Below are 144,179 nucleotides of genomic sequence, written 5' to 3'. Positions count from 1 at the left end.
CATTAATATTGTCTTTTTAATCCACTGTGACCTCCACCACTTTTCCAAGAGGCATTAAAACCGTCTGGTTAAACCACTCTGAACTCCACAGCTCTTCCAAGGGGCATTGGTATTGTCTTTTTATTCCACTCTAACCTCCACCACTCTTCAAAGGGGCATTGACATTGTCTTTTTATTCCACTGTGACCTCCATCATTCTTCCAAGGGGCATTGATATTGTCTTTTTTTTCCACTGCCACCTCCACCACTCTTCCAAGTGGCATTGATATTGTCTTTTTAATCCACTGCGACCTCCACCACTTTTCCAAGGGGCATTAAAAAGTCTTTTTAAGCTAATTTGACCTCCACATCACTTCCAAAGGGCATTAAAACCGTCTGGTTAAACCACTCTGAACTCCACAGCTCTTCCAAGGGGCATTGGTATTGTCTTTTATTCCACTCTAACCTCCACCACTCTTCCAAGGGGTATTGATATTGTCTTTTTAATGCACTGCGACCTCCACCACTCTTCCAAGGGGCATTAAAACCATTCGGTTAAACCACTCTGAACTCCATAGCTCTTTCAAGAGGCATTGATATTGTATTTTTATTTCACTGTAACCTCCACCACTCTTCCAAGGGGCATTGATATTGTCTTTTTAATCCACTGCGACCTCCACCACTTTTCCAAGGGGCATTAAAAACGTCTTTTTAAGATACTGTGACCTCCACGTCACTTACAATGGGCATTAAAACCGTTTGGTTTAACTACTCTGAACTCCACTGCTCTTCCAAGGGGCATTGATATTGTTTTTTTATTCCACTGCGACCTCCACTACTCTTCCACGGGGCATTTATATTGTCTTTTTAATCAACTGCGACCTCCACCACTCTTCCAAGGGCCATTAAAACCGTGTTGTTAAGCTACTTTGACCTCCACGTCAATTCCTCAGGGCATTAAAACCGTCAATTTATTCCACTCTGAATTCCATAGCTCTTGCAAGGGGCATTGATATTGTCTTTTTATTCCAATGTAACCTCCAGCTCTCTTCCAAGGGGCATTGATATTGTCTTTTTATTCCACTGCAACTTCCACCTCTCTTCCAAGGTGCATTAAACTGTCTTGTTAAGCTACTGTGACCTCCACGTCTCTTTCACGAGGCATTGATATTGTCTTTTTATTCCACTGTAACCTCCACCACTCTTCCAAGGGGCATTGATATTGTCTTTTTATTCCACTGGGACCTTCAAGACTCTTCCAGGTGGCATTGATATTGTCTTTTTAATCCACTGCGACCTCCACCACTCTTCCAAGGGGCATTAAAACCGTATTGTTAAGCTACTGTGACCTCCACGTCCCTTCCATTGGGCATTGATATTGTCTTTTTATTCCACTGCGACCTCCACCACTCTTCCAAGGGGCATTGATATTGTCCTTTTAATCCACTGCGACCACGACCACTCTACCAAGGGGCATTGATATTGTCTTTTTAATCCACTGTGACCTACACGTCTCTTCCAAGGGGCATTAAAACCGTCAATTTAAACAACTCTGAACTCTACAGCTCTTCCAAGGAGCATTGGTGTTGTCTTTTTATTCCACTGAGACCTCCACCACTCTTCCAAGCGGCATTAAGACCATCTTGTTAAGCTGCAGTGACCTCCACAACTCTTCCACGGGGCATTGATATTGTCTTTTATTCCACTGTAACCTCCACCACACTTCCAAGGGGCATTGATATTGTTTTTAAATTCCACTGCGACCTCCACCACTCTTACAAAGGGCATTGATATTGTCTTTTTAATCTACTGCGACATCCACCACTCTTCCAAGGGCATTAAAACAGTCTTGTTAAGCTACTGTGACCTCCACGTCTCTTCCAAGGGGCATTAAAACCGTCTGGTTAAACCACTCTGAACTCCTCAGCTCTTCCGATGGGCATTGATATTGTCTTTTTTTTCCACTGTATCCTCCAAAACTCTTCCAAGGGGCATTGATTTTGTATTTTTAGTCCACTGCGAACTCCACCCCTCTCCAAGGGGCATTAAAACCGTCTTGTTAAGCTACTGTGACCTCGACGTGTCTTCGAAGGGGCATTGATATTTTCTTTTTATTCATCTGTAACCTCCACCAATCTTCCAAGGGGCATTGATATTGTTTTTTTACTCCACTGTGACCTCCACCACTCTTCCAAGGGGCATTAATATTGTCTTTTTAATCCACTGCGACCTCCACCACTCTACCAGGGGGCAATAAAACCGTCTTGATAAGTTACTGTGACCATCACGTCTCTTCCAAGGGGCGTTAAAACCATCTGGTTATTCCACTCTGAACTCCACAGCTCTTCTAAGTGGCATTATTATTGTCTTTTTATTCCACTGTAACCTCCACCACTCTTCCAAGGGGCATTGATATTGTCTTTTTATTCCACTGCGACCTTCACCAGTCCTCCAAGGTGCATTAAAACCATCTTGTTAAGCTACTGTGACCTCCACGTCTCTTCCACGGGGCATTGGGATTGTCTTTTAATTCCACTATAACATGCACCACTCGTCCAAGGGGCATTAAAACCGTATTGTTAAGCTACTTTGACCTCCATGTCAATTCCGCGGGGCATTAAAACCGTCAATTTAAACCACTCTGAACTCCATAGCTCTTGCAAGGGGCATTGATATTGTCTTTTTATTCCAATTTAACCTCCACTACTCTTCCAAGGGGCATTGATATTGTCTTTTTATTCCACTGCAACTTCAACCTCTCTTCCAAGGGGCATTAAAACCGTCTTGTTAGGCTACTGTGACCTCCTCGTCTCTTTCACGGGGCATTGATATTGTCTTTTTATTCCACTGTAACCTCCACCACTCTTCCAAGTGGCATTGATATTGTCTTTCTATTCCAATGTGACCGTCACCACTCTTCTAAGGGGCAGTAATATTGTCTTTTTAAACCACTGCGACCTTCACCACTCTTCCAAGGGGCATTAAATCAGTCTTGATAAGCTACTATGACCTCTACGTCTCTTACAAGGGGCAATAAAACCGTCTGGTAAAACCATTCTGTACTCCACAGTTCTTCCAAGGAGCATTGATATTGTCTTTTTATTCGACTGTAACCTCCACCACTCTTCCAAGGGGCATTGATATTGACTTTTTATTCCACTGCGACCTACACCACTCTTCCAAGTGGCATTGATATTGTCTTTTTAATCAACTGGAATCTCCACCTCTCTTCCAAGGGGCATTAAAAACCGTCTTGTTAAGCTACTGTAAACTCCACAGCTCTTCCGAGGGGCATTGATATTGTCTTTTTATTCCACTGTAACATCCACCACTCTTCCAAGGGGCATTGATTTTGTCTTTTTATTCCACTGCGAACTCCATCACTCTTCCAAGGGGCATTGATTTTGTCTTTTTAATCCACTGCGACCTCCACCACCCTTCCAAGGGGCATTAAAACCATCTTGTTAAGCTACTGTGACGTCGAAGTCTCTTCCAAGGGTCATTAAAACCATCTGGTTAAACCACTCTGAACTCCACAGCTCTTCCAAGGGGCATTTGCATTGTCTTTTTATTCCACTCTAACCTCCACCACTCTTCCAAGGGGCATTGACATTGTCTTTTTATTCCACTGCGACCTCCACCACTCTTCCAAAGGGCATTGATATTGTCTTTTTAATTCACTGCGACCTCCTTCACTCTTCCAAGGGCATTAAAACAGTCTTGTAAAGCTACTGTGACATCAATTTCTCTTCCAAGGCGCATTAAAACCGTCTGGTTAAACCACTCTGAACTCCTCAGCTCTTCCGATGGGCATTGATATTGTCTTTTTTTTCCACTGTATCCTCCAAAACTCTTCCAAGGGGCATTGATTTTGTATTTTTAGTCCACTGCGAACTCCACCCCTCTCCAAGGGGCATTAAAACCGTCTTGTTAAGCTACTGTGACCTCGACGTGTCTTCGAAGGGGCATTGATATTTTCTTTTTATTCATCTGTAACCTCCACCAATCTTCCAAGGGGCATTGATATTGTTTTTTTACTCCACTGTGACCTCCACCACTCTTCCAAGGGGCATTAATATTGTCTTTTTAATCCACTGCGACCTCCACCACTCTACCAGGGGGCAATAAAACCGTCTTGATAAGTTACTGTGACCATCACGTCTCTTCCAAGGGGCGTTAAAACCATCTGGTTATTCCACTCTGAACTCCACAGCTCTTCTAAGGGGCATTATTATTGTCTTTTTATTCCACTGTAACCTCCACCACTCTTCCAAGGGGCATTGATATTGTCTTTTTATTCCACTGCGACCTTCACCAGTCCTCCAAGGTGCATTAAAACCATCTTGTTAAGCTACTGTGACCTCCACGTCTCTTCCACGGGGCATTGGGATTGTCTTTTAATTCCACTATAACATGCACCACTCGTCCAAGGGGCATTAAAACCGGATTGTTAAGCTACTTTGACCTCCATGTCAATTCCGCGGGGCATTAAAACCGTCAATTTAAACCACTCTGAACTCCATAGCTCTTGCAAGGGGCATTGATATTTTCTTTTTATTCCAATTTAACCTCCACTACTCTTCCAAGGGGCATTGATATTGTCTTTTTATTCCACTGCAACTTCAACCTCTCTTCCAAGGGGCATTAAAACCGTCTTGTTAGGCTACTGTGACCTCCTCGTCTCTTTCACGGGGCATTGATATTGTCTTTTTATTCCACTGTAACCTCCACCACTCTTCCAAGTGGCATTGATATTGTCTTTCTATTCCAATGTGACCGTCACCACTCTTCTAAGGGGCAGTAATATTGTCTTTTTAAACCACTGCGACCTTCACCACTCTTCCAAGGGGCATTAAATCAGTCTTGATAAGCTACTATGACCTCTACGTCTCTTACAAGGGGCAATAAAACCGTCTGGTAAAACCATTCTGTACTCCACAGTTCTTCCAAGGAGCATTGATATTGTCTTTTTATTCGACTGTAACCTCCACCACTCTTCCAAGGGGCATTGATATTGACTTTTTATTCCACTGCGACCTACACCACTCTTCCAAGTGGCATTGATATTGTCTTTTTAATCAACTGGAACCTCCACCTCTCTTCCAAGGGGCATTAAAAACCGTCTTGTTAAGCTACTGTAAACTCCACAGCTCTTCCGAGGGGCATTGATATTGTCTTTTTATTCCACTGTAACATCCACCACTCTTCCAAGGGGCATTGATTTTGTCTTTTTATTCCGCTGCGAACTCCATCACTCTTCCAAGGGGCAGTGATTTTGTCTTTTTAATCCGCTGCGACCTCCACCACCCTTCCAAGGGGCATTAAAACCATCTTGTTAAGCTACTGTGACGTCGAAGTCTCTTCCACGGGTCATTAAAACCATCTGGTTAAACCACTCTGAACTCCACAGCTCTTCCAAGGGGCATTTGCATTGTTTTTTTATTCCACTCTAACCTCCACCACTCTTTCAAGGGGCATTGACATTGTCTTTTTATTCCACTGCGACCTCCACCACTCTTCCAAAGGGCATTGATATTGTCTTTTTAATTCACTGCGACCTCCTTCACTCTTCCAAGGGCATTAAAACAGTCTTGTAAAGGTACTGTGACCTCAATTTCTCTTCCAAGGCGCATTAAAACCGTCTGGTTAAACCACTCTGAACTCCACAGCTTTTCCAAGGGACATTGATATTGTCTTTTTTATCCACTGTAACCTCCAAATCTCTTCCAAGGGGCATTGATTTTGTCTTTTTATTCCACTGCGACCTTAACCACTCTTCCAATGGGCATTGATATTGTCTTTTTAATCCACTGCGACCTCCACCACTCTTCCAAGGGGCATTAAAATCGTCTTGTTAAGCTACTTTCACATCCATGTCTGTTCCACGGGGCATTGATATTGTCTTTTAAGTCCACTGTAACCTCCACCACTCTTCCAAGGGGCATTGATATTGACTTTTTATACCACTGCGAAATACACCACTCTTCCAAGTGGCATTGATATTGTCTTTTTAATCAACTGGTACCTCCACCTCTCTTCCAAGGGGCATTAAAACCGTCTTGTTAAGCTACTGTAAACTCCACAGCTCTTCCGAGGGGCATTGATATTGTCTTTTTATTCCACTGTAACATCCACCACTCTTCCAAGGGGCATTGATTTTGTCTTTTTATTCCACTGCGAACTCCATCACTCTTCCAAGGGGCATTGATATTGTCTTTTTAATCCACTGCGACCTCCACCACCCTTCCAAGGGGCATTAAAACCATCTTGTTAAGCTACTGTGACGTCGAAGTCTCTTCCAAGGGGCATTAAAACCATCTGGTTAAACCAATCTGAACTCCACAGCTCTTCCAAGGTGCATTTGCATTGTCTTTTTATTCCACTCTAACCTCCACCACTCTTCCAAGGGGCATTGATATTGACTTTTTATTCCACTGCGACCTACACCACTCTTCCAAGTGGCATTGATATTGTCTTTTTAATCAACTGCGACCTCCACCTCTCTTCCAAGGGGTATTAAAACCATCTTGTTAAGCTACTGTGACCTCCATGTCTCTTACATGTCTCTTATTGATATTGTCTTTCTTTTCCACTGTAACCTCCACCACTCTTCTAAGGGGCATTGATATTGTCTTTTTATTCCACTGCGACCTCCACCATTCTTCCTCGGGGCATTGATATTGTCTTTTTAATGCACTGCGACCTCCACCACTCTTCCAAGGGCATTAAAACAGTCTTGTTAAGCTACTGTGACCTCCACGTCTCTTCCAAGGGGCATTAACACCGTCTGGTTAAACCACTCTGAACTCCTCAGCTCTTCCAAGGGGCATTGATATTGTCTTTTTTTTCCACTGTAACCTCCACCACTCTTCTAAGGGGCATTGATATTGTCTTTTTATTCCACTGCGACCTCCACCATTCTTCCTCGGGGTATTGATATTGTCTTTTTAATCCACTGCGACCTCCACCACTTTTCCATGTGGCATTAAAACCGTCTTATTAAGCTACTGTGACCTCCACGTCTCTTCCAAGGGGCATTAACACCGTCTGGTTAAACCACTCTGAACTCCACAGCTCTTGCAAGAGGCATTGATATTGTTTTTTTATTCCATTGTAATCTCCAGCACTCTTCCAAGGGGCATTGATATGGTATTTTCATTCCACTGCGACTTCCACCTCTCTCCCAAGGAACATTAAAACCATCTTGTTAAGCTGCTGTAGCCTCCATGTCTATTCGACGGGGCATTGATATTATCTTTTTATTCCAATGTGACCGTCACTACTCTTCTAAGGGGCAGTGATATTGTCTTTTTAAACCACTGAGAACTTCACCACTCTTCCAAGGGGCATTAAATCAGTCTTGATAAGCTACTGTGACGTCTTCGTCTCTTACTAGGGGCAATAAAACCGTGTGGTTAAACCATTCTGTACTCCACAGTTCTTCCAAGAAGCATTGATATTGACTTTTTATTCCACTGCGACCTACACCACTCTTCCAAGTGGCATTGATATTGTCTTTTTAATCAACTGCAACCTCCACCTCTCTTCCAAGGGGCATTAAAACCATCTTGTTAAGCTACTGTGACCTCCACGTCCCTTCCATTGGGCATTGATATTGTTTTTTTATTCCACTACGAACTCCACCACTCTTCCAAGGGGCATTGATATTGTCCTTTTAATCCACTGCGACCACGACCACTCTTCCAAGGGGCATTGATATTGTCTTTTTAATCCAATGTGATCTCCACGTCTCTTCCAAGGGGCATTAAAACCGTCAATTTAAACCACTCTGAACTCTACAGCTCTTCCAAGGAGCATTGGTGTTGTCTTTTTATTCCACTGCGACCTCCACCACTCTTCCAAGCGGCATTAAGACCATCTTGTTAAGCTGCAGTGACCTCCACAACTCTTCCACGGTGCATTGATATTGTCTTTTATTTCACTGTAACCTCCACCACTCTTCCAAGGGGCATTGATATTGCTTTTAAATTCCACTGCGACCTCCACCACTCTTACAAAGGGCATTGATATTGTCTTTTTCATCCACTGCGACCTCCACCACTCTTCCAAGGGGCATTAGAACCATCTGGTTAAACCACTCTGAGCTCCACAGCTCTTGCAAGAGGCATTGATATTGTCTTTTTTTTCCACTGTAACCTCCAAAACACTTCCAAGGAGCATTGATTTTGTCTTCTTATTCCTCTGCAACCTTAACCACTCTTCCAATGGGCATTGATATTCTCTTTTTATTCCACTGTAACCCCCACAACTCTATCGAGGGGCATTGATATTGTCTTTTTATTCCACTGCGACTTCAACCTCTCTTCTAAGGGGCATTGATATTGTCTTTTTAATTCACAGCGACCTCCACGACTCTTCCAAGGGGCATTAAAACAGTCTTGTTAAGCTACTGTGAAATCCATGTCTCTTCCAAGGGGCATTAAAACCGTCTGGTTAAACCACTCTGAACTCCACAGCTCTTCCGAGGGGCATTGATATTGTCTTTTTATTCCACTGTAACATCCACCACTCTTCCAAGGGGCATTGATTTTGTCTTTTTTTTCCACTGTGACCTACACCACTCTTCCAAGGGGCATTGATATTATCTTTTTAATCCACTGCGACCTCCACCACTCTTCCAAGGGGCATTAAAACTGTCTTGTTAAGCTACTGTGACATCGAAGTCTCTTCCAAGTAGCATTAAAACCATCTGGTTAAACCACTCTGAACTCCACAGCTCTTCCAAGGGGCATTTGTATTGTCTTTTTATTCCACTCTAACCTCCACCACTCTTCCAAGGGGCATTGACATTGTCTTTTTATTCCACTGCGACCTCCACTACTCTGCCAAGTGGCATTAAGACCATCTTGTTAAGCTACAGTGACCTCTACAACTCTTCCACGGGTCATTGATATTGTCCTTTATACCACTGTAACCTCTACCACTCTTCCAAGGGGCATTGATATTGTCTTTTTATTCCACTGCGACTTCCACCACTCTTCCAAAGGGCATTGATATTGTCTTTTTAATCCACTGCGACCTCCTCCACTCTTCCAAGGGCTTTAAAACAGTCTTGTTAAGCTACTGTGACCTCCAGGTCTCTTACAAGGGGCATTAAAACCGTCCGGTTAAACCACTCTGAACTCTACAGCTCTTCCAAGGGTCACGTCCATGTCTATTCCACGGGGAATTGATATTGTCTTTTTATTCCACTGTAACCTCCACCACTCTTCCGAGGGGCATTGATATTGTCTTTTTATTCCACTGCGACTACAACCTCTCTTCTAAGGGGCATTGATATTGTTTTTTCAATCCACTGCGACCTTCACCACTCTTCCAAGGGGCATTAAAACAGTCTTGTTAAGCTACTGTGACCTCCACGTCTCTTCCAAGGGGCATTAAAATAGTTTGGTTAAACCACTCTGAACTCCACAGCTCTTCCGAGGGGCATTGATATTGTCTTTTTACTCCAGTCTAACCTCCACCACTCTTCCACGGTGCATTGACATTGTCTTTTTATTCCACTGTGACCTCCACCACTCTTCCAAACGGCATTAAGACCATCTTGTTAAGCTACAGTGACCTCCACAACTCTTCCAAGGGGCATTGAAATTGTCTTTAAATTCCACTGCTACCTCGACCACTCTTACAAAGGGCATTAATATTGTCTTTTAAATCCACTGCGACCTCCACCACTCTTTCAAGAGCATTAAAACAGTCTTGTTATGCTACTGTGACCTCCTCGTCTCTTCCAAGGGGCATTAAAACTGTCTGGTTAAACCACTCTGAACTCCTCAGATCTTCCAAGGGGCATTGATATTGTCTTTTTTTTCCACTGTAACCTCCAAAACTCTTCCAAGGGGCATTGATTTTGTCTTTTTATTCCACGGCGACCTTAACCACTCTTCTAATGGGCATTGATATTGTCTTTTTAATCCACTCCGAACTCCACCACTCTTCCAAGGGCCATTAAAACCGTCTTGTTAAGCTACTGTCACGTCCATGTCTATTCGACGGGGCATTGATATTGTCTTTTTATTCCACTGTAACCCCCACCACTCATCCAAGGGGCATTGATATTGTCTTTTTATTCCACTGCTACTTCAATCTCTCTTCTAAGGGGCATTGATATTGTCTTTTTAATCCACTGCGACCTCCACCACTCTTCCAAGGGGCATTAAAACAGTCTTGTTAAGCTACTGTGACCTCCATGTCTTTTCCAAGGGGCATTAAAAACGTCTGGTTAAACCACTCTGAACTCCACAGCTCTTCCGAGGGGCATTGATATTGTCTATTTATTTCACTGTAACATCCACCACTCTTCCAAGGGGCATTGACATTGTCTTTTTATTCCACTGCGACCTCCACCACTCTTCCAAACGGCATTAAGACCATCTTGTTAAGCTACAGTGACCTCCACTACTCTTCCACGGGGCATTGATATTGTCTTTTATTCCACTGTAACCTCCACCACTCTTCCAAGGGGCATTGATATTGTCTTTAAATTCCACTGCGACCTCCACCAGTCTTACAAAGGGCATTGATATTGTCTTTTTAATCCACTGCGACCTCCACCACTCTTTCAATGGCATTAAAACAGTCTTGTTAAGCTACTGTGACCTCCACGTCTCTTCCAAGGGGCATTAAAACTGTCTGGTTAAACCACTCTGAACTCCTCAGCTCTTCCAAGGGGCATTGATATTGTCTTTTTTTTCCACTGTAACCTCCAAAACTCTTCCAAGGGGCATTGATTTTGTCTTTTTATTTCACTGCGACCTTAAACACTCTTCCAATGGGCATTGATATTGTCTTTTTAATCCACTGCGACCTCCACCACTCTTCCAAGAGGCATTAAAGCCGTCTTGTTATGCTACTGTCACGTCCATGTCTATTCCACGGGGAATTGATATTGTCTTTTTATTACACTGTAACCTCCACCTCTCTTCCAAGGGGCATTGATATTGTCTTTTTATTCCACTGCGACTTCAACCTCTCTTCTACGGGGCATTGATATTGTTTTTTCAATCCACTGCGACCTCCACCACTCTTCCAAGGGGCATTAAAACAGTCTTGTTAAGCTACTGTGACCTCCTTGTCTCTTCCAAGGGGCATAAAAACCGTCTGGTTAAACCACTCTGAACTCCACAGCTCTTCCGAGGGGCATTGATATTGTCTTTTTATTCCACTCTAACCTCCACCACTCTTCCAAGGGGCATTGACATTGTCTTTTTATTCCACTGCGACCTCCACCACTCTTCCAATCGGCATTAAGACCATCTTGTTAAGCTACAGTGACCTCCAAAACTCTTCCACGGGCATTGAAATTGTCTTTTATTCCACTGTAACCTCCACCACTCTTCCAATCGGCATTGATATTGTCTTTAAATTTCACTGCGACCTCCACCACTCTTACAAAGGGCATTGATATTGTCTTTTTAATCCACTGCGACCTCCACCACTCTTTCAATGGCATTAAAACAGTCTTGTTAAGCTACTGTGACCTCCTCGTCTCTTCCAAGGGGCATTAAAATTGTCTGGTTAAACCACTCTGAACTCCTCAGCTCTTCCAAGGGGCATTGATATTGTCTTTTTTTTCCACTGTAACCTCCAAAACTCTTCCAAGGGGCATTGATTTTGTCTTTTTATTCCACTGTGACCTTAACCACTCTTCCAATGGGCATTGATATTGTCTTTTTAATCCACTGCAACCTCCACCACTCTTCCAAGGGGCATTAAAACCGTCTTGTTAAGCTACTGTCACGTCCATGTCTATTCGACGGGGCATTGATAATGTCTTTTTATTCCACTGTAACCCCCACCACTCATCCAAGGGGCATTGATATTGTCTTTTTATTCCACTGCGACCTCCACCACTCTTCCAAGGGGCATTAAAACAGTCTTGTTAAGCTACTGTGACCTCCATGTCTCTTCCAAGGGGCATTAAAAACGTTTGGTTAAACCACTCTAAACTCCACAGCTCTTCCGAGGGGCATTGATATTGTCTTTTTATTTCACCGTAACATCCACCACTCTTCCAAGGGGCATTGATTTTGTCTTTTTATTCCACTGCGATCTCCACCACTCTTCCAAGGGGCATTGATATTGTCTTTTTAATAGACTGCGACCTCCACCACTCTTCCAAGGGGCATTAAAACCATCTTGTTAAGCTACTGTGACTTCGAAGTCACTTCCAAGGGGCATTTAAACCATCTGGTTAAACCACTATGAACTCCACAGCTCTTCCAAGGGGTATTTGTGTTGTCTTTTTATTCCACTCTAACCTCCACCACTCTTCCAAGGGGCATTGACATTGTCTTTTTATTCCACTGCGACCTCCACCACTCTTCCAAAGGGCATTGATATTGTCTTTTTAATCCACTGCGACCTCCTCCACTCTTCCAAGGGCATTAAAACAGTCTTGTTAAGCTACTGTGACCTCAACGTCTCTTCCAAGGGGCATTGAAACCGTCTAGTTAAATCACTCTGAACTCCACAGCTCTTCCAAGGGGCATTGATATTGTCTTTTTTTCCACTGTAACCTTAAAAACTCTTCCAAGGGGCATTAAAGCCGTCTTGTTAAGCTACTGTCACGTCCATGTCTATTCCACGGGGAATTGATATTGTCTTTTTATTCCGCTGTAACCTCCACCACTCTTCCAAGGGGCATTGATATTGTCTTTTTATTCCACTGCGACTTCAACTTCTCTTCTAAGGGGCATTGATATTGTTTTTCAATCCACTGCGACCTCCACCACTCTTCCAAGGGGCATTAAAACAGTCTTGTTAAGCTTCTGTGACCTCCACGTCTCTTTCACGGTCCATTGATATTGTCTTTTTATTCCACTCTAACCTCCACCACTCTTCCAAGGGGCATTGACATTGTCTTTTTATTCCACTGCGACCTCCACCACTCTTCCAAACGGCATTATGACCATCTTGTTAAGCTACAGTGACCTCCACTACTCTTCCACGGGGCATTGATATTGTCTTTTATTCAACTGCAACCTCCAGCACTTTTCCAAGGGGCATTGATATTGTCTTTAAATTCCACTGCGACCTCCACCACTCTTACAAAGGGCATTGATATTGTCTTTTTAATCCACTGCGACCTCCACCACTGTTTCAAGGGGCATTGATTTTGTCTTTTTATTCCACTGCGATCTCCACCACTCTTCCGAGGGGCATTGATATTGTCTTTTTATTTCACCGTAACATCCACCACTCTTCCAAGGGGCATTGATTTTGTCTTTTTATTCCACTGCGATCTCCACCACTCTTCCAAGGGGCATTGATATTGTCTTTTTAATCCACTGCGACCTCCACCACTCTTCCAAGGGGCATTAAAACCGTCTGGTTAAACCACTCTGAACTCCACAGCTCTTCCAAGGGACATTGATATTGTCTTTTTTTTCCACTGTATCCTCCAAAACTCTTCCAAGGGGCATTGATTTTGTCTTTTTATTCCACTGCAACCTTTACCACTCTTCCAATGGGCATTGATATTGTCTTTTTAATCCACTGCGACTTCCACCACTCTTCCAAGGGGCATTAAAACCGTCTTGTTAAGCTACTTTCACGTCCATGTCTATTCCACGGGGCATTGATATTGTCTTTTAATTCCACTGTAACCTCCACCACTCTTCCAAGGGGCATTGATATTGCTTTTTTATTCCACTGCGACCTCCACCACTCTTCCAAGGGGCATTGATATTGTGTTTTTATTCCACTGCGAACTCCACCCCTCTCCAGGGGGCAATAAAACCGTCTTGATAAGTTACTGTGACCTCCACGTCTCTTCCAAGGGGCGTTAAAACCATCTGGTTATTCCACTCTGAAATCCACAGCTCTTCTAAGGGGCATTATTATTGTCTATTTATTCCTTTGTAACCTCAACCACTCTTCCAAGGGGCATTGATATTGTCTTTTTATTCCACTGCGACCTTTACCCGTCCTCCAAGGGGCATTAAAACCATCTTGTTAAGCTACTGTGACCTCCACGTCTCTTCCACGGGGCATTGGGATTGTCTTTTAATTCCACTGTAACATCCACCACTCGTCCAAGGGGCATTAAAACCGAATTGTTAAGCTACTTTGACCTCCACGTCAATTCCACGGGGCATTAAAATCGTCAATTTAAACCACTCTGAACTCCACAGCTCTTGCAAGGGGCATTGATACTGTCTTTTTATTCCAATGTAACCACCACCACTCTTCCAAGGGATATTGATATTGTCTTTTTAATCCACTGCGACCTCCACCACTCGTCCAAGAGGCATTAAAACAGTCTTGATAAGCTACTGTGACCTCCATGTCTCTTCCAAGGGGCATTAAATCGTCTGGTTAAACCACTCTGTACTCCACAGCTCTTCCAAGAGTCATTGATATTGTCTTTTTATTCGACTGTAACCTCCACCACTCTTCCAAGGGGCATTCATATTGTCTCTGTTTTCCACTGCGACCTCCACCACTCTTCCAAGGGGCTTTGTTAAGCTACTGTGACCTCCACGTCTCTTTCACGGGGCATTGATATTGTCTTTTTATTCCACTGTAACCTCCACCACTCTTCCAAGGGGCATTGATATTGTCTTTTATTCCACTGGAACCTTCACCACTCTTCCAAGTGGCATTGATATTGTCTTTTTAATCCACTGCGACCTCCACCACTCTTCCAAGGGCATTAAAACCGTCTTGTTAAGTTACTGTGACCTCCATGTCTCTTCCAAGGAGCGTTAAAACCGTCTGGTTATACCACTCTGATCTCCACAGTTCTTCAAAGGGGCATTGATATTTTCTTTTTATTCCACTGCAACCTCCACCACTCTTCCAAGGGGCATCGATAATGTCTTTTTAATCCACTGCGACCCCCACCACTCTACCAAGGGGCATTAAAACTGTCTTGTTAAGCTACTGTGACCTCCACGTCTCTTCCAAAGGGCATTAAAACTGTCAATTTGAACCACGCTGAACTCCACAGCTCTTGCAAGAGGCATTGATATTGTCTTTTTATTCCAGTGTAACCTCCACCACTCTTCCAAGGGGCATTGATTTTGTCTTTTTAATCCACTGCGACCTCCATCTCTCTTCCAAGAAGCATTAATACCGTATTGTTTAGCTACTGTGACCTCCATGTCTATTCCACGGTGCCTTAAAACCTTCTGATTAAACCACGGTGAACTCCTCCAAGGGGCATTAATATTGCATTTTTATTCCATGGCGACCTCCACCTTTCTTCCAAGGGTCATTGATATTGTCTTTTTATTCCACTGTAACCTCCACCACTCTTTCAAGGGCCATTGATATTGTCTTTTTATTCCACTGCGACCTCCACCTCTCTTCCAAGGGGCATTAAAACCATTTTGTTAAGCTACTGTGACCTCCAAGTTTCTTCCACGAGGCATTGATATTGTCTTTTTATTCCACTGCGACCTACAAGTCTCTTCCACAGTGCATTGTTATTGTCTTTTTATTCCACTGTAACCTCCACCACTCTTTCAAGAGGCATTGATATTATCTTTTTATTCCACTGTAACCTCCACCACTCTTCCAAGGGGCATTGATATTGTCTTTTTATTCCACTGCGACCTCCACCACTCTTCCAAGGTTCATTGATATTGTCTTTTTAATCCACTGCGACCTCCACCACTCCTCCAAGGGGCATTAAAACCGTCTTGATAAGCTTCTGTGACCTTCACGTCTCTTCCAAGGGGCATTAAAGCCGCATGATTAAACCACTCTGAACTCCACAGCTCTAACAAAAGGCATTGATATTGTCTTTTTTTTCCACTGCGACCTCCACCACTCTTCCAAGGGGATTTGATAGTCTTTTTAATCCACTGTGACCTCCACCACTCTTCCAAGGGGCATTAAAACCATCTTGTTAAGCTACTGTGACCTCCACGGGGCATTGATATTGTCTTTTTATTTCTCTGCGACCTCCACCACTCTTAAAAGGGGCATTGATATTGTCTTTTTAATCCACTGCGACCTACACCACTCTTCCAAGGGGCATTAAAACCGTCTTGTTAAGTTACTGTTACCTCCACGTCTCTTCCAAGGAGCGTTAAAACCGTCTGGTTATACCACTCTGAACTCCACAGCTCCTCCAAGGGGCATTATTATTGTCTTTTTATTCCACTGTAACCTCCACCATTCTTCCAAGGGGCATTGATATTGTCTTTTAATTCCACTGCGACCTCCTTCAGTCCTCCAAGAGGCATTAAAACCGTCTTGTTAAGCTACTGTGACCTCCACGTCTCTTCCACGGGGCATTGAAATTGTCTTTTTATTCCACTGTATCCTCCTCTACTCGTCCAAGGGGCATTGATATTGTCTTTTTATTCCACTGTGACCTCCAACACTCTTCCAAGGGCCATGGATAATGTATTTTTATTCCACTGCGACCTCCACCACTCTTCCAAGGCTCATTGATATTGTCTTTTTAATCCACTGCGACCTCCACCACTCTTCCAAGGGGCATTAAAACCATCTTGTTAAGCTATTGTGACCTCCACATCTCTTCCACGGGGCATTGATATTGTCTTTTTATTTAACTGTAACCTCCTCCACTGTTCCAAGGGGCATTGATATTGTCTTTTTATTCCAATGTAACCTCCATCACTCTTCCAAAGGGCATTGATATTGTCTTTTTATTCCACTGCGACCTACACCACTCTTCCAAGGGGCATTCATATTGTCTTTTTAATCCATTGCGACCTTCATACTCTTCCGAGGGGCATTAAAACCGTCAATTTAAACTACTCTGAACTAAACAGCTTTTGCAAGGCGCATTGATATTGTGTTTTAATTCCAATGTAACCTCCAGCACTCTTCCAAGGGTCATTGATATTGTCTTTTTATTCCACTGCGCATTCCACCTCTCTTCCAAGGAGCATTAAAACCATCTTGTTAAGCTACTGTGACCTCCACGTCTCTTTCACGGGCCATTGATATTGTCCTTTTATTCCGCTGGGACCTTCACCACTCTTCCAAGGGGCATTGATATTGTCTTTTTATTCCGCTGGTACCTTCACCACTCTTCCAAGTGGCATTGATATTGTCTTTTTAATCGACTGCGACCTCCACCACTTTTCCAAGGGGCATTAAAACCATATTGTTAAGCTACTGTGATCTCCACGTCTCTTCCAAGGTGCATTAAAACCGTCAATTTAAACCACTCTGAACTCCACAGCTCTTGCAAGAGGCATTGATATTGTCTTTTTACTCCACTGTTAACCACAGCACTCTTTCAAGGGGCATTGATTTTGTCTTTTTATTCCACTACGACTTCCACCACTCTCCCAAGGTGCATTAAAAACATCTTGTTTAGCTACTGTAACGTCCATGTAAATTCCACGGGGCATTGATATTGTCTTTTTTTTCCACTGTATCCTCCACCACTCTTCCAAGGGGTATTGATATTGTCTTTTTATTCCACTGCGACTTCCACCTCTCTTCTAAGGGGCATTGATGTTGTCTTTTTAATCCACTGCGACATCCACCACTCTTCCAATGGGCATTAAAAACAACTTTTTAAGCTAGTTGTCTTTTTAATCCACTGCGACATCCACCACTCTTCCAATGGGCATTAAAAACAACTTTTTAAGCTACTGTGACCTCCACGTTACTTCCAATGGTCATTAAAACCGTCTGGTTAAACCAATCTGAAGTCCACAGCTCTTCCCAGGGGCATTGGTATTGTGTTTTTATTCCACTCTAACCTCCACCACTCTTCCAAGGGGCATTGACATTGTCTTTTTATTCCACTGCGACCTCCACCATTCTTCCAAGGGGCATTAAAACTGTCTTGTTAAGCTACAGAGACCTCCACATCTCTTCCACGGGGTATTGATATTGTCTTTAAATTCCACTGTAACCTCCACCACTCTACCGAGGGGCATTAATATTGTATTTTTATTCCACTGCGACCACCACCACTCTTCCAAAGGGCATTGATATTGTCTTTTTAATCCACTGCGACCTCCACCACTCTTCCAAAGGGGATTAAAACCATCTTGTTAAGCTACTGTGATCTCCACGTCTCTTCCACTGGGCATTGATATTGTCTTTTTAATTCCACTGCGACCTCCACCACTCTTCCTCGGGGCATTGAAATTGCCTTTTTAATCCACTGCAACCTCCACCACTCTTCCATGTGGCATTAAAACGGTCTTGTTAAGCTACTGTGTCCTCCATGTCTCTTCCAAGGGGCATTAAAACCGTATGGTTAAACCAATCTGAACTCCACAGATCTTCCACAGGGCATTGATATTGTCTTTTTATTCCACTGGAACCTCCAACACTCTTCCAAGGTGCATTGATATTGTCTTTTTATTCCACTAAGACTTCAACCACTCCTTCAAGGAGCATTGACATTGTCTTTTTAATCCACTTCGATCTCCACCACTCTTCCAAGGGGCATTAAAACAGTCTTGTTAATCTACTGTGACTTCCACGTCTCTTCCAAGGGGCATTAAAACCGTCAATATAAACCACTCTCAACTCCACAGCTCTTGCAAGGGGCTTTGATATTGTTTTTTATTCCACTGTAACCTCCTGGACTCTTCCAAGGGGCATTGATATTGTCTTTTTATTCCACTGCGACTTTCACCTCTCTTCCAAGGCACATTAAAACCGTCTTGTTAAGCTACTGTGACATCCACGTCTCTTTCACGGGGCATTGATATTGTCTTTTTATTCCACTGTAAACTCCACCACTCTTCCAAGGCACATTGATATTGTCTTTTTATTCCACTGCCACCTCCACCACTCTTTCAAGGGTCATTGATATTGTCTTTTTAATCCACTGCGACCTCCACCACTTTTCCAAAGAGCATTAAAAACGTCTTTTTAAGCTACTGTGACCTCCATGTCACTTCCAATGGGCATTAAAACTGTCTGGTTTAACTACTCTGTACTCCACTGCTCTTCCAAGGGGCATTGACATTGGCTTTTTAATCCACTGTTACCTCCAGCAGTCTTCCAAGGGGCATTGATTTTGTCTTTTTATTCCACTGCGACCTCTACCACTCTTCCAATGGGCATTGATATTGTCTTTTTAATCCACTGCAACCTCCACCACTCTTCTAAGGGGCATTAAAGCCATCTTGTTAAGCTACGGTCACGTTCATGTCTATTCCACGGGGCATTGATATTGTCTTTTTATTCCACTGTAACCTCCACCACACTACCAAGTGGCATTGACATTGTCTTTTTATTCCACTGCGACTTCCACCTCTCTTCTAAAGGGCATTGATATTGTCTTTTTAATCCACTGCTGCCTCCACCACCCTTCCAAGGTGCATTAAAACAGTCTTGTTAAGCTACTGTGACCTCCTCGTCTCTTCCAAGGGGCATTAAAACGGTCTGGTTAAACACTCTGAGCTCCACAGCTCTTCCAAGCGGCATTATTATTGTCTTTTTATGCCACTGTAACCACCACCACTCTTCCAAGGTGCATTGATATTGTCTTTTTATTCCACTGCGACCTCCACCAGACCTCCAATAGGCATTAAAACCGTCTTGTTAAGCTACTGTGTCCTCCACGTCTCTTCCACGGGGCATTGAAATTGTCTTTTTATTCCACTGTAACCTCCACCTCTCTTCCAAGGCTCATTGATATTGTCTTTTTAATCCACTGCGACCTCCGCCACTCTTCCAAGCGGCATTCATATTGTCTTTTTAATCCACTGCGACCTCCACCACTCTTCCAAGGGGCATTAAAACCATCTTGTTAAGCTACTGTCACCTCCACGTCCCTTCCAAGTGGCATTAAAACCGTCAATTTAAACCACTCTGAACTCCACAGCTCTTGCAAGGGGCATTGCTATTGTCTTTTTATTCCAATGTAACCTCCAGCACTCTTCCAAGGGGCATTGATATTGTCTTTTTATTCCACTGCGACCTCCACATCTCTTCCAAGGAGCATTAAAACCATCTTGTTAAGCTCCTGTGACCTCCAAGTCTTTTCCACCAGGCATTGATATTGTCTTTTTAATCCACTGCGACCTCCACCTCTCTTACAAGGATCATTAATATTGTCTTTTTATTCCACTGCGACCTCCACCTCTCTTACAAGGATCATTAATATTGTCTTTTTATTCCATTGCGACCTCCACCTCTCTATGAAGGGGCATTAAAACCATCTTGTTAAGCTGCAGTGACCTCCAAGTCTCTTCCACGAGGCATTGATATTGTCTTTTTTTTCGACTGTAACATCCACCACTCTTTCAAGCGTCATTGATATTGTCTTTCTATTCCACTGCGACCTCCACCACTCTTCCAAGGGGCATTGATATTGTCTTTTTAATCCACTGTGACCTCCACGTCTCTTCCAAGGGGCATTAAAACCGTCAATTTAAACCACTCTGAACTCCATAGCTCTTCCAAGGAGCACTGGTATTGTCTTTTTGTTCCACTCTAACCTCCACCAGTCTTCCAAGGGGCATTGACATTGTCTATTTATTCCACTGCGAACTCCACCACTCTTCCATGGGGCACTAAGACCATCTTATTAAGCTACAGTGACCATCACAACTCTTCCATGGGGCATTGATATTGTCTTTTTATTCCACTGTAACCTCCACCACTCTTCCAAGGGGCATTGATTTTTTACTTTTTATTCCACTGCGACCTCTACCACTCTTCCAATGGGCATTGATATTGTCTTTTTAATCCACTGCAACCTCTACCACTCTTACAAGGGGCATTACAGAAGTCTGGTTAAGCTACTGTCACGTCCATGTCTATTCCACGTAGCATTGATGTTGTCTTTTTATTCCACTGTAACCTCCACCACTCTTCCAAGTGGCATTGACATTGTCTTTTTATTCCATTGTAACCTTCTGCACTCTTACAAGTGCATTGATATTGTCTTTTTATTCCTCTGCGACGTCCACGACTCTTCCAAGGGGCATTAAAACCGTCTTGTTAAGCTACTGTGACCTCCATGTCTCTTCCACGGGGCATTGATATTGTCTTTTTTTTCCACTGTAATCTCCACCACTCTACCAAGGGTTATTGATATTGTCTTTTTTTTCCACTGTAACCTCCACCAATCTTCCAAGGGGCATTGATATTGTCTTTTTATTCCACAGCGACCTCCACCACTCTTCCTCGGGGCATTGAAATTGCCTTTTTAATCCACTGCAACCTCCACCACTCTTCCATGTGGCATTAAAACGGTCTTGTTAAGCTACTGTGTCCTCCATGTCTCTTCCAAGGGGCATTAAAACCGTATAGTTAAACCAATCTGAACTCCACAGATCTTCCACAGGGCATTGATATTGTCTTTTTATTCCACTGGAACCTCCAACACTCTTCCAAGGTGCATTGATATTGTCTTTTTATTCCACTAAGACTTCAACCACTCCTTCAAGGAGCATTGACATTGTCTTTTTAATCCACTTCGACCTCCACCACTCTTCCAAGGGGCATTAAAACAGTCTTGTTAATCTACTGTGACCTCCACGTCTCTTCCAAGGGGCATTAAAACCGTCAATTTAAACCACTCTCAACTCCACAGCTCTTGCAAGGGGCTTTGATATTGTTTTTTATTCCACTGTAACCTCCAGGACTCTTCCAAGGGGCATTGATATTGTCTTTTTATTCCACTGCGACTTTCACCTCTCTTCCAAGGCACATTAAAACCGTCTTGTTAAGCTACTGTGACATCCACGTCTCTTTCACGGGGCATTGATATTGTCTTTTTATTCCAGTGTAAACTCCACCACTCTTCCAAGGGGCATTGATATTGTCTATTTAATCCACTGCGACCTCCACCACTTTTCCAAGGAGCATTAAAAACGTCTTTTTAAGCTACTGTGACCTCCATGTCACTTCCAATGGGCATTAAAACCGTCTGGTTTAACTACTCTGAACTCCACTGCTCTTCCAAGGGGCATTGACATTGGCTTTTTAATCCACTGTTACCTCCAGCAGTCTTCCAAGGGGCATTGATTTTGTCTTTTTATTCCACTGCGACCTCTACCACTCTTCCAATGGGCATTGATATTGTCTTTTTAATCCACTGCAACCTCCACCACTCTTCCAAGGGGCATTAAAGCCATCTTGTAAAGCTACGGTCACGTCCATGTCTATTCCACGGGGCATTGATATTGTCTTTTTATTCCACTGTAATCTCCACCACACTACCAAGTGGCATTGACATTGTCTTTTTATTCCACTGCGACTTCCACCTCTCTTCTAAGGGGCATTGATATTGTCTTTTTAATTCACTGCTGCCTCCACCACCCTTCCAAGGTGCATTAAAACAGTCTTGTTAAGCTACTGTGACCTCCTCGTCTCTTCCAAGGGGCATTAAAACCGTCTGGTTAAACACTCTGAACTCCACAGCTCTTCCAAGCGTCATTGATATTGTCTTTCTATTCCACTGCGACCTCCACCACTCTTCCAAGGGGCATTGATATTGTCTTTTTAATCCACTGTGACCTCCACGTCTCTTCCAAGGGGCATTAAAACCGTCAATTTAAACCACTCTGAACTCCATAGCTCTTCCAAGGAGCACTGGTATTGTCTTTTTATTCCACTCTAACCTCCACCACTCTTCCAAGGGGCATTGACATTGTCTATTTATTCCACTGCGACCTCCACCACTCTTCCAAGGGGCACTAAGACCATCTTATTAAGCTACAGTGACCATCACAACTCTTCCATGGGGCATTGATATTGTCTTTTTATTCCACTGTAACCTCCACCACTCTTCCAAGGGGCATTGATTTTTTACTTTTTATTCTACTGCGACCTCTACCACTCTTCCAATGGGTATTGATATTGTCTTTTTAATCCACTGCAACCTCTACCACTCTTCCAAGGGGCATTACAGAAGTCTTGTTAAGCTACTGTCACGTCCATGTCTATTCCACGTAGCATTGATGTTGTCTTTTTATTCCACTGTAACCTCCACCACTATTCCAAGTGGCATTGACATTGTCTTTTTATTCCTCTGCGACTTCCACCTCTCTTCGAAGGGGCATTGATATTGTCTTTTTAATCCACTGCGACCTCCACCACTCTTCCAAGGGGCATTAAAACAGTCTTGTTAAGCTACTGTGACCTCCACGTCTCTTCCAAGGGGCATTAAAACAGTCTTGTTAAGCCACTCTGAACTCCACAGCTCTTCCAAGGGGCATTGATATTGTCTTTTTATTCCACTGTAACCTCCACCACTCTTCCAAGGGAAATTGATTTTGTCTTTTTATTCCACTGCGACCTCCACCACTCTTCCAATGGGCATTGTTTTTGTCTTTTTAATCCCCTGCAACCTCCACCACTCTTCCAAGGGGCATTAAAACCATCTTGTTAAGCTACTGTGACCTCCATGTCCCTTCCACGCGGCATTGATATTGTCTTTTTATTCCACTGCGACCTCCACCACTCTTCCAAGGGGCATTGATATTGTCTTTTTAATCCATTGCGAACCCCACCACTCTTCCAAGGGGCATTAAAACCGTCTTGTTATGCTACTGTGACGTCGACTTCTCTTCCAAGGGGCATTAAAACCTTCTGGTTAAACATTTCTGAACTCCACAACTCTTCCAAGGGGCATTAAAACCATATTGTTAAGCTACAGTAACCTCCACATCCCTTCCACGGGGCATTGATATTGTCTATTTATTCCACTGTAACCTCCACAAATCTTCCAAGGGGCATTGATATTGTTTTTTCATTCCACTGCGACCTCCACCACTCTTCCAAGGGGTATTAAAACCGTCTTGTTAAGTTACTGTGACCTCCACGTCTCTTCCAAGGAGCTTTAAAACCGTCTGGTTATACCACTCTGAACTCCACAGCTCCTTCAAGGGGCATTATTATTGTCTTTTTATTCCACTGTAACCTCCACCACTCTTCCAAGGGGCATTGATATTGTCTTTTTATTCCACTGCGACCTCCTTCAGTCCTCCAAGAGGCATTAAAACCGTCTTGTTAAGCTACTGTGACCTCCACGTCTCTTCCACGGGGCATTGAAATTGTCTTTTTATTCTACTGTATCCTCCTCTACTCGTCCAAGTGGCATTGACATTGTCTTTTTATTCCATTGTAACCTTTTGCACTCTTCCAAGTGCATTGATATTGTCTTTTTATTCCTCTGCGACGTCCACGACTCTTCCAAGGGGCATTAAAACCGTCTTGTTAAGCTACTGTGACCTCCATGTCTCTTCCACGGGGCATTGATATTGTCTTTTTTTTCCACTGTAACCTCCACCACTCTTCCAAGGGTTATTGATATTGTCTTTTTTTTCCACTGTAACCTCCACCAATCTTCCAAGGGGCATTGATATTGTCTTTTTATTCCGCTGCGACCTCCACCATTCTTCTAAGGGGCATTGATATTGTCTTTTAAATCCACAACGATCTCCACCACTCTTCCAAGGGGCATTGAAACAGTCTTGTTAAGCTACTGTGACCTCCTCGTCTCTTCCAAGGGGCATTAAAACCGTCTGGTTAAACACTCTGAACTCCACAGCTCTTACAAGAGGCATTGATATTGTCTTTTTATTTGACTGTAACATCCACCACTCTTCCAAGCGTCATTGATATTGTCTTTCTATTCCACTGCGACCTCCACCACTCTTCCAAGGGGCATTGATATTGTCTTTTTAATCCACTGTGACCTCCACGTCTCTTCCAAGGGGCATTAAAACCGTCAATTTAAACCACTCTGAACTCCATAGCTCTTCCAAGGAGCACTGGTATTGTCTTTTTATTCCACTCTAACTTCCACCACTCTTCCAAGGGGCATTGACATTGTCTATTTATTCCACTGTGAACTCCACCACTCTTCCAAGGGGCACTAAGACCATCTTATTAAGCTACAGTGACCATCACAACTCTTCCATGGGGCATTGATATTGTCTTTTTATTCCACTGTAACCTCCACCACTCTTCCAAGGGGCATTGATTTTTTACTTTTTATTCCACTGCGACCTCTACCACTCTTCCAATGGGCATTGATATTGTCTTTTTAATCCACTGCAACCTCTACCACTCTTCCAAGGGGCATTGATATTGTCTTTTTATTCCACTGTGACCTCCAACACTCTTCCAAGGGCCATTGATAATGTATTTTTATTCCACTGCGACCTCCACCACTCTTCCAAGGCTCATTGATATTGTCTTTTTAATCCACTGCGACCTCCACCACTCTTCCAAGGGGCATTAAAACCATCTTGTTAAGCTATTGTGACCTCCACATCTCTTCCACGGGGCATTGATATTGTCTTTTTATTTAACTGTAATCTCCACCACTGTTCCAAGGGGCATTGATAATGTCTTTTTATTCCAATGTAACCTCCATCACTCTTCCAAGGGGCATTGATATTGTTTTTTTATTCCACTGCGACCTACACCACTCTTCCAAGCGGCATTCATATTGTCTTTTTAATCCATTGCGACCTTCATACTCTTCCAAGGGGCATTAAAACCGTCAATTTAAACCACTCTGAACTAAACAGCTTTTGCAAGGCGCATTGATATTGTGTTTTAATTCCAATGTAACCTCCAGCACTCTTCCAAGGGGCATTGATATTGTCTTTTTATTCCACTGCGCATTCCACCTCTCTTCCAAGGTGCATTAAAACCATCTTGTTAAGCTACTGTGACCTCCACGTCTCTTTCACGGGGCAGTGATATTGTCTTTTTATTCCACTGTAACCTCCACCACTCTTCCAAGGGGCATTGATATTGTCTTTTTATTCCGCTGGGACCTTCACCACTCTTCCAAGTGGCATTGATATTGTCTTTTTAATTGACTGCGACCTCCACCACTTTTCCAAGGGGCATTAAAACCGTATTGTTAAGCTACTGTGATCTCCACGTCTCTTCCAAGGTGCATTAAAACCGTCAATTTAAACCACTCTGAACTCCACAGCTCTTGCAAGAGGCATTGATATTGTCTTTTTACTCCACTGTAACCCACAGCACTCTTTCAAGGGGCATTGATTTTGTCTTTTTATTCCACTACGACTTCCACCACTCTCCCAAGGTGCATTAAAAACATCTTGTTTAGCTACTGTAACGTCCATGTCTATTCCAGGGGGCATTGATATTGTCTTTTTTTTCCACTGTATCCTCCACCACTCTTCCAAGGGGTATTGATATTGTCTTTTTATTCCACTGCGACTTCCACCTCTCTTCTAAGGGGCATTGATGTTGTCTTTTTAATCCACTACGACCTCCACCACTCTTCCAAGAGGCATTAAAACAGTCTTGTTAAACTACTGTGACCTCCACATCTCTTCCAAGGGGCATTAAAACCGTCTGGTTAAACCACTCTGAACTCCACAGCTCTTCCAAGGGGCATTGATATTGTCTTTTTATTCCACTGTAACCTTCACCATTCTTCCAAGTGGTATTGATATCGTCTTTTTAATGCACTGCGACCTCCACCACTCTTCCAAGGGGCATTAAAACCATCTGTTTAAACCACTCTGAACTCCATAGCTCTTTAAAGAGGCATTGATATTGTCTTTTTATTTCACTCTAACCTCCACCACTCATTCAAGGGGCATTGATATAGTCTTTTTATTCCACTGCGACCTCCACCACTCTTCCAAGGGGCATTAAAACTGTCTTGTTAAGCTACTGTGACCTCCACGTGTCTTCCACGGGTCAATAAAACCATCTGGTTAAACCACTCTGAACTCCACCACTCTTCCAAGGGGCATAGACATTGTCTCTTTATTCCACTGCGACCTCCATCATTCTTCCAAGGGGCATTGATATTGTCTTTTTATTCCACTGCAACCTCCAACACTCTTCCAAGGGGCATTGATTTTGTCTTTTTATTCCACTACGACTTCCACCACTCTCCCAAGGTGCATTAAAAACATCTTGTTTAGCTACTGTAACGTCCCTGTCTATTCCACGGGGCATTGATATTGTCTTTTTTTTCCACTGTATCCTCCACCACTCTTTCAAGGGGTATTGATATTGTCTTTTTATTCCACTGCGACTTCCACCTCTCTTCTAAGGGGCATTGATGTTGTCTTTTTAATCCACTGCGACATCCACCACTCTTCCAATGGGCATTAAAAACGTCTTTTTAAGCTACTGTGACCTCCACGTTACTTCCAATGGTCATTAAAACCGTCTGGTTAAACCAATCTGAAGTCCACAGCTCTTCCCAGGGGCATTGGTATTGTCTTTTTATTCCACTCTAACCTCCACCACTCTTCCAAGGGGCATTGACATTGTCTTTTTATTCCACTGCGACCTCCACCATTCTTCCAAGGGGCATTAAAACTGTCTTGTTAAGCTACAGAGACCTCCACATCCCTTCCACGGGGTATTGATATTGTCTTTAAATTCCACTGTAACCTCCACCACTCTACCGAGGGGCATTGATATTGTATTTTTATTCCACTGCGACCACCACCACTCTTCCAAAGGGCATTGATATTGTCTTTTTAATCCACTGCGACCTCCACCACTCTTCCAAAGGGGATTAAAACCATCTTGTTAAGCTACTGTGATCTCCACGTCTCTTCCACTGGGCATTGATATTGTCTTTTTATTCCACTGCGACCTCCACCACTCTTCCTCGGGGCACCGAAATTGCCTTTTTAATCCACTACAACCTCCAACACTCTTCCATGTGGCATTAAAACGGTCTTGTTAAGCTACTGTGTCCTCCATGTCTCTTCCAAGGGGCATTAAAACCGTATGGTTAAACCAATCTGAACTCCACAGATCTTCCACAGGGCATTGATATTGTCTTTTTATTCCACTGGAACCTCCAACACTCTTCCAAGGTGCATTGATATTGTCTTTTTATTCCACTAAGACTTCAACCACTCCTTAAAGGAGCATTGACATTGTCTTTTTAATCCACTTCGACCTCCACCACTCTTCCAAGGGGCATTAAAACAGTCTTGTTAAGCTACTGTGTCCTCCATGTCTCTTCCAAGGGGCATTAAAACCGTCAATTTAAACCACTCTCAACTCCACAGCTCTTGCAAGGGGCTTTGATATTGTTTTTTATTCCACTGTAAGGCACATTAAAACCGTCTTGTTAAGCTACTGTGACATCCACGTCTCTTTCACGGGGCATTGATATTGTCTTTTTATTCCACTGTAAACTCCACCACTCTTCCAAGGGGCATTGATATTGTCTTTTTATTCCACTGCCACCTCCACCACTCTTCCAAGGGGCATTGATATTGTCTTTTTAATCCACTGCGACCTCCACCACTTTTCCAAGGAGCATTAAAAACGTCTTTTTAAGCTACTGTGACCTCCATGTCACTTCCAATGGGCATTAAAACCGTCTGGTTTAACTACTCTGAACTCCACTGCTCTTCCAAGGGGCATTGACATTGGCTTTTTAATCCACTGTTACCTCCAGCAGTCTTCAAAGGGCATTGATTTAGTCTTTTTATTCCACTGCGTCAATGTCTATTCCACGGGGTATTGATATGGTCTTTTTATTCCACTGTAACCTCCACCACACTACCAAGTGGCATTGACATTGTCTTTTTATTCCACTGCGACTTCCACCTCTCTTCCAAGGGGCATTGATATTGTATTTTTAATCCACTGCTGCCTCCACCACCCTTCCAAGGTGCATTAAAACAGTCTTGTTAAGCTACTGTGACCTCCTCGTCTCTTCCAAGGGGCATTAAAACCGTCTGGTTTAACACTCTGAACTCCACAGCTCTTCCAAGGGGCATTATTATTGTCTTTTTATTCCACTGTAACCACCACCACTCTTCCAAGGTGCATTGATATTGTCTTTTTATTCCACTGCGACCTCCACCAGTCTTCCAATAGGCATTAAAACCGTCTTGTTAAGCTACTGTGACCTCCACGTCTCTTCCACGGGGAATTGAAATTGTCTTTTTATTCCACTGTAACCTCCACCTCTCTTCCAAGGCTCATTGATATTGCCTTTTTAATCCACTGCGACCTACACCACTCTTCCAAGGGGCATTCATATTGTCTTTTTAATCCACTGCGTCCTCCACCACTCTTCCAAGGGGCATTAAAACCATCTTGTTAAGCTACTGTCACCTCCACGTCCCTTCCAAGTGGCATTAAAACCGTCAATTTAAACCACTCTGAACTCCACAGCTCTTGCAAGGGGCATTGATATTGTCTTTTTATTCCAATGTAACCTCCAGCACTCTTCCAAGGGGCATTGATATTGTCTTTTTATTCCACTGCGACCTCCACATCTCTTCCAAGGGGCATTAAAACCATGTTGTTAAGCTCCTGTGACTTCCAAGTCTCTTCCACCAGGCATTGATATTGTCTTTTTAATCCACTGCGACCTCCACCTCTCTTCCAAGGATCATTAATATTGTCTTTTTATTCCACTGCGACCTCCACCACTCTTCCAAGGGTCATTGATATTGTCTTTTTATTCCACTGTAACCTCCACCACTCTTCCAAGGGGCATTAATATAGTCTTTTTTTTCCACTGCGACCTCCACCTCTCTTCGAAGGGGCATTAAAACCATCTTCTTAAGCTCCTGTGACCTCCAAGTCTCTTCCACGAGGCATTGATATTGTCTTTTTATTCCACTGCGGCCTCCACATCTCTTCCAAGGGTCATTGATATTGTCTTTTTATTCCACTGAAACCTCCACCACTCCTCCAAGGTGCATTGATATTGTCTTTTTTTTCCACTGCGACCTCCACCTCTGTTCCAAGGGGCATTAAAACCATCTTGTTAAGCTCCTGTGACCTCCAAGTCTCTTCCACGAGGCATTGATATTGACTTTTTATTCCACTGCGACCTCCACATCTCTTCCAAGGGGAATTGATATTGTCTTTTTATTCAACTGCGACCTCCACCACTCTTCTAAGGGGCATTGATAATGTCTTTTTAATCCACTGTGACTTCCACCACTCTTCCAAGGGGCATTAAAACAGTCTTGATAAGCTACTGTGACCTCCACGTCTCTTCCAAGGGGCATTAAACCGTCTGGTTAAACCACTCTGTACTCCACAGCTCTTCCAAGAGGCATTGATATTGTCTTTTTAATCCACTGTGACCTCCACGTCTCTTCCAAGGGGCATTAAAATCGTCAATTTAAACCACTGTGAACTCCATAGCTCTTCCAAGGAGCACTGGTATTGTCTTTTTATTCCACTCTAACCTCCACCACTCTTCCAAGGGGCATTGACATTGTCTATTTATTCCACTGTGAACTCCACCACTCTTCCAAGGGGCATTTAGACCATCTTATTAAGCTACAGTGACCATCACAACTCTTCCGTGGGGCATTGATATTGTCTTTTTATTCCACTGTAAACTCCACCACTCTTCCAAGGGGCATTGATTTTTTACTTTTTATTCCACTGCGACCTCTACCACTCTTCCAATGGGCATTGATATTGTCTTTTTAATCCACTGAAACCTCCACCACTCTTCCAAGGGGCATTTCAGAAGTCTTGTTAAGCTACTGTCACGTCCATGTCTATTCCACGGGGCATTGATATTGTCTTTTTATTCCACTGTAACCTCCACCACACTACCAAGTGGCATTGACATTGTCTTTTTATTCCACTGCGACTTCCACCTCTCTTCTAAGGGGCATTGATATTGTCTTTTTAATCCACTGCTGCCTCAACCACCCTTCCAAGGTGCATTAAAACAGTCTTGTTAAGCTACTGTGACCTCCTCGTCTCTTCCAAGGGGCATTAAAACCGTCTGGTTAAACACTCTGAACTCCACAGCTCTTACAAGAGGCATTGATATTGTCTTTTTATTCGACTGTAACATCCACCACTCTTCCAAGCGGCATTGATATTGTATTTTTATTCCACTGCGACCTCCATCACTCTTCCAATGGGCATTGATATTGTCTTTTTAATCAACTGCAAGCTCCAACTCTCTTCCAAGGGGCATTAAAACCGTCTTGTGAAGCTACTGTGACCTCGATGTCCCTTCCACGGGGCATTGATATTGTCTTTTTATTCCACTGCGACCTCCACCACTCTTCCACGGGGCATTGATATTGTCTTTTTAATCCACTGCGACCTCCACCACTCTTCCAAGGGGCATTGATATTGTCTTTTTAGTCCACTGTGACCTCCACGTCTCTTCCAAGGGGCATTAAAACCGTCAATTTAAACCACTCTGAACTTCACAGCTCTTCCAAAGAGCACTGGTATTGTCTTTTTATTCCACTCTAACCTCCACCACTCTTCCAAGGGGCATTGACATTGTCTACTTATTCCACTGCGACCTCCACCACTCTTCCACGGGGCAATAAGACCATCTTGTTAAGCAACAGTGACCTCCACAACTCTTCCATGGGGCATTGATATTGTCTTTTTATTCCACTGTAACCTCCACCACTCTTCCAAGGGGCATTGATTTTGTATTTTTATTCCACTGCGACCTCTACTACTCTTCCAATGGGTATTGATATTGTCTTTTTATTCCACTGCGACCTCCACCACTCTTCCAAGGGGCATTAAAGTCGTCTTGTTACGCTTCTGTCACGTCCATGTCTATTCCACGGGGCATTGATATTGTCTTTTTAATCCACTGTGACCTCCATGTCTCTTCCAAGGGGCATTAAAACCGTCAATTTAAACCACTCTGAACTCCACAGCTCTTCCAAGGAGCACTGGTATTGTCTTTTTATTCCACTCTAACCTCCACCACTCTTCCAAGGGGCATTGACATTGTTTTTTTATTACACTGCGACCTCCACCACTCTTCCAATGGGCATTAAAACCATATTTTTAAGCTTCAGTGACCTCCACATCTCTTCCACGGGGCATTAATATTGTCTTTTTATTCCACTGTAACCTCCACCAATCTTCCAAGGGGCATTGATATTGTTTTTTTATTCCACTGCGACCTCCACCACTCTTCCAAGGGGCATTAAAACCGTCTTGATAAGTTACTGTGACCTCCACGTCTCTACCAAGGAGCGTTAAAACCGTCTGGTTATACCACTTTGAACTCCACATCTCTTCCAAGGGGCATTATTATTGTCTTTTTATTCCACTGCGACCTCCACCAATCTTCCAAGGGGCATTAAGACCATCTTGTTAAGCAACAGTGACCTCCACAACTCTTCCATGGGGCATTGACATTGTCTTTTTTTTCCACTGTAACCTCCACCACTCTTCCAAGGGGCATTGATTTTGTCTTTTTATTCCACTGCGACCTCTACCACTCTTCCAATGGGCATTGATATTGTCTTTTTAATCCACTGCAACCTCCACCACTCTTCCAAGAGGCATTAAATCCATCTTGTTAAGCTACTGTCACGTCCATGTCTATTCCTCGGGGCATTGATATTGTCTTTTTATTCCACTGTAACTTCCACCACTCTTCCAAGTGGCATTAACATTGTCTTTTTATTCCACTGCGACTTCCACCTCTCTTCTAAGGGGCATTGATATTGTCTTTTTAATCCACTGCTACCTCCACCTCTCTTCCAAGTTGCATTAAAACAGTCTTGTTAAGCTACTGTGACCTTCAAGTCTCTTCCAAGGGGCATTTAAACCATCTGGTTAATCCACTCTGAACTCCACAGCTCTACCAAGGGCCATTGATATTGTCTTTTGATTCCACTGTAACCTCCACCACGCTTCCAAGGGGCATTGATTTTGTCTTTTTATTCCACTGCGACCTCCACCACTCTTCCAAGGGGCATTGATATTGTCTTTTTAATCCACTGCAAACTCCACCACTCTTCCAAGGGGCATTAAAACCGTCTTGTTATGCTACTGTGACGTCGACTTCTCTTCCAAGGGGCATTAAAACCATCTGGTTAAACCACTCTGAACTCCACAGCTCTTCCAAGGGGCATTTGTATTGTCTTTTTATTCCACTCTAACCTCCACCACTCTTCCAAGGGTCATTGATATTGTCTTTTTTTTCCACTGGGACCTTCACCACTCTTCCAAGTGGGATTGATATTGTCTTTTTAATCCACTGCGACCTCCACCACTCTTCCAAGGGGCATTAAAACCGTATTGTTAAGCTACTGTGACCTCCACATCTCTTCCAAGGTGCATTAAAACCGTCAACTTAAACCACTCTGAACTCCACAGCTCTTGCAAGAGGCATTGATATTGTCTTTTTACTCCACTGTAACCTACAGCACTCTTTCAAGGGGCATTTATGTTGTCTTTTTATTCCACTACGACTTCTACCACTCTCCCAAGGTGCATTAAAAACATCTTGTTTAGCTACTGTAACGTCCATGTCTATTCCACGGGGTATTGAAATTGTCTTTTTATTCCACTGTATCCTCCACCACTCTTCCAAGGGGTATTGATATTGCCTTTTTATTCCACTGCGAATTCCACCTCTCTTCTAAGGGGCATTGATATTGTCTTTTTAATCCACTGCGACCTCCACCACTCTTCCAAGAGGCATTAAAACAGTCTTGTTAAGCTACTGTGACCTCCACATCTCTTCCAAGGGGCATTAAAACCGTCTGGTTAAACCACTCTGAGCTCCACAGCTCTTCCAAGAGGCATTGACAATATCTTTTTATTCCATTGCAACCTTCTGCACTCTTCCAAGTGCATTGATATTGTCTCTTTATTTCTCTGCGACGTCCAGAACTCTTCCAAGGGGCATAAAAACTGTCTTGTTAAGCTACTGTGACCTCCAAGTTTCTTACACAGGGCATTGATATTGTCTTTTTATTCTACTGTAACCTCCACCATTTTTCCAAGGTACATTGATATTGTCTTTTTATTCTACTTTAACCTCCACCATTCTTCCAAGGTACATTGATATTGACTTTTTATTCCACTGTAACCACCACCATTCTTCCCGGGGACATTGATATTGTCTTTTTATTCCTCTGAGACGTCCACGACTCTTCCAAGGGGCATTAAAACCGTCTTGTTAAGCTACTGTGACCTCCAAGTTTCTTACACAGGGCATTGATATTGTCTTTTTATTCCACTGCGACCTCTGCCACTCTTCCAAAGGGTATTGATATTGTCTTTTTAATACACTGCGACCTCCACCACTCTTCCAAGGGGCATTGATATTGTCTTTTTAATCCACTGTGACCTCCACGTCTCTTCCAAGGGGCATTAAAACCGTCAATTTAAACCACTCTGAACTCCACAGCTCTTCCAAGGAGCACTGGTATTGTCTTTTTATTCTACTCTAACCTCCATCACTCTTCCAAGGGGCATTGACTTTGTCGATTTATTCCACTGCGACCTCCAACACTGTTCCTAGGGCATTAAAGCCGTCTTGTTAAGCTACTGTCGCGTCCATGTCTATTCCACGGGGCTTTGATATTGTGTTTTTATTCCACTGTAACCTCCACCACTCTTCCAAGTGGCATTGACATTGTCTTTTTAATCCACTGCGACCTCCACCACTCTTCCAAGGGGCAGTAAAACAGTCTTGTTAAGCTACTGTTACCTCCACGTCTCTTCCAAGGGGCATTAAACCGTCTGGTTAAACCACTCTGTACTCCACAGCTCTTCCAAGAGGCATTGATATTGTCTTTTTATTCGACTGTAACTTCCACCACTCTTCCAAGGGGAATTAAAACCATATTGTTAAGCTATAGTGACCTCCACATCTCTTCCACGGTGCATAGATATTGTCTTTTTATTCCACTGGAACATCCACTAATCTTCCAAGTGGCATTGATATTGTTTTTTTATTCCATAGCGACCTCCACCACCCTTCCAAGGGGCATTAAAACCGTCTTGTTAAGTTACTGTGACCTCCACGTCTCTTCCAAGGAGCGTTAAAACGTCTGGTTATACCACTCTGAACTCCACAGCTCTTCCAAGGGGCATTATTATTGTCTTTTTATTCCACTGTAACCACCACCACTCTTCCAAGGTGCATTGATATTGTCTTTTTATTCCACTGTGACCTCCACCAGTCCTCCAATAGGCATTAAAACCGTCTTGTTAAGCTACTGTGACCTCCACGTCTCTTCCATGGGGCATTGAAATTGTCTTTTTATTCCACTGTAACCTCCACCTCTCTTCCAAGGCTCATTGATATTGTCTTTTTAATCCACTGCGACCTCCAACACTCTTTAAGGGGCATTCATATTGTCTTTTTAATCCACTGCGACCTCCACCACTCTTCCAAGGGGCATTAAAACCATCTTGTTAAGCTACTGTCACCTCCACGTCCCTTCCAAGTGGCATTAAAACCGTCATTTAAACCACTCTGAACTCCACAACTCTTGTAAGGGGCATTGATATTGTCTTTTTATTCCAATGTAACCTCCAGCACTCTTCCAAGGGGCATTGATATTGTCTTTTTATTCCACTGCGACCTCCACATCTCTTCCAAGGGGCATTAAAACCATCTTGTTAAGCTCCTGTGACCTCCAAGTCTCTTCCACCAGGCATTGATATTGTCTTTTTAATCCACTGCGACCTCCACATCTCTTCCAAGGGGAATTGATATTGTCTTTTTATTCCACTGCGACCTCCACCACTCTTCTAAGGGGCATTGATATTGTATTTTTAATCCACTGTGACCTCCACCTCTCTTCCAAGGGGCATTGATATTGTCTTTTTATTCCACTGCGACCTCCACCTCTCTTCGAAGGGGCATTAAAACCATCTTGTTAAGCTGCAGTGACCTCCAAGTCTCTTCCACGAGGCATTGATATTGTCTTTTTATTCCACTGCGACCTCCACATCTCTTCCAAGGGGAATTTATATTGTCTTTTTATTCCACTGCGACCTCCACCACTCTTCCAAGGGTCATTGATATTGTCTTTTTATTCCACTGAAACCTCCACCACTCTTCCAAGGTGCATTGATATTGTCTTATTTTTCCACTGCGACCTCCACCTCTCTTCCAAGGGGCATTAAAACCATCTTGTTAAGCTCCTGTCACCTCCAAGTCTCTTCCACGAGGCATTGATATTGTCTTTTTATTCCACTGCGACCTCCACATCTCTTCCAAGGGGAATTGATATTGTCTTTTTATTCCACTGCGACCTCCACCACTCTTCTAAGGGGCATTGATATTGTATTTTTAATCCACTGTGACTTCCACCACTCTTCCATGGGGCATTAAAACAGTCTTGATAAGCTACTGTGACCTCCACGTCTCTACCAAGGGGCATTAAACCGTCTGGTTAAACCACTCTGTACTCCACAGCTCTTCCAAGAGGCATTGATATTGTCTTTTTATTCGACTGTAACCTCCACCACTCTTCCAAGGGGCATTGATATTGTCTCTGTTTTCCACTGCGACCTCCACCACTCTTACAAGGGGCTTTGATATTGTCTTTTTATCCACAGCGACCGCCACCACTCTTCCAATGGGCATTAAAACCATCTTGTTTTGCTACTGTGACCCCCACTTCCCTTCCACGGGGCATTGATATTGTCTTTTTATTCCATTGCGACCTCCACCACTCTTCCAAGTGGCATTAAAACCGTCTTGTTAAGCTACTGTGACCTCCACGTCTCTTCCAAGGGTCATTAAAACCGTCTGTTTAAACCACTCTGAATTCCAAAGCTCTTGCAAGGGGCATTGATATTGTCTTTTTATTCCAATGTAACCTCCAGCACTCTTCCAAGGGGCTTTGATATTGTCTTTTTATTCCACTGCAACTTCCACCTCTCTTCCAAGGGGCATTAAAACCTTCTTGTTAAGCTACTTTGACCTCCACGTCTCTTTCACGGGGCATTGATATTGTCTTTTTATTCCACTGTAACCTCCACCACTCTTCCAAGGGGCATTGATATTGTCTTTTTATTCCACTGGGACCTTCACCACTCTTCCAAGTGGCATTGATATGGTCTTTTTAATCCACTGCGACCTCCACCACTATTCCAAGGGGCATTATAACCGTACTGTTAAGCTGCTGTGACCTCTACGTCAATTCCAAGGTGCATTAAAACCGTCAATTTAAACCACTTTGAACTCCTCAGCTCTTGCAAGAGGCATTGATATTGTCCTTTTATTCCACTGTAACCTCCACCACTCTTCCAAGGGGCTTTGATTTTGTCTTTTTAATCCACTGCGACATCCATCACTCTTCCAAGAAGCATTAAAACCGTCTTGTTTCGGTACTGTGAACTCCACCTCTTTTCCACGGTGCTTTAGAACTTTCTGGTTAAACCACTGTGAACTCCACAGCTCTTCCATGGGGCATTGATATTGTCTTTTTATTCAACTGTAACCTCCACCACTCTTCCAAGGAGCATTGATATTGTCTTTTTATTTTACTGCGACCTCCACCACTCCTCCAAGGATCATTAATATTGTCTTTTTATTCCACTGCGACCTCCACCACTCTTCCAAGGGTCATTGATATTGTCTTCTTATTTCACTGTAACCTCCACCACTCTTCCAAGGGGCATTGATATTGTCTTTTTATTCCACTGCGACCTCCACCTCTCTTCCAAGTGACATTAAAACCATCTTGTTAAGCTCCTGTGACATCCAAGTCTCTACCACGAGGCATTGATATTGTCTTTTTATTCCACTGCGACCTCCACATCTCTTCCAAGGGGAATTGATATTGTCTTTTTATTCCACTGCGACCTCCACCACTCTTCCCAGGGGCATTAAAACTGTCTTGTTAAGCTACTGTGACCTCCACATGTTTTCCACGGGGCATTGATATTGTCTTTTTAATCCACTGTGACCTCCACAACTTTTCCAAGGGGCATTAAAACCGTCTTGTTAATCTACTGTGACCTCCACTTCTCTTCCAAGGGGCAATAAAACCATCTGGCAAAACCACTCTGAACTCCACAGCTCTTCCAAGGGGCATTGGTATTGTCTTTTTATTCCACTCTAACCTCCACCACTCTTCCAAGGGGCACTGACATTGTCTTTTTATTCCACTGCGACCTCCACCACTCTTCCAAGGGGCATTAAAAGAGTCTTGTTAAGCTACTGTGACCTCCACGTCTCTTCCAGGGGCATTAAACCATCTGGTTAAACCACTCTGTTCTCCACAGCTCATTCAAGTGGCATTGATGTTGTCTTTTTATTCGACTGTAACCTCCACCACTCTTCCAAGGGGCATTGATATTGTCTCTGTTTTCCACTGCGACCTCCACCACTCTTCCAAGGGACTTTGATATTGTCTTTTTATCCATTGCGACCTCCACCACTCTTCTAATGGGCATTTAAACGGTCTAGTTATGCTACTGTGAGCTCCACGTCCCTTCCACGGGGCATTGATATTGTCTTTTTCTTGCATTGCGACCTCCACCACTCTTCCAAGGGGCATTAAAACCATCTTGTTAAGCTACTGTGACCTCCAAGTCTCTTCCAAGGGGCATTAAAACCGTCTGGTTAAACCGCTCTGAGCTCCACAGCTCTTCCAAGGGGCATTGACAATGTCTTTTTATTCCCCTGCAAACTCCACCACTCTTCCAAGGGGAATTAAAACCGTCTTGTTAAGCTACTGTGACCTCCACGTCCCTTCCACGGGGCATTGATATTGTCTTTTTAATCCACTGCGACCTCCACCACTCTTCCCAGGGGCATTGATATTGTCTTTTTAATCCACTGCGAACTCCACCACTCTTCCAAGGGGCATTAAAACCGTCTTGTTATGCTACTGTGATGTCGACTTCTCTTCCACGGGGCATTAAAATCATCTGGTTATACCTCTCTGAACTCCACAGCTCTTCCAAGGGGCATTTGTATTGTCTTTTTATTCCACTGTAACCTCCACCAATCTTCCAAAGGGTATTGACACTGTCTTCTTATTCCACTGCGACCTCCACCACTCTTCCAAGGGCCATTAAAACCATATTGTTAAGCTACAGTGACCTCCACATCTCTTCCACGGGGTACTGATATTGTCTTTTTATTCCACTGTAACCTCCACCAATCTTCCAAGGTGCATTGATATTGTTTTTTTATTCCACTTCGACCTCCATCACTCTTTCAAGGGGCATTAAAACCGTCTTGTTAAGCTACTGTGACCTCCACGTCTCTTCCACGGGGCATTGAAATTGTCTTTTTATTCCACTGTAACCTCCACCTCTCTTCCAAGGATCATTGATATTGTCTTTTTAATCCACTGCGACCTCCACCACTCTTCCAAGGGGCATTCATATTGTCTTTTTAATCCACTGCGACCTCCACCACTCTTCCAAGGGGCATTAAAACCATCTTGTTAAGCTACTGTCACTTCCACGTCCCTTCCAAGTGGCATTAAAACCGTCAATTTAAACCACTCTGAACTCCACAGCTCTTGCAAGGGGCATTGATATTGTCTATTTATTCCAATGTAACCTCCAGCACTCTTCCAAGGGGCATTGATATTGTCTTTTTATTTCACTGCGACCTCCACATCTCTTCCAAGGGGCATTAAAACCATCTTGTTAAGCTCCTGTGACCTCCAAGACTCTTCCACCAGGCATTGATATTGTCTTTTTAATCCACTGCGAACTCCACCTCTCTTCCAAGGATCATTAATATTGTCTTTTTATTCCACTGCGACCTCCACCACTCTTCCAAGGGTCATTGATATTGTCTTTTTATTCCACTGTAACCTCCACCACTCTTCCAAGGGGCATTGATATTGTCTTTTTATTCCACTGCGACCTCCACCTCTCTTCGAAGGGGCATAAAAACCATCTTGTTAAGCTCCTGTGACCTCCAAGTCTCTTCCACTAGGCATTGATATTGTCTTTTTATTCCACTGCGACCTCCACATCTCTTCCAAGGGGAATTTATATTGTCTTTTTATTCCACTGCGACCTCCACCACTCTTCCAAGGGTCATTGATATTGTCTTTTTATTCCACTGAAACCTCCACCACTCTTCCAAGGTGCATTGATATTGTCTTTTTTTTCCAGATATAGATACCAGCAGGTGTAGTTCTATAGAAACTTAAAACTTAACGTTTAATACCATTAGATAAAATATATGCCAAATGCAAGGACCTAAAAACACACAGTTTGACTGCCTGTGGTATATAATAACCAAGAGAACTTCCATATATTGTTACTTCCAGAGATATAAATATATGTCATATAAGCATATTACATCTCTAACACAAACCAGGGAAGGAATGGCAAATAGGAAAAAAGATAATGAAGCCCACAGTACACTATATCAACTTATTGTACCCCAATATGTGGGAACATGAAGGCATTCACCCTGAGATATGGGAACATGAAAACACTCGCCCCATCAATGGTGACCATTTAACTCTGCTATATAGAAATGGAACATCCTCACCAATTTTGATGACTGTCCATGCTCTCGGATCTCAGAGGGGGCTCCATATGATGGTGGTGAACCGAAATTCATAAGGTCACCAACCAAATACCGCTCCCCAGATGCCGCTCCCGACGCGTTTCTTAGCCTTAGCTATTCATCAGGGGAAAGAAGAAAGAGGACATGCGGTATGCACGCTGCCCAAAATCGCGCAGCTCATTCACCAGACAGCGCTACTTCATGCTCTATTAGATCCTCTTTTGAATCCTAATCGCGCTCTGTTCATAATCGTGTCACTTCCGGTTCCGGTCACCTGACATCCGGTATGTGGAACGCAGATGCCGGCCGTGACACGCAGACGTCACTTCCGGTATGCGCGTCATAGACAAGAAAAAATCGCACATAGCGGAGCGATAGCTAGGGGACACGCAGGATCACCAGCCGGCATCCTGCTTTGGATGTCACCATAAAAGGAGTCTCATCCATGAATATCCCAAGCCATGGAAAGTGTCCAGAACATATAATAACTGGCACTTATCCTGGCAGCATACCATATGTACCGCGGTATATATAAAACACGCGTTCATTTGACCCCAGTGGTTAGAAGGCTGGAAATGCTTCATAGGTCCAGAATCGCACAGTGAAGCTACGGCCCAACCCCAGGAGCGCACTTTAAGCCCAAAATAGTAATGGAAGAAAAATGACAAGAACAGAAACAGAAAAATATATAAAAAAGGAAGGAGAGGGGTATGAAGGGATATGAGGGAACAATGGAGAGGGACCGCACCTCATACATTAATTGTAGATCGAAGGGAATTATCTATATGGCTAAATGTGTCTGCGGAATGGAATATATAGGGAAGACAAAGAGAGAATTGAGAAGAAGAATAGGAGAGCACCAAAGAGATATCGCCCTGAAAAGAGATACCCCCCTGGCAAAACACGTGAATAACGTACATCCGAACAGTAGGGATATAATACGCTATATGGGAATTGACAAAGTTACGGCCCCACCAAGAGGGGGCGACTGGGACAAACTGATACTGCAAAGAGAGACGAAGTGGATCTTCAGAATGCGGACAACGGCTCCCTACGGCCTCAACGAGCAGCTGTCCTACAGGCCGTTCCTATAGATATAGGGTGAATTAGGGAGAGGAGTGTAGGGACAGCCGTCGAGGAGTGGGGGCGCCATTTGCGCAGGTTTATAGGGTGCCAACCTCCACTGTCAGGTAGGGATATATTTTTTCAGGTGCTGAATAGGGATGTTTATAGGTCCCCTGGCTCCCTACATACATTCCTCTAACTCTCCAACTCTATGAGGTGCGGTCCCTCTCCATTGTTCCCTCATATCCCTTCATACCCCTCTCCTTCCTTTTTTATATATTTTTCTGTTTCTGTTCTTGTCATTTTTCTTCCATTACTATTTTGGGCTTAAAGTGCGCTCCTGGGGTTGGGCCGTAGCTTCACTGTGCGATTCTGGACCTATGAAGCATTTCCAGCCTTCTAACCACTGGGGTCAAATGAACGCGTGTTTTATATATACCGCGGTACATATGGTATGTTGCCAGGATAAGTGCCAGTTATTATATGTTCTGGACACTTTCCATGGCTTGGGATATTCATGGATGAGACTCCTTTTATGGTGACATCCAAAGCAGGATGCCGGCTGGTGATCCTGCGTGTCCCCTAGCTATCGCTCCGCTATGTGCGATTTTTTCTTGTCTATGACGCGCATACCGGAAGTGACGTCTGCGTGTCACGGCCGGCATCTGCGTTCCACATACCGGATGTCAGGTGACCGGAACCGGAAGTGACACGATTATGAACAGAGCGCGATTAGGATTCAAAAGAGGATCTAATAGAGCATGAAGTAGCGCTGTCTGGTGAATGAGCTGCGCGATTTTGGGCAGCGTGCATACCGCATGTCCTCTTTCTTCTTTCCCCTGATGAATAGCTAAGGCTAAGAAACGCGTCGGGAGCGGCATCTGGGGAGCGGTATTTGGTTGGTGACCTTATGAATTTCGGTTCACCACCATCATATGGAGCCCCCTCTGAGATCCGAGAGCATGGACAGTCATCAAAATTGGTGAGGATGTTCCATTTCTATATAGCAGAGTTAAATGGTCACCATTGATGGGGCGAGTGTTTTCATGTTCCCATATCTCAGGGTGAATGCCTTCATGTTCCCACATATTGGGGTACAATAAGTTGATATAGTGTACTGTGGGCTTCATTATCTTTTTTCCTATTTGCCATTCCTTCCCTGGTTTGTGTTAGAGATGTAATATGCTTATATGACATATATTTATATCTCTGGAAGTAACAATATATGGAAGTTCTCTTGGTTATTATATACCACAGGCAGTCAAACTGTGTGTTTTTAGGTCCTTGCATTTGGCATATATTTTATCTAATGGTATTAAACGTTAAGTTTTAAGTTTCTATAGAACTACACCTGCTGGTATCTATATCTACTTTTGTGTAGTTGTTTCTATTATCCCCGTTGCTGCATTTTGATACTTGAAATATAAGTGGTATGGCTGGTTTTCTGTCAGTGGGAATAGACATCAGCCAGTGGGCTACTGAGGCCAAAGAGGTCTTTTCTGAGCGCACTTTTGCCCAAAAAAAATACACCCCCACTTTTTCGGCCGCCTTTAGAGAATTAACAAAAATCTACAAACAGCAGATCACATCTTGGTGGGAGGTACAAACACTTGAGAATTATTTAAGGGCAGGCATCGTCCCGAGGAACCTCCGGATCACTCTGTTCCCTTCTTTTCGGTACAGGAGTCAGACCCTACTGGGCCTCTGGGAAAAAGAGGCGACCGCGAGTTCTTTACGATTCATGAAATTGCTCCTAGATGAGGAGAGGATTACATTAGCCGCTTTGAATGAATCATTGAGAACACAAGTGGAATTAACAAAAAAATTTTCCTTGGAACCTGAATTTAATGCTAAGGAAACGTTACTTCAGAACACAATAGAAAGATTTCAATATCATCTGAAGGAACGGAAGCACAAATTTTTTATTAAAGATCTACAAGAGTTCAAGGAAAATAAGGCCTATAATTTCCTCTCTAATAGGAGCCCAAGATACCCAGATACAGATATTTCGTCCACTGACACTGACTTTTCAGAGTCAGAGGTCAGACCCAAATCATATCGTGGTAGACAGAGGGGAAGAGGTGGCGGTAGGACTCGTGGCAGAAACATTAGTAATAGGAGATCCCCCTCTGGGCTTTTTTTAGAGGAGGGTTATCCATTACGCAATCGCCTCAATCTGAGTACCCCCACACCGACATTATGAATCCCCAAATCATAAACTTATCATCGAGAAGCCTCACCTCTGTAGAACGGGAGGTTCTGAATAGGGGTCTGACTTTTGTACCGACAACAGACTACAATTCTTTTGAGATTATAAAAGACGTAAATTTATTTGTGCGCAAGTTGAAGTGGCGCAAGCACTATATTAAGATTGATAAACAGGCATGCGCGGATCTGGGGGTTCGTGAAGAACTTTTACCTGATATTAGAACCCTTTTTCACCTCGGTGATGTGGATCCTAATCTTGAGGGGAATGGCCCATTCACCAATTTGAAACTGAAAAGCACCAAAATGCCACCTCCACAGAGTGATCTGAGCCCTATTGATGTATTTTTGAATATGGTGACTAAAGATTTGAGGGACCTGGAAAATGACTCCAGACGCTTTAGACACAATTTCACTCGTTGCGAGATGCAGGCATTGAGGTCACTAGAAAATGATGAACATATCACCATAAAACCTTCAGATAAAGGGGGTAACGTGGTGATCATGGATACCAGTGAGTACTACCTGATGTGCAGTGCTATACTCAACGTTAAGGAGTGTTACAGCACATTAAAGGCGGATCCCACGAAAAGATTCTCCCAAGAGTTGGAGGAACTGGCAAATGAGGCCATGAGGGATGGTACCCTAAGTAAACAGGAGAGAGATTTTATTTATCCAATCCATCCAGTTATGTCTACCTTCTATAGTCTCCCAAAGGTACATAAGGGCTTGAATCCACTGAAAGGACGACCCATAATATCGGGAATTAACAACCTAACGCAAAATTTGGGAATATATTTGGAGAAGGTACTTAAACCCTTTGTCATAAGCTTGAACTCATTTGTCGGTGACACCAATGACTTGCTTCGAAAACTAGAAGGTATGACAGTTGACAAAGACGTGACTTTGGCTAGCATTGATGTGGAGTCATTATACTCCTCAATTCCCCATGATAGGGGTCTGGAGGCGATACGTTTTTTCCTTATGGGGAGAGGCAAACAATTTGAGCGACACAATCACTTTGTGATGAAGGCCCTTCAGTTTTGCCTGACCAAAAATGTATTTCTTTTTGGTGGGAAGTACTTCCACCAGCTCAGGGGTACTGCGATGGGGAGCCCTTGTGCCCCATCGTATGCCAATTTATACCTGGGTTGGTGGGAGGAAACCGTGGTTTTTGGAGACATCCCTATTGAAGGTGGTGAAAACATTTTGCTATGGGTTCGATATATCGACGACGTCCTAGTTCTGTGGAATGGGGACAAAACATCCTTTGGAAACCTTGTAGAAAGGCTTAATCATAATGACCTTAACTTACACTTCACTTTTGAGTTTGGCCCCCAGGAGTTGCCCTTTCTGGACATCCTGATACGGATAGGAAAGGATGGGGAGATAGAGACCAGTACATATAGGAAAAAAACTGCCTCGAATTCCCTCCTCAGGTGGGAGAGTAACCATCCAGCCCCACTTAAGAGGGGCATACCGAAGGGGCAATTCATGAGGGTCCGGAGGAACTGCTCGGACGATGCCACTTTTAGAGCCCAGGCCACCGATCTCTGTCAGAGATTTCATGAGAGGGGTTACCCAAAGAAGGTGATAGCTGAGGCCTATGGGGGGACTCTGGCCAGGGACCGCTCCTCCTTTTTACACTCATCCCCAAATGTGGATAAGGACAACACCTTTTGCAGACTCATCACTACTTTCACTAATCAGTCGTATACAGTCCGTAGGATATTACAAAAACATTGGCCGATTCTATTAATGGACGAGGATATTGGTAACATGGTTGACTCAAGACCTATGATTACATATAAAAAGGGCAGATCCCTTAGGGACAGATTGGTCCATAGTCACTATATGGGCCATATGAGGAACAAAAAGCTGAAAAGCTCCATAACTGGCTGTTTTAGATGTAGTGGATGCGTATCATGCAAAGTTATTACGCAAGGGAAAGACTTCATAAGTAATGTCACCGGAAAAACATTTGTTGTCAAACATTTCATTAATTGTAGATCGAAGGGAATTATCTATATGGCTAAATGTGTCTGCGGAATGGAATATATAGGGAAGACAAAGAGAGAATTGAGAAGAAGAATAGGAGAGCACCAAAGAGATATCGCCCTGAAAAGAGATACCCCCCTGGCAAAACACGTGAATAACGTACATCCGAACAGTAGGGATATAATACGCTATATGGGAATTGACAAAGTTACGGCCCCACCAAGAGGGGGCGACTGGGACAAACTGATACTGCAAAGAGAGACGAAGTGGATCTTCAGAATGCGGACAACGGCTCCCTACGGCCTCAACGAGCAGCTGTCCTACAGGCCGTTCCTATAGATATAGGGTGAATTAGGGAGAGGAGTGTAGGGACAGCCGTCGAGGAGTGGGGGCGCCATTTGCGCAGGTTTATAGGGTGCCAACCTCCACTGTCAGGTAGGGATATATTTTTTCAGGTGCTGAATAGGGATGTTTATAGGTCCCCTGGCTCCCTACATACATTCCTCTAACTCTCCAACTCTATGAGGTGCGGTCCCTCTCCATTGTTCCCTCATATCCCTTCATACCCCTCTCCTTCCTTTTTTATATATTTTTCTGTTTCTGTTCTTGTCATTTTTCTTCCATTACTATTTTGGGCTTAAAGTGCGCTCCTGGGGTTGGGCCGTAGCTTCACTGTGCGATTCTGGACCTATGAAGCATTTCCAGCCTTCTAACCACTGGGGTCAAATGAACGCGTGTTTTATATATACCGCGGTACATATGGTATGTTGCCAGGATAAGTGCCAGTTATTATATGTTCTGGACACTTTCCATGGCTTGGGATATTCATGGATGAGACTCCTTTTATGGTGACATCCAAAGCAGGATGCCGGCTGGTGATCCTGCGTGTCCCCTAGCTATCGCTCCGCTATGTGCGATTTTTTCTTGTCTATGACGCGCATACCGGAAGTGACGTCTGCGTGTCACGGCCGGCATCTGCGTTCCACATACCGGATGTCAGGTGACCGGAACCGGAAGTGACACGATTATGAACAGAGCGCGATTAGGATTCAAAAGAGGATCTAATAGAGCATGAAGTAGCGCTGTCTGGTGAATGAGCTGCGCGATTTTGGGCAGCGTGCATACCGCATGTCCTCTTTCTTCTTTCCCCTGATGAATAGCTAAGGCTAAGAAACGCGTCGGGAGCGGCATCTGGGGAGCGGTATTTGGTTGGTGACCTTATGAATTTCGGTTCACCACCATCATATGGAGCCCCCTCTGAGATCCGAGAGCATGGACAGTCATCAAAATTGGTGAGGATGTTCCATTTCTATATAGCAGAGTTAAATGGTCACCATTGATGGGGCGAGTGTTTTCATGTTCCCATATCTCAGGGTGAATGCCTTCATGTTCCCACATATTGGGGTACAATAAGTTGATATAGTGTACTGTGGGCTTCATTATCTTTTTTCCTATTTGCCATTCCTTCCCTGGTTTGTGTTAGAGATGTAATATGCTTATATGACATATATTTATATCTCTGGAAGTAACAATATATGGAAGTTCTCTTGGTTATTATATACCACAGGCAGTCAAACTGTGTGTTTTTAGGTCCTTGCATTTGGCATATATTTTATCTAATGGTATTAAACGTTAAGTTTTAAGTTTCTATAGAACTACACCTGCTGGTATCTATATCTACTTTTGTGTAGTTGTTTCTATTATCCCCGTTGCTGCATTTTGTCTTTTTTTTCCACTGCGACCTCCACCTCTGTTCCAAGGGGCATTAAAACCATCTTGTTAAGCTCCTGTGACCTCCAAGTCTCTTCCACGAGGCATTGATATTGTCTTTTTATTCCACTGCGACCTCCACATCTCTTCCAAGGGGAATTGATATTGTCTTTTTATTCCACTGCGACCTCCACCACTCTTCTAAGGGGCATTGATAATGTCTTTTTAATCCACTGTGACCTCCACGTCTGTTCCAAGGGGCATTAAACCGTCCGGTTAAACCACTTTTTACTCCACAGCTCTTCCAAGAGGCATTGATATTGTCTTTTTATTCGACTGTAACCTCTACCACTCTTTCAAGGGGCATTAATATTGTCTTTTTATTCCACTGCAACTTCCACCTCTCTTCCAAAGTGCATTAAAACCATCTTGTTAAGCTACTGTGACCTCCACGTCTCTTTCACGGGGCATTGATATTGTCTTTTTATTCCACTGTAACCTCCACCACTCTTCCAAGGGGCATTGATATTGTCTTTTTATTCCTCTGGGACCTTCACCACTCTTCCAAGTGGCATTGATATTGTCTTTTTAATCCACTGCGACCTCCACCACTATTCCAAGGGGCATTATAACCGTATTGTTAAGCTGCTGTGACCTCTACGTCAATTCCAAGGTGCATTAAAACCGTCAATTTAAACCACTTTGAACTCCTCAGCTCTTGCAAGAGGCATTGATATTGTCTTTTTATTCCACTGTAACCTCCACCACTCTTCCAAGGGGCTATGATTTTGTCTTTTTAATCCACTGCGACATCCATCACTCTTCCAAGAAGCATTAAAACCGTCTTGTTTAGCTACTGTGACTTCCCCGTCTTTTCCACGGTGCTTTAAAACCTTCTGGTTAAACCACTGTGAACTCCACAGCTCTTCCAAGGGGCATTGATATTGTCTTTTTATTCCACTGTAACCTCCACCACTCTTCCAAGGAGCATTGATATTGTCATTTTATTTTACTGCGACCTCCACCACTCTTCCAAGGATCATTAATATTGCCTTTTATTCCACTGCTACCTCCACCACTCTTCCAAGGGTCATTGATATTGTCTTTTTATTCCACTGCGACCTCTACCTCTCTTCCAAGGGGCATTAAAACCATCTTGTTAAGCTCCTGTGACCTCCAAGTCTCTTCCACGAGGCATTGATATTGTCTTTTTATTCCACTGCGACCTCCACATCTCTTCCAAGGGGAATTGATATTGTCTTTTTATTCCACTGCGACCTCCACCACTCTTCCAAGTGGCATTAAAAGAGTCTTGTTAAGCTACTGTGACCTCCACGTCTCTTCCAAGGGGCACTAAACCGTCTGGTTAAACCACTCTGTACTCCACAGCTCATCCAAGAGGCATTGATGTTGTCTTTTTATTCGACTGTAACCTCTACCACTCTTCCAAGGGGCATTGATATTGTCTCTGTTTTCCACTGCGACCTCCACCACTCTTTCAAGGGGCTTTGATATTGTCTTTTTATCCATTGCGACCTCCACCACTCTTCCAATGGGCATTTAAACGGTCTAGTTATGCTACTTTGAGCTCCACGTCCCTTCCACGGGGCATTGATATTGTCTTTTTCTCCATTGCGACCTCCACCACTCTTCCAAGGGGCATTAAAACCATCTTGTTAAGCTACTGTGACCTCCAAGTCTCTTCCAAGGGGCATTAAAACCGTCTGGTTAAACCACTCTGTACTCCACAGCTCTTCCAAGAGGCATTGACAATGTCTTTTTATTCCATTGTAACTTTCTGCACTCTTCCAAGTGCATTGATTTTTTATTTTTATTCCACTGCGACCTCCACAACTCTTCCAATGGGCATTGTTATTTTCTTTTTAATCCCCTTCAAACTCCACCACTTTTCCAAGGGGCATTAAAACCGTCTTGTTATGCCACTGTGACGTCGACTTCTCTTCCACGGGGCATTAAAATCATCTGGTTAAACCTCTCTGAACTCCACAGCTCTTCCAAGGGGCATTTGTATTGTCTTTTTTTTTCCACTCTAACCTTCACCACTCTTCCAAAGGGTATTGACACTGTCTTCTTATTCCACTGCGACCTCCACCACTCTTCCAAGGGGCATTAAAACCATATTGTTAAGCTACAGTGACCTCCACATCTCTTCCACGGGGTATTGATATTGTCTTTTTATTCCACTGTAACCTCCACCAATCTTCCAAGGGGCATTGATATTGTTTTTTTATTACACTGCGACCTCCATCACTCTTACAAGGGGCATTAAAACCGTCTTGTTAAGTTACTGTGACCTCCACGTCCCTTCCACGGGGCATTGATATTGTCCTTTTATTCCACTGCGACCTCCACCACTCTTCCAAGGGGCATTGTTATTGTCTTTTTAATCCCCTGCAACCTCCACCACTCTTCCAAGGAGCATTAAAACCGTCTTATTAAGCTATTGTGACCTACACATCTTTTCCACGGGGCATTGATATTGTCTTTTTATTTAACTGTAACCTCCACCACTATTCCAAGGGGCATTGATATTGTCTTTAAATTCCACTGTAACCTCCATCACTCTTCCATGGGGCATTGATATTGTTTTTTAATTCAACTGTAACCTCCACCACTCTTCCAAGGGGCATTGATATTGTCTTTTTATTCCACTGCGACCTACACCACTCTTCCAAGGGGCATTCATATTGTCTTTTTAATCCACTGCGACCTCCACCACTTCTCCAAGGGGCATTAAAACCGTCTTGTTAAGCTACTGTCACCTCCACGTCCCTTCCAAGGGGCATTAAAACCGTCATATTAAACCTCTCTGAACTCCACAGCTCTTGCAAGGGGCATTGATATTGTCTTTTTATTCCAATGAAACCTCCAGCACTCTTCCAAGGGGCATTGATATTGTCTTTTTATTCCACTGCAACTTCCACCACTCTTCCAAGGGGCATTAAAACCATCTTGTTAAGCTAGTGTGACCTCCACGTCTCTTTCACTGGGCATTGATATTGTCTTTTTATTCCACTGTAACCTCCACCACTCTTCCAAGTGGCATTGATATTGTCTTTTTATTCCACTGGGACCTTCACCACTCTTCCAAGTGGCATTGATATTGTCTTTTTAATCCACTGCAACCTCCACCACTCTTCAAAGGGGAATTATAACCGTATTGTTAAGCTGCTGTGACCTCTATGTCTCTTCCAAGTTGCATTAAAACCGTCAATTTAAACCACTCTGAACTCCGCAGCTCTTGCAAGAGGCATTGATATTGTATTTTTATTCCACTGTAACCTCCACCACTCTTCCAAGGGGCATTGATTTTGTCTTTTTAATCCACTGCGACCTCCATCACTCTTCCAAGAAGCAGTAAAACCGTCTTGTTTAGCTACTGTGACCTCCACGTCTATTCCACGGTGCCTTAAAACCTTCTGTTTAAACCACTGTGAACTCCACAGCTCTTCCAAGGAGCATTGATATTGTCTTTTTATTCCACTGTAACCTCCACCTCTCTTCCAAGGGGCATTGATATTGTCTTTTTATTTTACTGCGACCTCCACCACTCTTCCAAGGATCATTAATATTGTCTTTTTATTCCACTGCGACCTCCACCACTCTTCCAAGGGTCATTCATATTGTCTTTTTATTCCACTGTAACCTCCACCACTCTTCCAAGCGGAATTGATATTGTCTTTTTATTCCACTGCGACCTCTAGCTCTCTTCCAAGGGGCATTAAAACCATCTTGTTAAGCTCCTGTGACCTCCAAGTCTCTTCCACGAGGCATTGATATTGTCTTTTTATTCCACTGCGACCTCCACATCTCTTCCAAGTTGTATTGATATTGTCTTTTTATTCCACTGCAACCTCCACCACTCTTTCAAGGTGCATTAAAAGAGTCTTGTTAAGCTACTGTGACCTCCACGTCTCTTCCAAGGGGCATTAAACCGTCTGGTTAAACCACTCTGTACTCCACAGCTCTTCCAAGAGGCATTGATATTGTCTTTTCATTCGACTGTAACCTCCACCACTGTTCCAAGGGGCATTGATATTGTCTCTGTTTTACACTGCGACCTCCACCACTCTTCCAAAGGGCTGTGATATTGTCTTTTTGTCCATTGCGACCTCCACCACTCTTCCAATGGGCATTAAAACCGTCTTGTTATGCTGCTGTGAGCTCCACATCCTTTCCGAGTGCATTGATATTGTCTTTTTATTCCTCTGCGACCTCCACCACTCTTCCAAGGGGCATTAAAACCGTCTTGTTAAACTACTGTGACCTCCAAGTTTCTTACACAGGGCATTGATATTGTTTTTTTATTGCACTGTAACCTCCACCACTCTTCCAGGTGGCATTGATATTGTCTTTTTATTCCACTGTGACCTCCACCTATCTTCCAAGGGGCATTGATATTGTCTTTTTATTCCACTGCGACCTCCACCACTCTCCTAAGGGACATTGATATTGTCTTTTAAATCCACAACGATCTCCACCACTCTTCCAAGGGGCATTAAAACAGTCTTGTTAAGCTACTGTGACCTCCTCGTCTCTTCCAAGGGGCATTAAAACCGTCTGGTTAAACACTCTGAACTCCACAGCTCTTAAAAGAGGCATTGATATTGTCGTTTTATTCGACTGTAAGAACCACCACTCTTCCAAGCGGCATTGATATTGTCTTTTTATTCCACTGCGACCTCCACCACTCTTCCAAGCGGCATTGATATTGTATTTTTAATCAACTGCGACCTCCACCTCTCTTCCAAGGGGCATTAAAACCGTCTTGTGAAGCTACTGTGACCTCCACGTCCCTTCCACGGGGCATTGATATTGTCTTTTTATTCCACTGCGACGTCCACCACTCTTCCAAGGGGCATTGATATTGTCTTTTTAATCCACTGCGATCTCCACCACTCTTCCAAGGGGCATTGAAATTGTCTTTTTAATCCACGGTGCCCTCCACGTCTCTTCCAAGGGGCATTAAAACCGTCAATTTAAACCACTCTGAACTCCACAGCTCTTCCAAGGAGCACTGGTATTGTCTTTTTATTCCACTCTAACCTCCACCACTTTTCCAAGGGGCATAAAGACCATCTTGTTAAGCTACAGTGAACTCCACAACTCTTCCATGGGGCATTGATATTGTCTTTTTATTCCACTCTAACCTCCACCACGCTTCCAATGGGCATTGATATTGTCTTTTTAATCCACTGCTACATCCACCACTCTTCCAAGGGGCATTAAAGCCGTCTTGGTTAGCTACTCTCACTTCCATGTCAATTCCACGGGGCATTGATATTGTCTTTTTATTCCACTGTAACCTCCACCATTCTTCCAAGTGGCATTGACATTGTCTTTTTATTCCACTGTGACTTCCACCTCTCTTCTAATGGGCATTGATATTGTCTTTTTAATCCACTGCGTCCTCCACCACTCTACCAAGGGGCGTTAAACAGTCTTGTTAAGCTACTGCAACCTCCACGTCTCTTCCAAGGGGCATTAAAACCGTCTGTTTAAACCACTCTGAACTCCACAGCTCTTCCAAGGAGCATTGATATTGTCTTTTTATTCCACTGTAACCTCCACCACTCTTCCAAGGGGCATTGATTTTGTCTTTTTATTCCACTGCGACCTCCACAACTCTTCCAATGGGCATTGTTATTGTCTTTTTAATCCCCTGCAACCTCCACCACTCTTCTAAGGGGAATTAAAACCGTCTTGTTAAGCTACTGTGACCTCCACGTCCCTTCCACGGAGCATTGATATTGTCTTTTTATTCCACTGCGACCTCCACCACTCTTCCAAGGGGCATTAAAAACATATTGTTAAGCTATAGAGACCTCCACATCTCTTCCACTGGGCATTGATATTGTCTTTTCATTCCACTGTGACCTCTACCAATCTTCCAAGGGGTATTGATATTGTTTTTTAATTCCACTGCGACCTCCATTACTCTTCCAAGGGGCATTAAAATCGTCTTGTTAAGTTACTGTGACCTCCATGTCTCTTCCAAGGAGCGTTAAAACAGTCTGGTTATACCACTCTGAACTCCACAGCTCTTCCAAGGGGCATTATTATTGTCTTTTTATTCCACTGTAACCTCCACCATTCTTCCAAGGGGCATTGATATTGTCTTTTTATTCCACTGCTACCTCCACCAGTCCTCCAAGAGTCATTAAAACCGTCTTGTTAAGCTACTGTGACCTCCACGTCTCTTCCACGGGGCATTGAAATTGGCTTTTTATTCCACTGTAACCTCCACCACTCGTCCAAGGGGCATTGATATTGTCTTTTTATTCCAATGCGACCTCCACCACTCTTCCAAGGGGCATTAAGACCATCTTGTTAAGCTACAGTAACCTCCACAACTCTTCCATGGGGCATTGATATTGTTTTTTTATTCCACTGTAACCTCCACCACTCTTCCAAGGGGCATTGATTTTGTCTTTTTATTCCACTGCGACCTCTACCACTCTTCCAATGGGCATTGATATTGTCTTATTAATCCACTGCAACCTCCACCTCTCTTCAAAGGTGCTTTAAAGACGTCTTGTTAAGCTACTGTCACATCCATGTCTATTCCACGGGGCATTGATATTGTCTTTTTATTCCACTGTAACCTCCACCACTCTTCCAAGTGGCATTGACATTGTCTTTTTATTCCTCTGCGACGTCTACGACTCTTCCAAGGGGCATTAAAACCGTCTTGTTAAGCTACTGTGACCTCCAAGTTTCTTACACAGGGCATTGATATTGTCTTTTTATTGCACCGTAACCTCCATCACTCTTCCAAGGGGCATTGATATTGTCTTTTTAATCCACTGTGAACTCCACCTATCTTCCAAGGGGCATTGATATTGTCTTTCTATTCCACTGCGACCTCCACCACTCTCCTAAGGGGCATTGATATTGTCTTTTAAATCCACAACGATCTCCACCACTCTTCCAAGGGGCATTAAACAGTCTTGTTAAGCTACTGTGACCTCCTCGTCTCTTCCAAGGGGCATTAAAACCGTCTGGTTAAACACTCTGAACTCCACAGCTCTTACAAGATGCATTGATATTGTCGTTTTATTCAACTGTAACATCCACCACTCTTCCAAGCGGCATTGATATTGTCTTTTTTTTCCACTGCGACCTCCACCACTCTTCCAAGGGGCATTAAAACCGTCTTGTGAAGCTACTGTGACCTCCACGTCCCTTCCACGGGGCATTGATATTGTCTTTTTATTCCACTGCGACCTCCACCACTCTTCCAAGGGGCATTGATATTGTCTTTTTAATCCACTGCGACCTCCACCACTCTTCCAAGGGGCATTGATATTGTCTTTTTAATCCACGGTACCTCCACGTCTCTTCCAAGGGGCATTAAAACCGTCAATTTAAACCACTCTGAACTCCACAGCTCTTCCAAGGAGCACTGGTATTGTCTTTTTATTCCACTCTAACCTCCACCACTTTTCCAAGGGGCATTGACATTGTCTATTCATTCCACTGCGACCTCCACCACTCTTCCAAGGGGCATTAAGACCATCTTGTTAAGCTACAGTGACCTCCACAACTCTTCCATGGGGCATTGATATTGTTTTTTTATTCCACTGTAACCTCCACCACTCTTCCAAGGGGCATTGATTTTGTCTTTTTATTCCACTGCGACCTCTACCACTCTTCCAATGGGCATTGATATTGTCTTATTAATCCACTGCAACCTCTACCTCTCTTCAAAGGTGCTTTAAAGACGTCTTGTTAAGCTACTGTCACATCCATGTCTATTCCACGGGGCATTGATATTGTCTTTTTATTCCACTGTAACCTCCACCACTCTTCCAAGTGGCATTGACATTGTCTTTTTATTTCTCTGCGACGTCCACGACTCTTCCAAAGGGCATTAAAAGTGTCTTGTTAAGCTACTGTGACCTCCAAGTTTCTTACACAGGGCATTGATATTGTCTTTTTATTGCACTGTAAACTCCACCACTCTTCCAAGGGGCATTTATATTGTCTTTTTAATCCACTGTGACTTCCACCTATCTTCCAAGGGGCATTGATATTGTCTTTCTATTCCACTGCGACCTCCACCACTCTCCTAAGGGGCATTGATATTGTCTTTTAAATCCACAACGATCTCCACCACTCTTCCAAGGGGCATTAAAACAGACTTGTTAAGCTACTGTGACCTCCTCGTCTCTTCCAAGGGGCATTAAAACCGTCTGGTTAAACACTCTGAACTCCACAGCTCTTACAAGATGCATTGATATTGTCGTTTTATTCGACTGTAACATCCACCACTCTTCCAAGCGGCATTGATATTGTCTTTTTATTCCACTGCGACCTCCACAACTCTTCCAAGGGGCATTAAAACCGTCTTGTGAAGCTACTGTGACCTCCACGTCCCTTCCACGGGGCATTGATATTGTCTTTTTAATCCACTGCGACCTCCACCACTCTTTCAAGGGGCATTGATATTGTCTTTTTAATCCACGGTACCTCCACGTCTCTTCCAAGGGGCATTAAAACCGTCAATTTAAACCACTCTGAACTCCACAGCTCTTCCAAGGAGCACTGGTATTGTCTTTTTATTCCACTCTAACCTCCACCACTTTTCCAAGGGGCATTGACATTGTCTATTTAATCTACTGCGACCTCCACCACTCTTCAAAGAGGCATAAACACCATCTTGTTAAGCTACAGTGACCTCCACAACTCTTCCATGGGGCATTGATATTGTCTTTTTATTCCACTCTAACCTCCACCACTCTTCCAAGGGGCATTGATTTTGTCTTTTTATTCCACTGCGACCTCTACCACTCCTCCAATGGGCATTGATATTGTCTTTTTAATCCACTGCTACCTCCACCACTCTTCCAAGGGGTATTAAAGCCGTCTTGTTTAGCTACTGTCACGTCCATGTCTATTCCATGGGGCATTGATATTGTCTTTTTATTCCACTGTAACCTCCACCACTCTTCCAAGGGGCGTTAAAACAGTCTTGTTAAGCTACTGCGACCTCTTCCAAAGGGCATTAAAACCATCTGTTTAAACCACTCTGAACTCCACAGCTCTTCCAAGCGGCATTGATATTGTCTTTTTATTCCACTGTAACCTCCACCACTCTTCCATGGGGCATTGATTTTGTCTTTTTATTCCACTGAAACCAAAACTCTTCCAATGGGCATTGATTTTGTCTTTTTATTCCGCTGCGACCTCCACCACTCTTCCAAAGGGCATTAAAACCATATTGTTAAGCTATAGTGACCTCCACATCTCTTCCACGTGGCATTGATATTGTCTTTTCATTCCACTTTAACCTCCACCAATCTTCCAAGTGGCATTTATATTGTTTTTTAATTCCACTGCGACCTCCATTACTCTTCCAAGAGGCATTAAAATCGTCTTGTTAAGTTACTGTGACCTCCACGTCTCTTCCAAGGAGCGTTAAAACAGTCTGGTTACACCACTCTGAACTCCACAGCTCTTCCAAGGGGCATTATTATTGTCTTTTTATTCCACTGTAACCTCCACCATTCTTCCAAGGGGCATTGATATTGTCTTTTTATTCCACTGCTACCTCCACCAGTCCTCCAAGAGGCATTAAAACCGTCTTGTTAAGCAACTGTGACCTCCACATCTCTTCCACGGGGCATTGAAATTGTCTTTTTATTCCACTGTAACCTCCACCACTCGTCCAAGGGGCATTGATATTGTCTTTTTATTCCACTGCGATCTCCACCACTCTTTCAAGGGGCATTAAGACCATCTTGTTAAGCTACAGTGACCTCCACAACTCTTCCATGGGGCATTGATATTGTTTTTTTATTCCACTGTAACCTCCACCACTCTTCCAAGGGGCATTGATTTTGTCTTTTTATTCCACTGCGACCTCTACCACTCTTCTAATGGCCATCGATATTGTCTTATTAATCCACTGCAACCTCCACCACTCTTCAAAGGTGCATTAAAGCCGTCTTGTTAAGCTACTGTGACCTCCAAGTTTCTTACACTGGGCATTGATATTGTCTTTTTATTTCACTGTAACCTCCACCACTCTTCCATGGGGCATTGATATTGTCTTTTTATTTCACTGTGACCTCCACCTATCTTCCAAGGGGCATTGATATTGTCTTTTTATTCCACTGCGACCTCCACCACTCTCCTAAGGGTCATTGATATTGTCTTTTAAATCCACAACGATCTCCACCACTCTTCCAAGGGGCATTAAAACAGTCTTGTTTAGCTACTGTGATCTCCTCGTCTCTTCCAAGGGGCATTAAAACCGTCTGGTTAAACACTCTGAACTCCACAGCTCTTACAAGAGGCATTGATATTGTCATTTTATTCGACTGTAACATCCACCACTCTTCCAAGCAGCATTGATATTGTCTTATTAATCCACTGCAACCTCCACCACTCTTCAAAGGTGCACTAAAGCCGTCTTGTTAAGCTACTGTCACATCCATGTCTATTCCACGGGGCATTGATATTGTCTTTTTATTCCACTGTAACCTCCACCACTCTTCCAAGTGGCATTGACATTGTCTTTTTATTCCACTGCGACCTCCACCACTCTTCCAAGGGGCATTGATATTGTATTTTTAATCAACTGCGACCTCCACCTCTCTTCCAAGGGGCATTAAAACAGTCTTGTGAAGCTACTGTGACCTCCACGTCCCTTCCACGGGGCATTGATATTGTATTTTTATTCCACTGCGACCTCCACCACTCTTCCAAGGGGCATTGATATTGTCTTTTTAATCCACTGTGACCTTCACCACTCTTCCAAGGGGCATTGATATTGTCTTTTTAATCCACGGTGACCTCCACGTCTCTTCCAAGGGGCATTAAAACCGTCAAATTAAACCACTCTGAACTCCACAGCTCCTCCAAGGAGCACTGGTATTGTCTTTTTATTCCACTCTAACATCCACCAATTTTCCAAGGGGCATTGACATTGTCTATTTAATCTACTGCGACCTCCACTACTCTTCACAGGGGCATAAACACCATCTTGTTAAGCTACAGTGACCTCCACAACTCTTCCATGGGGCATTGATATTGTCTTTTTATTCCACTCTAACCTCCGCCACTCTTCCAAGGGGGATTGATTTTGTCTTTTTATTCCACTGCGACCTCTACCACTCCTCCAATGGGCATTGATATTGTCTTTTTAATCCACTGCTACCTCCACCACTCTTCCAAGGGGTATTAAAGCCGTCTTGTTTAGCTACTGTCACGTCCATGTCTATTCCACGGGGCATTGATATTGTCTTTTTATTCCACTGTAACCTCCACCACTCTTCCAAGTGGCATTGACATTGTCTTTTTATTCCACTGTGACTTCCACCTCTCTTCTAAGGGGCATTGATATTGTCTTCTTAATCCACTGCGAACTCCACTACTCTACCAAGGGGCGTTAAAACAGTTTTGTTAAGCTACTGCGACCTCTTCCAAAGGGCATTAAAACCGTCTGTTTAAACCACTCTGAACTCCACAGCTCTTCCAAGGGGCATTGATATTGTCTTTTTATTCCACTGTAACCTCCACCACTCTTCCATGGGGCATTGATTTTGTCTTTTTATTCCACTGAAACCAAAACTCTTCCAATGGGCATTGTTATTGTCTTTTTAATCCCCTGCAACCTCCACCACTCTTCCAAGGGGAATTAAAACCGTCTTGTTAAGCTACTGTGACCTCCACGTCCCTTACACGGGGCATTGATATTGACTTTTTATTCCGCTGCGACCTCCACCACTCTTCCAAGGTGCATTAAAACCATATTGTTAAGCTATAGTGACCTCCACATCTCTTCCACGTGGCATTGATATTGTCTTTTCATTCCACTTTAACCTCCACCAATCTTCCAAGGGGCATTTATATTGTTTTTTAATTCCACTGCGACCTCCAATACTCTTCCAAGAGGCATTAAAATCGTCTTGTTAAGTTACTGTGACCTCCACGTCTCTTCCAAGGAGCGTTAAAACAGTCTGGTTACACCACTCTGAACTCCACAGCTCTTCCAAGGGGCATTATTATTGTCTTTTTATTCCACTGTAACCTCCACCATTCTTCCAAGGGGCATTGATATTGTCTTTTTATTCCACTGAAACCAAAACTCTTCCAATGGGCATTGTTATTGTCTTTTTAATCCACTGCAACCTCCACCACTCTTCCAAGGGGAATTAAAACCGTCTTGTTAACCTACTGTCACATCCATGTCTATTCCACGGGGCATTGATATTGTCTTTTTATTCCACTGTAACCTCCACCACTCTTCCAAGTGGCATTGACATTGTCTTTTTATTCCACTGCGACTTCCACCTCTCTTTTAAGGGGCATTGATATTGTCTTTTTAATCCACTGCGACCTCTACCACTCTTCCAAGGGGCATTAAAACAGTTTTGTTAAGCTACTGTGACCTCCACGTCTCTTCCAAGGGGAATTAAAACCGTCTGGCTAAACCACTCTGAACTCCACAGCTCTTCCAAGGGGCATTGATATTGTCTTTTTATTCCACTGTAACCTCCACCATTCTTCCAAGGGGTATTGATATTGTCTTTTTAATGCACTGCTACCTCCACCACTCTTCCAAGGGCCATTAAAACCATATGGTTAAACCACTCTGAACTCCATAGCTCTTTCAAGAGGCATTGATATTGTCTTTTTATTCCACTGCGACCTTCTCCACTATTCCAAGGGGCATTAAAACTGTCTTGTTAAGCTACTGTGACCTCCACGTGTCTTCCACGGGGCATTGATATTGTCTTTTTAATCCACTGTGACCTCCACCACTTTTCCAAGGGGCATTAAAACCATCTTGTTAATCTACTGTGACCTCCACGTCTCTTCCAAGGGGCAATAAAACCATCTGGCAAAACCACTCTGAACTCCACAGCTCTTCCAAGTGGCATTGGTATTGTCGTTTTATTCCACTCTAACCTCCACCACTCTTCCAAGGGGCACTGACATTGTCTTTTTATTCCACTGCGACCTCCACCACTCTTCCAAGGGGCATTAAAACCAGATTGTTAAGCTACAGTGACCTCCACAACTCTTCCACGGGGCATTGATATTGTCTTTTTATTCAACTGTAACCTCCACCAATATTCCAATGGGCATTGATATTGTTATTTTATTCCACTGCGACCTCCACCACTTTTCCAAGGGGCATTAAAACCGTCTTGTTAAGTTACTGTGACCTCCACGTCTCTTCCAAGGAGCGTTAAAACCGTCTGTTTATACCACTCTGAACTCCACAGCTCTTCCAAGGGGCATGATTATTGTCTTTTTATTCCACTATAACCTCCACCACTCTTCCAAGGGGTATTGATATTGTCTTTTTATTCCACTGCGACCTCCACCAGTCCTCCAGGAGGCATTAAAACCGTCTTGTTAAGCTACTGTGAACTCCACGTCTCTTCCACGGGGCATTGAAATTGTCTTTTCATTCCACTGTAACCTCCACCACTCGTCCAAGGGGCATTGATATTGTCTTTTTATTCCACTGCGACCTCCACCACTCTTCCAAGGGGCATTGATAATGTCTTTTTATTCCACTGCGACCTCCAACACTCTTCCAAGACTCATTGATATTGTCTTTTTAATCCACTGCGACCTCCACCTCTCTTCCAAGGGGCATTAAAATCGTCTTGTTAAGCTATTGTGACCTACTCATCTCTTCCACTGGGCATTGATATTGTCTTTTTATTTAACTGTAACCTCCACCACTGTTCCAAGGGGCATTGATATTGTCTTTTTTTTCCACTGTAACCTCCATCACTCTTCCAAGGGGCATTGATATTGTCTTTTTATTCAACTGTAACCTCCACCACTCTTCCAAAGGGCTTTGATATTGTCTTTTTAATCCACTGCGACCTCGACCACTCTTCCAAGCAGCATTAAAACCATCTTGTTAAGCTACTGTCACCTCCACGTACCATCCAAGGGGCATTACCACCGTCAATATAAACCACTCTGAACTCCACAGCTCTTGCAAGGGGCATTGATATTGTCTTTTTATTCCACTGAAACTTCCACCTCTCTTCCAAGGGGCATTAAAACCGTCTTGTTAAGCTACTGTGACCTCCTGGTATCTTTAACGGGGCATTGATATTGTCTTTTTATTCCACTGTAACCTCCACCACTCTTCCAAGGGGCATTGATATTGTCTTTTTATTCCACTGGGACCTTCACCACTCTTCCAAGTGGCATTGATATTGTCTTTTTAATCCACTGCGACCTCCACCACTCTTCCAAGGGGCATTAAAACCGTATTGTTAAGCTACTGTGACCTCCACTTCTCTTCCAAGGTGCATTAAAACCGGCAATTTAAACCACTCTGAACTCCACAGCTCTTGCAAGAGACATTGATATTGTCTTTTTACTCCACTGTAACCTACAGCACTCTTTCAAGTGGCATTGATATTGTCTTATTATACCACTACGACTTCAACCACTCTCCCAAGGTGCATTAAAAACATCTTGTTTAGCTACTGTAACATCCATGTCTATTCCACTGGGCATTGATATTGTCTTTTTATTCCTCTGTATTCTCCACCATTCTTCCAAGGGGTATTGATATTGTCTTTTTATTCCACTGCGCCTACCACCTCTCTTCTAAGGGGCATTGATATTGTCTTTTTATTCCACTGCGACCTCCACCACTCTTCCAAGAGGCATTAAAACAGTCTTGTTAAGCTACTGTGACCTCCTCGTATCTTTAACGGGGCATTGATATTGTCTTTTTATTCCACTGTAACCTCCACCACTCTTCCAAGGGGCATTGATATTGTCTTTTTATTCCACTGGGACCTTCACCACTCTTCCAAGTGGCATTGATATTGTCTTTTTAATCCACTGCGACCTCCACCACTCTTCCAAGGGGCATTAAAACCGTATTGTTAAGCTACTGTGACCTCCACTTCTCTTCCAAGGTGCATTAAAACCGGCAATTTAAACCACTCTGAACTCCACAGCTCTTGCAAGAGGCATTGATATTGTCTTTTTACTCCACTGTAACCTACAGCACTCTTTCAATTGGCATTGATATTGTCTAATTATACCACTACGACTTCCACCACTCTCCCAAGGTGCATTAAAAACATCTTGTTTAGCTACTGTAACATCCATGTCTATTCCACGGGGCATTGATATTGTCTTTTTATTCCACTGTATTCTCCACCACTCTTCCAAGGGGTATTGATATTGTCTTTTTATTCCACTGCGCCGACCACCTCTCTTCTAAGGGGCATTGATATTGTCTTTTTATTCCACTGCGACCTCCACCACTCTTCCAAGAGGCATTAAAACAGTCTTGTTAAGCTACTGTGACCTCCTCGTATCTTTAACGGGGCATTGATATTGTCTTTTTATTCCACTGTTACCTCCACCACTCTTCCAAGGGGCATTGATATTGTCTTTTTATTCCACTGGGACCTTCACCACTCTTCCAAAGGGATATTGATATTGTCTTTTAAATGCACTGCGACCTCCACCACTCTTCCAAGGGGCATTAAAACCATCTGGTTAAAACACTCTGAACTCCATAGCTCTTTCAAGAGACATTGATATTGTCTTTTTATTTCACAATAACCTCCACCACTCTTTCAAAGGGCATTGATATTGTCTTTTTATTCCACTGCAACTTCCACAACTCTTTCAAGGGGCATTAAACTGTCTTGATAAGCTACTGTGACCTCCACGTGTCTTCTACGAGGCATTGATATTGTATTTTTAATCCACTCTGACCTCCACCACTTTTCCAAGGGGCATTAAAACCGTCTTGTTAATCTACTGTGACCTCCACGTCTCTTCCAAAGGGCAATAAAACCATCTGGTTAAACCACTCTGAACTCCACAGCTCTTCTAAGGGGCATTGCTATTGTCTTTTCATTCCACTCTAACCTCCACCTCTCTTCCAAGGGGCATTGACATTGTCTTTTTATTCCACTGCGACCTCCATCATTCTTCCAAAGGGCATTGATATTGTCTTTTTATTCCACTGCCACCTCCACCACTATTCCAAAGGGCATTGATATTGTCTTTTTAATCCATTGCGACTTCCACCACTTTTCCAAGGGTCATTAAAAACATCTTTTTAAGCTACTGTGACCTCCACGTCACTTTCAATGGGAATTAAAACCGTCTGGCTAATCCACTCTGAACTCCACAGCTCTTCCAAGGGGCATTGGTATTGTCTTTTTATTCCACTCTGACGTCCACCACTCTTACAAGGGGCATTGACATTGTTTTTTTATTCCACAGCGACCTCCACCATTCTTCCAAGGGGCATTAAAACCATATTGTTAAGCTATAGTGACCTGCACATCTCTTCCACGGGGCATTGATGTTGTCTTTTTATTCCATTGTAACCTCCACCAATCTTCCAAGGGGCATTGATATTGTTTTTTACTTCCACTGCGACCTCCACCACTCTTCCAAGGGGCATTAAAATCGTCTTGTTAAGTTACTGTGAACTCCACGTCTCTTCCAAGGAGCGTTAAAACCGTCTGGTTATACCACTCTGAACTCCACAGCTCTTCCAAGGGCATTATTATTGTTTTTTTATTCCACTGTAAGCTCCACCATTCTTCCAAGGGGCATTGATATTGTCTTTTTATTCCACTGCTACCTCCACCAGTCCTCCAAGAGTCATTAAAACCATCTTGTTAAGCTACTGTTGCCTCCACGTCTCTTCCACGGGGCATTGAAATTGTCTTTTTATTCCACTGTAACCTCCACCACTCGTCCAAGGGGCATTGATATTATCTTTTTATTCCACTGCGACCTCCACCACTCTTCCAAGGGGCATTGATTTTGTCTTTTTATTCCTCTGCGACCTCTACCACTCTTCCAATGGGCATTGATATTGTCTTATTAATCCACTGCAACCTCCACCACTCTTCAAAGGTGCATTAAAGCCGTCTTGTTAAGCTACTGTCACATCCATGTCTATTCCACGGGGCATTGATATTGTCTTTTTATTCCACTGTAACCTCCACCACTCTTCCAAGTGGCATTGACATTGTCTTTTTATTCCACTGCGACTTCCACCTCTCTTTTAAGGGGCATTGATATTGTCTTTTTAATCCACTGCGACCTCTACCACTCTTCTAAGGGGCATTAAAACAGTTTTGTTAAGCTACTGTGACCACCACGTCTCTTCCAAGGGGAATTAAAACCTTCTGGTTAAACCACTCTGAACTCCACAGCTCTTCCAAGGGGCATTGATATTGTCTTTTTATTCCACTGTAACCTCCACCATTGTTCCAAGGGGTATTGATATTGTCTTTTTAATGCACTGCTACCTCCACCACTCTTCCAAGGGGCATGAAAACCATCTGGTTAAACCACTCTGAACTCCATAGCTCTTTCAAGAGGCATTGATATTGTCTTTTTATTTCACTGCGACCTCCACCACTCTTTCAAGGGGCATTGATATTGTCTTTTTAATCCACTGTGACCTCCACCACTTTTCCAAGGGGCATTAAAACCGTCTTGTTAATCTACTGTGACCTCCACTTCTCTTCCAAGGGGCAATAAAACCATCTGGCAAAACCACTCTGAACTCCACAGCTCTTCCAAGGGGCATTGGTATTGTCTTTTTATTCCACTCTAACCTCCACCACTCTTCCAAGGGGCACTGACATTGTCTTTTTATTCCACTGCGACCTCCACAACTCTTCCAAGGGGCATTAATACCATATTGTTAAGCTACAGTGACCTCCACAACTCTTCCATGGGGCATTGATATTGTCTTTTTATTCAACTGTAACCTCCACCAATATTCCAATGTGCATTGATATTGTTTTTTTATTCCACTGCGACCTCCACCACTCTTCCAAGGGGCATTAAAACCGTCTTGTTAAGTTACTGTGACCTCGACGTCTCTTCCAAATAGCGTTAAAACCGTCTGGTTATACCACTCTGAAGTCCACAGCTCTACCAAGGGGCATTTTTATTGTCTTTTTATTCCACTGTAACCTCCACCACTCTTCCAAGGGGCATTGATATTGTCTTTTTATTCCACTGCGACCTCCACCAGTCCTCCAGGAGGCATTAAAACTGTCTTGTTAAGCTACTGTGACCTCCACGTCTCTTCCACGGGGCATTGAAATTGTCTTTTCATTCCACTGTAACATTCACCACTCGTCCAAGGGGCATTGATATTGTTTTTTTATTCCACTGCGACCTCCACCACTCTTCCAAGGGGCATTGATAATGTCTTTTTATTCCACTGCGACCTCCACCACTCTTCCAAGGCTCATTGATATTGTCTTTTTAATCCACCGCGACCTCCACCTCTCTTCCAAGGGGCATTAAAACCGTCTTGTTAAGCTATTGTGACCTCCACATCTCTTCCACTGGGCATTGATATTGTCTTTTTATTTAACTCTAACCTCCACCACTGTTCCAAGGGGCATTGATATTGTCTTTTTTTTCCACTGTAACCTCTATCACTCTTCCAAGGGGCATTGATATTGTCTTTTTATTCAACTGTAACCTCCACCACTCTTCCAAGGGGCATTGATATTGTCTTTTTAATCCACTGCGACCTCCACCACTCTTCCTAGGGGCATTAAAACCATCTTGCTAAGCTACTGTCACCTCCACGTCCCTTCCAAGGGGCATTAACACCGTCAATATAAACCACTCTGAACTCCACAGCTCTTGCAAGGGGCATTGATATTGTCCTTTTATTCCAATGTAACCTCCAGCACTCTACCAAGGGGTATTGATATTGTCTTTTAATTCCACTGCAACTTCCACCTCTCTTCCAAGTGGCATTAAAACCGTCTTGTTAAGCTACTGTGACCTCCACGTATCTTTCACGGGGCAATGATATTGTCTTTTTATTCCACTGTAAGCTCCACCACTCTTCCAAGGGGCATTGATATTGTCTTTTTATTCCACTGGGACCTTCACCACTCTTCCAAGTGGCATTGATATTGTCTTTTTAATCCACTGCGACGTCCACCACTCTTCCAAGGGGCATTAAAACCATATTGTTAAGCTACAGTGACCTCCACAACTCTTCCAAGGGGCATTAAAACCGTATTGTTAAGCTACTGTGACCTCCATTTCTCTTCCAAGGTGCATTAAAACTGTCAATTTAAACCACTCTGAACTCCACAGCTCTTGCAAGAGGCATTGATATTGTCTTTTTACTCCCCTGTAACCTACAGCACTCTTTCAAGTGGCATTGATATTGTCTTATTATTCCACTACAACTTCCACCCCTCTCCCAAGGTGCATTAAAAACATCTTGTTTAGCTACTGTAACGTCCATGTCTATTCCACGGGGCATTGATATTGTCTTTTTATTCCACTGTATCCTCCACCACTCTTTCAAGGGGTATTGATATTGTCTTTTTATTCCACTGCGACTACCACCTCTCTTCTAAGGGGCATTGATATTGTCTTTTTATTCCACTGCGACCTCCACCACTCTTCCAAGAGGCATTAAAACAGTCTTGTTTAGCTACTGTGACCTCCACAGCTCTTCCAAGGGGTATTGATATTGTCTTTTTATTCCACTGTAACCTCCACCATTCTTCCAAGGGGTATTGATATTGTCTTTTTAATGCACTGCGACCTCCACCATTCTTCCAAGGGGCATTAAAACTGTCTTGTTAAGCTACAGTGACCTCCACATCTCTTCCACGGGCCATTGATATTGTCTTTAAATTCCACTGTAACCTCCACCACTCTACCAAGGGGTCATTGATATTGTATTTTTATTCCACTGCGACCTCCACCACTCTTCCAAAGGGCATTGATATTGCCTTTTTAATCCACTGCGACCTCCACCACTCTTCCAAAGGGCATTAAAACCATCTTGTCAAGCTACTGTGACCTCCACGTCTCTTCCAAGAGGCATTAAAACCATATGGTTAAACCAATCTGAACTCCACAGATCTTCCAAGGGGCATTGATATTGTCTTTTTATTCCACTGCCACCTCCACCACTCTTCCAAGGGGCATTGATATTGTCTTTTTAATCCACTGCGACCTCCACCACTGTTCCAAGGGGCATTAAAAATGTTTTTTAAGCTACTGTGACCTCCACGTCACTTCCAATGGGCATTAAAACCGTCTGTTTTAACTACTCTGAACTCCACTGCTCTTCCAAGGGGCATTAATATTGTCTTTTTAATCCACTGTTACCTCCACCACTCTTCCAAGGGGCATTGATATTGTTTTTTTATTCCACTGCGACCTCCATAACTCTTCCAAGGGGCATTGATATTGTCTTTTTACTCCACTGTAACCTCCACCATTCTTCCAAGGGGTATTGATATTGTCTTTTTAATGCACTGTGACCTTCACCACTCTTCCAAGGGGCATTAAAACCATCTGGTTAAACCACTCTGAACTCCATAGCTCTTTCAAGAGGCATTGATATTGTCTTTTCATTTCACTGTAACCTCCACCACTCTTTCAAGGGGCATTGATATTGTCTTTTTATTCCACTGCGACCTCCACCACTCTTCCAAGGGGCATTAAAACTGTCTTGCTAAGCTACTGTGACCTCCACGTGTCTTCCACGGGGCATTGATATTGTCTTTTTAATCCTCTGTGACCTCCACCACTTTTCCAAGGGGCATTAAAACCGTCTTGTTAATCTAGTGTGACCTCCACGTCTCTTCCAAGTTGCAATAAAACCATCTGGTTAAACCACTCTGAACTCCACAGCTCTTCCAAGGGGCATTGGTATTGTCTTTTTATTCCACTCTAACCTCCACCACTCTTCCAAGGGGCATTGACATTGTCTTTTTATTCCACTGCGACCTCCATCGTTCTTCCAAGGGGCATTGATGTTATCTTTTTATTTCACTGCCACCTCCACCACTTTTCCAAAGGGCATTAAAACCATCTTGTCAAGCTACTGTGACCTCCACGTCTCTTCCAAGAGGCATTAAAACCATATGGTTAAACCAATCTGAACTGCACATCTCTTCCACGTGGCATTGATATTGTCTTTAAATTCCACTGTAACCTCCACCACTCTACCAAGGGGCATTGATATTGTATTTTTATTCCACTGCGACCTCCACCACTCTTCCAAAGGGCATTGATATTGTCTTTTTAATCCACTGCAACCTCCACCACTCTTCCAAAGGGCATTAAAACCATCTTGTCAAGCTAATGTGACCTCCACGTCTCTTCCAAGAGGCATTAAAACCATATGGTTAAACCAATCTGAACTCCACAGATCTTCCAAGGGGCATTTATATTGTCTTTTTATTCCACTGTATCCTCCACCCCTCTTCCAAGGGGCATTGATATTGTCTTTTTATTCCACTGCGACCTCCACCATTCTTCCAAGGGGCATTAAAACTGTCTTGTTAAGCTTCTGTGACCTCCATGTCTCTTCCACAGGGCATTGATATTGTCTTTTTATTCCACTGGAACCTCCAACACTCTTCCAAGGTGCATTGATATTGTCTTTTTATTCCACTGAGACTTCAACTACTCCTTCAAGGAGCATTGACATTGTCTTTTTAATCCACTTCGACCTCCGCCACTCTTCCAAAGGCCATTAAAACCATCTTGTCAAGCTACTGTGACCTCTAAGTCTCTTCCAAGAGGCATTAAAACTGTATGGTTAAACCAATCTGAACTCCACAGATCTTCCAAGGGGCATTGATATTGTCTTTTTATTCCTCTGAGACTTCAACTACTCCTTCAAGGAGTATTGTCATTGTCTTTTTAATCCCCTTCGACCTCCACCACTCTTCCAAGGGGCATTAAAACAGTCTTGTTAATCTACTGTGACCTCCACGTCTCTTCCAAGGGGCATTAAAACCGTCAATTTAAACCACTCTCAACTCCACAGCTCTTGCAAGGGGCTTTGATATTGTTTTTTATTCCACTGTAACCTCCAGCACTCTTCCAAGGGGCACTGATATTGTCTTGTTATTCCACTGCGACTTTCACCTCTCTTCCAAGGGACATTAAAACCGTCTTGTTAAGCTACTGTGACATCCACATATCTTTCACGGGGCATTGCTATTGTTTTCTTATTCCCATGTAAACTCCACCACTCTTCAAAGGGGCATTGATATTGTCTTTTTATTCCACTGCCACCTCCACCACTCTTCCAAGGGGCATTGATATTGTCTTTTTAATCCACTGCGACCTCCACCACTTTTCCAAGGGGCATTAAAAACGTCTTTTTAAGCTACTGTGACCTCCACATCACTTCCAATGGGCATTAAAACCGTCTGTTTTAATTACTCTGAACTCCACTGCTCTTCCAAGGGGCATTGATATTGTCTTTTTAATCCACTGTTACCTCCACCACTCTTCCAAGGGGCATTGATATTGTTTTTTTATTCCACTGCGGCCTCCACTACTCTTCCAAGCGGAATTGATATTGTCTTTTTATTCCACTGCGACCTCCACCACTCTTCTAAGGGGCATTTATATTGTCTTTTTAATCAACTGCGACCTCCACCACTCTTCAAAGGGCCATTAAAACCATGTTGTTAAGCTACTTTGACCTCCACGTCAATTCCACGGGGCATTAAAACCTTCAATTTAAACCACTCTGAACTCCACAGCTCTTGCAAGGGGCATTGATATTGCCTTTTTATTCCAATGTAACCTCCAGCACTCTTCCAAGGGGCATTGATATTGTCTTTTTATTCCACTGCAACTTCCACCTCTCTTCCAAGGGGCATTAAAACCGTCTTGTTAAGCTACTGTGACCTCCATTTCTCTTTCACGGGGCATTGATATTGTCTTTTTATTTCACTGTAACCTCCACCACTCTTCCAAGGGGCATTGATATTGTCTTTTTATTCCACTGGGACTTTCACCACTCTTCCAAGTGGCATTGATATTGTCTTTTTATTCCACTGCGACTTCCACCTCTCTTCTAAGGGGCATTGATATTGTCTTTTTAATCCACTGCGACCTCCACCACTTTTCCAAGAGGCATTAAAACAGTCTTGTTAAGCTACTGTGACCTCCACATCTCTTCCAAGGGGCATTAAAACCGTCTGGTTAAACCACTCTGAACTCCACAGCTCTTCCAAGGGACATTGATATTGTCTTTTTATTCCACTGTAACCTCCACCATTCTTCCAAGGGGTATTGATATTGTCTTTTTAATGCACTTCGACCTCCACCACTCTTCCAAGGAGCATTAAAACCATCTGGTTAAACTACTCTGAACTCCACAGCTCTTTCAAGAGGCATTGATATTGTTTTTTTTTCACTGTAACCTCCACCACTCTTTCAAGTCGCATTGATATTGTCTTTTTATTCCACTGCGACCTCCACCACTCTTCCAAGGGGCATTAAAACTGTCTTGTTAAGCTACTGTGACCTTCACGTGTCTTCCACGAGGCATTGATATTGTCTTTTTAATCCACTGTGACCTCCACCACTTTTCCAAGGGGCATTAAAACCATCTTGTTAATCTATTGTGACCTCCACATCTCTTCCAAGGGGCAATAAAACCATCTGGTTAAGCCACTCTGAACACCACAGCTCCTCCAAGGGGCATTGGTATTGTCTTTTTATTCGACTCTAACCTCCACCACTCTTCCAAGGGGCATTGACATTGTCTTTTTATTCCACTGCGACCTCCATCATTCTTTCAAGGGGCATTGATATTGTCTTTTTAATCCACTTCCACCTCCACCACTCTTCCAAGGGGCATTGATATTGTCTTTTCAATCCATTGCGACCTCCACCACTTTTCCAAGGGGCATTAAAAACGTCTTTTTAAGCTACTGTGACCTCCTCCTCACTTCCAATGGGCATTAAAAAAGTCTGGTTCAACTACTCTGAACTCCACAGCTCTTCCAAGAGGCATTGGTATTGTCTTTTTATTCCACTCTAACCTCCACCACTCTTCCAAGGGGCATTGACATAGTCTTTTTATTCCACTGCGACCTCCACCATTCTTCCAAGGGGCATTAAAACTGTCTTGGTAACCTACAGTGACCTCCACATCTCTTCCACTGGGCATTGATATTGTCTTTAAATTCCACTGTACCCTCCACCACTCTACCAAGGGGCATTGATATTGTATTTTTATTCCACTGCGACCTCCACCACTCTTCCAAAGGGAATTGATATTGTCTTTTTAATCCACTGCGACCTCCTCCACTCTTCCAAAGGGCATTTAAACCCTCTTGATAAGCTACTGTGGCCTCCACGTCTCTTCCACGGGGCATTGATATTGTCTTTTTATTCCACTGCAACCTCCACCACTCTACCATGTGGCATTAAAACCGTCTTGTTAAGCTACTGTGACCTCCACTTCTCTTTCAAGGAGCATTAAAACCGTACGGTTAATCCAATCTGAACTCCACAGATCTTCCAAGGGGCATTGATATAGTCTTTTTATTCCACTGTATCCTAAACCACTCTTCCAAGGGGCATTGATATTGTCTTTTTATTCCACTGCCACCTCCACCACTCTTCCAAGGGGCATTAAAACAGTCAATTTAAACCACTCTCAACTCCATAGCTCTTGCAAGCGGCTTTGATATTGTTTTTTAATTCCACTGTAATCTCCAGCACTCTTCCAAGGGGCATTGATATTGTCTTTTTATTCCACTGTGAATTTCACTTCTCTTTCAAGGGACATTAAAATCGTCGTGTTAAGCTACTGTGACATCCACGTCTCTTTCACGGGGCATTGATATTGTCTTTTTATTCCACTGCCACCTCCACCACTCTTCCAAGGGGCATTGATATTGTCATTTTAATTCACTGCGACCTCCACCACTTTTCCAAGGGGCATTAAAAACATCTTTTTAAGCTACTGTGACCTCCACGTCACTACCAATGGGTATTAAAACCATCTGGTTTAACTACTCTAAACTCCACTAATCTTCCAAGGGGCATTGATATTGTCTTTTTAATCCACTGTTACCTCCACCACTCTTCCAAGGGGCAATGATATTGTTTTTTTATTCCACTGCGACCTCCACTACTCTTCCAAGGGGCATTGATAATGTCTTTATATTCCACTGCGACCTCCATCACTCCTCCAAGGGGCATTAAAACTGTCTTGTTAAGCTACTGTGACCTCCACGTGTCTTCCTCGGGGCATTGATATTGTATTTTTATTCCACTGTGACCTCCACCACTTTTCCAAGGGGCATTAAAACCGTCTTGTTAATCTACTGTGACCTCCACGTCTCTTCAAAGGGGCAATAAAACCATCTGGTTAAACCACTCTGAACTCCACAGCTCTTCGAAGGGGCATTGGTATTGCCTTTTTATTCCACTCTAACCTCCACCACTCTTCCAAGGGTCATTGACATTGTCTTTTTATTCCACTGCGACCTCCATTATTCTTCCAAGGGGCATTAATATTGTCTTTTTATTCCACTGCCACCTCCACCACTCTTCCAAGTGGCATTGATATTGTCTCTGTTTTCCACTGCGACCTCCACCACTCTTACAAGGGGCATTAAAACCGTCTTGTTATGCTACTGTGACCTCCACCTCCCTTCCAAGGGGCATTGATATTGTCTTTTTATTCCATTGCGACCTCCACCACTCTTCCAAGGGGCATTAAAACCGTCTTGTTAAGCTACTGTGACCTCCAAGTCTCTTCCATGGGGCATTAAAACCATTTGTTTAAACCGCTCTGAGCTCCACAGCTCCTCCAAGGGGCATTGACAATGTCTTTTTATTCCATTGTAACCTTCTGCACTCTTCCAAGTGCATTGATATTGTCTTTTTATTCCTCTGAGACGTCCACAACTCTTACAAGGGGCTTTAAAACCGTCTTGTTAAGCTACTGTGACCTCCATGTTTATTTCACAGGGCATTGATATTGTCTTTTTATTCCACTGTAACCTCCACCAATCTTCCAAGGGGCATTAAAACCAACTTGTTAAGCTACTGTGACCTCCAAGTCTCTTCCACGAGGCATTGATAATGTCTTTTTATTCCACTGCGACCTCCACATCTCTTCCAAGTGAAATTGATATTGTCTTTTTATTCCACTGCAACCTCCACCACTCTTCTAAGGGGCATTGATATTGTCTTTTTAATCCACTGCGACCTCCATCACTCTTCCAAGGGGCATTAAAACAGTTTTGATAAGCTACTGTGACCTCCACGTCTCTTCCAAGGGGCATTAAAACCTTCTGGTTATCCACTCTGAACTCCACAGCTCTTCCAAGAGGCATTGATATTGTCTTTTTATTCGACTGTAACCTCCACCACTCTTCCAAGGGGCATTGATATTGTCTCTGTTTTCCACTGCGACCTCCACCACTCTTCCAAGGGGCTTTGATATTGTCTTTTTTATCCACTGCAACCTCCACCACTTTTCCAATGGGCATTAAAACCGTCTTGTTATGCTACTGTGACCGCAACGTCCCTTCCAAGGGGCTTTGATATTGTCTTTTTAATCCATTGCAACCTCCACCACTCTGCCAAGGGGCATTAAAACCGTCTTGTTAAGCTACTGTGATCTCCAAGTCTATTCCAAGGGGCATTAAAACCGTCTGGTTAAACCGCTCTGAGCTCCACAGCTCTTCCAAGAGGCATTGACAATGTCTTTTTATTCCATTGTAACCTTCTGCACTCTTCCAAGTGCATTGATATTGTCTTTTTATTCCTCTGCGAAGTCCACGACATTTCCAAGGGGCATTAAAATCGTCTTGTTAAGCTACTGTGACCTCCTAGATTCTTTCACAGGGCATTGATAATGTCTTTTTATTCCACTGTAACCTCCACCACTCTTCCAAGGGGCATTGATATTGTCTTTTTATTCCACTGTAACCTCCACCAATTTTCCAAGGGGCATTGATATAGTCTTTTTATTCCACTGCGACCTCTACCACTCTTCTAAGGGGCTGTGATATTGTCTTTTAAATCCACAACTATCTCCACCACTCTTCCAAGCTGCATTAAAACAGTCTTGTTAAGCTACTGTGACCTACTCGTCTCTTCCAAGGGGCATTAAAACCGTCTGGTTAAACACTCTGAACTCCACAGCTCTTACAAGAGGCATTGATATTGTCTTTTTATTCTACTGCGCCCAACACCACTCTTCCAAGGGGCATTGATATTGTCTTTTTAATTAACTGCGACCTCCACCTCTCTTCCAAGGGGCATTAAAACCGTCTTGTGAAGCTACTGTGACCTCCACGTCCCTTCCACGTGGCATTGATAATGTATTTTTATTCCACTGCGACCTCCACCACTCTTCCAAGGGGCATTGATATTGTCTTTTTAATCCACTGAGACCTCCACCACTATTCCAAGGGGCATTGATATTGTCTTTTTAATCCCCTGTGACCTCCACCTCTCTTCCAAGGGTCATTAAAACCGTCAATTTAAAATACTCTGAACTCCACAGCTCTTCCAAGGAGCACTGGTATTGTCTTTTTATTCCACTCTAACCTCCACCACTCTTCCAAGGGGCATTGACATTGTCTATTTATTCCACTGCAACCTCCACCACTCTTCCAAGGGGCATTAAGACCATCTTGTTAAGCTACAGTGACCTCCACAACTCTTCCATGGGGCATTGATATTGTCTTTTTATTCCACTGTAACCTCCACCACTGTTCCAAGGGGCATTGATTTTGTCTTTTTATTCCACTGCGACCTCTACCACTCTTCCAATGGTCATTGATATTGTCTTTTTAATCCACTGCAACCTCCACCACTCTTCCAAGGGGCAATAAAGCCATCTTGTTAATCTACTGTCACATCCATGTCTATTCCACGGGGCATTGATATTGTCTTTTTATTCCACTGTAACCTTCACCACTCTTCCAAGTGGCATTGACATTGTCTTTTTATTCCCCTGCGACTTCCATCTCTCTTCTATGGGGCATTGATATTGTCTTTTTAATCCACTGCGACCTCCACCACTCTTCCAAGTGGCATTAAAACCATCTGGTTAAACCACTCTGAACTCCACAGCTCTTCCAAGGGGCATTGATATTGTCTTTTTATTCCACTGTAAGCTCCACAACTCTTTCAAGGGGCATTGATTTTGTGTTTTTATTCCACTGCGACCTCCACCACTCTTCCAATGGGCATTGTTATTGGCTTTTTAATCCCCTGCAACCTCCACCACTCTTCCAAGGGGCATTAAAACCGTCTTGTTAAGCTACTGTGACCTCCACGTCCCTTCCACGGGGCATTGATATTGTCTTTTTATTCCACTGCGACCTCCACCACTCTTCCAAGGGACATTGAGATTGTCTTTTTAATCCTCTGTGAACTCCACCACTCTTCCAATAGGCAATAAAACCATCTTGTTATGCTACTGTGACGTCGGCTTCTCTTCCAAGGGGCATTAAAACCATCTGGTTATACCACTCTGAACTCCACAGCTCTTCCAAGAGGCATTTGTACTGTCTTTTTATTCCACTCTAACCTCCACCACTCTTCCAAGGGGCACTGAAATTGTCTTTTTATTCCACTGCAACCTCCACCACTCTTCCAAGGGGCATTAAAACCATATTGTTAAGCTACAGTGACCTCCACATCTCTTCCACAGGGCATTGATATTGTCTTTTTATTCCACTGTAACCTCCACCAATCTTCCAATGGGCATTGATATTGTTTTTTTATTCCACTGCGACCTCCACCACTCTTCCAGGGGCATTAAAACCATCTTGTTAAGGTACTGTGACCTCCACGTCTCTTCCAAGCAGTGTTAAAACCGTCTGGTTATACCACTGTGAACTCCACAGCTCTTCCAAGGGGCATTATTATTGTCTTTTTATTCCACTGTAACCTCCACCAATTTTCCAAGGGGCATTGATATTGTCTTTTTATTCCACTGCGACCTCCACCACTCTTCCAAGGCTCAATGATATTGTCTTTTTAATCCACTGCGACCTCCACCACTCTTCCAAGGGGCATTAAAACCATCTTGTTAAGCTATTGTGACCTCCACATCTTTTCCACGGGGCATTGATATTGTCTTTTTTTCAACTGTAACCTCCACCACTCTTCCAAGGGGCATTGATATTGTCTTTTTATTCCACTGCGACCTCCACCACTCTTCCAAGGGGCACTCATATTGTCTTTTTAGTCCACTGCGACCTCCACCTCTCTTCCAAGGGGCATTAAATCCGTCTTGTTAAGCTACTGTCACCTCCACGTCCCTTCCAAGGGGCATTAAAACCGTCAATTTAAACCGCTCTGAACTCCACAGCTCTTGCAAGGGGCAATGATATTGTCTTTTTATTCCAATGTAACCTCCAGCACTCTTCCAAGGGGCATTGATATTGTCTTTTTATTCCACTGCAACTTCCAAATCTCTTCCAAGGGGCATTAAATCCGTCTTGTTAAGCTTCTGTGACCTCCACGTCTCTTTCACGGGGCATTGATATTGTCTTTTTATTCCACTGTAACCTCCACCACTCTTCCAAGGGGCAATGATATTGTCTTTTTATTCCCCAGGGACATTCACCACTCTTCCAAGTGGCATTGATATTGTCTTTTTAATCCTCTGCGACCTCCACCACTCTTCCAAGGGGCATTAAAACCGTATTGTTAAGCTACTGTGACCTCCACGTCTCTTCCAAGGTGCATTAAAACAGTCAATTTAAACCACTCTGAACTCCACAGCTCTTGCAAGAGGCATTGATATTGTTTTTTTACTCCACTCTAACCTCCACCACACTTCCATGGGGCATTGACATTGTCTTTTTATTCCACTGCAACCTCCATCATTTTTCCAAGGGTCATTGATATTGTCTTTTTATTCCACTGCCACCTCCACCACTCTTCCAAGTGGCATTGACATTGTCTTTTTATTCCACTGCGACTTCCACCTCTCTTCTAAGGGGCATTGATATAGTCTTTTTAATCCACTGTAACCTCCACCACTTTTCCTATGGGAATTGATATTTTCTTTTTATTTTTATTATTATTTATTATTATAGCGCCATTTATTGTATGTCGCTTTACATGTGATAGGGATATACATAACAAAAGCATTTACATAATCTTAACAAAACGAGTCAGCGACTGGTACAGGAGGAGCGAGGACCCTGCCCGCGAGGGCTCACATTCTAGAAGGGATGGGTGAGGATACATTAGGTGAGGGTAGAGCTGGTCGTGCAGCGGTGGATACTGCAGGTTGTAGGCTTGTCGGAATAGGTGGGTCTTCAGGTTTCTTTTGAAGGTTTCCACGGTCGGCGAGAGTCTGATGTGTTGGGGTAGAGAGTTCCAGAGTAGGGGGGATGCACGTGAGAAATCTTGTATACGTTTGTGGGAGGAGGAGATAAGAGGGGAGTAGAGAAGGAGATCTTTTGAGGATCGGAGGTTGCGTTCAGGTAAGTACCGGGAGACTACGTCACAGATGTATGGGGGAGACAGGTTGTGGATGGCTTTTTATGCCATGGTTAGAGTTTTGAACTGGATTCTCTGGGCAATGGGGAGCCAGTGAAGAGATTGACAGAAAGGAGAGGCCGGGGAATAGCGGGGGGACAGGTGAATTAGTCGAGCAGCAGAGTTTAGGATAGATTGGAAAGGCGCAAGAGTGTTGTAAGGGAGGCCACGGAGCAGGAGGTTGCAGTAGTCGAGGCGGGATATGATGAGGGCATGCACTAGTGTTTTTGCAGAGTTTTTGCTGAGGAATGCACGGATCCGGAAGATGTTTTTGAGTTGGAGTCGGCAGGATGTGGAAAGGGCTTGGATATGTGGCTTGAAGTTGAGATCAGACTCCAGGGTTACTCCAAGGCAGCGAGCTTGTGGAACTGGGGAGAGTGAACAGCCAGTGACGTTGATGGCTAGGTCAGATGGGGGATGTGAATGAGAGGGTGGAAAGATGATGAACTCTGTTTTATCCATGTTGAGTTTTAGAAATCTGTCAGAGAAGAAGGATGACATGGCGGACAGACATTGTGGGATTTTGGTTAGTAGGGAGGAGATATCGGGTCCAGGGAGGTAGATCTGTGTGTCGTCAGCATAGAGGTGATACTGAAAACAGTGAGTCTCTATGAGCTGTCCCAGGCCAAAGATGTAGATGGAGAAGAGCAAAGGTCCTAGAACTGAGCCTTGGGGGACACCGACAGATAGGGGGCGAGATGAGGAGGTGGTGCGTGAGTGGGAGACGCTGAATGTCCTGTCTGTTAAGTATGAGGAGATTCAAGATAGAGCCAAGTCCGTGATGCCAAGAGATGAAAGAATCTGGAGTTAGAAGGAATGGTCCACTGTGTCAAAGGCAGATGACAGGTCCAGAAGGAGGAGGATGGAGTAGTGTCGCTTGGATTTGGCATTTAGTAGGTCGTTGGTGACTTTGGTCAGGGCAGTTTCAGTCGAGTGATGCAGTCGGAAGCCATTTTGCAGGCGGTCGAAGAGGGAGCAGGAGGAAAGTTGGGAGGACAGTTCAAGGTGGACATGTTGTTCTAGTAGTTTTGAGGCAAAGGCGAGGAGTGATATGGAGCGGTAGTTAGTCAGAGAGGAAGGGTCAAGGGAGGGCTTTTTAAGGATGGGTGTGATTGCGGCATGTTTGAAACATGAGGGGAAGGCACCGGTTGTTAGTGACAGATTGAAGAGGTGGGTTAGGGTTGGGATGAAGACTGTGGTAAGGTTAGTGATGAGGTGGGATGGGATTGGGTCAAGTTCGCAGGTGGTGAGGTGTGATTTGTAGAGTAAAGAGGAGACTTGATCTTCTGTAATGGTGGAGAAGTGGGGTTTGGAGGAGGAGGGTTGAATAGATATGAGGAGGGGTTGTGTGGACTTTAGGCAAAAGTTTTGTCTGATGGTGTCAATCTTCTGTTTGAAGAAAGAGGCAGAGTCGTCCGCTGAGATGAGAGAAGAGGGAGGAGGTGCAGGGGGACGAAGCAGAGAGTTGAAAGTGTTAAATAGCTGTTTAGGGTTGTGAGATAGGGAGGATATGAGAGATGAGAAGTAGGTTTGTTTTGCTGTAGTGAGTGCGGACTTGAAATTAGTGAGGGATTGCTTGAATGTGATGAAGTGCTCGATGGAGTGAGACCTTTTCCATCTCCGCTCCGCAACTCTGGAGGCCAGGCGCAGTTCTTTAGTAAGTTTAGCGTGCCAGGGTTGCCTGTTTTATGTGCGAGATGTGGTGTGTGTGAGAGGGGCGATCGAGTCTAGAGCTGCAGGTATTGTGGTGTTATATGAAACATCTGCATCGTGTAAGGAATTTATGTCTGTAAGAGGGAGGAGGGATTCAGAGAGTGAGTGTAAGTCAAGGTGTTTGAGATTTCTGCGAGGGTATGCAAGTTTGTGGAGTGGGGATTGTTGCCCCGGGGAGGAGAGAGAAGAGAATGTAAGTAGGCTATGATCAGAGAGAGGGAGAGGTGAGTTAGAGAGGTTAGATAGGGAACAGAGGCAGGTGAAGATGAGGTCCAGTGTGTGGCCATCTTTGTGGGTGGGTGTGGAAGACCATTGAGTGAGTCCGAATGAGGAAGTGAGAGATAGGAACTTAGAGACAGACGAGTGGGACTCTTCTAAGGGGCAATGATATTTTCTTTTTATTCCACTGCGACCTCCACAACTCTTCCAATGGGCATCGATAATGTCTTTTTAACCCACTGCGACCTCCACCACTCTTCCAAGGGGCATTAAAACCGTCTTCTTAAGCCATTGTGACCTCAACGTCGCTTCCAAGGGGCATTATAACCCTCAATTTAAACCACTCTGAACTCCACAGCTCTTGCAAGAGTCATTGATATTGTCTTTTTATTCCACTGTAACCCCCACTACTCTTCCAAGGGGCATTGATTTTGTGTTTTTAATCCACTGCAACCTCCATCTCTCTTCCAAGAAGCATTAAAACCGTCTTGTTTAGCTACTGTGACCTCCACGTCTATTCCACGGAGCCTTAAAGCCTTCTGGTTAAAACACTGTGAACTCCAGAGCTCTTTCAAGGGGCATTGATATTGTCTTTTAATTCCACTGTAACCTCCACCACTCTTCCAAGGGGCATTGATATTGTCTTTTTTTTTTACTGCGACCTCCAGCACTCTTCCAAGGGGCATTAATATTGTCTTTTTATTCCACTGCGACCTCCACCACTCTTCCAAGGGTCATTGATATTGTCTTTTTATTCCACTGTAACCTCCACCACTCTTCCAAGGGGCATTGATATTGTCTTTTTATTCCACTGCGATCTCCACCTCTCTTCCAAGGGGCATTAAAACCATCTTGTTAAACTACTGTGACCTCCAAGTCTCTTCCACGAGGCATTGATATTGTCTTTTTATTCCACTGCGACCTCCACATCTCTTTCAAGGGGAATTGATATTGTCTTTTTATTCCACTGCGACCTCCACCACTCTTCTAAGTGGCATTGATATTGTCTTTTTAATCCACTGCGACCTCCACAACTGTTCCAATGGGCATCGATAATGTCTTTTTAACCCACTGCGACCTCCACCACTCTTCCAAGGGGCATTAAAACCGTCTTCTTAAGCTATTGTGACCTCAACGTCTCTTCCAAGGGGCATTATAACCCTCAATTTAAACCACTCTGAACTCCACAGCTCTTGCAAGAGGCATTGATATTGTCTTTTTATTCCACTGTAACCTCCACTACTCTTCCAAGGGGCATTGATTTTGTGTTTTTAATCCACTGCAACCTCCATCTCTCTTCCAAGAAGCATTAAAACCGTCTTGTTTAGCTACTGTGACCTCCACGTCTATTCCACGGAGCCTTAAAGCCTTCTGGTTAAAACACTGTGAACTCCAGAGCTCTTTCAAGGGGCATTGATATTGTCTTTTAATTCCACTGTAACCTCCACCACTCTTCCAAGGGGCATTGATATTGTCTTTTTTTTTTACTACGACCTCCACCACTCTTCCAAGGGGCATTAATATTGTCTTTTTATTCCACTGCGACCTCCACCACTCTTCCAAGGGTCATTGATATTGTCTTTTTATTCCACTGTAACCTCCACCACTCTTCCAAGGGGCATTGATATTGTCTTTTTATTCCACTGCGACCTCCACCTCTCTTCCAAGGGGCATTAAAACCAACTTGTTAAGCTACTGTGACCTCCAAGTCTCTTCCACGAGGCATTGATATTGTATTTTTATTCCACTGCGACCTCCACATCTCTTTCAAGGGGAATTGATATTGTCTTTTTATTCCACTGCGACCTCCACCACTCTTCTAAGTGGCATTGATATTGTCTTTTTAATCCACTGCGACCTCCACCACTCTTCCAAGGGGCATTAAAACAGTTTTGTTAAGCTACTGTGGCCTCCACGTCTCTTCCAAGGGGCATTAAAACCGTCTGGTTAAACCACTCTGAACTCCACAGCTCTTCCAAGAGGCATTGATATTGTCTTTTTAATCCACTGCGACCTCCACCACTCTTCCAAGGGGCATTAAAACAGTTTTGTTAAGCTGCTGTGACCTTCACGTCTCTTCCAAGGGGCATTAAAACCGTAAATTTAAACCACTCTGAACTCCACAGCTCTTGCAAGAGGGATTGATATTGTCTTTTTATTCCACTGTAACCTCCACCACTCTTCCAAGGGGCATTGATTTTGTCTTTTTAATGCACTGCGACCTCCATCACTCTTCCAAGAAGCATTGAAAACGTCTTGTTTAGCTACTGTGACCTCCACGTCTATTCCACGGAGCCTTAAAACCTTCTGGTTAAACCACTGTGAACTCCACAGCTCTTCCAAGGGGCATTGATATTGTCTTTTTATTCCACTGCGACCTCCACCACTCTTCCTCGGGACATTGATATTGTCTTTTTAATCCACTGCATCCTCCACCACGCTTCCATGTTGCATTAAAACCGTCTTGTTAAGCTACTGTGACCTCCACGTCTCTTCCAAGGGGCATTAAAACCGTATGGTTAAACCAATCTGAACTCCACAGATCTTCCATGGGGCATTGATGTTGTCTTTTTATTCCACTGTATCCTCCACCACTCTTCCAAGGGGCATTGATATTGTCTTTTTATTCCACTGTGACCTCCACAACTCTTCCAAGGGGCATTAAAACAATCTTGTTAAGCTACTGTGACCTCCAAGTCTCTTCCACAGGGCATTGATTTTGTCTTTTTATTCCACTGGAACCTCCAGCATTCTTCCAAGGTGCACTGATATTGTATTTTTATTCCACTGATACTTCAACCACTCCTTCCAGGAGCATTGACATTGTCTTTTTAATCCACTTTGACCTACACCACTCTTCCAAGGGGCATTAAAACAGTCTTGGTAATCTACTGTGACCTCCACGTCTCTTCCAAGGGGCATTAAACCGTCAATTTAAACTACTCTCAACTCCACAGCTCTTGCAAGGGGCTTTGATATTGTTTTTTATTCCACGGTAACCTCCAGCACTCTTCCAAGGGGCATTGATATTGTCTTTTTATTCCACTGCCACTTTCACCTCTCTTCCAAGGGACATTAAAACCGTCTGGTAAAGCTACTGTGACATCCACGTCTCTTTCACGGGGCATTGATATTGTCTTTTTATTCCACTGTAAACTCCACCACTCTTCCAAAGGGCATTGATATTGTCTTTTTATTCCTCTATCACCTCCACCACTCTTCCAAGGGGCAATGATATTGTCTTTTTAATCCACTGTTACCTCCACCACTCCTCCAAGGGGCATTGACATTGTTTTTTTATTCCACTGCGACCAAAACTACTCTTCCAAGGGGCATTGATATTGTCTTTTTATTCCACTGCGACCTCCACCACTCTTCTAAAGGGCATTTATATTGTCTTTTTAATCAACTGCGACCTCCACCACTCTTCCAATGGCCATTAAAACCGTGTCGTTAAGCTACTTTGACCTCCACGTCAATTCCACGGGGCATTAAAACCGTCAATTTAAACCACTCTCAACTCCACAGCTCTTGCAAGGGGCATTGATATTGTATTTTTATTCCAATGTAACCTCAGACACTCTTCCAAGGGGCATTGATATTGTCTTTTTATTCCACTGCAACTTCCACCTCTCTTCCAAGGGGCATTAAAACCGTCTTGTTAAGCTACTGTGACCTCCACCACTCTTCCAAGGGGCATTGATATTTTCTTTTGAATCCACTGCGACCTCCACCACTTTTCCAAGGGGCATTAAAACCGTCTTGTTAATCTACTGTGACCTCCACGTCTCTTCCAAGGGGCAATAAAACCATCTGGTTAAACCACTCTGAACTTCACAGCTCTTCCAAGGGGCATTGGTATTGTCTTTTTATTCCACTCTACCCTCCACCACTCTTCCAAGGGGCATTGACATTGTCTTTTTATTACACTGCGACCTCCATCATTCTTCCAAGGGGCATTGATATTGTCTTTTTGTTCCACTGCCACCTCCACCACTCTTCCAAGGGGCATTGATATTGTCTTTTTAATCCACTGCGTCCTCCACCACTTTTCCAAGGGGCATTAAAAACGTCTTTTTAAGCTACTGTGACCTCCACGTCACGTCCAGTGGGCATTAAAACCGTCTGGTTAAACCACTTTGAACTCCACATCTCTTCCAAGGCGCATTGGTATTGTCTTTTTCTTCCACTCTAACCTCCACCATTCTTCCAAGGGGCATTGACAAGGTCTTTTTATTCCACTGCGATCTCCACCATTCCTCCAAGTGGCATTAAAACAGTCTTGTTAAGCTACAGTGACCTTTACATCTCTTCCACGGGGCATTGATATTGTCTTTAAATTCCACTGTAACCTCCACCACTCTACCAAGGGGCATTGATATTGTATTTTTATTCCACTGCGACCTCCACCACTCATCCAAATGGCATTGATATTGTCTTTTTAATCCACTGCGACCTCCACCACTCCTCCAAAGGGCATTAAAACCATCTTGTTAAGCTACAGTGACCTCCACGTCTCTTCACGGGGCATTGATATTGTCTTTTTATTCCACTGTAACCTCCACCACTCTTCCAAGGGGCATTGATATTGTCTTTTGAATCCACTGGGACCTTCACCATTCTTCCAAGCGGCATTGATATTGTCTTTTTAATCCACTGCGACCTCCACCACTCTTCCACGGGGCATTAAAACCGCATTGATAAGCTACTGTGACCTCCACGTCTCTTCCAAGGTGCATTAAACCGTCAATTTAAACCACTCTGAACTCCACAGCTCTTGCAAGAGGCATTGATATTGTCTTTTTATTCCACTGTAACCTACAGCACTCTTTCATTGGGCATTGATATTGTCTTTTTATTCCACTACGACTTCCACCACTCTCCCAATGTGCATTATAAACATCTTGTTTAGCTACTGTAACGTCCATGTCTATTCCACGGGGCATTGATATTGTCTTTTTAATCCACTGTGACCTCCACCACTTTTCCAAGGGGCATTAAAACAGTCTTGTTAAGCTACTGTGACCACTACATCTCTTCCAAGGGGCATTAAAACGGTCTGGTTAAACCACTCTGAACTCCACAGCTCTTCCAATGGGCATTGATATTGTCTTTTTATTCCACTGTAACCTCCACCATTCTTCCAAGGGGTATTGATATTGTCTTTTTAATGCACTGCGACCTCCACCACTTTTCAGAGGGGCATTAAAACCATCTGGTTAAACCACTCTGAACTCCATAGCTCTTTCAAGAGGCATTGATATTGTCTTTTTATTTCACTGTAAACTCCACCACTCTTTCAAGGGGCATTGATATTGTCTTTTTATTCCACTGCGACCTCCACCACTCTTCCAAGGGGAATTAAAACTGTCTTGTTAAGCTACTGTGACCTCCACGTGTCTTCCACGGGGCATTGATATTGTCTTTTTAACCACTGTGACCTCCACCACTTTTCAAAGGGGCATTAAAACAGTCTTGTTAATCTACTGTGACCTCCAAGTCTCTTCCAAGGGGCAATAAAACCATCTGGTTAAATCACTCTGAACTCCACAGCTCTTCCAAGGGGCAATGGTATTGTCTTTTTATTCCAATCTAACCTCCACCACTCTTCCAAGGGGCATTGACATTGTCTTTTTATTCCACTGCGACCCCCATCATTCTTCCAAGGGGCATTGATATTGTCTTTTTATTCCACTGCCACCTCCACCACTCTTCCAAGGGGCAATGATATTGTCTTTTTAATCCACTGCGACCTCCACCACTTTTCCAAGGGGCATTAAAAACGTCTTTTTAAGCTACTGTGACCTCCACGTCACTTCCAATGGGCATTAAAACCATCTGGTTAAACCACTCTGAACTCCACAGCTCTTCCAAGGGGCATTGGTATTGTCTTTTTATTCCACTCTAACCTCCACCACTCTTCCAAGGGGAATTGACATGGTCTTTTTATTCTACTGCTACCTCCACCATTCCTCCAAGGGGCATTAAAATAGTCTTGCTAAGCTGCAGTGACTTCCACATCTCTTCCACGGGACATTGATATTGTCTTTAAATTCCACTGTAACCTCCACCACTCTACCAAGGGGCATTGATATTGTATTTTTATTCCACTGCGACCTCCACCACTCTTCCAAAGGGCATTGATATTGTCTTTTTAATCCACTGCGGCCTCCACCACTCTTCCAAAGGGCATTAAAACCATCTTGTTAAGCTACTGTGACCTCCAGGTCTCTTCCACGGGGCATTGATATTGTCTTTTTATTCCACTGCACCTCCACCACTCTTCCATGTGGCAATAAAACCATCTTGTTAAGCTACTGTTACCTCCACGTCTCTTCCAAGGGGCATTAAAACCATCTGGTTAAACCAATCTGGACTCCACAGATCTTCCAAGGGGCATTGATATTGTCGTTTTATTCCACTATATCCTCCACCACTCTTCCAAGGGGCATTGATATTGTCATTTTATTTGACTGCGACCTCCACCACTCTTCCAAGGGGCATTAAAACCGTCTTGTTAAGCTACTGTGACCTACATGTCTCTTCCACAGGGCATTGATATTGTCTTTTTATTCCACTGGAACCTCTAACACTCTTCCAAGGGGCATTGATATTGTCTTTTTATTGCACTGAGACTTCAACCACTCCTTCAAGGAGCATTGACATTGTCTTTTTAATCCACTTTGACCTCCACCACTCTTCCATGGGGCATTAAAACAGTCTTTTTAATCTACTGTGACCTAAACGTCTCTTCCAAGGGGCATTAAAACCATCAATTTAAACCACTCTCAACTCCACAGCTCTTGCAAGGGTCTTTAATATAGTTTTTTTTTCCACTGTAACCTTCTGCACTCTTCCAAGGGGCATTGATATTGTCTTTTTATTCCACTGCGACTTTCACCTCTCTTACAAGGGACATTAAAACCATCTTCTAAGCTACTGTGACATCCACGTCTCTTTAACGGGGCATTGATATTGTCTTTTTATTCCACTGTAAACTCCACCACTCTTCCAAGGGGCATTGATATTGTCTTTTTAATCCTCTGCGACCTCCACCACTTTTCCAAGGCGCATTAAAAACGTCTTTTTAAGCTACTGTAACCTCCATGTCACTTCCATTGGGCATTAAAACCGTCTGGTTTAACTACTCTAAACTCCACTGCTCTTCCAAGGGGCATTGATATTGTCTTTTTAATCCAATGTTACCTCCACCACTCTTCCAAGGGGCATTGATATTGTTTTTTTATTCCACTGCGACCTCCACTACTCTTCCAAGGGGCATTGATATTGTCTTTTTTTTCCACTGTAAACTCCACCACTCTTCCAAGGGGCATTGATATTGTCTTTTTAATCCTCTGCGACCTCCACCACTTTTCCAAGGCGCATTAAAAACGTCTTTTTAAGCTACTGTAACCTCCACGTCACTTCCATTGGTCATTAAAACCGTCTGGTTTAACTACTCTAAACTCCACTGCTCTTCCAAGGGGCATTGATATTGTCTTTTTAATCCACTGTTACCTCCACCACTCTTCCAAGGGGCATTGATATTGTTTTTTTATTCCACTGCGACCTCCACTACTCTTCCAAGGGGCATTGATATTGTCTTTTTATTCCACTGCGACCTCCACCACTCTTCTATGGGGCATTTATATTGTCTTTTAAATCAACTGCGACATCCACCACTCTTCCAAGGGGCATTAAAACTGTCTTGTTAAGCTGCTGTAACCTCCATGTCTATTAAAAGGGGCATTGATATTGTCTTTTTATTCCAATGTAACCTCCACCACTCTTCTAAGGGGCAGTGATATTGTCTTTTTAAACCACTGCGACCTCCACCACTCTTCCAAGAGGCATTAAAAACATCTTATTAAGCTACTATGACCTCCACGTCTCTTCCAAGGGGCATTAAAACCATCTGGTTAAACCACTCTGAACTCCACAGCTCTTCCAAGGGGCATTGGTATTGTCTTTTTATTCCACTCTAACCTCCACCATTCTTCCAAGGGGAATTGACATGGTCTTTTTATTCTACTGCTACCTCCACCATTCCTCCAAGGGGCATTAAAATAGTCTTGCTAAGCTGCAGTGACTTCCACATCTCTTCCACGGGACATTGATATTGTCTTTTTATTCCACTGTAAACTCCACCACTCTTCCAAGGGGCATTTATATTGTCTTTTTAATCCTCTGCGACCTCCACCACTTTTCCAAGGCGCATTAAAAACGTCTTTTTAAGCTACTGTAACCTCCACGTCACTTCCATTGGGCATTAAAACCGTCTGGTTTAACTACTCTAAACTCCACTGCTCTGCCAAGGGGCATTGATATTGTCTTTTTAATCCACTGTTACCTCCACCACTCTTCCAAGGGGCATTGATATTGTCTTTTTATTCCACTGCGACCTCCACCACTCTTCTATGGGGCATTTATATTGTCTTTTAAATCAACTGCGACGTCCACCACTCTTCCAAGGGGCATTAAAACTGTCTTGTTAAGCTGCTGTAACCTCCATGTCTATTCCACGGGGCATTGATATTGTCTTTTTATTCCAATGTAACCTCCACCACTCTTCTAAGGGGCAGTTATATTGTCTTTTTAAACCACTGCGACCTCCACCACTCTTACAAGAGGCATTAAAAACATCTTATTAAGCTACTGTGACCTCCAAGTCTCTTCCAAGGGGCATTAAAACCGTTTGGTTAAACCGCTCTGAGCTCCACAGCTCTTCCAAGGGGTATTGACAATGTCTTTTTATTCCATTGTAACCTTCTGCACTCTTCCAAGTGCATTGATATTGTCTTTTTATTCCTCTGCGACGTCCACGACTCTTCCAAGGGGCATTAAAACCGTCTTGTTAAGCTACTGTGACCTCCAAGTTTCTTACACAGGGCTTTGATATTGTCTTTTTATTCCACTGTAACCTCCACCAATCTTCCAAGGGTCATTGATATTGTCTTTTTATTCCACTGCGACCTCCACTACTCTTCTAAGAGGCATTGATATTGTCTTTTAAATCCACAACGATCTCCACCACTCTTCCATGGGGCATTAAAACAGTCTTGTTAAGCTACTGTGACCTCCTCGTCTCTTCCAAGGGGCATTAAAACTTTCTGGTTAAACACTCTGAACTCCACAACTCTTACAAGAGGCATTGATATTGTCTTTTTATTCGACTGTAACATCCACCTCTCTTCCAAGAGGCATTGATATTGTCTTTTTAATCCCCTGCAACCTTTACCACTCTTTCAAGGGGCATTAAAACCGTCATGTTAATTTTCTGTGACCTCCACGTCTCTTCCGAGGGGCAAAAAAACAATCTGGTAAAAACCACTCTGAACTCCACAGCTCTTCCAAGGGGCGTTGGTATTGTCTTCTTATTCCACTCTAACCTCCACCACTCTTCCAAGGGGCATTGACAGTGTCTTTTTCTTCCACTGCGAGCTCCATCATTCTTCCAAGGGGCATTGATATTGTCTTTTTGTTCCACTGCCACCTCCACCACTCTTCCAAGGGGCATTGATATTGTCTTTTTAATCCACTGCGACCTCCACCACTTTTCCAAGGGGCATTAAAAACGTCTTTTTAAGCTACTGTGATCTCCACGCCACTTCCAATGGGCATTAAAACCATCTGGTTAAACCACTCTGAACTCCACAGCTCTTCCAAGGGGCATTCATATTGTTTTTTTTTCCAATCTAACCTCCACCACTCTTCCAAGGGGCATTGACATTGTATTTTTATTCCACTGCGACCTCCACCATTCTTCCAAGGGGCATTAAAACTGTCTTGTTAAGCTACCGTGACCTCCTCATCTCTTCCACGGGGCATTGATATTGTCTTTAAATTCCACTGTAACCTCCACCACTCTACCAAGGGGCATTGATATTGTATTTTTATTCCACTGCGACCTCCACCACTCTTCCAAAGGACATTGATATTTTCTTTTTAATCCACTGCGACCTCCACCACTCTTCCAAAGGGCATTAAAACCATCTTGTTAAGCTACTGTGACCTCCACTTCTCTTCCACGGGGCATTGATATTGTCTTTTTATTCCACTGCGACCTCCACCACTCTTCCTCGGGACATTGATATTGTCTTTTTAATCCACTGCATCCTCCACCACGCTTCCATGTTGCATTAAAACTGTCTTGTTAAGCTACTGTGACCTCCACGTCTCTTCCAAGGGGCATTAAAACCGTATGGTTAAACCAATCTGAACTCCACAGATCTTCAATGGGGCATTGATATTGTCTTTTTATTCCACTGTATCCTCCACCACTCTTCCAAGGGGCATTGATATTGTCTTTTTATTCCACTGTGACCTCCACAACTCTTCCAAGGGGCATTAAAACAATCTTGTTAAGCTACTGTGACCTCCAAGTCTCTTCCACAGGGCATTGATTTTGTCTTTTTATTCCACTGGAACCTCCAGCACTCTTCCAAGGTGCATTGATATTGTCTTTTTATTCCACTGATACTTCAACCACTCCTTCAAGGAGCATTGACATTGTCTTTTTAATCCACTTTGACCTACACCACTCTTCCAAGGGGCATTAAAACAGTCTTGTTAATCTACTGTGACCTCCACGTCTCTTCCAAGGGGCATTAAACCGTCAATTTAAACCACTCTCAACTCCACAGCTCTTGCAAGGGGCTTTGATATTGTTTTTTATTCCACTGTAACCTCCAGCACTCTTCCAAGGGGCATTGATATTGTCTTTTTATTCCACTGCCACTTTCACCTCTCTTCCAAGGGACATTAAAACCGTCTGGTAAAGCTACTGTGACATCCACGTCTCTTTCACGGGGCATTGATATTGTCTTTTTATTCCACTGTAAACTCCACCACTCTTCCAAAGGGCATTGATATTGTCTTTTTATTCCTCTACCACCTCCACCACTCTTCCAAGGGGCAATGATATTGTCTTTTTAATCCACTGTTACCTCCACCACTCCTCCAAGGGGCATTGATATTGTTTTTTAATTCCACTGCGACCAAAACTACTCTTCCAAGGGGCATTGATATTGTCTTTTTATTCCACTGCGACCTCCACCACTCTTCTAAAGGGCATTTATATTGTCTTTTTAATCAACTGCGACCTCCACCACTCTTCCAATGGCCATTAAAACCGTGTCGCTAAGCTACTTTGACCTCCACGTCAATTCCACGGGGCATTAAAACCGTCAATTTAAACCACTCTCAACTCCACAGCTCTTGCAAGGGGCATTGATATTGTCTTTTTATTCCAATGTAACCTCAGACACTCTTCCAAGGGGCATTGATATTGTCTTTTTATTCCACTGCAACTTCTACCTCTCTTCCAAGGGGCATTAAAACCGTCTTGTTAAGCTACTGTGACCTCCACCACTCTTCTAAGGGGCATTGATATTTTCTTTTGAATCCACTGCGACCTTCACCATTTTTCCAAGTGGCATTGATATTGTCTTTTTAATCCACTGCGACCTCCACCACTCTTCCAAGAGGCATTAAAAACATCTTATTAAGCTACTATGAACTCCACGTCTCTTCCAAGGGGCATTAAAACCATCTGGTTAAACCACTCTGAATTCCACAGCTCATCAAAGGGGCATTGATATTGTCTTTTTTTTCCACTGTAACCTCCACCACATTTCCTTTGGGAATTGATAATGTCTTTTTTTTATTACTATTATTATTATTTATTATTATAGCGCCATGTGATAGGGATATACATAACAAAAGCATTTACATAATCTTAACAAAACGAGTCAGCTACTGGTACAGGAGGAGCGAGGACCCTGCCCGCGAGGGCTCACATTCTAGAAGGGATGGGTGAGGATACATTAGGTGAGGGTAGAGCTGGTCGTGCAGCGGTGGTTACTGCAGGTTGTAGGCTAGTCGGAAGAAGTGGGTCTTCAGGTTTCTTTTGAAGGTTTCCACGGTCGGCGAGAGCCTGATGTGTTGGGGTAGAGAGTTCCAGAGTAGGGGGGATGCACGGGAGAAATCTTGTATACGATTGTGGGAGGAGGAGATAAGAGGGGAGTAGAGAAGGAGATCTTGTGAGGATCGGAGGTTGCGTGCAGGTAAGTACCGGGAGACTAGGTCACAGATGTATGGGGGAGACAGGTTGTGGATGGCTTTGTATGCCATGGTTAGAGTTTTGAACTGGATTCTCTGGGCAACTGGGAGCCAGTGAAGAGATTGACAGAGAGGAGAGGCCGGGGAATAGCGGGGGGACAGGTGAATTAGTCGAGCAGCAGAGTTTAAGATAGATTGGAGAGGCGCAAGAGTGTTGTAAGGGAGGCCACGGAGCAGGAGGTTGCAGTTGTCGAGGCCGGATATGATGAGGGCATGCACTAGTGTTTTTGCAGAGTCTTTGCTGAGGAATGCACGGATCCAGGAGATGTTTTTGAGTTGGAGTCGGCAGGAAGTGGAAAGGGCTTGGATATGTGGCTTGATGGAGAGATCAGAGTCCAGGGTTACTCCACGGCAGCGAGCTTGTGGGACTGGGGAGAGTGAACAGCCATTGACGTTGATGGCTAGGTCAGATGGGGGATGTGAATGAGAGGGTGGAAAGATGATGAACTCTGTTTTATCCATGTTGAGTTTTAGAAATCTGTCAAAGGAGAAGGATGACATGGCGGACAGATATTGTGGGATTTTGGTTAGTAGGGAGGAGATATCGGGTCCAGAAAGGTAGATCTGTGTGTCGTCAGCATAGAGGTGATACTGAAAACCGTGAGACTCTATGAGCTGTCCCAGGCCAAAGGTGTAGATGGAGAAGAGCAGAGGTCCTAGAACTGAACCTTGGGGGACACCGACAGATAGGGGGCGAGATGAGGAGGTGGTGCGTGAGTGGGAGACGCTGAATGTCCTGTCTGTTAAGTATGAGGAGATCCAAGATAGAGCCAAGTCCGTGATGCCAAGAGATGAGAGAATCTGGAGTAAGAGGGAATGGTCCACTGTGTCAAAGGCAGCTGACAGGTCCAGAAGGAGGAGGATGGAGTAGTGTCGCTTGGATTTGGCATTTAGTAGGTCGTTGGTGACTTTGGTCAGGGCAATTTCAGTCGAGTGATGCGGTCAGAAGCCAGATTGCAGGCGGTCGAAGAGGGAGCAGGAGGAGAGGTGGGAGGACAGTTCAAGGTGGACATGTTGTTCTAGTAGTTTTGAGGCAAAGGGGAGGAGTGATATGGGGCGGTAGCTAGTCAGAGAGGAAGGGTCAAGGGAGGGCTTTTTGAGGATGGGTGTGATTGCGGCATGTTTGAAACATGAGGGGAAGACACCGGTTGTTAGTGACAGATTGAAGAGGTGGGATAGGGTTGGGATGAAGACTTTGGTAAGGTTAGTGATGAGGTGGGATGGGATTGGGTCAAGTTCGCAGGTGGTGAGGTGTGATTTGGAGAGTAAAGAGGAGACTTGACCTTCTGTAATGGTGGAGAAGTGGGTTTGGAGGAGGAGGGTTGAATAGATATGAGGAGGGGTTTTGTTGACTTTAGGCAAAAGTTTTGTCTGATGGTGTCAATCTTCTGTTTGAAGAATGAGGCAAAGTCGTCGGCTGAGATGAGAGAAGAGGGAGGAGGTGCTGAGGGACGAAGGAGAGAGTTGAAAGTGTTAAATAGCTGTTTAGGGTTGGGAGATAGGGAGTATATGAGAGATGAGAAGTAGGTTTGTTTTGCTGTAGTGAGTGCGGACTTGAAATTAGTGAGGGATTGCTTGAATGCGATGAAGTGCTCGATGGAGTGAGACCTTTTCCATCTCCGCTCGGCAACTCTGGAGGCCCGGCGCAGTTCTTTAGTAAGTTTAGTGTGCCAGGGTTGCCTGTTGAATGTGCGAGATGTGGTGTGTGTGAGAGGGGCGATCGAGTCTAGAGCTGCAGCTATTGTGGTGTTATATGAAGCAGCAGCAACGTCTGCATCGTGTAAGGAATTTATGTCTGTAAGAGGGAGGAGGGATTCAGAGAGTGAGTGTAAGTCAAGGTGTTTGAGATTTCTTCGAGGGTATGCAAGTTTGTGGAGTTGGGATTGTTGCCCCGGGGAGGAGAGAGAAGAGAATGTAAGTAGGCTGTGATCAGAGAGAGGGAAAGGTGAGTTAGAGAAGTTAGATAGGGAACAGAGGCGGGTGAAGATGATTTCCAGTGTGTGGCCATCTTTGTGGGTGGGTGTGGAAGACCATTGAGTGAGTCCGAAGGAGGAAGTGAGAGATAGGAACTTAGAGACAGACGAGTGGGAAGTGTTAATGGGGATGTTGAAGTCACCCATTATGATAGTGGGGATGTCAGTGGAGAGGAAGTGAAGCAGCCAGGTGGTGAAGTGGTCTAAGAAGGTGGTGGCTTGCCCTGGGGGTCAGTAAACGACGGCCAGTTGGAGGTTGTAGGGGGAATAGATGCGCACACAGTGCACCTCAAAAGAGGGGAGTGTAACGGAGGGTGGCAGTGGGATTTGGGTGAAAGTGCAGTGTTCTGATAGGAGAAAACCTACGCCTCCGCCATGTTTGCCGTTGGGGCGGGGGGTGTGGGAAAGGTGGAATACGCCATATGAAAATGCAGCTGGGGAGGCTGTGTCAGAGGGGGTGAGCCAGGTTTTAGTGATGGCGAGGAAGGAAAGTTTGTTTCTAATGAAAAGATCGTGGATGAAGGAAAGTTTGTTGCAGACAGAGCGAGCGTTCCATAGAGCTCCTGTTAGAGCAACTAAGGGAGAGGGGATTGGTTGGATGGGTATGAGGTTAGAAGGGTTGCGACAGTTTGTGGAAGGTCGTGGATAGGAGGAAGAAGTAACTGTGGGGATATGGCGAGGAGGACCAGGATTTGGAGAGATATCTCCAGCAGTGAGGAGAAGGAGAGAAAGTGTTAGCAGGTGGGAGCAAGAGAGAGCATGAGGTGGCTGTCTGTGTTTGGAGATCCAGGATTGAATGTTTAGGAATAATTTGGAGGAGGAGGTGAGATGAATGGGGAGGATGGAGGGAGAGATGAAGAGTTTCTTACTAGGTGTAGGGATTTGAGGGGTTACTAGAAAGTGGAGGACTATAGAGGCAAAAGTGAGAGCTAACAGAAACATAGTTAAAAGAGAGTAAGTGGTCAAAGTGTTGGTTACCTGACTCCTGCCCTGACTAACTGCCTCTGAAATAACTGCCACTTATCTCCGAAGCCACTTTGCACAAGAAGACGAGTGCACACACCAGCACAAGTGCACCCCTTACAGAGCTTCTAAATATATAGGGCACATTAACCAGCAGGTGAAGGGCATTGTGGGAGCTGCATATGGCTAAATTGGCAGCTGGTCGTCTTACCAGGAGATGGCTGGGTGATCAAACACAGAGCTAGGACTCTAGTCTCTGCAGTTTAGCACCTCTAAAAATCAGATTAGATCTATAGCGGGGAAGGGACAGACATATGTGGGTATTGAATGGAGTGGGACAGATAAAGCAGAGAAGTTATGCAGAGCATGTACCAGTGAGGTGAATCAGCAAAGCAGAGCATTAGATTACAGCAGACACAGCAAGCAGAGAGGTTATGCAGAGCATGTACCAGTGAGGTGAATCAGCAAAGCAGAGCATTAGATTACAGCAGAAACAGCAAGCAAAGAATTTATGCAGAGCATGTACCAGTGAGATGAATCAGCAAAGCAGAGCAATAAAGTACAGCAGACACAGCAAGCAGAGAAGTTATGCAGAGCATGTACCAGTGAGGTTATTACTCTGCGACCTCCACCACTCTTCCAAGGGGCATTGATATTGTTTTTTTTTCCACTGCGACCTCCGCCACTCTTCCAAAGGGCATTGATATTGTCTTTTATTCCACTGTAACCTCCACCACTGTTCTAAGGGGCATTAAAACTGTCTTGTTAAACTACTGTGACCTCCACGTCTCTTCCACAGGGCATTGCTATTGTCTTTTTATTCCACTGCGACCTCCACCACTCTGCCAAGGAGCATTAAAACCGTCTTGTTAAGCTACTGTGATGTCCACGTTTCTTACACGGGGCATTGATATTGTCTTTTTATTCCACTGTAACCTCCACCACTCTTCCAAGAGGCATTGATATTGTCTTTTTATTCCACTGTAACTTCCACCTCTCTTCCAAGGGGCATTGATATAGTCTTTTTATTCCACTGCGACCTCCACCACTCTTCCCAGGTTCAATGATATTGTCTTTTAATCCACTGCGACCTCCACCACTCTTCCAAGGGGCATTAAAACCGTCTTGTTAAGCTACTGTGACCTCCACGTCTCTTCCAAGGGGCACTAAAACCGTTTGGTTAAACCACTCTGTACTCCACAGCTCTTCTAAGGGTCATTGATATTGTCTTTTTATTTCACTGTAACTTCCACCACTCTTTTAAGGGGCATTGATATTGTATTTTTATTCCACTGTGACCACCACCACTCTTCCAAGGGGCATTAAAACCATCTTGTTAAGCTACTGTGACCTCCAAGTCTCTTCCAAGGGGCATTAAAACCGTCTGATTAAACCGCTCTGAGCTCCACAGCTCTTCAAAGGGGCATTGACAATGTCTTTTTATTCCATTGTAACCTTCTGCACTCTTCCAAGTGCATTGACATTGTCTTTTTAATCAACTGCAACCTCCACCTCTCTTCAAAGGGGCATTAAATCCGTCTTGTGAAGCTAATATGACCTCCACGTCCCTTTCACAGGGCATTGATATTGTCTTTTTATTCCACTGCAACCTCCACCACTCTTCCAAGGGGCATTGATATTGTCTTTTTATTCAATTGCGACCTCCACCTCTCTTTCAAGGGGCATTAAAACCGTCTTGTGAAGCTACTGTGACCTCCACGTTCCTTTCACGGGGCATTGATATTGTCTTTTTATTCCACTCCGACCTCCACCACTCTTCCAAGGGGTATTAATATTGTCTTTTTATTCCACTGTGACCTCCACGTCTCTTCCAAGGGGCATTGATATTGTCTTTATATTTAATTGGAACCTCCACCACTCTTCCAAGGGGCATTGATATTGTCTTTTTATTCCACAGTAATTTCCACCATTCTTCCAAGGGACATTGATATTGTCTTTTTATTCCACTGTAACCTCCACAACTCTTCCAATTGGCATTGATATTGTCTTTTTTTTCCACTGCGACCTCCACCACTCTTCCAAGATGATTTGATAGTCTTTTTAATCCACTGCGACCTCCAACACTCTTCCAAGGGGCATTAAAACTGTCTTGTTAAGCTACTGTGACCTCGACGACCCTTCCACGGGGCATTGATATTGTCTTTTTATTCCAATGCGTCCTCCAGCACTCTTCCAAAGGGCATTGATATTGTCTTTTTAATCCTCTGCGACCTCCACCACTCTTCCAAGGGACATTGATTTTGTCTTTTTATTCCACAGCAACTTTAACCCTTCTTCCAAGGAACATTGATATTGTCTTTTTTTTCCACTGTAACCTCCATCACTCTTCTAAGGGGCATTGATATATTCTTTTTATTCCACTACGACCTCCACCACTCTTCCAAGGGGCATCGATAATGTCTTTTTAATCCACTGCGACCTCCACCACTCTTCCAATGGGCATTAAAACCGTCTTGCTAAGCTACTGTGACCTCCACGTTTGTTCCAAGGGGCATTAAAATCGTCAATTTAAACCACTCTGGACTCCACAGCTCTTGCAAGAGGCATTGATATTGTCTTTTTATTCCACTGTAACCTCCGTCACTCTTCCAAGGGGCACTGATTTTGTCTTTTTAAAACACTGCGACCTCCATCTCTCTTCCAAGAAGCATTAAAACCATCTTGTTTAGCTACTGTGACCTCCACATCTATTCCACGGTGCCTTAAAACCTTCTGGTTAAACCACTGTGAACTCCACAGCTCTTCCAAGGGGCATTGATATTGTCTTTTTATTTCACTGTAACCTCCACCACTCTTCCAAGGGGCATTGATATTGTCTTTTTATTTTACTGCGACCTCCACCACTCTACCAAGGGGCATTAATATTGTCTTTTTATTCCACTGCGACCTCCACCACTCTTCCAATGGTCATTGATATTGTCTTTTTATTCCACTGTAACCTCCACCACTCTTCCAAGGGGCATTGATATTGTCTTTTTATTGCACTGCGACCTCCACCTCTCTTCCAAGGGACATTAAAACCATCTTGTTAAGCTACTGTGACCTCCAAGTCTCTTCCACGAGGCATTGATATTGTCTTTTTATTCCACTGCGACCTCCACATTTCTTCCAAGTGGAATTGATATTGTCTTTTTATTCCACTGCGACCTCCACCACTCTTTTAAGGGGCATTGATATTGTCTTTTTAATCCACTGCGCCCTCCACCACTCTTCCAAGAGGCATTAAAACAGTTTTGATAAGCTACTGTGACCTCCACGTCTCTTCCAAGGGGCATTAAAACCGTCTGGTTAAACCACTCTGAACTCCACAGCTCTTCCAAGAGGCATTGATATTGTCTTTTTATTCGACTGTAACCTCCACCACTCTTCCAAGGGGCATTAAAACCGTCTTGTTAAGCTACTGTGACCTCCACGTCTCTTCCAAGGGGCATTAGAACCGTCAATTTAAACCACTCTGAACTCCACAGCTCTTGCAAGAGGCATTGATATTGTCTTTTTACTCCACTGTAACCTACAGCACTCTTCCAAGTGCATTGATATTGTCTTTTTAATCAACTGCAACCTCCACCTCTCTTCAAGGGTCATTAAAACCGTCTTGTGAAGCTACTGTGACCTCCACGTCCCTTTCACGGGGCATTGATATTGTCTTTTTATTCCACTGCGACCTCCACCACTCTTCCAAGGGGCATTGATATTGTCTTTTTAATCAACTGCGACCTCCACCTCTCTTCCAAGGGGCATTAAAACCGTCTTGTGAAGCTACTGTGACCTCCACGTCTCTTTCACGGGGCATTGATATTGTCTTTTTATTCCACTGCGACCTCCACCACTCTTCCAAGGGGCATTGATATTGTCTTTTTAATCCACTTTGACCTCCACGTCTCTTCCAAGGGGCATTAAAACCATCAATTTAAACCACTCTGAACTCCACAGCTCTTCCAAGGAGCACTGGTATTGTCTTTTTATTCCACTCTAACCTCCACCACTCTTCCAAGGGGCATTGACATTGTCTATTTATTCTACTGCGACCTCCACCACTCTTCCAAGGGGCATTAAGACCATCTTGTTAAGCTACAGTGAACTCCACAACTCTTCCATGGGGCATTGATATTGTCTTTTTATTCCACTGTAACCTCCACCACTCTTCCAAGGGGCATTGATTTTGTCTTTTTATTCCTCTGCGACCTCTACCACTCTTCCAATGGGCAGTGATATTGTCTTTTTAATCCACTGCAACCTCCTCCACTCTTCCAAGGGGCATTAAAGACGTCTTGTTAAGCTACTGTCACGTCCATGTCTATTCCACGGGTCATTGATATTGTCTTTTTATTCCACTATAACCTCCACCATTCTTCCAAGTGGCATTGACATTGTCTTTTTATTCCACTGCGACTTCCACCTTTCTTCTAAGGGGCATTTATATTGTCTTTTTAATCCACTGCGACCTCCACCACTCTTCCAAGGGGTATTAAAACAGTCTTGTTAATCTACTGTGACCTCCACGTCTCTTCCAAGCGGCATTAAAACCGTCTGGTTAAACCAATCTGAACTCCACCACTCTTCCAAGGGGCATTGATATTGTCTTTTTATTCCACTGCCAACTCCACCACTCTTCCAAGGGGCATTGATATTGTCTTTTTAATCCACTTCGACCTCCACCACTTTTCCAAGGGGCATTAAAAACATCTTTTTAAGCTACTGTGACCTCCACGTCACTTCCAATGGGCATTAAAACCGTCTGGTTTAACTACTCTAAACTCCACTGCTCTTCCAATGGGCATTGATATAGTCTTTTTCATCCACTGTTACCTCCACCACTCTTCCAAGGGGCATTGATATTGTTTTTTTATTCCACTGCGACCTCCACTACTCTTCCAAGGGGCATTGATATTGTCTTTTTATTCCACTGCGACCTCCACCACTCTTCCAAGGGCCATTAAAACCATGTTGTTAAGCTACTGGGACCTCCACATCTCTTCCACGGGGCATTGATATTGCCTTTTTATTCCACTGCACCCTCCACCACTCTTCCAAGGGGTATTGATATTATCTTTTTAATCATCTGTGACCTTCACCACTTTTCCAAGGGGCATTAAAACCGTCTTGTTAAGCTACTGTGATCTCCACGTCTCTTCCACGCGGCATTGATATTGTCTTTTTTTTTCACTGTAACCTCCACCACTCTTCCAAGGGGCATTGATATTGTCTTTTTATTCCACTGCGACATCCACCACTCTTCTTCGGGGCATTGATATTCTCTTTTTAATCCACTGCGACCTCCACCACTTTTTCATGTGGCATTAAAACCGTCTTATTAAGCTACTGTGACCTCCACTTCTCTTCCAAGGGGCATTAAAGCCGTCAATTTAAACCACTCTGAACTCCACAGCTATTGCAAGAGGCATTGATATTGTCTTTTTATTCCATTGTAATCTCCAGCACTCTTCCAAGGGGCATTTATATTGTCTTTTCATTCCACTTCGACTTCCACCACTCTCCCAACGGGCATTAAAACCATCTTGTTAAGCTGCTGTAACCTCCATGACTACTCCACGGGGCATTGATATTGTCTTTTTATTCCAATGTAACCGTCACCACTCTTCTAAGGGGCAGTGATATAGTCTTTTTAAACCACTGCGACCTTCACCACTCTTCCAAGGGGCATTAGAACAGTCTTGATAAGCTACTGCGACCTCTACGTCTCTTACAAGGGGCAATAAAACCGTCTGGTTAAACCATTCTGTACTCCACAGTTCTTCCAAGGAGCATTGATTTTGTCTTTTTATTCGACTGTATCCTCCATCACTCTTCCAAGGGGCATTGATATTGACTTTTTAATCCACTGCGACCTCCACCACTCTTCCAATTGGCATTGATATTGTCTTTTTAATCAACTGCGACCTCCACTTCTCTTCCAAGGTGCATTAAAACCGTCTTGTTAAGCTACTGTGACCTCCACGTCCCTTCCACGGGGCATTGATATTGTCTTTTTATTCCACTGCGACCTCCACCACTCTTCCAAGGGGCATTGAAATTGTCTTTTTAATCCACTGCGACCATGATCACTCTTCCAAGGGGCATTGATATTGTCTTTTTAATCCACTGTGACCTCCACGTCTCTTCCAAGGGGCATTAAAACCGTCAATTTAAACCACTCTGAACTCTACAGCTCCTCCAAGGAGCATTGGTATTGTCTATTTATTCCACTCTAACCTCCACCACTCTTCCAAGGGGAATTGACATTGTCTTTTTATTCCACTGCGACCTCCACCACTCTTCCAAGCGGCATTAAAACCATCTTGTGAAGCTGCAGTGACCTCCACAACTCTTCCACGGGGCATTGATATTGTCTTTTATTCCTCTGTAACCTCCACCACTCTTCCAAAGGGCATTGATATTGTCTTTTTAATCCACTGCGACCTCCACCACTCTTCCAAGGGCATTAAAACAGTCTTGTTAAGCTACTGTCACCTCCACGTCTCTTCCAAGGGGCATTAAAACCATCTGGTTAAACCACTCTGAACTCCACAGCTCTTCCAAGGGGCAATGATATTGTCTTTTTTTTCCACTGTAACCTCCAATACTCTGCCAAGGGGTATTGATTTTGTCTTTTTAATCCACTGCGACCTCCACCACTCTTCCAAGGGGCATTAAAACCGTCTTGTTAAGCTACTGTCACGTCCATATCTATTCCACGGGGCATTGATATTGTCTTTTTAATCCACTGTAACCTCCACCACTCTTCCAAGGGGCATTGATATTGTCTTTTTATTCCACTGTGACTTCAACCTCTCTTCTAAGGTGCATTTATATTGTCTTTTTAATCCACTGCGACCTCCACCATTCTTACAAGAGGCATTAAAACAGGCTTTTTAAGCTACTGTGACCTCCACATCTCTTCCAAGGGGCATTAAAACAGTCTGGTTAAACCACTCTGAACTCCACAGCTCTTCCAAGGGGCATTGATATTGTCTTTTTATTCCGTTGTAACCTCCACCATTCTTCCAATGGGTATTGATATTGTCTTTTTAATGCACTGCGACCTCTACTACTCTTCAGAGGGGCATTGATATTGTCTTTTTGTTCCACTGCGACCTCCACCACTCTTCCAAGGGGAATTAAAACCATCTGGTTAAACCACTCTGAACTCCAAAACTCTTTCAAGATGCATTGATATTGTCTTTTTATTTCACTGTATCCTCCACTACTCTTCCAAGGGGCATTGATATTGTCTTTTTAATCCACTGTCACCTCCACCACTCTTCCAAGGGGCATTTATATTGTTTTTTATTCTACTGCGACCTCTACTACTCTTCAGAGGGGCATTGATATTGTCTTTTTATTCCACTGCGATCTCAACCACTCTTCTAAGGGGCATTTATATTGTCTTTTTATTCAACTTCGACCTCCACCACTCTTCCAAGGGGCATTAAAACTGTCTTGTTAAGCTGCTGTAACCTCCATGTCTATTCCACGCGGCATTGATATTGTCTTTTTATTCCAATGTAACCTCCACCACTCTTCTAAGGGGCAGTGATATTGTCTTTTTAAACCACTGCGACCTCCACCACTCTTCCAAGAGGCATTAAAAACATCTTATTAAGCTACTATGACATCCACGTGTCTTCCAAGGGGCATTAAAACCGTCTAGTTAAACCAGTCTGAATTCCACAGCTCATCAAAGGGGCATTGATATTGTCTTTTTATTCCACTGTAACCTCCACCACTTTTCCTATGGGAATTGATATTGTCTTTTTATTATTATTATTATTTTTATTATTACTATTAATTATTATAGCGCAATTTATTCCATGGCGCTTTACATGTGATAGTGATATACATAACAAAAGCATTTACATAATCTTAACAAAACGAGTCAGCGACTGGTACAGGAGGAGCGAGGACCCTGCCTGCGAGGGCTCACATTCTAGAAGGGATGGGTGAGGATACATTAGGTGAGGGTAGAGCTGGTCATGCAGCGGTGGTTACTGCAGGTTGTAGGCTTGTCGGAAGAGGTAGGTCTTCTGGTTTCTTTTGAAGGTTTCCACGGTCGGCGAGAGCCTGATGTGTTGGGGTAGAGAGTTCCAGAGTAGGGGGGATGCATGGGAGATATCTTGTATACGATTGTGGGAGGAGGAGATAAGAGGGGAGTAGAGAAGGAGATCTTGTGAGGATCGGAGGTTGCGTGCAGGTAAGTACCGGGAGACTAGGTCACAGATGTATGGGGGAGACAGGTTGTGTATGGCTTTGTATGCCATGGTTAGAGTTTTGAACTGGATTCTCTGGGCAACGGGGAGCCAGTGAAGAGATTGACAGAGAGGAGAGGCCGCGGAACAGCGGGGGGACAGGTGAATTAGTCGAGCAGTAGAGTTTAGGATTGATTGGAGAGGCGCAAGAGTGTTGTAAGGGAGGCCACGGAGCAGGAGGTTGCATTAGTCGAGGCGGGATATGATGAGGGCATGCACTAGTGTTTTTGCAGAGTCTTTGCTGAGGAATGCACGGATCCGGGAGATGTTTTTGAGTTGGAGTCGGCAGGAAGTGGAAAGCGCTTGGATATGTGGCTTGAAGGAGAGATCAGAGTCCAGGGTTACTCCAAGGCAGCGAGCTTTTGGGACTGGGGCATTGATATTGTCTTTTAAATCCACAACGATCTCCACCACTCATCCAAGGGGCATTAAAACAGTCTTGTCAAGCTACTGTGACCTCCACGTCTATTCCACGGTGCATTAAAACTTTCTGGTTAAACCACTGTGAACTCCACAGCTCTTCCAAGGGGCATTGATATTGTCTTTTTATTCCACTCTAACCTCAACCAATCTTCCAAGGGGCATTAATATTGTCTTTTTATTCCACTGTGACCTCCACGTCTCTTCCAAGGGGCATTGATATTGTCTTTTTATTTAATTGGAACCTCCACCACTCTTCCAAGGGTCATTGATATTGTCTTTTTATTCCACTGTAACATCCACCATTCTTCCAAGCGGCATTAATATTGTCTTTTTAATCCACTGCGACCTCTACCACTCCTCCAAGGGACTTTAAAACAGTCTTGATAAGCTTCTGTGACCTCCACGTCTCTTCCAAGGGGCATTGATATTGTCTTTAAATTCCACTGTAACCTCCACCACTCTTCCAAGGGGCATTGGTATTGTCTTTTTATTCCACTCTAACCTCCACCACTCTTCCAAGGGGCATTGACATTGTCTTTTTATTACACTGCGACCTCCACCATTCTTCCAAGGGACATTGATATTGTCTTTTTATTCCACTGTAACCTCCACCACTCTTCCAAGGGGCATTGATATTGTCTTTTTATTCCACTGTAACCTCCACCACTCTTCCAAGCGGCATTAATATTGTCTTTTTAATCCACTGCGACCTCTACCACTCCTCCAAGGGGCTTTAAAACAGTCTTGATAAGCTTCTGTGACCTCCACGTCTCTTCCAAGGGGCATTGATATTGTCTTTAAATTCCACTGTAACCTCCACCACTCTTCCAAGGGGCATTGGTATTGTCTTTTTATTCCACTCTAACCTTCACCACTCTTCCAAGGGGCATTGACATTGTCTTTTTATTCCACTGCGACCTCCACCATTCTTCCAAGGGGCATTAAAACTGTCTTGTTAAGCTACAGTGACCTCCACATTTCTTCCACGGGGCATTGAAATTGTCTTTAAATTCCACTGTATCCTCCACCACTCTACCAAGGGGCATTGATATTGTATTTTTATTCCACTGCGACCTCCACAACTCTTCCAAAGGGCATTGATATAGTCTTTTTAATCCACTGCGACCTCCACCACTCTTCCAAAGGGCATTACAACTATCTTGTTAAGCTACTGTGACCTCCACGTCTCTTCCACGGGGCATTGATATTGTCTTTTTATTCCACTGCAAGCTCCACCACTCTTCCATGTGGCATTAAAACCGTCTTGTTAAGCTACTGTGACGTCCATGTCTCTTCCAAGGGGCATTAAAAACGTATGGTTAAACCAATCTGGACTCCACAGATCTTACAAGGGGCATTGATATTGTCTTTTTATTCCACTGTATCCTCCACCACTCTTCCAAGGGGCATTGATATTGTCTTTTTATTCCACTGCCACCTCCAACACTCTTCCAAGGGGAATTAAAACCGTCTTGTTAAGCTACTGTGACCTCCATGTCTCTTCCACAGGGCATTGATATTGTCCTTTCATTCCACTGGACCTCCAACACTCTTCCAAGGGGCATTGATATTGTCTTTTTATTCCACTGAGACTTCAACCACTCCTTCAACGATCATTGACATTGTCTTTTTAATCCACTTTGACCTCGACCACTCTTCCAAGGGGCATTAAAACTGTCTTGTTAAGCTGCTGTAACCTCCATGTCTATTCCACGCGGCATTGATATTGTCTTTTTATTCCAATGTAACCTCCACCACTCTTCTAAGGGGCAGTGATATTGTCTTTTTAAACCACTGCGACCTCCACCACTCTTCCAAGAGGAATTAAAAACATCTTATTAAGCTACTATGACATCCACGTGTCTTCCAAGGGGCATTAAAACCGTCTAGTTAAACCAGTCTGAATTCCACAGCTCATCAAAGGGGCATTGATATTGTCTTTTTATTCCACTGTAACCTCCACCACTTTTCCTATGGGAATTGATATTGTCTTTTTATTATTATTATTATTTTTATTATTACTATTAATTATTATAGCGCCATTTATTCCATGGCGCTTTACATGTGATAGGGATATACATAACAAAAGCATTTACATAATCTTAACAAAACGAGTCAGCGACTGGTACAGGAGGAGCGAGGACCCTGCCTGCGAGGGCTCACATTCTAGAAGGGATGGGTGAGGATACATTAGGTGAGGGTAGAGCTGGTCATGCAGCGGTGGTTACCGCAGGTTGTAGGCTTGTCGGAAGAGGTAGGTCTTCTGGTTTCTTTTGAAGGTTTCCACGGTCGGCGAGAGCCTGATGTGTTGGGGTAGAGAGTTCCAGAGTAGGGGGGATGCACGGGAGATATCTTGTATACGATTGTGGGAGGAGGAGATAAGAGGGGAGTAGAGAAGGAAATCTTGTGAGGATCGGAGGTTGCGTGCAGGTAAGTACCGGGAGACTAGGTCACAGATGTATGGGGGAGACAGGTTGTGGATGGCTTTGTATGCCATGGTTAGAGTTTTGAACTGGATTCTCTGGGCAACGGGGAGCCAGTGAAGAGATTGACAGAGAGGAGAGGCCGCGGAACAGTGGGGGGACAGGTGAATTAGTCGAGCAGTAGAGTTTAGGATTGATTGGAGAGGCGCAAGAGTGTTGTAAGGGAGGCCACGGAGCAGGAGGTTGCATTAGTCGAGGCGGGATATGATGAGGGCATGCACTAGTGTTTTTGCAGAGTCTTTGCTAAGGAATGCACGGATCCAGGAGATGTTTTTGAGTTGGAGTCGGCAGGAAGTGGAAAGCGCTTGGATATGTGGCTTGAAGGAGAGATCAGAGTCCAGGGTTACTCCAAGGCAGCGAGCTTTTGGGACTTGGGCATTGATATTGTCTTTTAAATCCACAACGATCTCCACCACTCATCCAAGGGGCATTAAAACAGTCTTGTTAAGCTACTGTGACCTCCACGTCTATTCCACGGTGCATTAAAACTTTCTGGTTAAACCACTGTGAACTCCACAGCTCTTCCAAGGGGCATTGATATTGTCTTTTTATTCCACTCTAACCTCAAACAATCTTCCAAGGGGCATTAATATTGTCTTTTTATTCCACTGTGACCTCCACGTCTCTTCCAAGGGGCATTGATATTGTCTTTTTATTTAATTGGAACCTCCACCACTCTTCCAAGGGTCATTGATATTGTCTTTTTATTCCACTGTAACATCCACCATTCTTCCAAGGGACATTGATATTGTCTTTTTATTCCACTGTAACCTCCACCACTCTTCCAAGGGGCATTGATATTGTCTTTTTATTCCACTGTAACCTCCACCACTCTTCCAAGCGGCATTAATATTGTCTTTTTAATCCACTGCGACCTCTACCACTCCTCCAAGGGGCTTTAAAACAGTCTTGATAAGCTTCTGTGACCTCCACGTCTCTTCCAAGGGGCATTGATATTGTCTTTAAATTCCACTGTAACCTCCACCACTCTTCCAAGGGGCATTGGTATTGTCTTTTTATTCCACTCTAACCTCCACCACTCTTCCAGGGGGCATTGACATTGTCTTTTTATTCCACTGCGACCTCCACCATTCTTCCAAGGGGCATTAAAACTGTCTTGTTAAGCTACAGTGACCTCCACATTTCTTCCACGGGGCATTGATATTGTCTTTAAATTCCACTGTATCCTCCACCACTCTACTAAGGGGCATTGATATTGTATTTTTATTCCACTGCGACCTCCACAACTCTTCCAAAGGGCATTGATATAGTCTTTTTAATCCACTGCGACCTCCACCACTCTTCCAAAGGGCATTACAACTATCTTGTTAAGCTACTGTGACCTCCACGTCTCTTCCACGGGGCATTGATATTGTCTTTTTATTCCACTGCAATCTCCAGCACTCTTCCATGTGGCATTAAAACCGTCTTGTTAAGCTACTGTGACGTCCATGTCTCTTCCAAGGGGCATTAAAATCGTATGGTTAAACCAATCTGGACTCCACAGATCTTACAAGGGGCATTGATATTGTCTTTTTATTCCACTGTATCCTCCACCACTCTTCCAAGGGGCATTGATATTGTCTTTTTATTCCACTGCCACCTCCAACACTCTTCCAAGGGGAATTAAAACCGTCTTGTTAAGCTACTGTGACCTCCATGTCTCTTCCACAGGGCATTGATATTGTCCTTTCATTCCACTGGAACCTCCAACACTCTTCCAAGGGGCATTGATATTGTCTTTTTATTCCACTGAGACTTCAACTACTCCTTCAACGATCATTGACATTGTCTTTTTAATCCACTTTGACCTACACCACTCTTCCAAGGGGCATTAAAACAATCTTATTAATCTACTGTGACCTCCACGTCTCTAACACGGGGCATTAAAACCGTCAATTTAAGCCACTCTCAACTCCACAGCTCTTGCAAGGGGCTTTGATATTGTTTTTGATTCCACTGTAACCTAGAGCACTCTTCCAAGGGGCATTGATATTGTCTTTTTATTCCACTGCAACTTTCACCTCTCTTCCAAGGGACATTAAAACCGCACTGTTAAGCTACTGTGACATCCACGTCTCTTTCACGGGGCATTGATATTGTCTTTTTATTCCACTGTAAACTCCACCACTCTTCCAAGGGGCATTGATATTGTCTTTTTAATCCACTGCCACCTCCACCACTCTTCCAAGGGGCATTGATATTGTCTTTTTAATCCACTGCGACCTCCGCCACTTTTCCAAGGGGTATTAAAAACCTCTTTTTAAGCTACTGTGACCTCCACGTCACTTCCAGTGGGCATTAATACCGTCTGGTTTAACTACTCTGAACTCCACTGCTCTTCCAAGGGGCATTGATATTGTCTTTTTAAACAACTGTTACCTCCACCACTCTTCCAAGGGGCATTGATATTGTTTTTTTATTCCACTGCGACCTCCACTACTCTTCCAAGGGGCATTGATATGGTCTTTTTATTCCACTGCGACCTCCACCACTCTTCTAAGGGGCATTTATATTGTCTTTTTAATCAACTGTGACCTCCACCACTCTTCCAAGGGCCATTAAAACCGTGTTGTTAAGCTACTTTGACCTCCACGTCAAGTCCTCGGGGCATTAAAACCGTCAATTTAATCCACTCTGAACTCCATAGCTATTGCAAGGGGTATTGATATTGTCTTTTTATTCCACTGCAACTTCCACCTCTCTTCCAAGGGGCATTAAAACCGTCTTGTTAAGCTACTGTGACCTCCACGTCTCTTTAACGAGGCATTGATATTGTCTTTTTATTCCACTGTAACCTCCACCACTCTTCCAAGGGGCATTGATATTGTCTTTTTATTCCACTGGGACTTTCACCACTCTTCCAGGCGGCATTGATATTGTCTTTTTAATCCACTGCGACCTCCACTACTCTTCCAGGGGTCATTAAAACCGTATTGTTAAGCAACTGTGACCTCCACATCTCTTCCAAGGTGCATTAAAACCGTCAATTTAAACCACTCTAAACTCCACAGATCTTCCACGGGGCATTGATATTGTCTTTAAATTCCACTCTAACCTCCACCACTCTTCCAAGGGGCATTGATATTGTATTTTTATTCCACTGTAACCTACAGCACTCTTTCAAGGTTCATTGATATAGTATTTTTATTCCACTACGACTTCCATGACTATCCCAAGGTGCATTAAAAGCATCTTGTTTAGCTACTGTAACGTTCATGTCTATTCAACGGGGCATGGATATGGTCTTTTTATTCCACTGTATCCTCCACCACTCTTCCAAGGGGTATTTATTTTGTCTTTTTATTCCACTGCGACTTCCACCTCTCTTCTAAGGGGCATTGATATTGTCTTTTTAATCCACTGTGACCTCCATCACTTTTCCAAGGGGCATTAAAAACGTCTTTTTTAACTACTTTGACCTCCACGTCACTTACAATTGGCATTAAAACCGTCTGGTTAAACAACTCTGAACTCCACAGCTCTTTCACAGGGCATTGATATTGTCTTTAAATTCCACTCTAACCTCCACCACTCTACCAAGGGGCATTGATATTGTATTTTTATTCCACTGTGACCTCGACCACTCTTCCAAAGGGCATTGATATTGTCTTTTTAATCCACTGCGACCTCCACCACTCTACCAAAGGGCATTACAACCATCTTGTTAAGCTACTGTGACCTCCACGTCTCTTCCACGGGGCATTGATATTGTCTTTTTATTCCACTGCAACCTCCACCACTCTTCCATGTGGCATTAAAACCGTCTTGTTAATCTACTGTGACCTCCACGTCTCTTCCAAGGGGCATTAAAACCGTATGGTTAAACCAATCTGAACTCCTCAGATCTTGAAAGGGGCATTGATATTGTCTTTTTATTCCACTGTATACTCCACCACTCTTGAAAGGGGCATTGATATTGTCTTTTTATTCCACTACGACCTCCACCACTCTTCCAATGGGCATTAAAACCGTCTTATTAAGCTACTGTGACCTCCATGTCTCTTCCACAGGGCATTGATATTGTCGTTTTATTCCACAGGAACCTCCAACACTCTTCCAAGGGGCATTGATATTGTCTTTTTATTCCACTGAGACTTCAACCACTCCTTCAAGGAGCATTGACATTGTCTTTTTAATCCACTTCGACCTCCACACTCTTCCAAGGGGCATTAAAACAATCTTGTTAATCTACTGTGACCTCCACGTCTCTTCCAAGGGGCATTAAAACCATCAATTTAAACCACTCTCAACTCCACAGCTCTTGCAAGGGGCTTTGATATCTTTTTTTATTCCACTGTAACCTCCAGCACTCTTCCAAGGGGCATTGATATTGTCTTTTTATTCCTCTGTAAACTCCACCACTCTTCCAAGGGGCATTGATATTGTCTTTTTATTCCACTGCGACCTCCACCGTTTTTACAAGGGGCATTAAAAACGTCTTTTTAAGCTACTGTGACCTCCACGTCACTTCCAATGGGCATTAAAACCGTCTGGTTTAACTACTCTAAACTCCACTGCTTTTCCAAGGGGCATTGCTATTGTCTTTTTAATCCACTGCGACCTCCACTACTCTTCTAAGGGGCATTGATATTGTCTTTTTATTCCACTGCGACCTCCACCACTCTTCCAAGGGCCATTAAAACCGTGTTGTTAAGCTACTTTGACCTCCACGTCAATTACAAGGGGCATTGATATTGTCTTTTTAATCAACTGTGACCTTCACCACTCTTCCAAAGGGCATTAGAACCGTCTTGTTAAGCTACTGTGACCTCCATGTCTCTTCCACGGGGAATTGATATTGTCTTTTTTTTCCACTGTAACCTCCACCACTCTTCTAAGGGGCATTGATATTGTCTTTTTATTCCACTGCGACCTCCACCATTCTTTCTCGGGTCATTGATATTGTCTATTTAATCCACTGCGACCTCCACCACTTTTCCATGTGGCATTAAAATCGTCTTATTAAGCTACTGTGACCTCCACTTCTCTTCCAAGGGGCATTAAAGCACTCTGAACTCCACAGCTCTTGCAAGAGGCATTGATATTGTTTTTTTTTTTTCATTGTAATCTCCAGCACTCTTCCAAGGGGCATTGATATTGTCTTTTAATTCCACTGCGACTTCCACCTCTCTCCCAAGGGACATTAAAACCGTCTTGTTAAGCTGCTGTAACCTCCATGTCCATTCCACGGGGCATTGATATTGTCTTTTTATTCCAATGTGACCGTCACCACTCTTCTAAGGGGCAGTGATATTGTCTTTTTAAACCACAGCGAACTTGACTACTCTTCCAAGAGGCATTAAATCAGTCTTGATAAGCTACTGTGACCTCTACGTCTCTTACAAGGGGCAATAAAACCGTCTGGTTAAACCATTCTGTACTCCCCAGTTCTTCCAAGGAGCATTGATATTGTCTTTTTATTCGACTGTCACCTCCACCACTCTTCCAAGTGGCATTGATATTGACTTTTTATTCCACTGCGACCTACACCACTCTTCCAAGTGGCATTGATATTGTCTTTTAAATCAACTGCGACCTCCACCTCTCTTCCAAGGGGCATTAGAACCATCTTGTTAAGCAAATGTGACCTCCACGTCCCTTCCACGGGGCATTGATATTGTCTTTTTATTCCACTGCGACCTCCACCACTCTTCCAAGCTTCATTAAGACCATCTTGTTAAGCTGCAGTGACCTCCACAACTCTTCCATGGGGCATTGATATTGTTTTTAAATTCCACTGCGACATCCACCACTCTTACAAAGGGCATTGATATTGTCTTTTTAATCCACTGCGACCTCCACCACTCTTCCAAGGGCATTAAAACAGTCTTGTTAAGCTACTGTGACCTCCACGTCTCTTCCAAGGGGCATTAAAACCGTCTGGTTAAACCACTCTGAACTCCTCAGCTCTTCCAAGGGGCATTGATATTGTCTTTTATTCCACTGTAACCTCCACCACTCTTCCAAGGGGCATTGATTTTCTCTTTTTATTCCACTGCGACCTTAACCACTCTTCCAATGAGCATTGATATTGTCTTTTTAATCCACTGCGACCTCCACCACTCTTCCAAGGGGCATTAAAACAGTCTTGTTAAGCTACTTTCACGTCCATGTCTATTCCACGGGGCATTGATATTGTCTTTTAATTCCACTGTAACCTCCACCACTCTTCCAAGGGGCATTGATATTGTCCTTTTATTCCACTGCGACTTCAACCTCTCTACTAAGAGGCATTAATACTGTCTTTTTAATCATCTGCGACCTTCATCACTCTTCCAAGGGGCATTAAAATAGTCTTGTTAAGCTACTGTGACCTCCACGTCTCTTCCAAGGGGCATTAAAACCATCTGGTTAAACCACTCTGAACTCCACAGCTCTTCCGAGGGGCATTGATGTTTTCTTTTCATTCCACTGTAACCTCCACCACTCTTCCAAGGGGCATTGATTTTGTCTTTTTTTTCCACTGCGACCTCCACCACTCTTCCAAGGGGCATTGATATTGTCTTTTTAATCCACTGCGACCTCCACCACTCTTCCAAGGGGCATTAAAACTGTCTTGTTAAGCTACTGTGACGTTGAAGTCTCTTCCAAGGGGCATTAAAACCATCTGGTTAAACCACTCTGAACTCCACAGCTCTTACTAAGGGATCATTTGTATTGTCTTTTTACTCCACTGTAACCTCCACCACTCTTCCAAGGGGCATTGACATTGTCTTTTTATTCCACTGCGACATCCACCACTCTTCCAAGGGGCATTATTATTGTATTTTTAGTCCACTGCGAACTCCACCCCTCTCCAATGGGCATTAAAACCGTCTTGTTAAGCTACTGTGACCTCCACGTGTCTACGAAGGGGCATTGATATTGTCTTTTTATTCATCTGTAACCTCCACCAATCTTCCAAGGGGCATTGATATTGTTTTTTTACTCCACTGCGACCTCCACCACTCTGCCAAGGGGCATTAATATTGTCTTTTTAATCAACTGCGACCTCCACCACTCTACCAGGGGGCAATAAAACCATCTTGATAAGTTACTGTGACCACCACGTCTCTTCCAAGGGGCGTTAAAACCGTCTAGTTATTCCACTCTGAACTCCACAGCTCTTCTAAGGGGCATTATTATTGTCTTTTTATTCCACTGTAACCTCCACCACTCTTCCAAGGGGCATTGATATTGTCTTTTTATTCCACTGCGACCTTCACCAGTCCTCAAAGGGGCATTAAAACCATCTTGTTAAGCTACTGTGACCTCCACGTCTCTTCCACGGGGCATTGGAATTGTCTTTTAATTCCACTGTAACATCCACCACTCGTCCAAGGGGCATTAAAACGGTATTGTTAAGCTACTTTGACCTCCACGTCAATTTCACGGGGCATTAAAACCGTCAATTTAAACCTCTCTGAACTCCACAGCTCTTGCAAGGGGCATTGATATTGTCTTTTTATTCCAATGTAACCTCCACCACTCTTCCAAGGGGCATTGATATTGTCTTTTTATTCCACTGCAACTTCCACCTCTCTTCCAAGGGGCATTAAAACCGTCTTGGTAAGCTACTGTGACCTCCACGTCTCTTTCATGGTGCATTTATATTGTCTTTTTATTCCACTGTAACCTCCACCACTCTTCCAAGGGGCATTGATATTGTCTTTTTATTCCACTGCAACTTCCACCTCTCCTCCAAGGGGCATTAAAACCATCTTGTTAAGCTACTGTGACCTCCACGTCTCTTTCACGGGGCATTGATATTGTCTATTTATTCCACTGTAACCTCCACCACTCTTCCAAGGGGCATTGATATTGTCTTTTTATCCCACTGGAACCTTCACCACTCTACCAAGTGGCATTGATATTGTCTTTTTAATCCACTGCGACCTCCACCACTCGTCCAAGGGGCATTAAAACAGTCAATTTAAACCACTCTGAACTCCTCAGCTCTTGCAAGAGACATTGATATTGTCTTTTTATTCCAGTGTAACCTACAGCACTCTTTCAAGGGGCATTAATATTGTCTTTTGATACCACTACGACTTCCACCACTCTCTCAAGGTGCATTAAAAACATCTTGTTTAGCTACTGTAACGTCCATGTCTATTCCACGGGTCATTGATATTGTCTTTTTATTCCACTGTATCCTCCACCACTCTTCCAAGGGGTATTAATATTGTCTTTTTATTCCACTGCGACTACCACCTCTCTTCTAAGGGGCATTGATATTGTCTTTTTAATCCACTGCGACCTCCACCACTCTTCCAAGAGGCATTAAAACAGTCTTGTTAAGCTACTGTGACCTCCACATCTCTTCCAAGGGGCATTAAAACAGTCTGGTTAAAGTACTCTGAACTCCATAGCTCTTCCAAGGGGCATTGATATTGTCTTTTTATTCCACTGTAACCTCCACCATTCTTCCAAGGGGTATTGATATTGTCTTTTTAATGCACTGCGACTTCCACCACTCTTCCAAGGGGCATTAAAACCATCTGGTTAAACCACTCTGAATTCCACAGCTCATCAAAGGGGCATTGATATTGTCTTTTTATTTCACTGTAACCTCCACCACTCTTTCAAGGGGCATTGATATTGTCTTTTTATTCCACTTCGACCTCCACCACTCTTCTAAGAGGCATTAAAAACATCATATTAAGCTACTATGACCTCCACGTCTCTTCCAAGGGGCATTAAAACCATCTGGTTAAACCACTCTGAATTCCACAGCTCATCAAAGGGGCATTGATATTGTCTTTTTATTCCACTGTAACCTCCACTACTTTTCCTATGGGAATTGATATTGTCTTTTTATTATTATTATTATTTATTATTTTAGCGCCATTTATTCCATGGCGCTTTACATGTGATAGGGATCTACATAACAAAAGCATTTACATAATCTTAACAAAACGAGTCAGTGACTGGTACAGGAGGAGCGAGAACCCTGCCCTCGAGGGCTCACATTCTAGAAGGGATGGGTGAGGATACATTAGGTGAGGGTAGAGCTGGTCGTGCAGCGGTGGTTACTGCAGGTTGTAGGCTTGTCGGAATAGGTGGGTCTTCAGGTTTCTTTTGAAGGTTTCCACGGTCGGCGAGAGTCTGATGTGTTGGGGTAGAGAGTTCCAGAGTAGGTGGGATGCACGGGAGAGATCTTGTATACGATTGTGGGAGCAGGAGATAAGAGGAGAGTAGAGAAGGAGATCTTGTGAGGATCGGAGATTGCGTGCAGGTAAGTACTGGGAGACTAGGTCACAGATGTATGGGGGAGACAGGTTGTGGATGGCTTTGTAAGTTTTCCTGTGATCAGAGAAAGGGAGAGGTGAGTTAGAGAGGTTAGATAGGGAACAGAGGCGGGTGAAGATGAGGTCCAGTGTGTGGCCATCTTTGTGGGTGGGTGTGGAAGACCATTGAGTGAGTCCGAAGGAGGAAGTGAGGGATAGGAACTTAGAGACAAACGAGTGGGAGGTGTTAATGGGGATTTTGAAGTCACCCATTATGATAGTTGGGATGTCAGTGGAGAGGAAGTGAAGCAGCCAAGTGGTGAAGTGGTCTAAGAAGGTGGTGGCTTGCCCTGGGGGTCAGTAAACGACGGCCAGTTGGAGGTTGGAGGGGGAATAGATGCGCACACAGTGCACCTCAAAAGAGGGGAGTGTAACGGAGGGTGGCAGTGGGATTTGGGTGAAAGCGCAGTGTTCTGATAGGAGAAAACCTACGCCTCCGCCATGTTTGCCGTTGGGGCGGGGGGTGTGGGAAAGGTGGAATCCGCCATATGAAAGTGCAGCTGGGGAGGCTGTGTCAGAGGGGTTGAGCCAGGTTTCAGTGATGGCGAGGAAGGAAAGTTTGTTTGTAATGAAAAGATCGTGGATGAAGGAAAGTTTGTTGCAGACAGAGCGAGCGTTCCATAGAGCTCCTGTTAGAGCAACTAAGGGAGTGGGGATTGGTTGGATGGGTATGAGGTTAGAAGGGTTGCGACAGTTTTTTGGAAGGTCGTGGATAGGAGGAAGAAGTAACTGTGGGGATATGGCGAGGAGGACCAGGATTTGGAGAGATATCTCCAGCAGTGAGGAGGAGCAGAGAAAGTGTTAGCAGGTGGGAGCAAGAGAGAGCATGAGGTGGCTGTCTGTGTTTGGAGATCCAGGATGGAATGTTTAGGAATAATTTGGAGAAGGAGGTGAGATGAATGGGGAGGATGGAGGGAGAGATGAAGAGTTTCTTACTAGGTGTAGGGATTTGAGGGGTTATTAGAAAGTGGATGACTATAGAGGAAAAAGTGAGAGCTAACAGAAGCATAGTTAAAAGAGAGTAAGTGGTCAAAGTGTTGGTTACCTGACTCCTGCCCTGACTAACTGCCTCTGAAATTTCTGCCACTTATCTCCGAAGCCACTTTGCACAAGAAGACGCGTGCACACCCCAGCACAAGTGCACCCCTTACAGAGCTTCTAAATATATAGGGCACATTAAACTATCAGGTGAAGGGCATTGTGGGAGCTGCTTATGGCTAAATTAGCAGCGGGTCGTCTCACCAGGAGATGGCTGGGTGATCAAACACAGAACTAGGACTCTAGTCTCTGCAGTTTAGCCCCTCTAAAAATCAGATAAGATCTATAGTGGGGAAGGGACAGACATATGTGGGTATTGAATGGAGTGGGACAGATAAAACAGAGAAGTTATGCAGAGCATGTACCAGTGAGGTGAATCAGCAAAGCAGAGCATTAGATTACAGCAAGATTACAGCAGACACAGCAAGCAGAGAAGTTATGCAGAGCATGTACCAGTGAGGTGAATCAGCAAAGCAGAGCATTAGATTACAGCAGACAAAGCAAGCAGAGAAGTTATGCAGAGCATGTACCAGTGAGGTTATTCCACTGCGACCTCCACCACTCTTCCAAGGGGCATTGATATTGTCTTTTTATTCCACTGCGACCTCCGCCACTCTTCCAAACGGCATTGATATTACATAGTTACATAGTTACATAGTTTATAAGGCCGAAAAAAGACAAGCGTCCATCCAGTTCAGCCTATTTCTTGTGCACTGCAGCTATTCCGCAGCGTTGATCCAGGGGAAGGCAAAAAAAACCGATGCGGTATAGGCCAATTTACATCATTGAGGAAAAATTCACTTCCCGACACCAATCTGGCAGTCAGATTAAATCCCTGGATTAATTAACTATCACTAAGCATAAGATGTAATTTTATTGTTCTCAAGAAAGGCGTCCAGGCCTCTCTTGAACTCATTAAGTGAGTTGGACATGACCACTTCCTCTCCCAGAGAGTTCCAGAGTCTCACGGCTCTGACCGTAAAGAATACCCTTCTATGCTGGTGCAGGAACCTCCTTTCCTCCAGACGCATAGTGTGCCCCCACGTCTTTGTCACCATCCTTGGTATAAACAGGTCATGGGAGAGATCTCTGTACTGCCCCCTGATGTATTTATACATGTTTATGAGGTCTCCCCTAAGCCTTCTCTTTTCCAACGTAAATAGGCCTAATTTTGACATCCTCTCTGGGTATTCTAGTCCCTCCATTCCCTTTATTACCTTAGTCGCCCTCCTTTGTACCCTCTCTAGCTCCAATATGTCTTTCCTGAGCACCGGAGCCCAGAACTGTGCACAATATTCTAAGTGCGGCCTTACCAGCGCTTTATACAGAGGAAGAACAATGTTCTCATCATATGCCCCTATTCCTCTTCTGATGCATGCCATGACTCTATTTGCCTTTGCAGCTGCTGCCTGACACTGGGCACTCCAATTTAATTTGCTATTAACCAAGACGCCCAGGTCCTTCTCCATGTCAGATTTCCCCAACGGTTTCCCATTTAATATGTATGGGTGACTGCTGTTTTTCTTTCCCATGTGCATGACCTCACATTTATCGGCATTGAACCCCATTTGCCATTTTTTGGCCCAACTCCCCAATTTATCTAAATCCTCCTGTAGCTGTGCCCTATCCTCATCTGTATTAACTACTTTACAAAGTTTAGTATCATCTGCAAATTGTAACGGGTCTGGGAGGTGGAACCTCTGTGCAACTATACAAGGGGGCAGTCCTTGTAAGGAAGCGGGTGGCTCCCAGGGAAGACGGGCAGGTAGTCACGGCAAGTGACAGGGACAGTCTCTGGGTAGAGGGGCAGGTAGTCACGGCAAGTGACAGGGACAGTCTCTGGGTAGAAGGGCAGGTAGTCACGGCAAGTGACAGGGACAGTCTCTGGGTAGAAGGGCAGCGGGCTGGTGGCTGGTGAGCGCTCCCAGGTGAGCGCTCGAGAGTCTCTGGACAGGCAGGTGGTCACGGCAAGTGACGGCAGAACCTCCAGGTAGACTAGCAGACAGGTAGCGGGTGGACGCTCCCAGGTGAGCGGGCAAGAGTCTCTGGACAGGCAGGTGGTCACGGCAAGTGACGGCAGAGCCTCTAGGTAGGCTAGCAGGCAGGTAGCAGGTGAGCGCTCCCAGGTGAGCGGACAGGCTGGTCCATAGACAGACTGACAGGTGTCGGAGAGCAGACCGTCGGACCGCAGGCTTGCAAGCTGGTAAGCGGATATCAGGCAGGTATAAAGCAGGAATCTGGCAGATGACTGGCAGGTAACAGGCAGGAATCAGGCAGGTGACTGGCAGGTCACTGGCAACGGGACCTGAGGGCTGAAGCAGAGTGAAGGCTTTGCAACAACATTGCTCGGGCACCTCCATTTTGCAGGAGGTGCCTTATATATGGAGAGGTCCTCCGGCCATTGGCCGGGGACTCCTTAGGACGGCGCGCACGGCCCTTTTAAGAGAGGGAGGAAGCCGCCGGGCACGGAGTGGAGAGGTGAGGTGAACGGTGTCCCTGCCTAGCAGGGGGCAGGGACGCCGACGCTACAGTACCCCCCCTTTAGGCCCCCCCTTTTTTAGGCCAGAGAGAAATTTAGCAAGGATGAGAGGGGCATGGATGTTCTCCCGGGGCTCCCATGTTCTCTCCTCAGGACCAAACCCCTTCCAATCTTTCCTCTTACCCTCTTAGTGGCCAGAATACTCTCTACCTCAAAGACGTCTTCAGTGGAAACCGGAGCAGGAGGAGTACCTGGATTGTTGGAAAAAGAGTTAAAGACAACGGGTTTGAGGAGAGATACGTGGAAGGAGTTGGGAATCCGTAAGGTGGCCGGGAGTTTTAATTTGTAGGCCACTGGATTAATTTGCCTGAGGATTTCGAAAGGACCGATGAAGCGAGGACCTAACTTGTAGGAGGGTATCTTGAGCCGTACATGTTTGGAAGAGAGCCAAACCTTGTCTCCCGGACGGAATTGAGGCGGATCCAGACGTCTCTTGTCAGCATAACGCTTCATCCGCTCGGAGGACTGAAGAAGTGCAGACCTGGTACTCTCCCAAATGGTAGAAAACTCGCTGACAAGAGACTGCGCGGCAGGGTTGTCCACAGAGGCGGAGACGGGAAACGGAATCCGGGGGTGCTGGCCATAGACAATAAAGAACGGGGACTTGGAAGAGGATTCGCTCTCGTGGTTATTATAAGAGAACTCTGCCCAAGGAAGGAGGTCCACCCAATCAGAATGGTGGGCATTAACAAAGTGCCGGAGATAGCTGGTAAGGATCTGATTGATCCGCTCCACTTGACCATTGGACTGAGGGTGGTAAGCGGAGGAGAAGTCCAGGGTGACGTCCAGCAGTTTACATGTGGCTCTCCAGAAGCGTGAGGTAAACTGAACCCCTCGATCCGACACGATATGGAGGGGTAGGCCATGGAGACGGAAGATATGGCGAATAAAGTCCTTAGCCAGCTCAGGTGCAGACGGAAGACCAGGCAGGGGAATGAAGTGGGCCATTTTAGAGAAGCGGTCCGCGACCACCCAAATGACAGTACACCCGGCAGAGACAGGAAGATTGGTAATGAAGTCCATAGCGATGTGTTGCCACGGGGCAACAGGTATGGGAAGCGGCAGGAGATGACCAGCTGGTAAGTGTCTGGGAACTTTGTTGCGGCCACAAGATGAACAGCCAGAGTCGAAGTCTACCACATCCTTACGCAGGGAAGACCACCAGTAATGCCGGGAAATGAGTAGGAAGGTCTTCTTTTGGCCGGCATGGCCAGCTAGTTTAGAAGAATGACCCCAGCGAAGAACCCTCTCACGGTCTGGAGGCGCCACAAACGTCTTGCCGGGTGGAAGATGAGTCAAATCCAAGGGGGCCACATTCATCACCTTGGAGGGGTCAATAATGTGCATAGGCTCCTCCTCTTGGTCGGAGGACAGGAAGGATCGGGACAAGGCATCAGCTTTGACATTTTTGTCCGCCGGGCAGAAATGAAGGATGAAATCGAAGTGGGCAAAGAACAAAGACCACCGGGCCTGACGTGGATTAAGTCTCTGGGCATTTTGGAGATATGCCAGGTTCTTGTGATCCGTATAGATGATCACCGGGTATAGAGCCCCTTCAAGCAGGTAACGCCACTCGCCCAGCGCCAATTTAACGGCAAGCAGTTCTTGGTCTCCTATGGAGTAATTGCGCTCAGAGGAGGAGAAGATTTTAGAGAAAAAGCCACAGGTTACCATTCTCCCGGAGGAAGACTTCTGGGTGAGCACCGCTCCGGCTCCAGAGGAGGAGGCATCAACCTCCAGGTAGAACTGTTTGTTGAAGTTCGGACGGTGCAGCACAGGGGCAGAGGAGAAGGCTTGTTTCAGGGAAAGGAAGGCCTCCTCAGCTTCGGATGACCATACCTTGGGATTTGCTCCCTTACGGGTGAGCGCAGATATGGGCGCAGTCCGTGACGAGAAGTGAAGAATGAAGAGACGATAGTAATAAGCGAAGCCCAGGAATCGCTGTATCGCCTTCAAGCCCTCCGGACGGGGCCACTTTAGGACAGCAGAGAGCTTCTCGGGATCCATTCGCAAGCCTGTCTGGGAGAAAACATAGCCCAAGAATGGAAGAGAGGTCTGCTCAAAAAGGCACTTCTCGTATTTAGCATAGAGGTGGTTCTGCCTGAGCCTAAGCAGGACCTGACGAACATCCCTCCGGTGTGTGGGAAGATCCGGAGAGAAGACCAAGATGTCGTCCAGGTATACCACTACGCAGGAGTAAAGAAGGTCACGGAAGATGTCGTTGACCAGTTCTTGGAAGACGGCGGGAGCATTGCAGAGACCGAAGGGCATCACGCGGTACTCATAGTGTCCGTCCCGGGTATTAAATGCTGTTTTCCACTCGTCTCCCTGACGGATACGGACCAGGTTATACGCTCCACGTAGATCCAGCTTGGAGAAGATCCTGGCGCCTTTAAGACGATCAAATAACTCAGAGATGAGCGGAAGGGGGTATTTATTTTTAACCGTGATCTGATTGAGTCCTCTATAGTCAATACAGGGGCGTAGCGAGCCATCTTTCTTTTTGACAAAGAAGAATCCGGCTCCAGCCGGGGAGATAGATTTTCGGCTAAATCCCCTAGCCAGATTCTCTTCAATGTACTCAGACATGGCCCGGGTCTCGGCTGCAGACAACGGGTAGATACGCCCACGAGGAGGAGTGGTGCCAGGTACCAGGTCGATCGGGCAGTCATATGGCCTATGGGGTGGCAACGTCTCTGCTTCCTTCTTACCGAAGACGTCCGCATAGGGCCAGTAAGGAGCCGGGAGACCTGGTAAATTATCTGGAGTTGGCGGAGGGCGAGCTGGGTGGACCGGAACCAGGCAGGTCCCATGGCAGTCTGGACCCCATCTGAGTACTTCACCAGATCACCAGTTCAATACGGGTTCGTGTGTCTGGAGCCAAGGTAGACCTAGCAACAGGGAGTGAGAAAGTCCGGACAACACATGGAATGAGATTTCCTCAGAGTGCAGCATTCCCACCTGCAGGGTTATGGGTTCAGTGACGAGCAGGATGGTCTCCGAGAGAAGTCTTCCATCCACGGAGGCGACTGATAATGGTTCAGCCAGGGACTTGGTGGGAATACGGTATCTCTCTACCAGAGACTGGGAGATGAGGTTTCCAGCAGCTCCAGAATCCAAGTGGGCGAGTTCAAAGTGACGGTTTTCTCCCCAAGCAATAGAGACCGGTAAAGTCAGAGACGGAGAGGGCTTACTTTTGTCTAGGACGACCTCTCCGAGCGGTCCTAGACACTGGCGTTTCCTGGCTTCTCCGGGCAGGAACGGATGAAGTGCTCCATACTGCCACAATAGAAACAGCTTCCCTCGGCTCGGCAAGATTCTTGGCGAGATCTGACCATCTTGGTCTGGTCGATCTGCATAGGTTCAGGCGAGGGCGCCCGCGGAGTGACTGGTTGAGAGGCAGGTCTCAGGGAAGTAGGAGCAGAGCAAGAAAAGTCTTTCTCCCAGGTAGTCTCTTTGGCACGTTCTTGGAACCGGATGCCTATCCGGGTAGCTAGTGACACCAGGTCATCCAGAGTGGTAGGAATGTCCCGACCAGCAAACTCGTCCTTAATCCGACCGGAAAGACCCTCCCAGAAGAATGGACACCAGAGCCTCATTTTCCCAGGCAAGCTCAGAAGCGAGGGTGCGGAACCGTATGGCATATTGGCCCACGGTGAGACTCCCTTGGCGGAGAAGTAGCAGAGAGGAGGCAGAAGAGGTTTTATGTCCAGGTTCATCGAAGACTTTCCGGAAAGCAGCGAGGAAAGACGGCAGGTCGGACACCAGGGAATCCCCTCTCTCCCACAGGGGATTTAGCCATGCCAGTGCCTCCCCAGTGAGATGGGACATGATGAAGGCCACCTTGGCCCGGTCGGAGATGAACTGGTATGCCAATAGCTCAAAGTGCAGGGTGCACTGGTTTATGAAACCCCGAGCTAAAGTAGGTTCGCCGGCAAAGCGTGGAGGTGCCAGAAGCCGAGGTCCATAGTCGGGTACCATGAAGGGACTGGATTGCGGTACCGCAGGAATGGGCACGGCTGGACCAGAAGTAGACATAGACGAGTCACACAATGCGCCTAGACGAGAGTTAAAGGACCGCTGATAGGACAGTACCACCTCCTGCTGAGTTTTCTGACGTAAGACTTCCTGGTGCAGATCGGAGATCTGGGGGCCACCGGGTTCCATGGCCCGAGCAAACTGTAACGGGTCTGGGAGGTGGAACCTCTGTGCAACTATACAAGGGGGCAGTCCTTGTAAGGAAGCGGGTGGCTCCCAGGGAAGATGGGCAGGTAGTCACGGCAAGTGACAGGGACAGTCTCTGGGTAGAGGGGCAGGTAGTCACGGCAAGTGACAGGGACAGTCTCTGGGTAGAAGGGCAGGTAGTCACGGCAAGTGACAGGGACAGTCTCTGGGTAGAAGGGCAGCGGGCTGGTGAGCGCTCCCAGGTGAGCGGGCGAGAGTCTCTGGACAGGCAGGTGGTCACGGCAAGTGACGGCAGAACCTCCAGGTAGACTAGCAGACAGGTAGCGGGCGGACGCTCCCAGGTGAGCGGGCAAGAGTCTCTGGACAGGCAGGTGGTCACGGCAAGTGACAGCAGAGCCTCCAGGTAGGCTAGCAGGCAGGTAGCAGGTGAGCGCTCCCAGGTGAGCGGGCAAGAGTCTCTGGAGAGGCAGGTGGTCACGGCAAGTGACGGCAGAGCCTCCAGGTAGGCTAGCAGGCAAGTAACAGGTGAGCGCTCCCAGGTGAGCGGGCAGGCTGGTCCATAGACAGACTGACAGGTGTCGGAGAGCAGACCGTCGGACCGCAGGCTTGCAAGCTGGTAAGCGGATATCAGACAGGTATAAATCAGGAATCTGGCAGATGACTGGCAGGTAACAGGCAGGAATCAGGCAGGTGACTGGCAGGTCACTGGCAACGGGACCTGAGGGCTGAAGCAGAGTGACGGCTTTGCAACAACATTGCTCGGGCACCTCCATTTTGGAGGAGGTGCCTTATATATGGAGAGGTCCTCCGGCCATTGGCCGGGGACTCCTTAGGACGGCGCGCACGGCCCCATTAAGAGAGGGGGAGCGCGCGCGCGCCCTAAGCACAGAGGCCGGGAAGCAGCGCGCGCTGCCAGCAGAGCGGGAGGAAGCCACCGGGCACGGAGTGGAGAGGTGAGGGGAACGGCGTCCCTGCCTAGCAGGGGGCAGGGACGCCGACGCTACACAAATATTGCTATTTTACTATGCAACCCTTCCACTAGATCATTAATAAATATATTAAATAATATAGGGCCCAAACAGACCCTTGAGGCACCCCGCTAGTAACCCTGACACACCCTGAGCTTACTCCATTGATAACCACCCTCTGCTTTCTATCACTCAGCCAGCTATTTACCCACTTGCACACATTATCCCCCAGACCAAGCATTCTCATTTTATATACCAACATTTTGTGTGGCACGGTATCAAACGCTTTGGAGAAGTCAAGGTATACAACATCCACTGACTCTCCCAGGTCCAGCTGTGAGCTCACCTCCTCGTAGAAGGCGATCAGGTTTGTTTGGCAGGAGCGATCCCTCATGAATCCATGTTGAGTTAGACAGTTATTATCATTAAGATATTCTACAATAGCATCTCTAAGAAATCCTTCAAACAACTTACCCACAACAGACGTTAAGCCTACTAGTCTATAGTTCCCAGGGTCACTTTTAGACCCCTTTTTGAATATTGGTACCACATTTGCTTGGCGCCAGTCTAGTGGGACAGTCCCTGTCCATAAGAGTGCTTGAATATAAGATACAGGGGTCTGTCTATCACATTACTTAATTCTTTTAGTACCCGGGGGTGTATGCCAACTGGGCCGGGTGACTTGTCTATTTTGATATTATTTAGGCGTTTCTGAACTTCCTCCTGGGTTAGGTGGGTGATATTTAGCGGAGGGTTTACTTTATCACTCTGCATTCCCTCCGATAAATTGTTTTCTTTTGTGAAAACAGTGGAGAAGAAGCTATTGAGTAGGTTTGCTTTACCCTCATCGCCCTCTATGATTTTACCCAGGTTATTTTTCAATGGGCCAACTCCATCAGTTTTAATCCTTTTACTGTTTATATAGTTAAAGAACAGTTTGGGATTCATTTTACTTTCCTTGGCAATCAGTCTCTCTGTCTCCTCTTTCGCTATTCTTATTTGCTTCTTACAGATTTTGTTTTTTTCCGTATAAGATATTAGTGCTTCCTCGCTGCCTTCTTGTTTAAGTTTACCGTAAGCCCTTTTTTTGTTTTTCATTGCCCTCTTGACTTCCTTATTTAGCCACATTGGCTTTCTCCTATTCCTAGCCCTTTTATTCCCATAAGGTATGTACCTTCTACAGTGACTATGTAGGACTGCTTTGAAAATTTCCCATTTTCTATCCGTGCTCCTATTACTAAAGATACTATCCCAGTCTATAAGGTGAAGGGCATCTCTTAGCTGATCAAACTTTGCCCTCCTGAAGTTCAGTGTTTTTGTGACTCCCTTGCTGGGCACCCTACTGAAGCACATGTGGAATTGTATAATGTTGTGGTCACTATTTCCCAGGTGCCCCCAGACCTGCACCTCAGTTATTCTGTCTGGCCTGTTAGTTAATATTAAGTCTAAAAGGGCCGTCCCTCTAGTTGGTTCCTGCACAAGTTGTGACAAATAATTGTCTTTGATAATTGACAGAAACCGGTTTCCTTTCTGAGATCTACAGGTTTCGGTTTCCCAGTCTATATCGGGGTAGTTGAAGTCCCCCATAATAATCACCTCGTTATTTTTTGCTACTTCGTCTATTTGTCTCATTAATAGACTTTCCGTGGCTTCTGCTATATTTGGTGGTTTATAACAGACTCCTATGATAATTTTATTATAGTTTTTTGCCCCATGTATCTCCACCCATAAGGACTCGACCTCCTCATTTTCCTCCCATACATCCTCCCGTATTGGAGGCTTTAGACACGTCTTTACATATAGACAGACTCCACCCCCTTTCCGACTTCTTCGATCCCTTCTAAACAGACTGTAACCCTGTAAGTTAACTGCCCAGTCATAGCTTTCATCTAACCATGTCTCGGTTATTCCCACTATGTCATAATTACCTGTAGATATTTCTGCTTCCAGTTCATCCATCTTGTTTGTCAGGCTCCTGGCATTTGCTAGCACGCAGTTTACACGATTTTGTTTTGTTCCAATCTTCTCCCTGTGGATTGTATTAGAAATTTTCTTACCTCCCTTCCAAGTATCTTGTCTTGGACCTTCTTTGTCGCACTTCATATCTTTCATTAGTATGTTCTCTGGTTGCATGTTCGTGTCCGGAATTTTTCTTCCCATCCCCTCTTCTTCTAGTTTAACGCCCTCCTGATGAGTGTTGCGAGTCTCCTGGCGAATGTGTGTTTCCCGGGTTTGTTGAGGTGTAGTCCGTCTCTGGCAAGGAGTCCGTCATAGAGGTAATTCACACCGTGGTCCAGGAATCCAAATCCTTGTTGTCTGCACCATCGTTTCAGCCAGTTGTTCACATCAAGGATCCTGTTCCATCTCCTGACGCCATGCCCGTCTACTGGAAGGATAGAAGAAAAAACTACCTGCGCATCCAGTTCTTTTACTTTCTTCCCCAATGCTTCAAAGTCCTTGCAGATTGTCGGTAGGTCCTTCTTTGCCGTGTCATTGGTGCCAACATGTATCAGAAGATATGGGTGGACATCCTTGGAACTGATGAGCTTCGGTATCCTATCGGTAACATCCTTGATCTTCGCCCCTGGGAGGCAGCATACTTCTCTTGCGGTTTTGTCCGGTCTGCAGATAGCTGATTCTGTTCCTCTCAGTAGTGAGTCTCCCACACCCACCACTCTTCTTCCCTTCTTGGCTGTCCTTTTTCTTGTCGCTTCTGGGTGTTTCTGGGTACTCTTTTCTTTTTTGCTTGCTGGTAGTTCCTCATCTTTAGGTGTGCCATCTTCGTCCTCCACAAGTCCTTGGAATCTGTTTCTCAGTTGTGTGGTTGGTGGTGTCTCCATGGTCTTCTTGCTTCTTTTGGTCACTTGCCTCCACTTGTCTGCCTCTGGAGGTTCTCTGACGCTTCCTTCACTTTCCGTGACCAGTAGTGACGCTTCTGTTCTGTCCAGGAAGTCTTCATTTTCCTTCATGAGTTTTAATGTCGCAATTCTTTCTTCCAGTCCCCGCACCTTTTCTTCTAAAAGAGCCAGTAGTCTACACTTCTGGCAGGTGAAGTTGGTTTCAGCTTCTGGTCGATCTGTGAACATGTAGCACAAGTTGCAGCTCACCATGTAGGCTGTCACATCTGCCATGCTGCTCCTTGTCCCTGCTGACTTGATGCCTGTCTTCTTTCTTGGGATACCCTCGGATAAACAAATGAAACAAATTCGCACGCCGTCAGGCACGCGGTTTGGCGATGCTTTCCAAGCAGCTGGTCCCGGCTGTACCCAACGATCTTCTAGCTGAAGGAGACTCTTCGCTTTTCCCAGAAAGCACCTGGAATATACAAATTGTCCTCTTCAAGCTTCAATCCCTGGTTTGGTGATGCTGTCCAAGCAGCTGGTCCCGGCTGTACCCAACGATCTTCTAGCTGAAGGAGACTGTTCGCTTTTCCCAAAAAGCACCTGGAATATGCAAATTGTCCTCTTCAATCTTCAATCCCTGGTTTGGTGATGCTTTCCAAGCAGCTGGTCCCAGCTGTACCCAACGATCTTCTAGCTGAAGGAGACTCTTCGCTTTTCCCAGAAGGCACCTGGAATATGCAAATTGTCCTCTTCAAGCTTCAATCCCTGGTTTGGTGATGCTTTCCAAGCAGCTGGTCCCGGCTGTACCCAACGATCTTCTAGCTGAAGGAGACTCTTCGCTTTTCCCAGAAGGCACCTGGAATATGCAAATTGTCCTCTTCAAGCTTCAATCCCTAGTTTGGTGATGCTTTCCAAGCAGCTGGTCCCGGCTGTACCCAACGATCTTCTAGCTGAAGGAGACTCTTCGCTTTTCCCAAAAGGCACCTGGAATATGCAAATCGTCCTCTTCAAGCTTCAATCCCTGGTTTGGTGATGCTTTCCAAGCAGCTGGTCCCGGCTGTACCCAACGATCTTCTAACTGAAGGAGACTCTTCGCTTTTCCCAGAAAGCACCTGGAATATGCAAATTGTCCTCTTCAAGCTTCAATCCCTGGTTTTGTGATGCTTTCCAAGCAGCTGGTCCCGGCTGTACCCAACGATCCTCTAGCTGAAGGAGACTCTTCGCTTTTCCCAGAAGGCACCTGGAATATGCAAATTGTCCTCTTCAAGTTTCAATCCCTGGTTTAGCGATGCTTTCCAAGCAGCTGGTCCCGGCTGTACCCAACGATCTTCTAGCTGAAGGAGACTCTTCGCTTTTCCCAGAAGGCACCTGGAATATGCAAATTGTCCTCTTCAAGCTTCAATCCTTGGTTTGGTGATGCTTTGATCTGAGACCACTCCTGCAGCATGATTTGCCCTACCTTTGGATGTCGTTGGCCTAGGCTATACGTCAGAACGTATTGCACCAGGGCTTGTCGGTGCTGCCACAGTCGCTGCAACATGTGCAGAGTTGAATTCCACTGTGTCGGCACATCGCATTTCAGCCAGTGAACTGGCAGTCCCAACGACTTCTGTAGAGATGTAAGACATTGAGCTGCGGGATGCGAACGGTGGAAGTGAGCACACAGCGACCGTGCCCTCTGCAGTAGGCCATCTAGTCCGGGATAGTGGGCTAAAAATTGCTGGACAACCAGGTTCAACACGTGAGCCATACAAGGCACGTGTGTGACATTGCCCCGGCGAAGGGCCGCACCCAGGTTTGCAGCATTGTCGCACACGGCCTTCCCTGGTTGCAGGTCCAGTGGAGACAACCATTCATGAAACTGGGTCTCCAGAGCTGACCACAACTCCTCAGCTGTGTGACTCTCATTTTCCAGACATTTCAAAGTAAACACTGATGCCGTTGAGCCCTGCTGCCAGCATAGTAAGGAGGTGTGCAGGATTCCTTCTGCGCAGTTAGAAAGCAGGTGGCATTACCTGACAGGCTTTGGGTGCAGGTGGAGGACCGAGAGGAGGTTGAGGAGGCAGAAGCAGTGGAGGAACTTCGAGATAAAGAGGATTGATGCACAACTCGTGGGGATGGTAAGACTTGGACAGCAGCCCCTTGTCCTGCTGTCACCATAGTTACCCAGTGCCCAGTCAGCAACATGTAACGCCCCTGTCCATGCCTACTCGTCCAAGTGTCTGTGGTGAAATGCACCCTGTCACACAAAGAGTTTCTCAAAGAAGCGGTGATGTTGTGTGCGACATGCTGGTGGAGCGCAGGCACACCTTTCTTTGAGAAGTAGTGTCGACTGGGCATCTGGTACTGGGGCACTGCGACGGACATAAGGTCTCGAAAATCCACTGTGTCCTCCAGGCGGAAAGGCAGCATTTCTGTAGCCAACAGCTTGCAGATGGTGAAATTCAACCTCTTAGCTTTCTCATGGCTAGGAGGAAATGGTCTTTTACTTTTCCACATCTGAGGGACCGAGGGCTGGCTGTTGTGCTTAGACGGGCTTGAGTAGGGTGTCCCCGGCAAACTGCCGGTCTGTGAGGAAGATGCAGGCGGACATGTTAGGTTGCCTTGATCCAAAGGTGGTGCTCTCGATGTCAGAGAGCGCTCAACACCAGCAGGTGTTTCCACTTCCCAATGAACTGACGACCTACCAATCACACTGGCTGTTGTGGGTAAAGAGGTGGCAGGTCTGCGTCCAAAAACATGTGTGACTGCTGTCCCCCGAGTCACAGAGGATGAAGAGGCTGCGGATGCACAAGATGGGGCAGACGGTGGTTGGCCCTGCCCGCTAGGACGCATTGTAGCACAGTGAGCTTCCCACTGCAACTTATGCTTCATATCCATGTGACGATACATGCATGAAGTACTCAAACTATGGATTTTTTGGCCTCTACTTAGCTTTTGGTGACAAATATTACAGATAACACGAGTTGGGTCATCCTTATTGATCTGAATAAATGCCCAGGCTATGCAAGGCTTAGAGCCCATGTGACCTGAAGAGCCACTACGACTTGTGGTCAGAGGCAGAGTTGTGGTTGAGGATGCAGTTGTTGACGTGCTTCCAGTACTCCGTCTCTGTCCAGGAAGGCGCAACCTAACCTCGTCGTCAATAGCATCTGTGACGCCTTGCTGCGCTTGGTATCACAGATCCTAGAAGAGTGCATTGATGGAATCCTCCCCAAGAGGCCCCCATAAACATTCACACATCTCCACCTTCCACCTCAGACCAGCAGAGGGAGCCCGTTAGGGATATAAATAGGGAAGGTGGAGCTAGGCAGTTCAGTTCCTTTGAAGAGTTCCTGCAGTAGAGAAGCGTAAGAGAGGTCAGTATGCAGTGGAGTTCAGTCTAGTCTAGAGAACTCAGTTAATAGTTCAGCAGTGGAGCACGAGGCTCCTGCTAGCTAGATTCAGGGAGCCCAGATAGAGCTTAAGGTGTGTCGGCACCATAAGATCGGTGAAGCGCGGCAAGCTGCCGTTAGTGTGTATAGCCTAGTGAGGGCCCGAGTAGGCCGAAGGTGAGTGGCGAGTTAGTACTTAAGGGGCAGAGGAGCTTAACCAGCTCACCCCGAAGCATTTACCGGACACCGGATCTGAGCTTACCGGGATCTCTATGACCCAGTAAGGCATAACCGGAATCCCTGGAGAACTACAAGTCCCAGGATCGCTAAGGTGCTGATACGTAACAGAGCCAAGAGACGCTTAGGCCCCGCATACTGGGAGCGTGAACTCCAAGAGAAGGCCCTACCACAAGGTCAGCCAGGGCAGGACAGAGACAAAGTTAGGCCTAGCTCCAGGCAGGTCAGAAACTTACTACGCAGAGGCAAGAAACAGGAGGCCCTACACCCGCTCATTGGGAAGGATCCTGATATGCACCCTTCACCCTACAGTGCTCCGGGATGTGCCTGAATTTCCACCAGTAAAAGGTACTGAAGTGACTACCGTGTCCGTTCCCGTTCTTGCTCTGACCCAGCTGGGTCTCGCCTGTCCTGCATTCCCCCTGCATACGCTGCCCTGAGACCTAGCTCCACCTGTGGGGAGCTATACCATCGAGCTGCCTTATCACCGGCCTCAGTGGACTGCTGCAGCGCTGGTGCTTCTCACCAGATACCACAGGTGGCGTCACGAACTCTTATAAAATTAACAATTATCCACCCTTTTAAAGAGTGACCCCAGGGTACGGGCCAGGGAGCCGACCACCGCGACATCCCCAAGGCCAGGCAAAAGCCCGGGTACCGAGTCATCCCCATCCCTTGGGCTAGTCACATCCTCCTCCACCTCCTCTGCTGACCTCATCGACTGGCTGACTGTGGGTTGACAGTAAGTGGGATCTCTAACCTCATCATCATCACCCTGTGTGTTCTCACATCCGTCGTCCTCATAGCCAACCTCTTCCTGCCCTGACCGAAAAGTCAAGTTGTCGCTCTAATCAGGTATTTGAGTCTCATCATCGTCTTCCTCATTGTCTCCACCAACAGGAGTTACAGTTTGGGAACGAGGGTCTACATTAAGCTCAGAACCTTCTTCATCTGGTCCTGGATCCGACTTATAAAGATTCTGGCATCAGTGCAGATCATTTCCTCGTCTGGATTAACAGAAGCTCTGGAGCAGACCTCCATTTCCCAGGCTATAATATGAGTAAACAGCTGTGCAGACTCAACCATCTGTGTTACCCCATACTCAGACGGGCAGCTGGAGACTTGGGAGCTGCGAGGAAGCAAGTGCGATTGGGGTGACACCTCTGAGGACTGGAGTATTTGTGATGTTGAAATTGAGGTGGTGGAGAGCCCACTTGAAGGAGCACTTGATATCCGCTGAAGCACCTGCTGTTTTTGTGCCTCATCTGGAATTTGTAGCGATGGGCGTGTCCGTAAGAAAGGGATCGTATCACATTGTCCACGAAAAGAAGTCGACATCTTAGTTTGGCTGGAAGATGGTCTTTCTTCTACAGAAAAGGGTCCACCGCGGCTCTGGCACAAACCCGGCGACACGGAGGTGGCACGGGCAGGAACGGACTGGCCGTGTCGGCTTCTCACTTTTTGGATTTTAGAAGGGCATGACATGCCTATATCTGTGTCTCCCCCTCCTTTTACTCCTCCACCCCTTTTCTTTTCGCATGACTATATGTACTTGTCACTTTTCCATGTGTTAGTTATGTCTTCTGAGCAGTTTGTCAGCTTTTGGACACCTTTGAAGGTGTTTTCTATGTGTTTCTATGTGTTTTTGTTTGCCTGCCATTGGTTTTAACGGTGTTCGAAGGTGTTCGACGAACAGTTCGACAAACAGTTCGGCGAACACAAGGGTGTTCGACGAACCGAGCCGAACTCGAACACTATGGGGGTGGCTCAACACTAGTCATTGTCCTGTTGAAAAATAAATGATGGTCCAACTAAACGCAAACCGGATGGATTAGCATGCAGCTGCAAGATGCTGTGGTAGCCATGCTGGTTCAGTATGCCTTCAATTTTTAATAAATCCCCAACAGTGTCACCAGCAAACCACCCCCACACCATCACACCCCTCCTCCATGCTTCACAGTGGGAACCAGGCATGTAGAGTCCTTCACCTTTTCTGTGTCGCACAAAGACACGGTGGTTGGAACCAAAGATCTCACATTTGGACTCATCAGACCAAAGCACAGATTTCCACTGGTCTAATGTCCATTCCTTGTGTTCTTAAGCCCAAACAAGTCTCTTCTGCTTGTTGCCTGTCCTTAGCAGTGGTTTCCTAGCAGCTATTTTACCATGAAGGCCTGCTGCACAAAGTCTCCTCTTAACAGTTGTTGTAGAGATATGTCTGCTGCTAGAACTCTGTGTGGCATTGACCTGGTCTCTCATCTGAGCTGCTGTTAACCTGCAATTTCTGAGTCTGGTGACTCGGATAAGCTTATTCTCAGAAGCAAAGGTGACTCTTGGTCTTCCTTTCCTGGGGCGGTCCTCATGTGAACCAGTTTCTTGTAGCGCTTGATGGTTTTTGCAACTGCACTTGGGGACACTTTCAAAGTTTTCACAATTTTTTCGGACTGACTGACCTTCATTTCTTAAAGTAATGACGGCCACTTGTTTTTCTTTACTTAGCTGCTTTTTTCTTGCCATAATACAAATTCTAACAGTCTATTCAGTAGGACTATCAGCTGTGTATCCACCAGACTTCTGCACAACACAACTGATGGTCCCAACCCCATTTATAAGGCAAGAAATCCCACTTATTAAACCTGACAGGGCACACCTGTGAAGTGAAAACCATTTCCGGTGACTACCTCTTGAAGCTCATCAAGAGAATGCCAAGAGTGTGCAAAGCAGTCATGAAAGCAAAAGGTGGCTACTTTGAAGAATCTAGAATATAAGACATGTTTTCAGTAGTGTTGAGCATTCCGATACTGAAATATCGGGTATCGGCCGATATTCGCGGTATCAGAATTCCGATAATTAATTCCGATACTTTTGCAATATCGTATACCGGAATCGGAAGTTCCCATAATGCAATGAGCCATTTTCATTTTATTCAGCCAATGAGGATCCTAAGAAGTGTGGGCACATCCTGTTAGGCATGTAGGCATCTTAACTAATGGCATGGCTGTGATTGGCTGCTGAAATGATGTCATGATGCACTATAAAAGCCGCCGCCGCCATTTTGAGCTCACTCTGCTGTGAATTCAGTTAGGGATAGGACGCTGTTGTTCTGAGGGACAGTTTTAGCTACCTATTTGCTCTATACTGCTTTACCCAAGCTACTTTCTAAATCACTGTGCCTTGCAGCGCTAGTGCACAGTTCCCTGTGCTGTTCACCGCTGTCTGCAAGGTCTGTGTGTGTGAGTGCAGCTCACCCTGTAGTGTGTGCTTCAGCCAAGTCTGGTTGTAGTGCACTCAGTGTGTGTCACTGCCTCATACATTGTCCTTTTTTGCCAATTCATAATTTTTCCTGATATCTCCTATTAGTGTGGTGGTTCCATCTGTATTCAGCTAAATTGGTTCCAAACACACTATATAGGAGTAGATAGAGAAATTTTTTTCCGTCTTGCAGCACTAGTGCACAGTGCTCTGCATCTGTACTGTTCACCGCTGTCTGCAAGGTCTGGTGTGTGAGTGCAGCTCACCCTGTAGTGTGTGCTTCAACCCCGTCTGGTTGTAGTGCACTCAGTGTGTGTCACTGCCTCATACATTGTCGTTTTTTGCCAATTCATAATTTTTCCTGATATCTCCTATTAGTGTGGTGGTTCCATCTGTATTCAGCTAAATTGGTTCCAAACACACTATATAGGAGTAGATAGAGAAATTTTTTTCCGTCTTGCAGCACTAGTGCACAGTGCTCTGCATCTGTACTGTTCACCGCTGTCTGCAAGGTCTGGTGTGTGAGTGCAGCTCACCCTGTAGTGTGTGCTTCAACCCCGTCTGGTTGTAGTGCACTCAGTGTGTGTCACTGCCTCATACATTGTCGTTTTTTGCCAATTCATAATTTTTCCTGATATCTCCTATTAGTGTGGTGGTTCCATCCGTATTCAGCTAAATTGGTTCCAAACACACTATATAGGAGTAGATAGAGAAATTTTTTTGGTCTTGCAGCGTTAGTGCACAGTGCTCTGCATCTGTACTGTTCACCGCTGTCTGCAAGGTCTGGTGTGTGAGTGCAGCTCACCCTGTAGTGTGTGCTTCAACCCCGTCTGGTTGTAGTGCACTCAGTGTGTGTCACTGCCTCCTACATTGTCCTTTATTGCCAATTCATAATTTTTCCTGATATCTCCTATTAGTGTGGTGGTTCCATCCGTATTCAGCTAAATTGATTCCAAACACACTATATAGGAGTAGATAGAGGAGCCTTTCTGCAGCATTGGGCCCTGCAGCCCCAGCCAGATTAGTATTAGCCTATTTTTTGCAGCCTCATCTATTGCATTGTAGGTTACCTTCCTACATTGTAATAGCTACAAAAAGTTTGTGATACTATCGTTATTACATCTTTAGGCACATCCAGTGTCTTTTTGTGACAAAAAAAAAACCTAAATAAAGTTCACCAAACACTCCACTTTACAGTTGTGTAGGCCACATTAGCTCATATTAAAGTCTAGTCCACACTTTATAAAATTAGTGTTTCTTATACCTGTTAGCAGCTGTTCAGGAATAAGCACACTAAGCCCTTAGTACTTTTCTGCCTATCTTTATCAGTCTACCAAGATGAAGAAGGCAGGGAGTAAGGCATGTGGTCGTGGGCGTGGGCGTGGGCGTGGAGTTTCTGCAGAGAGAGGACGTGAGGATTCTGTGCCTGCAGGGAGAGGACGTGGGGATTCTGTGCCTGCTGCGGGCACCAGTGACTCAGCATCCCCCAGTTTTACCAGGGAACAGTCCTTTATGCGCAGCTTTGTAGGAGCTAGCCGTACCCCACTGCTGCGCGAGGACCAAATTGAAGCCGTTGTCGGATGGATGGCAGCTAACGCATCGACTTCAATTAGTTCCAGATCCTCTCAGGTCCTGAGCACTGAAGAGCACCCATCTGTCTCTTCACCACCTGCCAAATTGCCCAGGCAGTCAGAGAGCCCTGGACAGGAGCCATCTCTACTTCTGTTCTCTGAATCTCTTGGCTTGGAAAGAGGGGGCCAGCCAAGCAGAATTCGAGAATTTGAAGAAGAGGTAGTATGCAGTGATGCGCAACCGTTTTGTCTCTCTGAATCTGAAGAGGCGGGTGGGCCAGTGCCTATGGTCAGCAGCACACCTCAGTACGCATCTGATGATGAGACTCAGGTGCCACTTTCTGGTGCGTACTGTGCTGTCGAGACTACCCAGGAGAAGCAGTTGTTTGAAGAGGGTGGTGTAGATGATGAGGTCCTTGACCCATCATGGCGTGAGGGACAGGAAGGTGGTGGGAGCAGCTCTGAGGAAGAGATTCCCCGAACGGCCCAAAAAGGAGGGAGAGGGAGGGGGCAGACTTGGTTGCCTGTAGCCTCCACTTCGGCACCCATTAGGAGCATGGCTCTTCCAAAATCCAAAGCGGGCTCTCCCAAGACTTGCAGTGCCTGGTCCTTTTTTGACACAGTTGCAGATGACATTTGCTTTGTCAAATGCAAGCTGTGTAATCAGAAGGTGAAAAGAGGGAAAAGTGTCAGCAACCTCAATACCACAAATATGTGGAAACATGTGCGGAACAAGCACGTGGTGGAGTTACAAAAACACACTGAAGACCTAGGCCAACCTACAGCGCCACCTACCACCTCTTCAGCTCGTGTTGTAGCCTCTTCCTCCAGCTCACACACAGCTGGTTCGGCTTCCTCACAGGATCGCCATGGAAGAATCTTTGGCACTGTTGTACAGAGACACAGTGTAATTCCACCCACAGCACCACTTTCCCAGTCATCCTCACACTCCCAGGCCAGTCTACAGCCATCGTTAGCACAGGCATGGGAGAAAAGGCGCCCATACTCGGCAAACCACCCCCGAGCACAGGCTCTGAATGCTGGCATTGCTAAACTACTGGCCCTTGAAATGCTATCATTCAGGCTGGTGGAGACTGACACATTCCGTAACTTTATGGCATTGGCAGTCCCACAATACAATGTGCCCAGCCGCTTTTATTTCAGCAGGCAAGCCGTCCCTGCCCTGCAATATCATGTGGAGGGAAAAATTAAACATGCGCTACAAAACGCCGTCAGTAGCAAGGTCCACCTGACCATTGATGCGTGGACCAGTAAGCATGGACAGGGACGATACCTTTCCCTCACTGCCCATTGGGTAAATGTTGTGGAGCCGGGTACAGATCTTGAGAGTGGCGCTGTACGTGTTCTGCCAACTCCAAGGATTGCAGGAATCCAGTCTGTACACATTGACTCCTCCTCATACTCCAGTTCCTCTGAATCAGCGCTGCAGGAGCCGTCACGGTCTACCTCCACATCGACCCGTGAACGGTTACCTGTTATGATGACCGATATGAGCACAGCCGTGGCCAAACGTCAACAGGCCGTATTAAAATTAATTTCTTTGGGGAATCGAAGCCACACAGCGCAGGAGCTCTGGAATGCCATCAAGCAGCAGAGTGACGTGTGGTTTGTGCCAGCGAATCTCCAGCCAGGCATGGTAGTGTGTGACAATGGCCGAAATCTGGTGGCAGCTCTGGGCCTAGGCAACCTCACTCACATCCCATGTCTGGCACATGTGCTCAACTTGGTCGTGCAGAGTTTTTTGAGGGACTATAAGGATCTTGATGCACTGCTTCACAAGGTCCGCATAGAGTGCGCTCACTTGCGGCGTTCCAGCAATGCAAGATCACGTATTGCAGCTCTGCAGCGCCGATTATGTCTTCCGGAACATCGCATCATATGTGACCTACCCACCAGGTGGAATTCAACATTACATATGTTGGAGAGGTTGTGTGAGCAGCAGGCAGCAGTAATGGAGTACCAGCTGCAGCAGGCGCAAACAAGTCGCAGTGCGCGCCGTTCACACTTCACCACCACTGAGTGGGCCTCTATGAAGGACATTTGCCACGTTTTGCGTGCCTTCGATTATTCCACGCGGATGGCGAGTGCAGATGATGCACTAGTCAGCATGACTATCCCCCTTATCTGCCTGCTTGAAAAAACACTGCAAGCACTAAGGGACGAGGTTTTGGAAGAGGTGGAGGATGAGGAGTCATAAATGCCATCTGCTTCTCTACAGTCTGCGCAACGTGGTTCCTCACAAAGGCCTAGGCAGGGGACACTTTGTGAGGAGGATGAGGAGGAGTCAATGGATGAGGAAGACATCTGTCCAGAGGAGGGAGGTACACAATGCTCTAGTAGTCAGTATCTAGAGCGAGGGTGGGGTGATGCAGAGCAGGCAGAGATCACGCCTCAAGCAGGGGACAGCGTTTCTTGGCCAGTTGGCAGTCTGCAGCACATGGTTGATTTCATGCTGCAGTGCCTGAGAAACGACCGCCGCATCGCCCACATTCTCAACACGGCTGATTATTGGGTGTCCACCCTCCTAGATCCTCGCTACCGGGACAACTTACAAAGCCTCATAACACCGTTGAACCGGGAGCGTAAAATGCGGGAGTACCAAGACGCACTGGTGCATTCCATCATGTTCTCCATTCCAACCGAGAGCAGTGCTGCTAGTGCTTTACAAAGCAGCTCAGTGCGTCGAGGCAGTGGAGGAAGCTCTGCACAAAGAGGGAGCAGAAGCAGCACCTCAGCACAAGGCAAGACCAGTATTGCCGAAATGTGGCAAAGTTTTGTGTCCCCGCCGCCACAAATGTCTACACCATCACAGACGGCTCCAGTCAGCAGGAGGCAACGTTTCCGTCAGATGGTGACAGACTACATGTCTTGCCCTCTTAGTGTACTCCCAGACGGCTCTTCTCCCTTCAAGTTTTGGGTCTGTAAGCTGGATACATGGCCAGAGCTTGATCAGTATGCACTGGAGGTGCTAGCTTGTCCTGCTGCTAGTGTATTATCGGAACGCGTCTTTAGTGCCGCAGGTGGTGTACTAACAGACCGTCGCATGCGACTATCCTCCGATAATGTTGACCGGCTTACTTTTCTCAAAATGAACAAGGCCTGGATCTCTCATGAATTTGCCAGTCCTCTTCCAGAATAAATAATTGGTTGGCAACAGTATCCAGGTCTCCTGTTCTGTTCATGTTTCTACCACCTGAACTGTAATCCCTGAGCTCCAACACCGCCAGTTGGCGCTCGGAAGTGCCGTCTGCACAGTCAACACTTGCTGCCGTGTTATTGGGGTTCAGTAACGTCAGTTGTTCCCCTGCTGTGCGGACGGCAATTTCTCCTGCTTTGTCCACATCCACTGTACTACACATTTTAAAGTTGCTCCAATTACACCTCTGGCTCCTCTGTTTTCATTCTTATCCCTGGGCTCCAACACCGCCAGTTGGCGCTCGGAAGTGCCGTCTGCACAGTCAACACTTGCTGCCGTGTTATTGGGGTTCAGTAACGTCAGCTGTTCCCCTGCTGTGCGGACGGCAATTTCTCCTGCTTTGTCCACATCCACTGTACTACACATTTTAAAGTTGCTCCAATTACACCTCTGGCTCCTCTGTTTTCATTCTTATCCCTGGGCTCCAACACCGCCAGTTGGCGCTCGGAAGTGCCGTCTGCACAGTCAACACTTGCTGCGGTGTTATTGGGGTTCGGTAACGTCAGCTGTTCCCCTGCTGTGTTCACGGCAATTTCTCCTGCTCTGTCCATATTCACTGTGCTACTTATTTAAAACTTGCTCCAATTACACCTCTGGCTCCTCTCTGTTTTCATTCTTATCCCTGGGCTCCAGCACCGCCAGTTGGCGCTCGGAAGTGCCGTCTGCACAGTCAACACTTGCTGCCGTGTTATTGGGGTTCAGTAACGTCAGCTGTTCCCCTGCTGTGCTTACGGCAATTTCTCCTGCTTTGTCCACATCCACTGTACTACTGATTTAAAACCTCCTCCAAATACACCTCTGGCTCCTCTGTTTTCATTCTTATCCCTGGGCTCCAACACCGCCAGTTGGCGCTCGGAAGTGCCGTCTGCACAGTCAACACTTGCTGCCGTGTTATTGGGGTTCGGTAACGTCAGCTGTTCCCCTGCTGTGTTCACGGCAATTTCTCCTGCTCTGTCCATATTCACTGTGCTACTTATTTAAAACTTGCTCCAATTACACCTCTGGCTCCTCTCTGTTTTTATTCTTATCCCTGGGCTCCAGCACCGCCAGTTGGCGCTCGGAAGTGCCGTCTGCACAGTCAACACTTGCTGCCGTGTTATTGGGGTTCAGTAACGTCAGCTGTTCCCCTGCTGTGTTCACGGCAATTTCTCCTGCTTTGTCCACATCCACTGTACTACACATTTTAAAGTTGCTCCAATTACACCTCTGGCTCCTCTGTTTTCATTCTTATCCCTGGGCTCCAACACCGCCAGTTGGCGCTCGGAAGTGCCGTGTGCACAGTCAACACTTGCTGCGGTGTTATTGGGGTTCGGTAACGTCAGCTGTTCCCCTGCTGTGTTCACGGCAATTTCTCCTGCTCTGTCCATATTCACTGTGCTACTTATTTAAAACTTGCTCCAATTACACCTCTGGCTCCTCTCTGTTTTCATTCTTATCCCTGGGCTCCAGCACCGCCAGTTGGCGCTCGGAAGTGCCGTCTGCACAGTCAACACTTGCTGCCGTGTTATTGGGGTTCAGTAACGTCAGCTGTTCCCCTGCTGTGCGGACGGCAATTTCTCCTGCTTTGTCCACATCCACTGTACTACACATTTTAAAGTTGCTCCAATTACACCTCTGGCTCCTCTGTTTTCATTCTTATCCCTGGGCTCCAACACCGCCAGTTGGCGCTCGGAAGTGCCGTCTGCACAGTCAACACTTGCTGCGGTGTTATTGGGGTTCGGTAACGTCAGCTGTTCCCCTGCTGTGTTCACGGCAATTTCTCCTGCTCTGTCCATATTCACTGTGCTACTTATTTAAAACTTGCTCCAATTACACCTCTGGCTCCTCTCTGTTTTTATTCTTATCCCTGGGCTCCAGCACCGCCAGTTGGCGCTCGGAAGTGCCGTCTGCACAGTCAACACTTGCTGCCGTGTTATTGGGGTTCGGTAACGTCAGCTGTTCCCCTGCTGTGTTCACGGCAATTTCTCCTGCTCTGTCCATATTCACTGTGCTACTTATTTAAAACTTGCTCCAATTACACCTCTGGCTCCTCTCTGTTTTTATTCTTATCCCTGGGCTCCAGCACCGCCAGTTGGCGCTCGGAAGTGCCGTCTGCACAGTCAACACTTGCTGCCGTGTTATTGGGGTTCGGTAACGTCAGCTGTTCCCCTGCTGTGCGGACGGCAATTTCTCCTGCTTTGTCCACATCCACTGTACTACACATTTTAAAGTTGCTCCAATTACACCTCTGGCTCCTCTGTTTTCATTCTTATCCCTGGGCTCCAACACCGCCAGTTGGCGCTCGGAAGTGCCGTCTGCACAGTCAACACTTGCTGCGGTGTTATTGGGGTTCGGTAACGTCAGCTGTTCCCCTGCTGTGTTCACGGCAATTTCTCCTGCTCTGTCCATATTCACTGTGCTACTTATTTAAAACTTGCTCCAATTACACCTCTGGCTCCTCCGTTTTTAGTATTTACCCTGGGCTCCAATACCGCTAGTTGCTGCTCAGAAGTGCCGTCTGCACAGTCAACGCTTGCTCCAGTGTTATTGGGGTTCAGTAACGTCAGCTGATCCCCAGCTGTGTGTCCGGCAAATTCTCCTGCTTTGTCCACATCCACTGTACTACGGATTTAAAACCTCCTCCAAATACACCTCTGGCTCCTCTGTTTTTAGTATTTACCCTGGGCTCCAGCACCGCCAGCTGGTCTCGGCAGTTCCATTGGCTCTTGTACCTTCTGCTACCCATCCGGGTTCCAGTACCGTCAGCTGGTCCTCGGTAGTTCCATTTGCTCTTGTATCTTCTGCTACCCATCCGGGTTCCAGTACCGTCAGCTGGTTCTCGGCAGTGTCTTTGGCACGGGTACTCCCTCCTGCCCAGCCTGGTTCCAGCACGCCAGCTGTTTCCGGGTAGTGTCAACGTCACTTTGCCTCCAATGCGTTGTCCTGTCGTGTTGCGGTCGGGTTAGCCGACTCTATGGTGCCTGCAGTTTAGGTGACTCCTATGTGGGCTGCGGGATCTGGCAATGAAGGCTGGTTCCATAGTGCCAATAGGACAAGCACCCCCTGTAGGACTGTGGGTTTTGGTAAATGCGGCCGGCTCGCGGCCTTGAACTTTTTTTTACATGGGTACCTTCTGCTACCCATCCGGGTTCCAGTACCGTCAGCTGGTTCTCGGCAGTGCCTTTGGGTTAGGTGCCTCCTTCTCGGTATCCAAGTTCCACCAATGTCTTCTGGTCCTTGGTAGTGCTTTCTGGCACAGGTACCTCCTGCTTAGTAACCGAGTTCCAGTAAATCAGCTGGTCCTCGGTAGTTCCATTGGCTCTTGTACCTTCTGCTACCCATCCGGGTTCCAGTACCGTCAGCTGGTCCTCGGTAGTTCCATTTGCTCTTGTATCTTCTGCTACCCATCCGGGTTCCAGTACCATCAGCTGGTTCTCGGCAGTGTCTTTGGCACGGGTACTCCCTCCTGCCCAGCCTGGTTCCAGCACGCCAGCTGTTTCCGGGTAGTGTCAACGTCACTTTGCCTCCAATGCGTTGTCCTGTCGTGTTGCGGTCGGGTTAGCCGACTCTATGGTGCCTGCAGTTTAGGTGACTCCTATGTGGGCTGCGGGATCTGGCAATGAAGGCTGGTTCCATAGTGCCAATAGGACAAGCACCCCCTGTAGGACTGTGGGTTTTGGTAACTGGGGCCGGCTCGCGGCCTTGAACTTTTTTTTACATGGGTACCTTCTGCTACCCATCCGGGTTCCAGTACCGTCAGCTGGTTCTCGGCAGTGCCTTTGGATTAGGTGCCTCCTTCTCGGTATCCAAGTTCCACCAACGTCTGCTGGTCCTTGGTAGTGCTTTCTGGCACAGGTACCTCCTGCTTAGTAACCGAGTTCCAGTAACATCAGCTGGTCCTCGGTAGTTCCATTGGCTCTTGTACCTTCTGCTACCCATCCGGGTTCCAGTACCTTCAGCTGATCCTCGGTAGTTCCTCAGCTTTCTTGTACCTTCTGCTACATTTCCAAGTTCAAGCTTTTTGAAATGGTTCTTGGTAATCACTCTGGATCTCCCTGACGAGGACCCTGAAGACGAGGACCCTGAAGACCAACCCTAAGAAGACGAGGACCCCGAAGACAATGACCCTGAAGACGAGGACCCTGAAGACCACCCCGAAGAAGACGAGGACCCTGAAGACCACCCCGAAGAAGACGAGGACCCTGAAGACCACCCCGAAGAAGACGAGGACCCTGAAGACCACCCCGAAGAAGACGAGGACCCCGAAGACGAGGACCCAGAAGACCAACCCGAAGAAGACGAGGACCCCGAAGACGACGACCCCCGAAGACGACGACCCTGAAGACCACCCCGAAGAAGACCAAGAAGATGACCCTGAAGAAGTTGACCAAGAAGACAAAGAAGAGAAGACAAGCACCAAGATACAGAAGAACAAGAGACAGAAAACCAAGAAGCAGAAATACAAGAAGCTGCAGAACAAAAAGCGGAAGAACATTAAGCATATGACTAAAAATCAGAGCAAAAGATAATATCTAAATTATAAGCAGAAGATGACTAAGCAGTGTATGGGGGTGAGTCCGTTCCTCCTCGTGGTGCCCCTGGAAAAGACCTGCTGCTGCAGGCCAAACTGAACGCGGACAAATCCTGTTGTAAATCTTTTGTGACGGGCAGAACGAAAGGTGTAATGTCCAACCTTTTATAGATAACAACTACAGGAATGCCTGTCACAAATAAGAATATGATGAAGAAGAAGAATATGAAGAAGATGAAGAAGTAGAATATGAAGAATGTAAAAAAAAGAATAATACGAAGAAGGTGAAGAAGAAGAAGGTGAAGAAGAAGTGGATGAAAAAGATGCTGAGGATGATGAAGGAGAAAGTGTGGGAGAAGTAAAAAAGAAGGTGAAGAGCATGGAAGTAGTGAAACATAAATATCTGACAAAATATAAAAATACTTAACATAGTTAATATTTCCGTAACTCAGAACATAATAAAAAAATAGTAATTCCTGCTATTCCATTTGACTGGGCTAAACCTCTATGCCTTTATTGTCTCCCCCACCTCCCCCAATACATTCTACATTATTCTTAGTTGTTTTCCTTCATGTAGAATTAACCTACAAGGAAAGAAAGGGTTTATTTTAATTCCGATATTTATGTCCCATTGACTTGCATTGGTTTCCGGTATCGGAATCGGCGATATCCGATACTTTTTCGGTATCGGTCCGATCCAATCCGATCCGATATTTCCCGATATCGGAAGGTATCGCTCAACACTAGTTTTCAGTTGTTTCACACTTTTTTGTTAAGTATATAATTCCACATGTGTTAATTCATAGTTTTGATGCCGTCAGTGTGAATGTACAATTTTAATAGTCATGAAAATACAGAAAATTCTTTAAATGTGAAGGTGTGTCCAAACTTTTGGTCTGTACTGTGTAATGCTTCATATAGAATAATTTGCCCATTATAAAGCTCCTTACAGAATAATGGAACCCATATAATGCTCCAAACTGATTAATTAGACCCATATAATGCTCCATACAGAATAATGGGCCTTGTATAATGCTGGATACAGAATAAAAGGCCCCGTATAATACTCCAAACAGAATAAAAAAAAACATATATTGCTCCATACAGCATAATGGGCCAAATATCATGTTCCATACAGAAAAACTGAACCTATATAATGCTCCATACCGAATAGTGGGCACCATATAATGCCCCGTAAAGCACAATGGACCCCATATATTGCTCCATACAGAATAATGGACCTCATATAATGCTTCATACAGAATAATGGACCCCATATAATGCTCCATACAGAATAAAGAACCTAATATATTGCCCCATTCAGAATAATGGGCCTCATATAATGCTCCATATAGAATAATGGACACAATATAATGCTCCAAAAAGAATAATGGACCCATATAATGCTTCTTACAGAATAATGGACCCAATATAAAGTTCCATACAGAATAATGGACCCCATATTTTGCTCCATACAGAATAATAGACCCCATATATTGCTCCATACAGAATAATGGGCCTCCTATAATCCTCCATACA

Source organism: Phyllobates terribilis, unplaced genomic scaffold, assembly GCF_046119375.1.
Source record: "Phyllobates terribilis strain yellow unplaced genomic scaffold, ASM4611937v1 Scaffold_26__1_contigs__length_17865784, whole genome shotgun sequence".
NCBI lineage: Eukaryota > Metazoa > Chordata > Amphibia > Anura > Dendrobatidae > Phyllobates > Phyllobates terribilis.
The sequence above is the reverse complement of the archived record's forward strand: the minus strand, read 5'-3'. Positions refer to the sequence as shown.